At 33.9% G+C, this 144179-nt stretch overlaps 2 protein-coding genes across 9 annotated transcripts; one reads left to right on the top strand and one right to left on the bottom strand.

Annotated features, from left to right (window-relative positions):
• Nucleotides 1–57174: 57174 nt before the first annotated feature.
• LOC110673711 (protein FORGETTER 1) lies at nucleotides 57175–113746 on the top strand. 8 transcript variants are annotated; one of them, XM_021836874.2, is made up of 32 exons: nucleotides 57176–57825; nucleotides 60918–60983; nucleotides 61126–61299; nucleotides 61370–61500; nucleotides 61697–61773; nucleotides 63446–63627; nucleotides 64761–64838; nucleotides 73098–73230; nucleotides 75724–75784; nucleotides 75876–75957; nucleotides 76727–76855; nucleotides 77001–77144; nucleotides 77680–77779; nucleotides 77864–77992; nucleotides 87237–87307; nucleotides 87377–87549; nucleotides 87666–87759; nucleotides 89009–89106; nucleotides 89190–89325; nucleotides 89771–89877; nucleotides 92774–92869; nucleotides 92999–93086; nucleotides 93184–93304; nucleotides 93523–93622; nucleotides 93712–93835; nucleotides 93898–93975; nucleotides 94062–94180; nucleotides 98520–98573; nucleotides 98653–98755; nucleotides 112422–112550; nucleotides 113088–113199; nucleotides 113392–113746. In XM_021836874.2, exons 1-32 carry the CDS (start codon nucleotides 57388–57390, stop codon nucleotides 113421–113423), a joined length of 3759 nt encoding a protein of 1252 aa, XP_021692566.2. In that variant the 5' UTR covers nucleotides 57176–57387; the 3' UTR covers nucleotides 113424–113746. The 8 variants fall into 8 exon arrangements, 7 of the variants coding, with proteins under 7 accessions (XP_021692567.2, XP_021692566.2, XP_021692562.2 ...); XM_021836870.2 differs by having other exon boundaries at nucleotides 113361–113746; XM_021836873.2 differs by having other exon boundaries at nucleotides 77861–77992.
• A 3737-nt stretch (nucleotides 113747–117483) lies between these two features.
• LOC110673713 (metacaspase-4) lies at nucleotides 117484–121090 on the bottom strand. The gene is made up of 2 exons (XM_021836876.2): nucleotides 120590–121090; nucleotides 117484–119020 (listed from the first exon to the last, which is right to left on the bottom strand). Exons 1-2 carry the CDS (start codon nucleotides 120933–120935, stop codon nucleotides 118113–118115), a joined length of 1254 nt encoding a protein of 417 aa, XP_021692568.2. The 5' UTR covers nucleotides 120936–121090; the 3' UTR covers nucleotides 117484–118112.
• Between the last annotated feature and the right edge of the window lie 23089 nt (nucleotides 121091–144179).

The raw sequence follows: 144179 nt of genomic DNA, 5'->3' as shown, positions 1-144179 counted from the left end.
TTGAAATGTAATTAATACTAGAAATATCAAAGAAAAATTAATAAATTAATATAAAGAAAAATGAAAAATCAAGAAACAGACAAAAATCGGTGTTACTGAAAAATAGGGAATACAACTCGAAAAGGGGCATTTTGGTCATTTGATACCTAGAGTTGCCTTTTGACCTCAATATCCATTAAAAAAATTAATGATATTATACTTTGAAAATATCATGAAAAATAAAAATGAGATATATAATGTAAATAAAGAAAGAATGGTGGTTAAAGTGTAAATGGTGAAACTTTAAATCATTAAACATTAAAAAAATAGTTTAGTGCTCCACTAACTCCTAATTTGGGACACATAAGGGACTTTGGGACAGCAGATCCTACTCATTTCATCTTTTTCTTGCCAAAATGGAGCTCTCAACCAAAACCTCCATGGACGCACACATTGAAGCTTTCTCTCTCTATCATCAAGCCATAATTTCTGAAATTGTTCTCCATTAAAGTTGATCTACACATCTTGGAAAACCTATAGGCAGCAAAAAGTAGAGTAAATTCTAAGGTTTTATTAAGGTCGAGTTGAGGTAAGTGTCCAAATCCCCTCCCTTGCTTTAGTAAACTTCATGTTTAAGTTAAGGTGAGTTGAATGGTGAAGAGAATGGAAGAATTTATTGAGTTATGGTATTGTTCAATTTTGGCAGCCATGAGAACCTATGTTGCTTGAGTTTTTTTTACCTCTAATGGATGGAAAATAATGTTGATTTAGTCATTTTAAATTTGCAGCAATTTAGTTTCCATGTATATGTACATTGAGTACTTGAAATTAAGGGTTTGGAAAGCAATTTGTGTACCTTAGTAAACTGCCACTTTTGGCAGCCTTTAAATTCATGAATTAGTGTTTGGTTTTATGAATTTTCTTGATAAATTATGGTGAAGATGAATAGAGGGCAATGTATGTGAAGTAATGGTTGGGAGGTATATGTTATAATCAAGTGTTTTCATGTATATATTATGTTGAATTTAACTTTGCAAATTAGGGTTGTATAATGTACATGGACCACTTGTATATTCTGCCCAAATGGACATGATTGAGATATGATGAATGGTATAGAAGTGTTATGAATGTATATTTATAGTTTTAGGAGGAGGAGAAGTGTCATTTGGAAGTGTTCTTTATGTACAGATTTTGTGTTGTGAATGCAGTAGGTAAATTGAACCATAAGTGACAATTAGTGACCCCAATGGGTATGAGGCCAATGGCAGGTGAAACTAGACACAAAATAGGCTAACTTTTATGTAAAAATATTGCCAAATTCTGTCTATAAACTGACCTTAAAAATGACCTAATCCGGAATTAGTAAGTGCAAGCCCAGATTTTTGACCATATGAATAGTAGTCACTAAGATAACCATAACTCACTCAAAATAGGTCCAAATGACCTGACATGTTTACCATGGAAAGCTTAGACATAGAGCTACAATTCTTATGAAGACACTAAAGCCCAGAAGTGGCTAGAACCAAGTCAAACTGCCAGAACTGAATTTGACCTAAAATTGACCAAATTTTGCACTAAAGATGCAATCTATTCAGCTTTAGTAAATTGACCATATCTTGGTCTATACAACTTAGAATGACCTAAAATTTGTGCCAAAAGTTTAATAAGACATAGAACTACAATTTTGCTTCTTTGACCAGAAGCTAAAAACCAAGAGAAATAGGACATTAAGCTAGACCAATCTAGCACACTAAAACTGAAAATTTGACATTTACATACAATGAAGCTTGAAGTAATTTGGCAATGAATGCCAACTTGTGAAAAGGGTAAATTGCACTATATTGGCAGCATATTGAATTATAAATTGTGACATGTTGATGCTAGAATCAACTTATCCATAAAAAAAGGCCAACATTTACATTGACTTGTGAATTACATGATAACTAGTAAACTCAAAAAAATGAAAAATTAAACAATTAATTTGTAATGTGCCCTAGTTTGCCTAGTTGACTAGTTTGGATAGGTTGGCATGCCAATAGGGTTCTAACAGCTATTCTGTAAATGGCTTTATGTCATACTGTATTTTTACGGCATATTATGCCGCACTGTGACTTTAATAGCCTACGGCTATACGTATTGTATTATTATACTTGGCTTATCGCCGGATTGACTATATGGCTTTTTAGTCACACCATTTGCACACCGAGAGACACTTTGTGACTGATGGTGTGACGGCCCGAGGTACTAGGTACCCAGTGCCAGTATATCCATTTATCCAGTCTGGTCAATGTATAGGCTACACGGGCAGTTAATTTAAGTATTATTAAATTCAAATAGCTAAATTCAGTTTATTGACATACAGCACCACCAAAATTAGCAAAAAAAAATGAAAGGTTAGCAAATAAAAGTAGAAGCAACAACTGCAAAGAATATCGATGTTATAAATTCATAAAAAATTCATTTATTTTATTTTAGTATATATTTCTTTATATTTGGCACCACTAAGCAGAATTGCTTAGCGCGTTGCTTTTGCTATGCGTAGGTATTGGAGACACAGCTGGGGAGCTCAGCAGACCTACGACCGGGTGAGACATCAGATCGGCATAGGAGTCCAAAGTCATCTGCACTACACTGCATACATGGTAGGACTTAGGATCTTGTGTAATAACTATCAGTTGTATTTTGACATTCTGTTATGCAATATATATATATATCATAAAACTTTAACATTTGTAATAATTTGTACATATTAAACTCCTATGAAGAGTGTTTGGATAAATGTAAATTATGATGGATTGTATTTTGAAATTATGAAATTTTGAGACTGAAAAATTAGTTGGAAAGTTGAGATTATCATATTGAACAGTTTTTAACAGGTTTAGAAGGACAGTTTGTTCGAAATACATACGGCACCTTGCCGGATTTTTATTACCATTTTGAAACACTGATTTTATTAAAGTATGAAAATAAAACCAGTATGATATGAATTTTACATAAAAGACTTCTTAAATTAAATTGAGTTTAGAAAATGAGATAATCACAGACTCGGTGCTCTGGCATGCCGTGTAGACGGGTGAGGGGTGTTACACGCTCCATTCATTTGGGGACGGTATGGTGATGAATTGAGATGCCAGATTTTGTACTGGTCACATAAATTTCGGATCTTTGGGCCATTCAGATTCTTAGCATTGCCGATGACAATCTCGCTAGGAAGGCCATATCGGTAGATAACATTATTCTTGAAAATTTTAAGGAATGTATTTTGCGTGATATAAGCATATGATGTTGCCTCAACCCATTTGGAAAAGTAGTCAATAGCCACCAAGATGAACCTATGCCCATTGGATGCTTTGGGATTAATAGGACCGATTACGTCGATGCCCCACATTGCAAAAGGCCAAGGTGAGACAAGATTAAAAAGCTGATGAGGCGGGACATTTATCGGATCAGCATAAATTTGACATTTATGACACTTCCGAAAGTACTCAATGCAGTCTTTTTCCAAAGTAGTCCAGAAATATCCCCGTCTCATGATTTGCTTGGCCATCATATGCCCATTGGTGTGAGTAGCACAATTCCCCTCATGAGTTTTAAAAAGGATCCTCCTTAATTCTTTTGCATCCACGCACCTCAATAATTTGCCATTGGAGCTCTTTTTGTACAAAATTTCACCACTGGGAAAGTATCCTAGTGCTAATCTCCTGATCATTCTTCTTTCATTTTTGCTTGCCGCGGGAGGGTATTCCCTAGTTTTGATATAGACCTAGACATCGTGATACCAGGGTTTACCATCTGTTTCTTCTTCGATCATGAAGCAGTATGCCGACTCACTCCTTGCTTTGATTTGTAACACTTGTATTGTCTATCCCTCTTCCATCTGAGTCATGATAGCTAGAGTGGCTAAGGCATCGGCAAATGGTTCTTGTCACGGTTGAGGTGAGGGAAGGAAATATCTTCGAATTTCTTGATCAATTCTAGGAGATACTTTTGATACGAGATTAGTTTCGGGTCTTTAGTTTGCCATTCCCCTTTGACTTGGTAAATGATCAAGGCCGAATCTCTGTACACCTCTAATTTCTTGATCTTCATTTCGATGGCAGCTTGTAAACCCATCACACAGGCTTCATACTCTACAACATTATTGGTGCAGTTGAACCTTAGCTTGATAGCTATTGGGAAGTGTTTTCCATCTGGGGATATCAAAACTGCCCCAATCCCATTACTGGACAAATTGACTGCTCCGTCGAAATACATTTCCCATACGTCATTCGGTTCTTTGTTATCACTGCTGACTTCATTAATATACTCATCGGGGAATTTGAAGTCCAGGGCCTCAAAATCCTGGATCGAATTTTCTGCTAGGAGATCAGCAATCACGCTTCCTTTCACTGCCTTTCTGGTCATGTAGACAATGTCATATTGAGAAAGTATGACCTGCCATTTTGCTATCCTTCCTGGCACGAACGAACTTTCAAATACATACTTGATTGGGTCCATTATGGAGATGAGCTACGTTTTATGATTCAACATGTAGTGTTTGACTCGATTTGCTGTCCATGCCAATGCGCAACAAGTTTTCTCTAGGAATAAGTATCTCGACTCGCATTCGTTGAATTTTTTGCTTAGATAGTACATGGCTCTTTCCTTTCTCCTTGTGTCATCGTGTTGTTTGAGCACACATCCCATCAAACTTTGTTGAACTGCCACGTACAAAATCAATGGCCTTCCCATCACTGGAGGAACCAATATTGGCGGATTTGACAGGTACTGTTTAATCTTTTCAAAAGCCTCTTGACAAACTTGATCCCACTGGGCGATGTTATTCTTCTTGAGTAGTTTAAAAATGAGCTCAGCTTTAGCAGTAAGATTGGAGATGAATCTCAAAATGTAGTTCAGTTTTCCCAGGAAACTAAGCACCTCCCTTTTTGTCTTTAGGGATGGCATTTCTTGAATAGCTCAAACTTTATCTGGATCCACTTCTATTCCCTTCCCGCTTACTATGAATCCCAATAGCTTACTAGACTTGGCCCCAAACACACACTTAGCTGAGTTCAGCTTTAGTTGATACTTCCTGAGCCTTTCGAACACCTTTCTCAACACCTGTACATGACTTTCTGCCTCTCTGGATTTAATGATCATATCATCCACATATACTTCTACTTCTTTGTGCATCATGTCATGGAATAATGTGACCATGGCGCATTGGTAGGTAGCTCCGGTACTCTTTAATCCAAAGGGCAACACCCGATAGCAAAATACCCCGCACTGGGTGATAAAAGCAGTTTTGTCTTTGTCCCCCTCATCCATGGGGATTTGGTTATACCCCGATGGCCCATCGATACATGAACATCTTCCCAACCCTGCAGCATTGTCTACCAGCACATCTATGTGTGGGAGAGGAAAATCAACCTTCAAGCTTGCCTTATTAAAATCCCTATAATCAACACATACCCTTACTCTTCCATCCTTCTTCATCACAGGGACAACATTAGCTATCCACTGTGGGTATTTCACCACTTCTAGGAATCCTGTATCGTACTGCTTTTTGACTTCATCCCTAACTTTGAGCAGTGTGTAAGAGTTCATTCTTCTCAACTTCTGTTTCACTGGAATCGTCCCAAGAATCAAAGGGATTTTATGTGTTACTATCTGAGGATCCAATCCCATTATGTCATCATAGCTCTATGAGAATACATCAATGAATTCCTTGAGCAAACTGACCATACTCTCTAATTCTCCATTATTCACGACCTTAAGTTCCCTCTATATTTCTTCAGTCCTTAGATTTATGGTGTGCATTTCATCCCCATAAGGCACCAGGGAAGGTTCATCTCTTTTGCCTCGTTCTTCTACAGACTCTTCTTCAGAATCACTCGAACCAATGGCAGTTATGGGAATTTCAAAGTTAACATATGGAATTTCAGAGTCAATTGAATTATTAGGTCTTGATTAGTCAATGGTCCTGGAGAAATGAAAGTTGAGTATATTAAAAAAATGGATTTTAATGGCGAAAGGAAAAGAGAATTGGACACAAAATGCGCTATTAATTTATTAATACTTCTATCATAAATGTTGCAAGGTATTTTGCGGTCGCCTAGATGAACACTCACCGAAGTGGGAAAGAGTGAGGAGTCGCCACTTTAATTTTGAAGGAAATTAAAGGAAACCATTTATGAAAACAAACTAACATAAAACCACTTCGAAAACAGAGATTCTAGGTTCGGGGTCCGTATACGGCCGAGGAAGGTGTTAGGCACCCCGCCTCGTCCCTCTATGAGGGCAAGCAGATTTAACATTATGCTCTTTATAAATTAAAATCGATAGCTAGGAGGGTTGGGCTAGAATGAAGATGTTAATCCCTTTGATAAAAGAGAATATTTAATTTTTCACTAGTTTTCGGGTTACCCAGATACATAAGTAAATGAGATGACCTTAGTGAATTGATGTTGTGTTGCGGTTTTCGTTTATGGGATTACTTTGCGTGTTTATTAAAATTTGATTATGAGAATCGGATAAGAACTCTCCTCCGATCTCTATATATTTAGTAAAATTTGATTTGAGAATCGGGTAAGAACTCTCCTCCGATCTCTGTATATTCATTAAAATTTGATTAGAGAATCGGATAAGAACTCTCCTCCGATCTCTGTATATTTATTTGATTTGATTAGAGAATCGGATAAGAACTCTCCTCCGATCTCTGTTTAATATTTAAAATTTGGGTTGAGAATCGGATAAGAACTCTCCTCCGATCTCTTTTAATATTTAAAATTTGGATTGAGAATCGGATAAGAACTCTCCTCCGATCTCTTTTAATATTTAAAATTTGGATTGAGAATCGGATAAGAACTCTCCTCCGATCTCTTTTGTTTAAGTGGGGATCGGGTAAGAACTCTCCCCCGACCTCTCAAAATTTAGTTGTGATCGTATGTCGTAAAGACCTTAGACTAGACACTCTGACATTCGAAGACGCTGAGAACCCGAACAGGGCTTCTATTAATCCGTTAGTATCTCACAACTATGTAGGGGATACAGACTAAATTTCTTTTCCGATCTCCTAAGTGATTACCTTTCCAATACCTTTTAACAGGCAATATTCGATCTCTTCCGTTCACTAGTCAGGGACCCGACTTTACTTCGATCCCCCATTATGCCCAGCTATCTTCTGAGCTAGTCTAGTGGTTTGACTTCATAATTCTCCTTTGATTTATTATCCAAAACTTTTTTTATTTTGAAGAAACTTTCGTGTTAAGATACATCTGCCAACATTTCGCCAAACTACCTATACGTTACTCGGAACCAAAATACCCACGTTTGAAGGTAATAAAGGCTAAGAAAAAGGTAAATGACATGTGCGGATGAACAAAAGGGAAACCCCGGAGGATAACCACCTTCGTGGGGTTTTCAACATAACATAAACTTAACAAAAATTACAAACATGAATACAAAGAAAATACATAAAATAAAAACAAGCACTTGATAAGGCAGCGGCATAGACACTCACCTAAGGGAGTCGAATCTATAGAACTAACTATGGAGTCACAAAATATAGTAGAGCTATGCGCTGATAGCCTGGGGACTAATGTTCGCCTTGGAATGAATAATACCAAGTTAAAATGCAGTCAAACCGAAATGACAACAACCGAGTTTGAATGGGGTTGAGTTTGGAAAATGAAAGTGGAAATGAAGGCAGAACTGAAACTAAGAGAGGGTATCACAGAGTAATGAACGAACTGAAAATGGAGAGTTTTAGTATTCAATACCTCTTCAAAGAGAATACTTTAGAAAACTGGTTTCTGAAGTTTTTTCTATTTTTGAATACTTAAAAATAGCAAAGTAGCAAAACTGAATTAAGTTTCAAAGCTTTTCCACTATAGTCACCACCCTTTTCTTCGTCCTCTTTTCAACAGTTTTCATGTAGGTATTTATAGAGAACGGGTGTTCCTAATGAAGGGTTAGGATTTTCTTTATGGGAAATGGAAGGTTTGGATTTTAAAGGACATGATCTGATGCTTGGGAATTAAAGAGAATCAAAACGAATGACTGAGATCCTTTTCTGAATATTTGTCCTTTCTCTTTTCTAATCTGACGGCTCAAAATTTTCTAGTCAAGGGCGATCCAAGGGCTGGGAATAAAAAGCGTCGGTCTTGTCGTCTTTTTCTTTGATCCAAGGGCTTCGGACTTGTCCTTACAAGTAAGATCAACGGTGGAGATTGGGATGAACAAAACTGTCATGACATACTCTGGCACCTTTCAGTAATGTGGGCGATTCTGCAAATGAGGCATGCGGTGGAGATCTCGTCTGCAACGCTTTAACTACCTCGGCTCTGATTATGACGGCAGTTATTAGAAGTTGTCTTATTCTCTCTTTGCTTTCCGATCTCCCATCCCTTCCGATCTTTCTAATATGATCCTTTTCCGATCTCTCATGCCGGGCCCCCTCTTCCGATCTCTCCCACTCCAGTCTTCTCCTTTATCTGGTCTGTTTCAGTCAAATCATTTATTCCTTCAATTTCTGAGGCGTCCGCTTCGTTTTCTGCTAGCAATAAATGCTCAAACCTTCGCTATATGTATACCTTCAACAGTAAACCCTTCCGCATTTGATTTTCTCCTCTTTCCTTCTTCCTTTTCCTGTTCTAGCCGCTCCGGCAACAATCCCGGCCATGATAGCTGCTTTTGATCTATTTTCGGCTGTTCACCTTGTTTATCAACTGAAAATTTATGACCCCGGCGATCAAAAAATCACTATGGCCACCTCTTATGACAGTGAGAGAACTAGACTAATTTACCGACCCAGATCGAGAATATCGATTGTGTTGACCTCGAATCGGTCGACCGATGTAATCGGTGAACCGATTTCGGGCGAGAAGACTGCTAATTTCCCTCTGATCTTTGGTGACTGCCCTTCGAAGTTCATTTGGCTTCTCACCACATTGGGTGTCCCGACAGCGGCTCGGTTTCGAGCGATAACATTGACGATGACCTCTCTTATTCTCATGAGAGTCATAGACCCCCCATCTGAGCTGTACATCTATCCGATGTCAACGGCTGGTCTCCTGATCAAACACATCTTTTGATTCAGCCACGAGACTAGGCTTTGACATAGGCCTTTACTAGATAGGATGTACTGCCGATCTCTAGAGATCGCCTAAATGATGTAATCTGACCTTTAATGTAATCCGATCTCTAGAGATCGCCCAAATGATGTAATCTGACCTTTAATATAATCCGATCTCTTGAGATCGCCTAAATGATGTAATCTGACCTTTTGGAAATGAAATTTTATTTTGACAATTATCATTTTATTATTATTGCTTTGGTTATTTTCCGATATCTGATGTGTTTATCCGATCCGATTCCTAACTGAATAGCCCTTAGCTGATCTGTAATTCTAAACAACTACCTTAATCTGCCGATCTTTAACCAGCCGATCTCCCCTTATCTAATTATGGAGTTTCCGAAATATTCGTGAGACATGTCAGAAAATGCTGGGGAAACCCGCTAACCGATGCACCGCTTGGGACACTGTGAGCATTAAATGCTCAGACGGGTATAAATAGGGGATGGGTCAGCCAGTCACTACCTTATGTCATTTTTAGCCTCTCGCGAATGATTCCAAAATTCTCTCATTTTCTTCAAGTCCTTCCGACACCGATCACACTCCGGTAAGGGTTTTGATCTTTCTTTTAGTTTAAATTTTCTCTTTTCTTTGAAAATGAGCGGCGCAGAGGGTCAGAGAACGACGAGCCCCCCTTCCGTTCATGTCTCGTGGTCGTCAGATGAAGTCAAAGTGGTCGGACTGAGTGGGCGATCTGGACCTCCTACAACCTCCGTTTCAGCCTGGGGTCAAGTGGCACCCTCAAGACAAACGCATTCTTCAGGGAGAGAAAACCTTCCTGTGGACGAACTACTGTCAATCCTCCAAGAAATCGATCTGCAGTCGTTCAGCCAAGAATATAACCTTTGGACCGATTCATATGAACTTATCAAGTGTCACGGCGATCTCCGAGCTGATCACTTCTTCGAAGAAGATGATACGATCATGGTATAAGAAGAGCAACTGAAAGCCGGGCTGCGGTTCCCTCTTGATGACTTCTTCAAGGAAGTTCTGAAATTCCACCAAGTCTGCATAGCCCAAGTTCACCCGAACTCATGGCGGATCCTAGTAGCCTTCAGAGGTCTGTGCCGAGCTAAGGGACTCAGTCCTACAGCAAAGGTGTTCACCAAGCTACATAGGCTAACTCGTCGAAAGGACGATGAGTACTGGTTCTTCCAGGCGAAACCGCATTGTGGGCTCTTTACCGACCTGCCCTCCTCCCTGAAAAATTTGAAGAATCGCTTTTTTATTCTGAGGAGCAAGGTTCCGAACGATTTTGAGGGTTTCCCGCGTAGCTGGCTGCATCAGGGCCCATTACTTCCGAAGCGCATCACCCTGAATAGGTAAGAGGGCATAATGGTGATGGAACTAAAGGATCAGGCGGCCCATCAGAAGTTCTCTTGTTTAGATGCGGTGACGGCCGAACTGCATCATTGGACAATGCAACTGATCACCAGGGAAGAACGCGGGCTTCAGCTCTCTGACCTCAGCTTCGATACTTTCTATATATCTCTGATCTCTGAGCCTTAGCGAACTCACTAACTTTTCTTTGTGCAGGTATGGCGAGCGGCGAGGCTTCCAAGGAGAGCCAAAAGCGAAAGAGAGAGGTCTCCAGGAAAGTGCGGGAGATGAATCGGTCCGAGGCCTCTCAGACGCCACAGTACGATCCAGGGGAGACACAGGGAGGCTCATCCCGACCCTCGGGACCGCCAATCTCTGAAGTAAAAGTGGTTCGGTCTCTTCCGCGACATGAAGAGCCACCACCACCTCCACCCGTTGCTTCGAGTGCGGAAGGGGGTCCTTCCCAACCTACCTCGAGGACCCTCCCATGGGTGCTCAGGTCCTGATCCACTCCCTAGAGAAGAACCGAACTGTTCGGGAGAATCCGGGTTTGGCTAAGGTTTTGGGGGCCTCCACCTGCCTTCGGGAGGATCGGGATAGGCTAACCCCGAACAGTCTCGATGATATCCTGACCCAAACTATGAGCCTGAGTGTGGAGAGTTTGGTGAACCAATATATCGTCTGGGAAAAGGCACATCATTTAAAGCAGGAGATCCAGAAGGTGGGTCAGGAAGCAGCTTCCCTCTGATCCCAACTTTCATCCTCCCAAAACTACATAGCTGAAATTGAGATGCGGATGAAATTCTATGAGGATAAACTGGCCGAGCAAGCTCATGTTCTTGAAGAGGTTCGGGCGCTCTGAGCCGCTGATGTCACTCGCCTCACTGATGAACTCAAAGTAAAAGAAGAAGAGGCAGTGACAAGGGAGGCCAGTGCTTATATGAATGCCCATGGGGACCTTTTGGCCGAGCTCAGGAAGCGTTATCCTGAGGAGGACTTTTCCTGGATGGTGGACCTGGCTCCCCAAAACGAAGAGGATAGCGAGGAGGAGGCTGAAGGTGATAGAGGGGGTGAACAAAATGTAGAACAGGCTGGAGGTCCTCCAGCCGAATGACTTGTATATATTTTTAATTTGAAATGAAATGAAGCTCATTTTTTGTTCAATGACTGGATGAGATCGGAAAGTATCTAAGTTGCATAAGCGCCTGATTATCTGAACACATTAGAATAACTTGAAAGCAATTATTAATCTATGTATGAGAGACCGGTAAAACATTGTAAACATGAGATCGACTTAAATAGAGAACAAACACTAAACGAAACTTAAGATTATTAAAATGGAAACCTAATTTGAACACTTAAGATCGGAGGCACCATTAAGCCGGATTAAAACCTTAACTTTATTGGACAACTATCTACAATATTTATGAAAGGGGGATTGGATGGCATGAAGACCTAATGTTGGTTCAATTTCGTTTGATAAGAGATCGGATGTGTGATTGACTGGCAAAGAGAGACTTGGTGCTGGGGATCGATTTCAAAGTCTATTGATTTCGAGGATCGGCCAAAATATGGTGTCAACAATAAAAAAAGGGTCTGTTTACAGCATTACACTTGTCACCATAGACAGAATGATTAAGTGTTGATAATAAAATGTACTTTACTCGAGATTAAGCATAGGGACATCTTCTGCTTCCCAATTATCAAGCTCTTGCCCTTCAGCGATTGGTGAAATCAGCGCCTCAGACATGGTGTCTAGCTATATGACATCGATGGATGGTTCTAAAGGAGACTCTTCACTTTCTTCTGGATTATTGATGATTGGTTTGGTGAAAACATTTGAGATTTTTGGGACAACTTTCACTTTCCCGAATGTTCTGTCAAACCTTTGATCCCTGAGCATATTCCTCATCCAGAATCTTCCATCTACTAAAGCATCTTCTTCATATCCCAAGCCAAAGCGACCGATCTTCTGAATAGCTAGTATAGGTTTGACAATCCCCTGTAATGCGGTGCCCAATCCCTTGCCTTTTTCATAGCCACTCTTCAACATCACCTTTGCAACCATTATCGTAGCACCTTCATCCTTCGGAGTAGTTCCTTATAACTCTAGTGCTTGGAAAGAACTTTGCAAGGATCTTTCGGTTGTTTCTACATTAGGAACCGATTGAGGCTTAGTGACTAGCATGGCTTCCACCCCTCTTACTATGATGATTTTATCGCTCATGATGTATTTGATCCTCTGATGCAAAGTTGAAGGTACCGCATTTGCCGAATGGATCCAGGGTCTCCCCAATAACATGGTGTATGCTGGCTCAATATCCATTACTTGGAACGTGACGTTAAAAGTGCATGCCCTGATCTGAAACGGCAAATTGATGTCTCCTAGTACCTCTCTCTTTGAACCGTCAAAGGCTCTTACTACCATGGCACTTGGGCGCACAGCTGATGGATCAACAGGTAGTTTTGCCAAGGTGGCATTAGGTAAGACATTGAGGGCAGATCCATTATCAATCAAAAATTTTGTGGCTATGCACCCCTTACACTTGACTATCACATGCAAAGCTTTGGTATACTTCAAGCTAGTCGGGTCTACTTCATCTTCTGAGAAAGTGACAAAATTGGATGCTTGAATTTGCCCAACTATTTTCTCAAATTGCCCTGATGTGATGTCGGGGGTCATAAAGGCCTGGTCCATAACTTTTTTCAAGGCATGGTGATGCACTTCCGAGCTTAAAATCAATGACAGCAAAGAAATTCGAGCGTGTGTCTTTCTTAATTGCTCGATGACATCATATTCACTTTGTTTCATGATCTATTGTAGCAGTTCCTCTTCTTCTTTCTTTTCACTAGGTTCCCCTTTCTCAACCCTTACAGCCCCTTCCTCCATATTTTCTTGTAGCTCTCCCATTTTTACTTTTCCCTTCTTCTTTTCTGCGTCATTATTTTCGTAACATCTCCCACTCCTAGTTATAAATTCCACTTCCTGATCTTATGGGAGCGAGTTACTGGTTGTGACAAGTTTTGGGTTTGGTTGGGGAGCAGTATTGTTGGAGGGTCCTAATAGGTCATCCTGAAATGCTAGTGTGGGGCGAAGCATGGCTTAGGAGAAGTGATGGGTTGAGTGTAGGTATGGTTGAGAGTAGGAATTGAAGTGTTGTTGGATGCGCTCTGAGTAAATACTTGAAGGTTGTAGTTCCAAGGTACTGCATGGGTATTAGTGACTGGGAGTTGAGGTGGGGTTCGGATGATTGTGATTGGTGGTACTGGTGGTGTTGGTGTGTTGGGAGCAGAAAAGACTATTCTTGGATTGGGGGTAGAGGCATCTCGACCAAACCTGGCTGTGTTCACTTCATCCTCTATCCTCGACCTCTCAAAATTCTGAGTGATAGCATTTTCCGAACTTCCTGCCTAAATTCATCACAGTTGTGCAACTCATGATCGATCGCTCCTCCGTGGTAGGGGCATCATGAATTATGCTGATCACTTCCCGACCCGGATCCCTGAGGGCATACATATCCCTTTTTTACCGCAATTGCAAAAATCTCCTTGAAATGCGGAATCAACTAATTTACCTCTAAGATTGATCTTTCATCCCAAGGTTCTATCACATTCACGCCTTTGCCTGTACCATAATTAGGTTGTGGGTTTGAAGTGACGTTAGGAAGAGAGCCATTTCCCTCAATTTTTAACCATCCATTTCTAATCAGAGCCTGTACTCTTCCCCAAAGAGCTCCACAATTATCGATTGAATGCCCCACTGCCCCACCATGATATTCGCATCAGGCATTAGCAACATACGACCTAGGATATGGTGGCTGAACCGGGTCAAGGGGGGTGTGCACTATCTGATTTATTCCCAATAGGTATCGATAGATTTCACTGAGCGGAAGGGGGTGAGGCGGATCAGCATTCCTTGTTGGTCTTGGGTTGGTTTGAGGAGCAGGTGGTCTTAACTGAATAGGTTGAGCAAGCGGTTTGGGGTGGTAAGCAGCTTGAGGTGGATATTGTGGGCGAGGGTGAAGATAATTTGGAAAAGGGGGAGGGGGGTGGAACATTTGCTATTATTGGACCCTAAATTATAGGGTATGGTCGAAAGTTATTTTAAGGGAGTGGTGGTTGAACTTGTCTGGTGATAGAGTGTACATCACCTTCCTTCTTTTTCCTGAAACTAGTAGTTTTCTTTGTGGGGTTTTCTCCAGTCAATTCTTGCAGCCTTCCTAACCTAAGGCTAGCTTCAATTCTTTCGCCGGCCTGGATAATGTCGGAAAAGCTATTGGATGTATTTTTTATCATTAAATTGAAATTCGGGCCTTTAGGGTTTCGATGAATAGAGAGCAAAGCTCATTATCAGTAATTGGAGGATATACCTCAGCTGCCTTCTCTCTCCATCTCTGTGCATATTCCTTAAAGCTCTCCTTCTCCTTCTGCACCAGATTTTGAAGGTCTCTTCGTGTTGGGGTGACATCACAATTGAATTTGTAATACTTGAGAAAAGTATTAGCCAAATCTTTCCAGGAGCGTAGTTTACTCCTATCCAGCTGTATGCACCATCGTAAGGTTGTCTCGGAGAGGCTTTCATAAAAGAAATGGACTAGAAGTCTATCATCTTCCGTGAGGGTGCACATTTTGGCTATGTAAGTAGCCAAATGGATGTGGGAGTCTGAATTTTCGATATACTTGTCAAAGTTCGGGACATTAAACTTAGGTGGTACCACTACATCCAGTACTAATATCAGTGAAGATACATCAACTGAGCCATACATGTTCAGACCTTCTATAGCTCTTAGTCTTTCCTCTAGAGAAGACAACTTCTCATTTTCTTTTTCTTTATTTTCACCCCCTACTACATAAGCCATGCCTCTGGTTGGGAAATTAGTTACAGGGTAAACTGAAGGGATGGAAGGGTGAAATTCGGCTTTTGAGACAGCCGGATGATAAGAAACAGGTAAGTCATTATTTGGGAATGTTGGACTGACAGTGATTGTCAGATTAGGAATAGGAGGCTGGAAGGTGAAAGAGGTTGAAACTTGATGGGAATCAACCGTCATTGCGAGTGGGGGAATTACTGGTAGATTTAATTCTGGTGTAGGTCGAATGGTTTCTTTACTCTGGGACATCTCCCTCATTAGTTTCATCAACTCTAAGACTTGGTCTCTCAATTCCAAAACTTGTCCTTGAGGTTCTGCACTTGTTCCTGGTCTTCCATTATCTTCTTTGCTCAGGACCTTGTTAAGTACACTCTTTTTGGTTGAATTGCTTGCTCGATCGGGTTTGCTTTATTTGGAGCAATGTTGATTTCCTGTGGAAAGTTTTTTATTAGTTTTAAATTCTGTTAGAGTTAAAGATCCTAACTAGACAAAGGATACAGTGGCAGATGACTGCCAAAATGGAGTCTGCAGAAGGCGAATTGTGTCAACTTTATCATGGCATCACTCGATAGTCCAACAGTGAATGACGGGATCGTATGTGTGCTATGATACCTATCCACATGATGCATTCGTCTTTTCGTATAACCTTAATGAGGATAGTTTCCACGGGAGTTACATTATTCATTCATATTTTGCTAAACATGGTTTAAACAATTCATTAATAATCTGTCCATACATAGCAATCTTTGCTATTGCCTAGGTTCAGGAAGACTTTTTAAAATACAATGACATCTTTTGAGGTACTCATAGAGTCTTTCTTCTTGTCTGGCAGGATTGAATGTCTTTAAGGCATACTCAGATTCTGGCAACAGTTCTTGCTTCCCTTGTGCTATCATTCTTTCTAACTGGTCAACATTTTCTCTCAGCTCTTGATGAAAGGTTGCTTGCCTTTCTTTTTTTTTCCTTTCTTTGGCACATTCTTTCAAAACGTCATTAATAAGTTGTGCCTGCTCCTTCAATTCAAGCTTCTTCTTTCTGCTTTCCTATTTATATTCTTCCATAAGTATTTCCTGATATTCCAGTTTCTCCTGTAATTTTCCATTCTGGACTCCTGCCTCTCTCACGGTGGTTTAAAGTAAGGTCTTTTCTTTCTCTCACTGTATCTCCTGTCCCTCCAATTTCGCTTTTCCTGCAATTACTTCTTCCCTGAGCCTCTTTACCTCTTTTTTTAAGATTTGTTGTTGGTCTTGCAACTGCCTTATACGTTCTTGCAATTGCTGGTTCTCGGCGCTCAAATTCTGTAGAGAGCTGACCAACATGGCACTAACTTCTTCTGAAAGAACTTCTCGATGAGGCGTGCTTCCCTTAGGCTCAGCTAGTTCGGAAACTTGATATCCCTGGTCTCTGTTTTTTCTCCATCTGAGATAATCTTTCGTGGTGCTTAGCCCTTTAAGCGACCGTTCAATCAAGGTGACCTTTTCCCAGGATTTGCAAAATGCTTTCAATTCTTCCTCTTTATCAGGTTCATGATAGAAATGAGCTTGATGAAACCCTTCAACATTGGGCATGAACTGGGTTGAATCGAATTGCCTTATTACCAAAGTTGGGATGTAACTTGCGCATCCGGTCAGTCCTATTAAAAGTACCAAGTGATTATTCCCTGTACTCAACAAAATGGGTTGGCCCATAGTTCACAACTTCCTCCAGCAATAGTTGTAACTGTTGAAGCTTAGAATCTGCTCTCGCTATTGTAGTTCATTCTTTGGACTTATTGCCAATTTAGCCATCTTTTCGATGAGAGGTTGGTCGGGATACCAAGTTAATCCCTTAATTTCCAGAGGACAGATATGGCTGAGGATCCAAAGATGTAGCAATTGGGAACAACACTTGATGGTTCCCTTACCCTGTCGTTGGCAATACGTTAGAGCCAAAAAGGTTTCCGCGAGAATGGCAGGTTTTGGGTTGACATTTTGCTCCTCTACCACCTAAAACATTTCTGTGAGGCTGTAAGTTATAACTCCCAAAGGCCCGGGAAACAAGAGCAGGCCGTAAATTCCCAAAGCTAGTGCCAACAAAACCTATTCCCATTTCTTGCTCTGAATATACAGATCCAAATGCTTTTTCATGTAAGTCTAATACCACCCACGTGTGCTTCCCTTGACGGTTTCCTTTGCCTTTGCTTCTTCTGCAGAGATTCCAAGTATATGCCCGAATTGTTTCCAGGTCTGCCTATGCTCGAGGTGTAGATAAATCCGATTCTGTGCCACATAAGGGATTTCTAGCAGCGCCTGATATTCCTCTATAGTTGGAATAGTATCAATATCGTTGAAGGAGAACACCCTATACCTAGGATTCCAAGTTGATAGCATGGCTTTTAATGTAGGAACTTGTACGCTGACCCGTATCAAAGTTGCAATCCTCCCATACTTTTTCTCAAACTTTACTTTGACATGATCGGGAAGTGATTTCCAACTGTTGGATAAATCCTCAAGACCAATCATTCTAACCTCAACCTTACTTGGTTCCGATGGAGGTAATGGGCCAATGTCTGCCCCAATGTCATCAATCGATAGGGACTTTGAATAATGAATTAGTTTGGACCATTGTTTAGCATTATATTCCTGCCTTGAAACTCCTTTAGTTGACTGACTCGAGGATGCCATTTTAAAGTTTCTATTTATCCTTTACAGACTCCAGTTTACAATACCTATAGAAAGTAGGTCAGCAGAATAAATTTAGATAATTTTGAATTAAGGTGATGATATCTTTACACCTATCAAGGTAGGAAGGTGCACAGATTATCTTATCAACATAATTCAAAATTAGCTTTAAATTACATAAGAAAATTAAAAAGTAAATGAGGGAGTGGAGTAAGAGCAATTATGTCCCTTTTGTCCTACGAATAGGGAAAGTCCTAATACCGGGTAAGTACTATCTAATTGGATAGTTCTATCTTACGAGGTAGTTCGCTATGGCTTTCAGCTAATGTGATATTTTAATTCAAGTTCTAAAAGCTCAAAGGTTCCCAAATTGTCCCAACTGTATACAGCAAGGCCTCATTCCACCACTATGATACTAACGGGAGAATTCCACGGGCATCACAGTAGATGGAACAAGTTCCAATTTGAGCAGAAGCATTCATGGATACTAACTGGGTAAAACCCACAGGTACCGCTACATGACTCCCTCCTATTCCCTAAAAGGGTAAGAAAGCCCGGGTATAGGGCTGAAGTGCGTGAGGACATCGTGTAAGTAATCAATGTGTGAAGGGACATATTTACCTCTTCCCTGTACGGGGGGAGTTCTAGATGAAGATTGCTGTAATAAATAAGATAATCAAAATATGCAAAATGGTTAGAGAGAATAACAATAATCAATATATTAAGACTTTCGAATTTTGTAAGTTAAGCCCCCTAATTACGATTTTACATGAACATAAAATTAAATCTGCTTTTGGACCTCTAAACTAGGGTTAAGGTGAAAAAACCCCAGTGGACTCGCTAAGCTATTGCAAGGGTTTTGTGGTCGCCGGAAAAATTCTCACTGAAGTGGGAAAAGTGAGGTGTCACCACTTTAATTTTGAGAGAAATTAAAGAAAACCATTTGTAAAAATTAAAATCCACTTTGAAAACAGAGATTCTAGGTTCGGGGTCTGTATACGGGTGCAGAAGGTGTTAGGCACCCCACCTCATCCCTCAACAAAGGCAAGTAGATTTAATGTTGTGCTCTTTATAAAATGATAATTTAGGGGTTATAATGATGATATTAATCCTTTGTACGGATAAAAGGAATATTTCATATTTTACTATTTCGGGTTGCCCAAGAACACGAGTAGATGAGATGACCCTTCAATGAATAGGTGTTATGTAATAGATTTTTAGGGGGTTAATATGAATGCTAAGTTGTGATATTCTTGGGGAAATTTTTGTTCTATAAATATGAGTGCCTGGAGGAGGACTCTCCATCGGGCCTCAACCTAATATTCGGGATACCTTGGGAAGAACTCTCCCGCTGATCCCTTGGTGTATTAAGCATTTAATTTGAGAGCTAGGGTAAGAACTCTCCCCCAATCTCTTAGTATATTTTAGTTTGAAATTAAGCAAAGAGAATTCGTGTTGGAACTCTCTCCCGATCTCTTAATGTATTTTATTAAAATTTAAGCGGAGGATTTCGAGTAAGAACTCTCCTCGATCTCCATATATTTCATTAAGATTTTTGTCGAGAATTCAGATAAAAACTCTCCCCCAATCTCTATATACTTTATTAAGATTTTCGCTAAGAATTCGAGTAAAGACTCTCCCCTGATCTCTTAATATATTGCGTTAAAAATTAGGCTGAGTTCGGGTAAGAACTCTCCCCCAATCTCTTAATATATTGCATTAAAAAAATTTAGGCTGAGTTCGGTAAGAACTCTCCTCCGATCTCTTAACATATTGCATTAAAAAAATTAGGCTGAGTTTAGGTAAGAACTCTCTCCCGATCTGTTAATATATTGGGTTAAAAAATTAGGCTCAGTTCGGATAAGAACTCTCCCCCGATCTCTTAATATATTGCGTTAAAAAATTAGGTTGAGTTCGGGTAAGAACTCTCCCCCGATCTCTTAATATATTACGTTAAAAAATTAGGTTGAGTTCAGGTAAGAACTCTTCCCTGATCCTGTTTTATAGGAACTTCGAATTAGGGATTCAGGTAAAGGGTCATTCTTGGTCCCTTTTATACGGGAATGAAATACTGATGACACGGGAAACCCCTGTGTAAAGCTTTTCCTAGCCTACGGGACTTTATAACTAGATGGCGGATGATAGGCTGAACTCCTTATCGATCTTCTACATGATCGCCTTATCAGAACTCTCTGGTTTGCGACATACGATCTCTTTTTAGTCGCTCACTCGAGATCCGAACTTGACTTGATTCTCGATCTATTGTCTTATCATCTGGGTTCGTTCCAAGGCCCGATCTCATAACTTATTTGTTTGACCTAATCTTGTTTCCAACCTATTCGACCTTTGCTACACCTATCTTCCTTTATGATTTTTCATTTATTTAGACCAAAAATTCTCATGTTAAAGTACTCCTGCCTATATTCTTTAGAGTTATTACGAGTCACCAATGACTCAAACATCTACTCTTGAAAGGAATGAAAACTAGGTGATGATAATTGGAATTTACAAATGAATAAAAAGAAGAAACAGAAAATATCTACAAAGCCAAGATAACCTATTTTGAGATTTAGTGTGACTAGATATAAAAGAAACTCTAAAAGAAAACTAGAGAAAATAGACCAAGGATATTCAACAAAATGACAGTTTAGACGCTTACCTATAGAAAGTTGGGGAGACAGGCGAGCTGACTCCGGTATCCACAAATCTTGGAGAGGTGAAAGCTGACAGCCGCAGAGGTTGAGCTTACCAGAGGTAATAGGAATAAAACGGAATGAGGTTGAGCTCAAAAGGCAATGCACAGACACTAAAGTGATGGGAATGAGGCGGTGCGAAGATAGTTTCACAGAGTAGTGCACAGGTATTGAAAATGAAAATCTCGGGATTTAGAACTCCTTTTGATGAAATACTTCATAAAACTGGTTTCTAAAGTTTCTCAACACTTTGAAAGCTTCGAATGACAAGCAGCAAGACTGAATCAAAGTCTAGAGTCTTTCCACGATAATCACCACCTTTTTTTCTATAGTATTACATGCAGGTATTTATAGGGAATGGGTGTCCAAAATGAAGGGTCAGGATCTTATCAGGGGGAGACGGAAGGCTTAAATTCAAAAGGACATAATCTGATCTCTGAGAAATAAAAAGAATCAAAATGGAGGGTCGGGATTCCGTTCAGAATATCTGTTCTTTCTTCCCTTAATCCAACAGTCAAGGGTCTCGCCTTACGAAATGGATCCAAAGGCTGAGAATAAAAGGCACCAAATCTGTCATCTGCTTTTGATCTAAGGGCTCTAGATCCATCCTTACAATTATAATCGACGGTGTAGATCGGGATGTACAGGGCTGCTTTAACCGTTTTAACGTATGACTGCTAGGAGGGTATCTTTGCGAATGAGATGTGTGGTGAGGATCTGATCATGCCTGCAATGCTTTAACGAACTCGGATCTAACAGTGGGGGAAGTTAATTAAAGGCCATGATCGATAGTTATTCAACTCCCTGAGTTCTCTGATCTTACGGGTCGTTGCTTGCTTTTCCAATCTTCCCATTATGACCGTCCCTTTTTAGGGTCATTATTCTGATCTCTATCTCTTGCATCGGGTCCCCTCTTATTTCCCGATCTCTCTCATTCCTGATCTTTCCTCTCTATCTAACTTGTATTGGTTAAATTAATAAATTCTTCAGTTACCGATGCATCCACTTCGGGTTTTGTATGCAATAAATGTTGGGGCCCCATATATATGCCGAGGGATTTTCCTTTGCATATTCATAACTTTCTCCGGTGAACCTTTGATGTTTCGTTCTTCAGTTTTTGGCTTTTCTGGCAAGAATACTTCCCATGACAACCACTTTAATCTTTTTCCGAATGCTTTCTTTGTTCATTTGCCAAAAATGAGCAACTCCGGTGATCAGAGGTTCATGAGGGTGTCATCTGATGATGGTGAGGAAACTGGACTAATTAACCGATCAAGGTTAAAACTAACTACCGCACTGATCTCGAGTCGGCCCATCGGCATGGCTCGTAGACCGATCTCTGACAAGAGGACCACTAATTTCAATCTTAATATCGGTGACCGCCTCTTAAAGTTTACTTGGTTCCTTACCATCTCGAGGGTCCCGATTGCAGCTCGGTTCTGGTCAATGACATCAATAATGACGCCGCTCAATATCATGAGAGTCATAGTCACCCCACCTGAGCTGTACATCTGCCCAGTATTTATTGCTGGCTTTCTAATCAAACACATCTTTTGATTCAGCCATAAGACTAAGCTTTGACATAGGCTAGCATTCTGGGCTTCGGAGTAGTCTTAAGCTAGGTAGAATGTAGTGTTGATTTTGAGAGATCGCCCAAATGATATAATATGATCTTTTGAGATCGCCGAAATGATGTAATCAGATCTTTTTGAGATCACCCAATTAATGTAATCAGATCTTTTGAGATTGCCCAAATGATGCAATCTGATCTTTTGGAAATGAAATGAAATTTTTACTTGAATGTTTTTGTTTTGTTATTACATTGGTTATTTTTCCGATCTCTGATAAGTGTATTCGATTTGATCCCTAGACAAATCGCCATTCGCCAATCCGTGGGTTTGGAAATTTGTTCAATCCGATGACCTTAGTTGACTAATCTCATTTATCTGATTTTTTTACTATGTTTCTGGAACCTTTTTGTGACGTGTCAAAGAAGCGGCCCGGTCCCACTAAACGATGCGTCACTTGGGACTTCGTGAGCATTTAATGCTCAGACGGGTATAAATAGGGGAAAGGTTAGTCATTTATTTCCTTTTGTCATTTTCAGACCTTCCCCTAGCGATTTCAACACTTCCTCTCTCTTTCTAAAGTTTTCAGGCACCGATTCACACTCCGGTAAGGGCTTTAATATTTTTCCGATCAATTTTCCTTTTTATTTGGTGAAAATGAGCGGTACCAAGGGTCAGAGAGCTGCGAGCCCGCCTTTTGTCTGTATTTCGTGGACCTCGAAAAAAGGTAACGCGATTAGACCAAGCGGACGATCCAGCACAGCCATCACTCCGGTTACTGGTCCAGCTATCAGACCGAAGCAAGGAACGTCTTCGAGAATGGAGAACTTGCCAGTTGATGAACTGCCATCAGTCCTTAGAGAGACTAATCTCCAATCCATAAGTCAAGAATATAATCTGCGGATTGACTCTTTTGAACTGATCAGATGCCATGGCGATCTTCGGGCCGATCACTTCTTTGAAGAAGGTGATCTTATCATAGTGTACGAGGAGCAGCTGAAGTCCAGGCTCCATTTTCCCTTGGATGGATTTTACAAGGCCGTCCTAAAATTCCACAATGTCTCGGTAGCTCAAGTGCATCCGAACTCCTGGCGGACTTTAGTAGCCTTCAGAGGTCTCTGCCGAGCCAAGAGACTAGAGCCCATGGTTAGGGTCTTTGCAGAGCTGCATAGGCTTGCTCGAAGAAAGGATGATGAATTCTGGTTTTTTCAGGCAAAGCCGAACTACGGGCTTTTCACCGATCTCCCTTCTTCGCTGAAAAACTGGAAGGATCGGTTTTTCATCCTTAGGAGCAAAAATCGAAACGACTTTGAGGCTTACTTTGAATAAAGAAGAAAACGCCATGGTGAAAGAATTAAAAACTCAGGCGACCACCCATAAATATTCGTGCTTAGATGCTATTATGGCCAAACTGAAATGGTGGATGATGCTGCTGATCTCCCATGAAGATCACGAGCTTCAGCTTTCTGACCTCGGTCCTGCTACCAGTACAATCCAGATCTCTAGTCTCTCAATCTTAGCAAACTCATTGACTTCTTCTTTGTGCAGGTATGGTGGGTGGTGACCCTTCTAAAGAGAGCCGCAAGCGAAAGAGGGAGGTTTCCCGAAAGGTACGAGCGATAAAAGAAGCTACTACCACAGCTACTCTGACACCTCAATGAGGCTTGGTGGAAATACCGAGCTCCCCTCCTCGTCCTTAAGAGTAGCCAGCCTCAGAAGTAGAGGTCGTCATCTCTCCACCTCAATAGATTGAATGTCCGCCTCCTCTGATCTCTTCCAATGTAGAAGGGGAGTTTTCTGGCTCTACTGTTACAACACTCTCTTGAGGATCTCAACTCCGTATCCAATCGCTGGAAAGAAACTGCTCTACCCGAGGGAATCTTGGTCTAGCCAAGGTCATGGGCGCTTCCATCTACTTTCAAGAATATCGGAACCGGTTGGCTGAGGAGAGTATTGACGATATTCTAACACAGACAATGAGTTTGGGCTTGGAGGCTATTGCAAACCAACACGTGATCAGAGAAAAAGCCCACAGCTTAAGGAAGGAGATTCTTCAGGCGGTCCAGGATGCATCAACTGCAAAGGCTCAGCTCTCCACTGCCAATGATTACATCATCAAACTGGAAGATCAGGTGAAGTATTACGAAGAGAGGATAACTGAAGTGGAGTAAGAACTTAAAGTTTCCCGGGCTCGTCGATCTGCCGATCTCACTCGTTTTTCTGAGGAACTTCGGGCTAAGGAGGAGGAGCTCTATGGAAAGGAGGAGGAGAGAACTACAAAAGAGGCTGGGGCATATGTGAACGCCCATAACAACCTCCTATCCGAACTAAAGAAGCGTTATCCTGAGGAGGACTTTTCCTGGATGGATAAGCTCATCCCAGCGGCCGAAGAGGACAGCGGTGAGGAGCACAAGGGTGAGGAGGAAGAGAGGAATGTAACTGGGGTGCAAGGCAGAGAAGACCCCCCTTGCTAATTGACTTGCATATATTTTTTATTTTTAAAATGAATTGAAGTCTTTGATGAGATCGGAAAGCATCCAAACTAAATTGTCTCAGTACTTAATTGATTGAATGCAGTTAAACATTAAACCTGAAAGCGACTATTAATCAAAAGTTATCAAATTACTCTAAGAGATCGGAAAAATGTTACACGCGAACATGAGATCAGACGGAGCCATGACCAAATATCGAATGGAACTTTAGCATATTAGAATTGCAAAGATTTGACACAAACTTTAACTTTTAAGGTCGGAACCATTATTAGTCCGGATAAAAACCTTAACTTCATTTTGAGGAATATCTGGGCAATTCGATCGAGAAGCCTGATCACAACATTAGTCAAATGGAATTTTATGATATTTGTATAAAGAGAGATCGGAGAACAATAGCAGGCAAGATTGGATGATCGGGAGATCCAATATTGACTCGAACTCATCTGATAAAGACCAAAGGATCGGAAAGCAATCTAGGTTGAGCGTGAGATCGATTTGTTCCAAGGATGAGCAATCAGTAGGTTTGGAAAAGCTACTTGTGATTAGGACATTGGTCAAGAACGGATAATAAAGTTTCAATTTTAAAAGAACCTTGCCTTCGAAGGTCGGCCAAAATATGGTGTCTACAGTCATCTAGATCACAATAGTGCATATAATCCCTTGAACTGAGATAACACAGTTATCTTGTATATAGGTAATTTGAGTTTGGTACTGTTTTCATACTTGTACTATGTATGAGTATATAAGTATGTATTAGCTCCGACTAATTATATACGGAGATAGGTGTTAGTCAAGATGGGATCCATTATCCTAAGTAAATAGGGATAAAATCCAATGTTCATTTGAATTGGTTTTTATGATTTAAGTTCCTGGCCAAGAAAAATAAACTTAGTGAAAAAAGAGTTTATAACTGGAAAGTCTCATTAATAAAAAATTAAAATTAAAATGAGGACATTTGATTCTAAGCATAAGAATTTGACATAAATCATGACTCTAGCTAGAATCGAGAATTTGCAATGGAGAGATTTTAGTGCATAGCATGTACGATCAACGTTCATGAATTAGGGAATAATTTATAACTAATTGGGTAGTTATGGCATATTATGCTAGATGTCAATCATGATTTGTGAGAACTTAAACGAAAAGGGAATTTCATTTTGAGTTTAGAATAGTTTCAATAATATTAAAGAGTTAATATTATTCTCATTGCCAATAAGGAATGAACCTAGTGAGTTACACACATAAGAGCAATATGATCAAAGCAAAATTAATTTGATTATTAATTAAATGATTTAATTAATTAATTGAATTAACATATTTAATTTGCAATTAGATTGCAAAGTCCCTAGCATGACTTGAAACTAAATTCATCAATAGAAGTATTCAAGTTAATATTTAAAGTATTTAAATATAAACTTGAATTGTAACACCCCTATGTTCAGTAGTGCGTTCTACTGTTCCAGTGACCAGTGTTGTCCAGACAGCTAGAATGCCTAGAACTACACTTAAATATTGATGAGGAGACATAAAATAATGAAATACAAAAAAAAAAATACAAGAAAAACAAAGGAAAAATAATAGCAATGAAATGTAACCAAGTTAAACGAGCCGAGAACCATAGCGATGGGTGACCGCACCAGGAAGTTGCGACGTGGACAGTTGACTAGCCCTGGACGGCGGAGAACCCTGGAAAATATTTTTAGGACTTAAATAAACGTCTATTTAAGTATAAATATCATTAAAAATATCAAAGAAAAACTAATTAATTAGTACAAAGAAAAACGAGAAATCGATAAAACGACGATACTCGGTGTTACCGAAAAATCAGGAATGCAATCCGAATAAGGGTATTGTGGTCATTTGACACCCCGAGTTACCTTTTGACCTAAATGTCCATTAAAAATAAATGATATTACACTTTGAAAATGTCATGAAAAATTAAAATAGTGGTACATAATCTAAATAGTAAAAGAAAAGAGGTTAAATGTGGGAAATTGGAAATTTTTGATTAAATAAATCATAAACACACTTAGTGCTCCACTAACTTCAGCATTTGGACACCTAAAGGGACACTTGGGAGGTGCAGCACTCATCTTCAACCTTAGGAAGAGAACTAGCCGAAACTCCATGGGAGTCCTACATGGCCGTCCACACTCCAAGCTCAAGTTCACCATGTTCTAGCCACTTTTTCCATTAGGTTCCTTCACTAAACTTGACCATTATACCTTGGGTAGCATACTAGGAGTAACAAAGTTAAGTTTTGGTGAGGTTTTGAAGAACTTCAAAAGTGGTAAGTGAGTGTTTTCAATTCTTGTTTCATTAAAAGTGTAACCAAGGTTGTGGGTAGTTGATTTATGAAAGAATTTTTGAAGTTTGATGTTTTAATAGAGATGTACATTTTGTTAGCCATGGAAATTCAGTATATGTGGCTTGTTTTTACTTGTTTATGGTTGTTTAAGATGTTGTTATTGATGGCAGCATGGATATGTGTATAATGGTTTGGAATTGGGTATGTAAATGGGGTATGTTCATGTGGTTAAATGGTGTAAATGGACTTTGGAAAATTCTGTTTTATAGTGTGCATATTGAGAATGGTTACAAGCTGTCCAAAATGACCAAAATGTATTGTTAAATGTATTAATGGTAAGGTATAAATCAGAATTGGCATGAAGGAAGTAGTTTGGTAAGTGTTGAATATGTAATTGGTATGTGATGAGAAGTGTGTAGTAGGGCAGTGTGTGTTTTGGCTTAGAACCTTAAGTGTGTGACTCCAATTGGTATGAGACCAATTGGAGGTGAAACTAAGCACAAAATGTGCCAACTTTCATGAAGGAAGCTTACCTAAATTCTGCCTATAAGGTAACTTGAAAAATGACCAAATCCGGATTAGTGACTTGAAAGTCTAAAAATTGGCCATTTGGGCAGTAATTAGTGTTTTGGCCATAACTCACTCAAAACAGGTCCAAATAACCTGAAATTTTTACAATGAATAGTTTAGACATAGATCTACAATTCTTATGAAGGCATCAAAGCCCAGAAATAGCCAGAACCAAACCAAATAGCTTGCACAAGTTCAGATATTAAAACTAGCCGAACCAAAAGTGACCTAAAAATGACATAAACCTACCATTTTAGTGCATTCTGTCCAGCATTGGTAAATTGACCATATCTTGGTCTACACAATTTAGAATGAACTGAAATTTTACCCCGCGTGCAATAAGACATAGACCTACAAGTTTGTAGTTTGGACAGAAACCCGAAAACCGAGAGAACTAGGTCGTCCGGCTAGGTCAAAATAGTACACCGAAATTTGGTAAATTGCAATAAAATGCAATACACTTGAAAATGAAATTGGTAACATATACCAACACAAAAGAGCTCTAAAATGTGAACTATTGGGAACATTAAAATTGACTCACTTAGAGTGCATCAAGGGTCAACATTATAAGTTGACTAATGAAATAAATTGAAGGGAATAGTACCAAGAAAATTTAGATATTGGATTTGATGGTTGGAAACAAATTCATTGAGTACTGAAACACTTTAAATTATGTGTTTCAGTTGATAAGGATATTGAAAAGCATAAAAAACATTGAGTCAAGGCCTAGGAGCGACTCAAATCAGGTTTGTGCACAACTAGTTTTTAACTGATTTTGTTCTGAATATTTCATATGGTTAAATGACATATTTTTCTTATGTATTATGTTTAACAAGCATTGGATCTAATTCAATAATTATTGAAATTGTTATAGTATGTATGAATTTAGCTTTGTCAAATGGTATTTCCACAAGTATTAAGCATTGTTTTAGATTGAATAAATTATGTTTTGAAAAATTATGATAGAACATGTTTTGAATTGTGATGGGCAATTTGCATGGAAAAATGCAAATTTATTATTTGAATTGTGATGAGCATAAAAATTATTGGATATAGGAATTGACTTTGAATCGAATTGTATTGTGATTTATGCTCACTGAAAGGATTGTGATATTATTTTATATCTCACTATAGATGCTTGACTAGGTTATTACCCGTCTCTCTCATTCGTTGAGAAGACAATGGAGTTAGTTGTGTTTTGATTACCATGGTACGTGCACAAACTTAGATTCTCCTCTTATTAGAGGTTAGATCTAAGTTCTTATTTGTTATGGCCCTTTCTGAAGTTTCATTATTGTGATGTGTACTGTGCACGATGATTCAACCTCCTCGACCATAGGGAGTTAGAATCCGATTCGACCTCCCCGACCATAGGGAGTTAGAATCACCCCGAAGATGGCCCTTTCGGATTAGTCTTGCATAGTTAATGAGATAAAGAATGCTTTTGAATAGTAAAGAATTGTGATTTCAATTATGAATTATATATAATTGATTTTGTTGGAATTACCTTAAATGGTTAGTTATAATTTGATAAATTGAATTTCGTAATCAAAGTTATTTTATACAGATGATTTATATTATTGGCAATGAATATTTTGAGTTTTAGAATTTGATGAGTATCCAAATTTCCAAATTAATTGCTGTAATTTTTATTAAGATAAATTATACTATGTTTTAAATTATAGTTGTGCATCATTGAGTTCACCACTCAGCGATAGCTTCGTATGCTGTCGCAGGTGAAAAGAGCATAGAGCAATTTAGTAAGCTTCTTTGAAGAGACATTCAGATCAGCTCCAGGTATACCCATGTACACAGGTTTTGATGTATGCATATAATAATATGTATGTAAATTATTTGAGCAGTTGTATAAAAACTCTTATAAAATATTTTGGTATGTAATTAAATGAAAATTATTGTAAATGTAAATTTGAGGTTTCATTTACCTGAATAGTTTTGTAATATTAATTTTTGAATCTTGTAATTAATGAAATATTTTTTTTATGATAAGGTTGGTTTGAAAATGAATGATTGATTATTGAGATTGAATTGTGAGATGAAATGAAGTTCCTTGGAGTTGTATTTGAGAAAACATATTGGGAGTGTTTTCTTTTTCAGGTTTGAAGAACTATTTTCTCAAAATACAGCCGGCACTCTCCCGAAATTTTAAAAAAATTTTATAACACTAGATTTTAATCGATGATTTAGATTTCACGAAAATTGTTTTAAAATCCCTTGTAGTATATCTAATGGGTTATCGGTAGGCGAAGTACGGTAATTCATTAAGTGTACTACGGGATCATGTTACATCTTACGGGGAAGTAGGGTGTAACATGTTTTGTGGTATCAAAGCAATGGTTTTAAAGTAAATTTCGAGCTGTGAATTTGAAATCTTTTTATTGGTAACTACAACTGCTCAAATGTTTGATACATATAATACATTTACATCATAAATATGAACTAATGGAGAGGAATCTCCTTGTGTTGGTTATACAGGAATAGAAAATCCTGTGAAAAGATATGAAAGAGAAGAATGAGACAATGGAACAGTCTGTGATGCCAGAAGTACAAGTTGAGGCCCCAACCCCACAAAGTGTCGAAGGCTTGACTGTACCAGTTTTACCAGTACAAATTACTGCACAAATGGCCCAGCACATGGCCACTTTCTTTCAACAAATGGCTGATACTCTGTCAGCTCAAGCTCAAACACAAACCCAACCCCCACAAAGGCAGTGTGAAATGGAGAAGAGGGAGAAACATATGGGTCAGACCTCGAGTAGTAATTTGGGGAAGAGAAAAGAATTTGAGGAACCCCGAGCTTAGGGATATGACAGAGGCGGATCATCAGGGCAGAGAACATCAAGATCTAGTCGTCAAACAACCAGAAGTTCCTATTCTGCCCGTTTCTACCATGTTTGTGGTAAGATACATGGAGGTATTTGTCGTAAGGCCTCTGAAGCCTGCTACAATTGTGGAAAGCTTGGACACTTTGTTAGAGATTGTACTAGAGCACCTCGATCTGCTCTCCGGAGTTCATAGACAGTCAGTCAGAGTCGAGATAAAGATAGAGTTGGTACTCCTCACCACCATAACACAGTGAATCAACCAGAATATAGTAACGCACCAGTCAGAGCATCCACTATGCACCAAGGAGAAAGAACAGAAACTTTGGATGTAGCTGCTGGTATGTTCTTAATTTTTGAAAGAAACAATTAGTTATTATTTTATCCCAACACTACTTAGTTGTGTGTTAGTATTAGAACTATATGTTCTGTTGCTATTCCTTTACATGGGAATGAATTTTGATATATTAGTGACTAGTCCTTTAGGATAAAAACTATAATAACAATTATGATTAGCATTAATTTTGGAAGAATTGTTAGCTAAAAGTATTTTCTAACACACCATAAATTATAAAGCTAATTGGCGAGCCTACTTAATGTAAGGCAAGAGGACCTAAAAGTAAGTTACAGTAATAGAATTGCTCTAGATGAGAGTAAAGATGTTACTGTTAGTAATTGTCAAGGGATATTGTAATCAGAATCGGTTTAGGATATTAGTGGATTCGAGTAAGATAAGATGTTAGAAAACCTAGTCCATGAGATTATAACGCAATGACTATGTAATGTTCTCGATGTTTGTATTATAAGCTGCAGATTACAGTACCGACACGGGATTATTATGTAGAGCTACGAGCTTCCTCGTGGTACAATAAAATAAGAATATTTGTAAGTAATCTATAAATTGATACAGTTACGCCTGAATAGAGTACTATTACGGGAAATAAATATGAAAATTTTAGTCAGAAATTTAAAAACTTCAGAACTTGCCTGTCGAAAGACTACACTTGTAAGGTAGCTGGAGTCAGTAACTCGGTTACAATAATGCGAACTACCTGTACCACAGTAATTGCTATAAGTTTAGAGATATTAGTACGACTTATCATCCTCAGACGGATGGACAGTCGAAACAAGCAATTCAGGTAAATTCTGAAACTCATTGAGTTTCTGTAAATAATGAAATGAAATGATAATAATAACTTGTAAAATGTAATAAGCCCTCGAGAATTTACTGAGAACTTGTGTCCTTGAATCCGAGGGGAGATGGGACAGATACCTCCCACTAACAGAATTTGTATACAATAATAAGTGTCAAGCTAGCATACAAACGATACCCTATGAAACATTGTAAGGGAACGGATAACTATGGATTTTGTGATGAGACTTCTGAGAACACATAATAGTCATGATGCAGTATAGGTCATAGTTAAGAGACTAACCAAGTCTACTCACTTTTTGCCAGTCCGGATGGACTATAGTTGGAGAGATTAGCCAGATTGTACATAAATGAAATTGTAAAACTGCATGGAGTGCCAGTATCGATTGTATCAGACAGAGATCCTAGGTTCACTTCTAGATTCTGGGGTAGTCTTCAGAGAGCCCTAGGAACTAGATTGAACTTCAGCACGGCATTCCACCCACAGACAGATGGCTAGTCTGAGAGGGTAATTCAGATATTGGAGGATATGCTACGGGCTTGTGCGATTGAGTTTGAAGGTATTTAGGATATACAGTTGCCTTTGATTGAGTTTGCTTATAACAACAGCTACCAATCAAGCATTGGGATGCCTCCATATGAAGCTTTATATGGCAGAAAGTGCAGAATTCCCCTATGTTGCGATGAAGTAGGTGAAAGGAAGATGATTGGGCTAGAAATTGTTCAACAGACAGAGGAAGAGATCAGATTGATCAGAGATCGACTCAAGGCTGCATCAGACCGTCAGAAGTCCTATATTGATCTGAAAAGGAGAGATATTGAATATGCAGTGAGTGATAAGGTATTCCTTAAAGTTTCTCCTTAGAAGAGGATTATGAGATTTGGCAGAAAGGGGAAACTGAGTCCTCACTTTATCGGACCATATGAGGTTCTGGAGAGAGTGGGTCCTTTGGCATATCGGTTGGCTTTACCTCCAAAGCTAGAAAGGATACACAATGTCTTCCATGTGTCCATGTTAAGGAGGTACAGATCTGACCCATCTCATATTCTATCAGTTGAAGAGATTGAGGTAAATCAAGACCTTTCATATGACGAAGAACCTATAAAAACTCTAGCATATGAGGTGAAGCAGCTGAGGAATAAATAGATACACCTGGTTAAAGTGCAGTGGAACCATCATTTAGGCCAGGAAGCTACTTGGGAACATGAAGAGGATATGAAGAAATAGCACCCACAGCTATTCAGAAACTAATGCCATGTAAAATTCGAGATGAAATTTATTTTAGGGGGGGGGGGGGGAGAATTGTAACACCCCTATGTTCAGTAGTGCGTTCTACTGTTCTGGTGACCAGTATTGTCCGGACAGCTAGAATGCCTAGAACTACACTTAAATATTGATGAGGAGACATAAAATAATGAAATACAAGAAAAAAAAAGGAAAAATAATAGCAATGAAATGTAACCAAGTTAAACGAGCCAAGAACCATAGCGATGGGTGACCGCACCGGGAAATTACGGCGTGAACCGTTGACTAGCTCTGGACCATGGGGAACCCTGAAAAATATTTTTAGGACTTAAATAAATGTCTATTTAAGTATAAATATCATTAGAAATATCAAAGAAAAATTAATTAATTAGTACAAAGAAAAACGAGAAATCGAGAAAACGACGAAACTTGGTGTTACCGAAAAATCGAGAAAGCAACCCGAATTGGGGCATTGTGGTTATTTGACACCCCGAGTTTCCTTTTGACCTAAATGTCCATTAAAAATAAATGATATTACACTTTGAAAATGTTATAAAAAATTAAAATGGTGGTACATAATCTAAATAGTAAAAGAAAAGAGATTAAATGTGGGAAATTGGAAATTTTGGATTAAATAAATCATAAACTCACTTAGTGCTCCATTAACTTTAGCATTTGGACACCTAAAGGGACACTTGGGAGGTGCAGCACTCATCTTCAACCTTAGGAAGAGAACCAGCCGAAACTCCATGGGAGTCCTCCATGGCCGTCCACACTCCAAGCTCAAGTTCACCATGTTCTAGCCACTTTTTCCATTAGGTTCCTTCACTAAACTTGACCACCATACCTTGGGCAACATACTAGGAGCAAGAAAGTTAAGTTTTGGTGAGGTTTTAAAGAACTTCAAAAGTGGTAAGTGAATGTTTTCAATTCTTGTTTCATTAAAAGTGTAACCAAGGTTGTGGGTAGTTGATTTATGGAAAAATTTTTGAAGTTTGATGTTTTAATGGAGATGTACATTTTGGCAGCCATGAAAATTCAATATATGTAGCTTGTTTTTACTTGTTTATGGTTGTTTAAGATGTTGTTATTGATGACAGCATGGATATGTGTATAATGGTTTGGAATTAGGTATGTAAATAGGGTATGTTCATGTGGTTAAATGGTGCAAATGGACTTTGAAAAATTCTATTTTATAGTGTGCATATTGAGAATGGTTACAAGCTGTCCAAAATGACCAAAATGTGTTGTTAAATGTGTTAATGGTAAGGTACAAATCAGAATTGGCATGAAGGAAGTAGTTTGGTAAGTGTTGAATATGTAATTGGTAAGTGATGAGAAGTGTGCAGTAGGGCAGTGTGTGTTTTGGCTTAGAACCCTAAGTGTGTGACTCCAATTGGTATGAGACCAATTGGAAGTGAAACTAAGCACAAAATGTGCCAACTTTCATGAAGGAAGCTTACCTAAATTCTGCCTAGAAGGTAACTTGAAAAATGACCAAATCTGGATTAGTGACTTGAAAGCCTGAAAATTGACCATTTGGGCAGTAGTTAGTGTTTTGGCCATAACTCACTCAAAACAGGTCCAAATGACCTGAAATTTTTACCATGAATAGTTTAGACATAGATCTACAATTCTTATGAAGGCACCAAAGCCTAGAAATGGCCAGAACCAAGCCAAATAGCTTACACAAACTTAGGTATCAAAACTGGCCGAACCAAAAGTGACCTAACAATGACATAAACTTACCATTTTAATGCATTCTGTCCACCATTGGTAAATTGACCATATCTTGGTCTACACAACTCAGAATGACCTGAAATTTTGCCCCACATGCAATAAGACATAGACCTACAAGTTTGTAGTTTGGACCGAAACCCGAAAACTGAGAGAACTAGGTCGTCCGGCTAGGTTAAAATAATACACCGAAATCCGGTAAATTACAATAAAATGCAATACACTTAAAAATGAAATTGGTAACATATACTAAGACAAAAGGGCTCTAAAATGTGACATATTGGGAACATTAAAATTGACTCACTTAGAGTGCATAAAGGGTCAACATTATAAGTTGACTAATTAAATAAATTAAAGGGAATAGTACCAAGAAAATTTAAATATTAGATTTTATAGTTGGAAACAAATTCATTGAGTACTGAAACACTTTAAATTGTGTGTTTCAGTTGATAAGGATATTGAGAAGTATAAAGAATATTGAGTCAAGGCTTAGCAGCGACTCAAATCAGGTTTGTGCACAACTAATTTTTAATTGATTTTGTTCTGAATATTTCATATGGTTAAATGACATATTTTTCTTATGTATTATGTTTAACAAGCATTGGATCTAATTCAATGATTATTGAAATTGTTATAGTATGTATGAATTTAGCTTTGTCAAATGGTATTTCCACAAGTATTAAGCATTTTGTGGATTGAATAAATTATATTTTGAAAAATTGTGATAGAACATGTTTTGAATTGTGATGGGCAATTTGCATGGAAAAATGCAAATTTATTATTTGAATTGTGATGAGCATAAAAATTATTGGATATTGAAATTGACTTTGAATCGAATTGTATTGTGATTTATGCTCACTGAAAGGATTGTGATATTATTTTATATCTCACTATAGATGCTTGACTAGGTTATTACCCGTCTCTCTCATTCGTTGAGAAGACAATGGAGTTAGTTGTGTTTTGATTACCATGGTACGTGCACAGGCTTAGATTCTCCTCTTATTAGAGGTTAGATCTAAGTTCTTATTTGCTATGGCCCTTTCGGAAGTTTCATTATTGTGATGTGTACTGTGCACGATGATTCAACCTCCCCCAACATAGGGAGTTAGAATCCGATTTGACCTCCCCGACCATAGAGAGTTAGAATCACCCCGAAGATGGCCCTTTCGGATTAGTCTTGCATAGTTAGTGAGATAAAGAATGTTTTTGAATAGTAAAGAATTGTGATTTCAATTATGAATTATGTATAATTGATTTTGTTGGAATTACCTTAAATGGTTAGTTATGATTTGATAAATTGAATTTCGTAATCAAACTCATTTTATACAAATGATTTATATTATTGGCAATGAATATTTTGAGTTTTCGAATTTGATGAGTATCCAGATTTCCAAATTAATTGCTGTAATTTTTGTTAAGGTATATTGTACTATGTTTTAAATTATAGTTGTGCACCACTGAGTTCACCACTCAGCGATAGCTTTGTATGCTATTGCAGGTGAAAAGAGCATAGAGCAATTGAGTAAGCTTCTTTGAAGAGACATTCAGATCAGCTCCAGGTATGGGTACACAGGTTTTGATGTATGCATATAATAATATGTATGTAAATTATTTGAGCAGTTGTGTAAAAACTCTTGTAAAATATGTTGGTATGTAATTAAATGTAAATTATTGTAAATGTAAATTTGAGGTTTCATTTACCTGAATAGTTTTGTAATATTAATTTTTGAGTCTTGTAATTAATGAAATATTTCTTTTATGATGAGGTTGGTTTGAAAATGAAATGATTGATTATTGAGATTGAATTGTGAGATGAAATGAAGTTTCTTGGAGTTGTATTTGAGAAAACATATTAGGAGTGTTTTCTTTTTTAGGTTTGAAGAACTGTTTTCTCAAAATACAGCCGGCACTCTGCCGAAATTTTGAAAAAATTTTATAACACCAGATTTTAATCGATGATTTAAATTTCATGAAAATTGTTTTAAAATCCCTTGTAGTATATCTAATGGGTTATCAGTAGGCGAAGTACGATAATTCATTATGTGTACTACGGGATCATGTTACATATTACGGAGGAGTAGGGTGTGACATGAATAATCAAGCAAAAGGAAGGAAATTAATTTGATTAATTTGAAATTTTGACTTGATCAAAATTTGATAAGTTTGACTTGGTCAAATTTTGACTACTTTGACTTGGTAAAAAAATGGAGAGAAAAATGGTTAATTAATTAATTAGTATTATGTATACTAATTAATCATAATTTTAATTTCTTAATTAAGTTAACAAGTGGACAAATGAGATTTGGAAAACACATTTAATTAGTGAATTAAATGTTGACACTTGTTAATTGATTTTTAATTAAGGAAATTAAATATATAAGAGATAAAAATGAAAAAGAAAGGTCATCTTCTTCCTTCTCTATCTTGGCTGACCCACCTCTCACCATAGTCAAAGAGTTTCTTTCTTCTTCTTTGCTTGATTCAAGAGAGTTAAGAGTTAATACTCTTAAATTAAAAGTTGAGAAAGAGTTTCTCATAGCTTTCATAAAATCAAACCTAGAAGAAACTCGATCCCTTGCTTGTTCCTACTTCAGTCGAATCTAAGGAAGAGCATAGGAGGGTTTATAGTTGATTCAAGGTGCTTTGATCAACTTGCTTATGTGGACAAGCTGGAGGGCCAACACTTGATGGTCTACACTCCCCGAAGTTGGTGGTAGAATTTGATTCTCCACCTAAGGGCTAATTTTTCTTAAACCCTAACTTGTTAAATTTACGGCTTTTGTTTCCTAATGGCAATTAGGTATGTTAGCAATTGAAACATAATTTGTTATGACCAAATTATGTATTCTTCAATAGTTTAATTGGTTTGCATGATGCATGAAACCCTAGGTATTGAAAAATTTTAAATTGCTAAACTTTGCACCCTAAAATATTTCAAGGTGCATTTTTCTTTCACAAGCTGCACGCCACTCATTTTTTTTCTCTTCTTTTATTTTTTTTCTTTGTTATTTTAATTCTTTCTAAAGGTAAAAACATGATCTAAATATGATATAAACATATCGAACATCTCTTGACATATCATTCTCATATATTTTTAGTTTTTTTTACTTACTTATGTCACAAAACATATTTTGAGTGCACTTACAAATTCTATGTATGGTTTAAGGACGTTTAGCTATTGCTTGACTTATAAGTCATAGTTAGGTAAGTTTTCAAGTCTTGAAATTATTTTTTTTTCTAGATTCTTCATGAAAACTCATGCAAGTTTCATATATAATTCATATAGACCTAATTTGTAGATTTTGAGTGATGATTTTTAAAATTTTTATGTCTAATTCCGTATAATTTTGCATGACTCTGAACTTTGAAGGAACATAACTTGGCTATAACCTCACTTTTTTAGGTGATTCTTGAGCTAAAACTAGAGTTTAGAATGTCCCTTGTGACTTTTATGTTTTGAGTTTTGCCTAATTCTTTACAGAACAGTATGCAATTTGAATCTAGGTAGATGAAAATAATAGCACTTCTCTAATTCAAATTTAATTTTTCCTTCATTATTTTTTGTGTTTTCTTTTAGTTGAGTTGTTCATAAATCTTTTAAGATTCTCCTCATAAAATTCCATTAAATTTTATGCATGTTTGATATTTTGTATGTATCTTTTAATGTTGTTGAATCCAAATAGGAAAGGTAAAGTTTCTTAGTTTTTTTTTTTTTTATTAATTTGCTTAGTTTTATTATTTGATCTTTACTAATTTATTTTTCTTGTTTATTTCTATTTTGGGGGACCTTAAAATACCTTTTGGACCAATACAAGGAGATGATTAGGGTTGATACCCAACCCTAGCCAAAAAACCTACTAGACCTTTTAGGAAATTTTCTTGTTTATCTTATGTTTCCTTCTGAAATTGTTTGTTTTTAAGGTAAGTAGCTATTTAATTTCGTAAGCTTTATGTATATGGCAACTACCTTAAATAAGAAAAGTGCCCACATAAGGAAAGCACTCAAATAAGGAAGGTGGACTTAACCAAATAGAACTTCAAGGCCCTTGATGGGTATTGGGCCAATGGGCCTTGTAATAAATTAGAACTTTTAAATTTAAAGTTTTATGAGCTTGTAACTCTTTTCTCTCCCTCCCGCCCCCTCGTAATTCTTTTTTTTTTTAATTCCTTTTTCTTTGTATAGCTTATTTATTTGCTTCCAATTACCAAATATGCAAGTAAAACAATTTAGCAAACTAACTTAGGGAAATTAAAGTAAAATAAAACAAGTGATGCATAATAGAAACATGGGATGCATGCTTAGGGGTTATTTATATCCTCACTTGTCTTCCAATAAGTGTAAATTAATCCAAAGTGTAACACCCACCATTTTCCAACATCGAAATTTTTGTCGCTAATGGAATATTCTGGCGAATTTAAAGATTTTGCAAATGAAGGGAAGGGTGGTAGAAGGTATATACGTTTATGTATATGTGTATTTAAGGTGTTCAAGATGTATTTAAAAAAACGAAAATATTTTAAAGATTTTCATTCCTAAAAGTTTTATGTGTGTGTTTTCGATAGAAGGAACTTCAACAGCCGAAGGATGGACTTTTGGCAGCTAAAATCCCTTTTCCTGTTGAAATACCCTTTTTGGATATAATGGACTCCGGCAGCCAAAAACATGACTTTCGATAGTCGAAAGTCTCTCAACTAAAAGTGTAACACCCTCACTGTAGCAATTCTGTACATTCTACTGTTAGGGTGACTGGTGTCGGTCCGGACAGCTAGAACGTCTGAAAAAATATTTAAACTAAAGTGAGGAACCATAATTAAATCAAATATTAATAAGAAAAATTTAAGAAAAATTTTAGAAATAAAATACAACCAAGTTAAATGAGCTGATGCCCTAGCGATGGATAACCCAATAAAAAGTTGCGGTCCTCGTAACTAGGAGCCCTAAACCTCGTAGAAAATTCATAAAATAATTTTTTGAACTCCAAAGAAGAGTCATTGAGGTTTCTATGGCATTTGAATGCCATGAAAATGTTTAGAAAAATTTTTAGATCAGTACAAACGATTTTGGCTTAATAAGCCAAACGGAGGGCATTTTGGTCATTTCGTCTTCAGAGATGATTTTTGGCCGACTTGTCCAGTTAAGTAAATAATTATTGTGACATAAAACATGAATAAATATTACTAAAAATTAAATTGAAATTGAGTAGAAAAGAAAAGAAAAAGAAAATGAATTAAATGGGAAATTATGACATCACATGATGTCATTATTGTGCCTCCGCTCAATCACATGGTGACACATGGCTATAATTTACTTAAAATGAGTTAAATGGGCAGAAATGAAAGAAAAAAAATCAGATTGCTTTCTCCTTTCTTCTTCCATCCAAAACTTTCTCCTTCTCCCTTCCACCATTAAAGTTTCACCAAGCTTGAGTTCACTACCCAAATCACCCCAAAACCCTAGCTTTCCTTCACAAATATTTATCTTTACACCTAGAGCAAGTCTTGGGCAGCAAAAAAAAGAAAAAGAAAAAGAGGAGTTCTTAAGCTTTGGGAATTAGGTAAATCAAGGTCAGTGCCAATTAGTCTTAATTACTTTGTGTATACATCATAGAGAACATGAAATGAGTATAAAACTAAGCTAATTTAAATAAATTTTGCATGGTTGAATTTCATCAAATTTTGGCAGCCTTAGGGGTACATTAGAGTTCCTTTAATTTGAATGAATCATAGTTGTACATGGCTGCCATTGAATATGAACTTGATGCCTTAACTCATTGATTGCATGTATATGAAGCATTGAAGTTGTTGGAGTTAGGGTTTGGGGGAAAACTGGGGATTCTGCTTATGTGTTGGTAATGGAAGATCTAATGGTCAATTAGTGACCATTTGGCTGAGTATAATGAGGAATTGAAGTGAATGGTAGCTTGGGAATTAAAGTTAGGTATGCTGCCTTTGGTGATCTACAGGACTGGGTATGAGTCCAGCAGGTTTGGGCAACTATAATTTGGATTGTGTAGGTTCAATTGGTGCAAGGCCAATTGAATATGAAATTAGACACATAATGGCACAATTTTGGTGAAGGAACTCTGTCAAAAAACTAAACATAGGATGCCATAAAAATTGACCAAATCTGGGTGACTTACATTCTGCTTGAACAAAATGACCAAATGAATAGTGTTCATTCATTTGGTCATAACTTAGTGTAGAAAGGTCCAATTGACCCAAATTTTTACCAATAGAAATCTGAGACATAGCCCTACAACTTTTATGAAGAAAACAAACCCAAATTTTGACCATAACATGTCCAAAAACTGACCTGCATTCAGTGTACAAAAACTGCAGAACTGATTCCGCCCAGAATTTCTGGAAAAATTGCAATCCTGCTAGTTATGGTGTTTAGGCTATAACTTGAGTTACAAAACTCCAAATGGAGTGATTCAAAAAAAAGAAATGTAACTAGACACAATAAGGAACAACTTTGATGAAGAACATTTGGCCAAATTCTCACTGTAGAATGGCTTAATGGAATAGTGAACTTTAGCACCCAAAACTAAAATTTCTGATTTATTCACCATTAGTTAAAAGTATGGATTGGCAACTAATGCCAACACTTTTAGAAACCAAAATGTAGTAAATTTATGTGATTAGGACTCATGTAGCTATTATGCATTGAAAAGTCAATAATTTGACCTAAATAGTAAAATAAATAGTAACCTTACATGCAAAGCATAAAAATTCAATCAATAACTTTGAAATGTGCCCTAGTACACCTAGTAAGATTAGTTTGGATAGATTGGCATGCCAATAGGGTTCAGTTAGCAATACTGCAAATGGCATTATGTCATTCTATGATTGTATGGCTTTTAGCCATTCTGATATTATGATGATACTTGGCCTTGTGTCTAATGTTTATTACAGCTTATCAGTTGTTCTGTTGCACACCGGGAGATACATACGTGACCGATGGTGTGATGGCCCAAGGTACTTGGTATTCAGTGCCAGTTTACCCATTTATCCAGTCCAGTCATTCAGTATAGGTTACTTGGGCAACCAAAAATGGAAGTTGATAAATTTAATGAAATCATTGATATAACAAGTGCCAAATAAATAGACTATAAATAATTACTAAAAATTTGTCTGCATGAGACATCAATATATACACTGCATATTTATATTTCTTTTAGTTCTTTTTATTTTATTATTGGCACCACTAAGCATTATTGCTTAGCGCGTCACTTTTTGCCACGCGTAGGTTATGGAGAGATTGATAGAGAGCCCAGCAGACCACAGACTGGGTGAGGTCACAGATCTGCATAGAGTCAGAGTCACCTCTTATCTACAGTGCATCAGTGGTAGGACCTTTAGGTTTCTTTTAAGATTTTGTTTTTGCATTTTGTAATAGGTAGTAGTTTGTGATTTATAAATTATGAACTCATGTAAATAGTAAATTTATGTAATCATATGTTGATGTACATATTTTGTAAAATTTTGTTAATTAATATAATTTGAGAATATTTTCATGGAATTAAATTTGATTTTGATATGAATGAAATTATGGATTCATGTTGAAAACTTGAGATGGTTGTGATTGTTAAAAATTGTTGAGACCATGTTGATGGTTATTGGAGTTTGAGAATATGGATGAATGATTTGGAAGTATTTTTCACAGATTCCAAAGAACTGTTTTCCCCCATTTTTAGCCGGTACTCTACCGAATTTTCTATAAAATTTTTGAAACCTCAAATAAATTTATAATTTCAATAAATGACTTAAATGAGTTAAATTTCACAAATTGTAATTCATAACCATAAAGAAATAAATTAAGAAAGGATAAAAATAATTGAGATAAAATATGGTGTTCCGGTACACTGTGTGGCATATCTTACTCGACTACACTGTAGACTGATAAGGGGTGTCACAAAAAGGGTATAAAAAGGGTTCAAAGCTCATTTTGCTGCCAAAACACTTGAGTTTTTCTCTTCTTCTCTCTCTCTCTCAACTGTTGGAGTATACAAGGAGCTCTTTGAAGAGATTTCCTTACTTTTTTCAAGATCTGGAAGTGGATTCTTCCATTCAGAAGTTTGGGAGAGTAGATTTAAGCTTTAGGGTTTTGATTCTCTCACCTTCAAGCTCTAAGGAAAGAGATAATATTTTTTTCTTCTTGATCTAATAGATAGATCTAAGAAAGTTGATGAGGGATTAGATTTCTACAACTTCTATTTTCATGTGATGTTGTTTTTAAGATGAGTTTTGGGGAGTTTATGCATGCTAGGATTAGGATTTTGTGATTTTATGTTGGAATTGCATATTTTTATTGTTGGTTTAGCCATATTTAAGTGTTATGAGTCTTAAATGGATAGTTCCATTTGATGGATTTGAGAGAATCCTCATATATGTTATATTGGGTTGGAGAAAAACCCAAGATTTAAGTTTTTGTTTAATGTATATGGTAATTAAGCATTATTTTAAGTTGTTTTAGGCCCTAGAGATGTGTATATGTGTTGGGTTTAAGTTTTGGAACTTTGGAACGAGTTTAGGGCTTTTGGGAGTTTGAATCTACAGGTTTTCGACTTAAAAATTCTGAAAATTCCCAAATTCGGCTGCCAAAAGCTATAGTTTTGACAGTCAAAGCATGCAATTTCTTGGAAAAATCTAAAAATTTTCTAAGTTTGGCACTCGCAATTAACACTGGACTAAAAGGCCATCCGAAGCCTGAGACTTTGGCAATCAAAGTTTAGGACTTCAATAGCCAAAATAGGTCCTGCTTGACTTTTTCTTCCTTCTTTTCTAAGGTTCCAAAACACGATTTTATGGCTTCCAAGGGTCTAGAATGAGATGTTTAATATGTGTATAAAGTTTTAGAATCTTGTACAACTTTTTAGGGTCCGATTTTATAGAATCAAGCTTGAGAGAGAAGGTTAAGAATCCGAGGATAGTTACCGTTCAAGATAGGAGGTTGATAGGCTACAAAAGGGGAGTAACTCTAACCTTAATAAAATTGAAACTATTTAAATTTAATTTATGATTATCCTCATGCATCAAGTCACATTTATTTAGGATATATGTATTTAGACTGCAAATATGTTGCATAATTGTGTAACTATTATTAGTGCATTGATGGATAATAGATGACCCACTGACTCCCCTCATGTTATGACTGCGTTATATTATGTATGTTATGGATCCATAAAATCTAAGGAGAGATTTTTATGATGCCTTTGGTGCATGACATAGGTCATGTTTTAAGCAAAAGTCCATAGGAGTCTCTGTATGAGCCAGGCACATTGGATATATACATTAAACGAAAGTCCTTAGGTGTTACACCCTACCCTTCTGTAAGGCATAACATGATCCTGTAGTATACCTAATGAATTACCAACTCCGTCTACTGATAATCCATTAAATACACTACAAGGGATTTTAAAAACTTTTCTTACTTCTTTTACAGTGGTGAGCACTATTTACAGGTGTTAAAAACTTTTGTGAACTGAAGTGATAGAACTAACACATTTGAATGATTTGGAGTTTCTGTAAAAATTTTGGCAGAGTGCCATCTGTATTTTGGATAAAACAGTTCTTCAGAAAACCAGTAAAAAGCACTTCAATAAATTTCCAAATCTCAACTTCAACATTTTTCTCAACCCAACACATTTCTCAAGTCAAATTCACAGTAATTTTTCAAGGACTGAGATACAGAAAATATAATACAATTTTTTACAAGTCAAAACATCTCATAATTTGCTTTACAACTCCAATGTACAATTTTAATTTACAACTGCTCAAAACCAACAACAATATGTACATACAGTGAACATACATTACATTACAAAATACAAAATATTGGTATACTCATTACACCCGGTAGTCTCTCACTGGAGGTACTAGCAGCCTAATCTGCTACCCTGTCGGTCTGTCTACCTGCGACAGCAATAAAAAGCTATCGCTGAGGCAATGTCTCAGTGGTGCACAACATTAACCAAATACAATTTAAATCACAATTCATAAGTCATGTAAACAGTGGATACTTAAAACCATAGTTAATTTCAAGACAATAATTGTCAACCAGAATTTAAACTCCATTTCTCAATATCAAAATAAATTTCAGTAAGTCAGATCATGGTTGAATTCAAAAGACAGTATATGTCCATAAGAGTTTAAATTCATTTCACAATCTCACAATAAATCTTAATAATCAGAACACAGTTAAATTCGAAAGACAGTAAATGTCAATAAGAATTTAACTTCATTTCACAAATTATCAAATCGCATAACAACACAATTTAGTCGAATAAGTTAAGAATACAGTGTTGCCAATTCATTCACAACTTAAGCCATGACACAAATTTCCGATCAATGCCGCGTTGTACACCACGACAAAGCAATCACAACCCCACTAATCGAAATCAATGAGGAAGGGAGCTAGCTATATAATGAGTACTCATCCGATCACCTCAACTGGTAAACTAGAGAGGGAGAAAAATAAACGATCACGACTCCATAACTGGAGAAGGAAAATAAACGATCACAACTCCATAAATGGAGAAGGAATGATATGATACTGTCATGCTAAGTGTGAACACAAAATCAATTCCAAACATTTTATTCAAATGATTCGTGAGAATCCAATAAATTTCCAAAGTTATAATTTCATTCAAAAAATGGCAACACAATTCATAATTATCTTTAATTTCCACAAAAACTATTTACAGTGCTTTTCAATCAATAGTATCCATCAAATCATTTACAATGCTTTTCAAGCAATAAATATCCATTCAAACACATTTCCACAATTTAAAACAATAATGTACAAATAGTCATAATTCATTTCAATTGAAAAATAATTCAAAAGAATTAGTTGTTGTGCACAAACACAATTTAAATCAATAACATACAATTAATCATATGAAATCTTATTCAGAGTAAAATCAGTTGAAAACTAGTTGTGCACAAACCTCTGATAATTGTCTCCTGGTTTGGACTCAGTGTTTCCTTCCCTTTTCCTGAGTCTTTGGTAACTGAGAAACATAATTTGAAGTGTTTCAGTATTAAATTAAACTGTCTCTAACGATAATGTTCGATAAGTAATTCACTGAAGGCTATTATTTGCTCAATTACCTAATATACCGACCCTCGATGCGTTTAAGGTAAATTAGGTTTTGGTGTCCTTAATATGTCACATTCGATAGGGTTTTAGGGTTGGTATGTTTTACCAAACTCATTTCCTTGTTTAGTGCATTTTCTTGCAATTTGCTGGGTTCCGGGATACTAGTTTGACATAACCGGACGACCTAGTTCCCTCGGTTTTCGGGTTTTGGTCAAAACTACAAACTTGTAGATCTATGTCTCATTGCACGCGGGGCAAAATTTCAGGTCAATCCGAGTTATGTAGACCAAGTTATGGTCATTTTACTATTGCTTGTCAAATGGCATCAAATTAGGTCAATTTTAGGTCAATTTGGTCAACTTTGGTTCGGCCAGTTTTTGGACCCGAACTTGTGCAAGCTTTTTGACTTACTTCTGGTCATTTCTGGGCTTTGGTGTCTTCATAAGACTTGTAGGTATGGGTCTTAACTATTCATGGTTAAACTTTCAGGTCAATTGGACCTATTTTGAGTGAGTTATGGCCTAAACACTAACTGCTGCCCAATTGGTCAGTTTTTAGGTCTCAATTGCACTTAATCCGAATTGGTCATTTTTCATATCACCTTGCAAGCAGAATTTTGGTATGATTTCTCAATGAAAGTTGGCACATTTTGTGCCTAGTTTCACCTCCAATTGGCCTCATACCAATTGAGGTCACACATCTAAAGTAATTGACTAAAATGCATACTGCCCTTAACTACCATGCTTAAACACACATCAATTACACATGTACCTTACTATATGTTCACTTCCCTTACCATTTCTGTTTTGGTTCATTACCAAAACCATATCCCACTTTACATTAACATCACTTTGGGCAGATTACAAACATCCTTAATACACCAATTAAAGCTCACATTTACAAAGTCTAAATACAATCACATACACACCTAAACATCACTAATTCTTACATACTCTTTACACAATCAATCTTTACACATATCCATCAATTCTCAAGGTCAATATTCTGCCAATACCTTCATGAACATACACATTTATCCAAGAATCTCAAGGCTGCCGAAAATTTCCTCAACACCAAAGTATCCCACAATTCATCAATTTTCATCCAAGTGCAAAAATCACTATATACATATGAAGTAATTTATTAGGATAGTAAATCACCATAACCAACAACATTTCTCATCAAATATATGCACAATTATTTCATCAATTACATGACTTCATGGCTGTCCAAAATGAACATCTCAATAACTCTTCAAACTTAAAAATTTTCTTCACAAAACCAACACCCATAACATGAACACAAAGTTTAACAAAGCTATCTTCAAAAATGCTAACTTACCTTATGGTTGGAACTTGCCAAACCTTGATTAAACTTCTTAAATTTAGTATCAAGCTCTTCCTTATGATGTGTAGACAAACTTTCATGAAGGAACCTAAGTGATTGAAGGTGAAATGGAGGGATGGATCAAGCTTGAATGAAAAACGTTAATGGAGGTTTTCTTCTTCTTCAATTCGGCAATGTTGAGAGAATTGGAGAAGATGAAGAATTCAGCTGCATTATGGACTTACACCTGCCCCACTTCATGTTTATTTTATTCATTAGTGGACCACTTACTTAATTAATTCATTTTATAAGTTAAACTTTCACTTATTCCACATTAAACCCTTAATTCTCACTATTTACTTTAGGTACCACCAAATTAATTTTTCATTTTATTTTCTAAGTGTAATATTATTTATTTTTAATGGAAATTTAGGTCAAAAGACAATTCGGCGTGTCAAATGACCATAATGCCCCTGTTCGGGTTGCATTCCCGATTTTTCGATAACACCGGGTTTTGTCTGTTTTTCGATTTCTTACTTTTTTTTGTACTAATTATTTAATTTTTCTTTGATCTTTCTAATGAGATTTATTCTTCAATAAGGGTCTATTTAAGTCCTAAAAATGTTTTCCAGGGTTTCCCGCAGTCCAGGGCTAGTCAACGGTCCACGCCGTGACTTCCGATCATGATTACCATCGCTAGGTTTCGGCTACTTAACTTGATTACCTTTCTTTGCTATTATTTTTCCTTTGTTTTTCTTGTATTTTCTTTTCTTGTATTTCATTATTTTATGTCTCCTCCCTCATGTCAAAGTGTAGTTCTAGGCATCCTAGCTGTCCGGACAACACTAGTCACCGGAACAGTAGAACGCACTACCGAACTTAGGGGTGTTACAATTCTCCCCCCCTTAAAATAATTTCGTCCACGAAATTTTACCCAATAGTCATCTTACGATAGTCATACGTTTATTTTCTCCTTTCTATATGATCGTATAATCTTTTTTTTTTCTCAAATTTGTATAAGACTTTTAATAATCTAATACAATGTTCAATTTGTTTGGATAACACTAATCTCCTCTTACTATTGTCCTGTCTAATATTTCGATTCATGTTCCTTCTTGAATGACCCTTGAGGTCATGTTAGAATCATTCATCTAGTCATTGGTCCTCTGACCATTCTGGTCCATAGTCTTCCTCACATTAGTAATATTTCTTTGTTATATATGAATCAACTGTTCAAATTTCTACTTCAATAACTCTTTTTATCTGTCAATATTTTATAACTTACTTTCTTTTGTATCGAACTATAACCTTTCGATATTCTAACTTTTGAGTTTTAGATCCCTAAGTAGGATTTTCAAACTTATTTCTAACAATTAAATTCTGTCATGGTATAACTATACCAAAACAGATGCCATTGGCAACTATCCTCATCTAGATGTACTATCAGATAGTACGTAGCTCTACACAATAATCTCAAGTTAGTACTGTAATCCATGGTTCTGAAGATAAGCAATCAAGAACATTGCATAGTTACTACAATACATCCCAATAGATCAAACTTTCCTATCCTTTGTCCTTTTCGAATTCACTGATATCCGAACTTATTCTGATTACAATATCCATTAACAATTACTAACAGTAACATCTCTGCCTTCATCTAGAGCAATTCTATTACTGTAACTTACTTTTACGTCCTCTTGCTTTACATTAAATAGGCTCGCCAATTAGCTTTATAATTTATGGTGTGTCAGGAAATACTTTTCGCCGATAAACTCTTCCAAAACTAATTTCACTTATTATCACAATCCCTATCCTACAGGACTAATCACTAATGTATCAAAATTTATTTCCCTGACCTCCTGTCCTAGCGGAATTGTTACTAGCACCTCAAAGTCCATTTTAGTACATGGAATAGCAATGCAATCAATGATGCTAGCACTCACATAAGAATGGGTAGAACCCGGATCAAATAACACAAACACATCTTGGTTAAAAGTTGAGAAGGTACCAGCCACAACGTCAGATGTCTCGGCCTCTTCCCTCTGTCTCATTGCATAGACTCTGACCGGAGCACTCTCTTGCTCTGAATGTTTTACCGTGCCTTGGTGCTCTTTGGCTACCTCTACCCCTGCCTCTACCTCTGTGGGTGGTTGTGAGCTCGGTGACAGTGGCTCGAATCGACCCTTCTGTAGTAGTAGGAGGTGGTCCAACTCTGCGACTACTGGTGCAGTCCTTGGCAAAGTGTCCTGTGCCTCCACAGTTATAACAGGCTCCAATAGACTTATAGCATATCCCACCATGATATCTTCCACAATTTTCACATTGGCAGGAATGGTAGGAACCTCCGGTACTCTGCTGACCAGATAGAGGAGGTTTCTGTCCTGAATGTCTTCCCCTACCAGACTTCTTGCCACCTCTGCTATGTCCCTCATAGTTCTTCCTCTTTCCAGTGGCACCACTGGAACTCTGTTCTACAGATTTTCCCTCTTCCTCTGTCTTCTCTGATCTCTTTTTCTCAGGAGCAGCTTCAAACTCAATTCTTTCCAACTCTAGGGCTTGAGAAATAAGTTCAGAGAAGTTAGTGTGTTTGAAGCCGACTACTTGTAATCTGATACTGGGCTTCAAGCCAGTTTCAAACCTCTTGCATCTCTCCCTGTTGGTAGAGAGTAGACTCACTGCATAATGGCTCAGGCGGGAAAATTCCTTTTTATACTCAGCCACTGATCTGTTCCCCTGTTTCAGACTTAGGAACTCTTGCGACCACGGTCTACATAAGCATCGGGGACATATTTGTCTGAATTCCACGAGAAAGTCATTCAGTCGACCTTGCAGTTCTACTGCATCGTGGGAATGGTTTTCCACCAATCATAAGCATCCCCAGTAACAAAGACACCGAGTATTCAAATCGAGCTCCTCTGCGTGCAATGCGGTTTCTTGAATACCCTATCCATCCTCTCTAACCACTGCTCACCTTCTAGAGGATCTATTGTCCCTTTGAACTCAGAGCCCCATATTTCATCAATTTATCATCTCGCCTAGTAGGAGATCGTGGTTGTACCACGGTGTATCAGTATTGGGACTTGAGTAGGTACATTACCGACCATTTGTTGAAACATTGCGACCATCTGTTGAGCGAATCGAGCAAGCTGCAGATCGCAGTGGTCTGTCTTTGAACCACTAACATTTTGTAGGCCTGGGGCATCCCCTTGCACCTCAGCCTCAATAGATTGATCGACTGAACGATCACCCTCTTCCATATTCAATACGAGGATTTAAGATCTCCTGAACCAATAACACAAGGAGATTTCCTCCCGTTAGTGCATATTTATAATTTAATGTACTGTATGCATCAAACAATGATATTGAGCAGTTGTACTATGAAAAAAGAATATTCAAATAACAGGTGAAATTAGAATTTAAAAAACTTTGCTCTGATACCACTAAAACATGTCACACCCTACCCCTCTGTAAGGCATAACATGATCCCGTAGTATACTTAATGAATTACCAACTCCGTCTACTGATAATCCATTATATACACTAAAAGGGATTTTAAAAACTTTTCTTACTTCTTTTACAGTGGTGAGCACTATTTACAGGTGTTAAAAACTTTTGTGAACTGAAGTGATAGAACTAACACATTTGAATGATTTGGAGTTTCTGTAAAAATTTTGGCAGAGTGCCATCTGTATTTTGGATAAAACAGTTCTTCAGAAAACCTGTAAAAAGCACTTCAATAAATTTCCAAATCTCAACTTCAACATTTTTCTCAACCCAACACATTTCTCAAGTCAAATTCACAGTAATTTTTTAAGGACTGAGATAGAGAAAATATAATACAATTTTTTACAAGTCAAAATATCTCATAATTTGCTTTACAACTCCAATGTACAATTTTAATTTACAACTGCTCAAAACCAACAACAATATGTACATACAGTGAACATACATTACATTACAAAATACAAAATATTGGTATACTCATTATACCCGGTAGTCTCTCGCTGGAGGTACTAGCGACTTAATCTGCTGCTGTCGTGCATCACCTACTGCGACAATAAAAAAAGCTATCGTTGAGACAATGTCTCAGTGGTGCACAACATTAACCAAATACAATTTAAATCATAATTCATAAGTCATGTAAACAGTGGATACTTAAAACCATAGTTAATTTCAAGACAATAATTGTCAACCAGAATTTAAACTCCATTTCTCAATATCACAATAAATTTCAGTAAGTCAGATCATGGTTGAATTCAAAAGACAGTATATGTCCATAAGAGTTTAAATTCATTTCACAATCTCACAATAAATCTCAATAATCAGAACACAGTTAAATTCGAAAGACAGTAAATGTGAATAAGAATTTAACTTCATTTCACAAATTATCAAATCGCATAACAACACAATTTAGTCGAATAAGTTAAGAATACAGTGTTGCCAATTCATTCACAACTTAAGCCATGACACAAATTTCCGATCAATGCCGCGTTGTACACCACGACAAAGCAATCACAACCCCACTAATCGAAATCAATGAGGAAGGGAGCTAGCTATATAATGAGTACTCATCCGATCACCTCAACTGGTAAACTAGAGAGGGAGAAAAATAAACGATCACGACTCCATAACTGGAGAAGGAAAATAAATGATCACAACTCCATAAATGGAGAAGGAATGATATGATACTGTCATGCTAAGTGTGAACACAAAATCAATTCCAAACATTTTATTCAAATGATTCGTGAGAATCCAATAAATTTCCAAAGTTATAATTTCATTCACAAAATGGCAACACAATTCATAATTATCTTTAATTTCCACAAAAACCATTTACAGTGCTTTTCAATCAATAGTATCTATCAAATCATTTACAATGCTTTTCAAGCAATAAATATCCATTCAAACACATTTCCACAATTTAAAACAATAATATACAAATAGTCATAATTCATTTCAATTGACAAATAATTCAAAAGAATTAGTTGTTATGCACAAACACAATTTAAATCAATAACATACAATTAATCATATGAAATCTTATTCAGAGTAAAATCAGTTGAAAACTAGTTGTGCACAAACCTCTGATAATTGTCTCCTGGTCTGGACTCAGTGTTTCCTTCCCTTTTCCTGAGTCTTTGGTAACTGAGAAACACAATTTGAAGTGTTTCAGTACTAAATTAAACTGTCTCTAATGATAATGTTCGATAAGTAATTCACTGAAGGCTATTATTTGCTCAATTACCTAATATACCAACCCTCGATGCGTTTAAGGTAAATTAGGTTTTGGTGTCCTTAATATGTCACATTCGATAGGGTTTTAGGGTTGGTACGTTTTACCAAACTCATTTCCTTGTTTAGTGCATTTTCTTGCAATTTGCTGGGTTCCGGGATACTAGTTTGACCTAACCAGACGACCTAGTTCTCTCGGTTTTCGGGTTTCGGTCAAAACTACAAACTTGTAGATCTATGTCTTATTGCATACAGGGCAAAATTTCAGGTCAATCCGAGTTATGTAGACCAAGTTATGGTCATTTTACTATTGCTGGTCAAATGGCATCAAATTAGGTCAATTTTAGGTCAATTTGGTCAACTTTGGTTCGGCCAGTTTTTGGACCCGAACTTGTGCAAGCTTTTTGACTTACTTCTGGTCATTTCTGGGTTTTGGTGTCTTCATAAGACTTGTAGGTATGGGTCTTAACTATTCATGGTTAAAATATCAGGTCAATTGGACCTGTTTTGAGTGAGTTATGGCCTAAACACTAACTGCTGCCCAATTGGTCAGTTTTTAGGTCTCAATTGCACTTAATCCGAATTGGTCATTTTTCATATCACCTTGCAAGCAGAATTTTGGTATGCTTTCTCAATGAAAGTTGGCACATTTTGTTCCTAGTTTCACCTCCAATTGGCCTCATACCAATTGAGGTCACACATCTAAAGTTATTGACTAAAATGCATACTGCCCTTAACTACCATGCTTAAACACACATCAATTACACATGTACCTTACTATATGTTCACTTCCCTTACCATTTCTGTTTTGGTTCATTACCAAAACCATATCCCACTTTACATTAACATCACTTTGGGCAGATTACAAACATCCTTAATACACCAATTAAAGCTCACATTTACAAAGTCTAAATACAATCACATACACACCTAAACATCACTAATTCTTACATACTCTTTACACAATCAATCTTTACACATATCCATCAATTCTCAAGGTCAATATTCTGCCAATACCTTCATGAACATATACATTTATCCAAGAATCTCAAGGCTGCCGAAAATTTCCTCAACACCAAAGTATCCTACAATTCATCAATTTCCATCCAAGTGCAAAAATCACTATATACATATGAAGTAATTTATTAGGATATTAAATCACAATAACCAACAACATTTCTCATCAAATATATGCACAATCATTTCATCAATTACATGACTTCATGGCTGTCCAAAATGAACATCTCAATAACTCTTCAAACTTAAAAATTTTCTTCACAAAACCAACACCCATAACATGAACACAAAGTTTAACAAAGCTATCTTCAAAAATGCTAACTTACCTTATGGTTGGAACTTGCCAAACCTTGATTAAACTTCTTAAATTTAGTATCAAGCTCTTCCTTATGATGTGTAGACAAACTTTCATGAAGGAACCTAAGTGATTGAAGGTGAAATGGAGGGGTGGATCAAGCTTGAATGAAAAACGTTAATGGAGGTTTTCTTCTTCTTCAATTCGGCAATGTTGAGAGAATTGGAGAAGATGAAGAATTCAGCTGCATTATGGACTTACACCTGCCCCACTTCATGTTTATTTTATTCATTAGTGGACCACTTACTTAATTAATTCATTTTATAAGTTAAACTTTCACTTATTCCACATTAAACCCTTAATTCTCACTATTTACTTTAGGTACCACCAAATTAATTTTTCATTTTATTTTCTAAGTGTAATATTATTTATTTTTAATGGAAATTTAGGTCAAAAGATAATTCGGTGTGTCAAATGACCATAATGCCCCTGTTCGGATTGCATTCCCGATTTTTCGGTAACACCGGGTTTTGTCTGTTTTTCGATTTCTCACTTTTCTTTGTACTAATTATTTAATTTTTCTTTGATCTTTCTAATGAGATTTATTCTTCAATAAGGGTCTATTTAAGTCCTAAAAATGTTTTCCAGGGTTCCATGATCAAAGCTAGTCAACGGTCCACGCGTGACTTCCGTCATGATTACCCATCGCTAGGTTTCCCGGCTAGCTTAACTTGATTACCTTTCTTTGCTATTATTTTTCCTTCGTTTTTCTTGTATTTTCTTTTCTTGTATTTCATTATTTTATGTCTCCTCCCTCATGTCAAAGTGTAGTTCTAGGCATCCTAGCTGTCCGGACAACACTAGTGATCGGAACAGTAGAACGCACTACCGAACTTAGGGGTGTTACATTAGGAGACTTTGTATGAGCTGGGCACATTGGATTTGGGAAGTCACTAATGACAAGTCCATCCTACATGAAATGTTTATGATATAAAAACTCATGTAAATGTTACATTGCATATGTATGAAAAGAATAATAAATTAAAGTATGAAAAGAATAATAAATTAAAGTATGTTGGTTAGTTTACTCACTGAGCTTATGTAAGCTTACCCTTTTCTCCTAACCTCCAAATGTAGGTTTGCATGATTAAAAGAGTTCTTTAGATAGAGAGCATAAAGGGTAGCTTTAGTGCTCTTCTTTATGTATAATGTATGGGTAGATGGACACGTAAAATGTAAATAGATAGTATTGTATTAGTAATTATAGAAAATTTGGAGTTATGTAACATTTTAATTATGAATGATGACATATATGTTTATGTTAATATTTTTGGGAGTATATATGCTGAACTATTACACTTTAGAGTTTTATGTATGTTAAGGTCAAATTGTGAACCACTTTTATATTAAAGATGTTTATGTATGGATGAGGAGACTAAAGTGTAATGGCTTATCATACGTTTGAGTATTGATAGTATAAGTGTTAAAGGTATGTATACAAGTTTAGACTTTTTATGGGTTTCGGTAGCTTTAAACTGACTCAACCCTCAGCACCGGTAACAACCCATAGCCTAGATTTTTACATAAAGTGTGAAAGAGCATATAAACATGTTAATATGGTAATATAACAAACGTGGTAATTATCTTTAACATAGAAACTAAGTATGATTAGGGCTACAATATGCACATGTAATGGGTATAATGGGTTTAAATATACAAAATGCATATGTTTAATATAGATCACTTGCATCGAATGAACAAGAACATTAATAAAGAAATACTAAGATAGGCTATAAGAAACATAAGTAGAGGGCTGACTCTTATTCTAAGTTCAGGAAGAAAGGGTACCTAACATCTTCCCTCTTATTTACCTATTATCCTAGAGTCATTGGCCACATTTCTTCTGAAGTTTTTGTCTTAGTTATCATCCGTGTGGTGACTCCAATCAATCTCCCACCTCTTGAAGCATTTATATTTAAGCTCCAAGGCAGTTTTATGGGAAGATGGAGCTAAACTAGTAATGGAGAAGAAATTTGTCATACTAATTTATGGAAACAAAAAAAAAAGGTGTCAGTCTAGTTAGATAGATTGTGTCAAACAAATACTTGACTGTGAATTATTATTTATAGCACTTGTGTTAGACAATTCCATCATGCTCGTATTTCCAAATCTTTGAGAATGAAACTTCCTAAGAAGAAACTAATAAACTATTTAATTAAACGTAAACTTTTTAATTTAAAATAAACATTAATATCATCAAAGAGAATTAGGTTTACAATATACAACATTATGATATTACTTTAGGGCATACCACTAATAATAACTTGTGCATTTTCAGGTTATTTTTCGAGAGTGTCTGCCTTTGATTTGCTTTGTCTTTTATAATTTGTAAAGATGAGGGCTTATGAAATTTTGACTTAGGCGTCTAATTTCTAATTGCTTTTCTCTATTTTTATGGGAAAGTTATAGCTAGCACTTGATTTTGATAACAATACAAGAAAGTAGTAAATATAAATTGAGTATATAAGGATTTTGGATTTATCCATTGTTATGCACTAAATTATTTCCATCACAATATAATTTTAATAGGCAATTGAGAATTTGTGGTAGTAAGAAAAGAGTTGATATTTAAAGAAATTTTTAGCATCTCTACAAAAAATGAATGTGAGAATCTACGATAGAATAAGTATTGGAGAGAAGGAAAAGTTTGATTACAATATTATATGAATATCAAAACTTTCGTGATATAGATTTAGATGGAAGTACAATGAGCTTTGATTTTTGAATAAAGAAAGTAGTTAACATTGCTTGGGGTGTGCATTATTACTTATAATCAAATTAAATGGATAACATTATGTTATTTTAATAGAAGAATGTTTGGTTTGGTTATGGGTTAATATTTTCTTAAATTTTTGATTTTCAATTATCAATTGATTACTTTTTGATTTGATAATAGAAATAATCAAATTTTTATTAATTAATATATTAATTATGATTTAATAATAATATATTAATAATAATGATTATTTTTATAATTTTATTAATAATATTTAATTATAATTATTCTTTTATTTACAATAAATTATATTTATTATTTTTATAAATGAAAATAATTGTAAATATTTTTTATTAATATTTTATTAATTAATAATATAATATATCTTAGATTTTTGATTAATTTGGTTATAAATAATAATTGGTTGAATATTTTTACATCTATTAAAATTATTTTTAATAACATTAATTTAATTTAATATTTATTTTAAAATAAATTAAAAATTTTAGTTTGTTAAAATTTCAATTTAAATTAATTTTCTTTTATTATAATTTAATTCGTTAATGAAATGGAGATTTCTAAAAACGTATATGATAAAAAAATTAAAAATTAAATATTTTTATTATAAATTTTAATTTTTTTAAAAAATAATATGATCTTGTCTCTAAAATTAATATTTAACATCTCAATAAAATATAAATATTATTTAAATAATATTAATAATAAATTAAAAATTATAAATATAACCTCACACTAAATGCACCTGAGCATATTATGGTTCCTTGCTAGTCTAGTACCACAGTGCTATCAAATGAGCAAATGATCATGCACCATGCACGTGATATACCTCCATACACTGTCCGTTCCGCAGAATATTTTTTAGTAAGAAAATTCATCTGTAAAAAAAATTCCAAACCCAAACCGCATGAGAGAAACGAAACGACTGAGACACAGATACTGAAAAAGGTTAACGTCCCTAAAACAGAAAACCCCTTCGGCTTCCCGCGCCTGATTTCCTATTCCCTACGTATTTATTATCTATCCATAAGTATAGGTCCAGCAATTTTGCAAAAACAGACGACATCGCTATGACTCAGCCATCGGTCCCACCGCCGCTGGCGTCACAACCACCGCCAACGCCAGCGCCGCAGTCACAAGGCGGAGGCGTCCAGGTTCGGTGTGCAGGTTGCCGGATGATCCTGACTGTGGCACCGGGTCTGATTGATTTTGTGTGTCCGAGTTGTCAGATGCATCAAATGTTGCCGCCGGAGCTGATGAGTAGGGTCCACAACAACCACCAGCAAAAAAACATACAACAGTCGCAAGTTCCAGCTCACGGCATCGATCCATCGAAGATCCAGCTTCCTTGTGCTAATTGCAAGGCTATTCTTAATGTTCCTCATGGCTTAGCTCGGTTTGCGTGCCCGCAGTGTGGTGTCGATCTCGCCGTCGATTTGACCAAAGTTAAACAGTTCTTTTCTCTTCCTCCGACGAGACCGCTGCCTCCTCCCGAGGAAGTCAACGAGGTCTTTTTTCAATTACACTTTCTCTTGTCATTTTGAGACTGTCTTGTGTCCTCTAATTTGGTGAACTTTCTGGGAATTTCTTATTTTCTTCGTTTCTCTGTTTGGTTACTATGATAATTGGGGAAAATTTTGTAAGTAACGATTGAATTATTGTTGGACATAACCAAAGGGAGTAAAACTTATGGACCTGGAATTTTTTAAAATAAGTTTGAGGGTTTTCTTGTGTTGAAGTTTTGTAGTACTACTACTACCACTACTAGCGGAATGAGGGAGTGGTATTGTTATCAGTAGTTTTTAGTCATTTGTTTCTATTAGCATAATGTAGTATTATTGTTCTTGCAATTGCTATTGTAATGTAATCTGTAATTGCTTGGGGTCAGTTGTTCTTGACTGGACTACGTTGACATATTGTATGGTTGGAATCTGTCAACTATTGCACGTTGATTGATTAGTTTTGGATAAAAAATTATACATTTTCTTTTTCTTCAAGTATCGTTAGCATCTAGTCAGTATGCATTGTTTGATACCTAAATAATCTGTTTGTTTGGCATATGAAAGTGATCTGGGATTACTGTGTCTGATAATAATAAGAATGAATCACCAAGTGGCATAAATAGGGAAAGGGAAAAAAAAAATGCAATAATCAAGAGCAGTGCAACTGGAGAAAATGTCAATTTGAACTTCTCATGTATGATCTCTGTAGGAAGTAAAATTTTCTTATGGCTTGATTTTAAATGCTTAATTGATAATACTAGAGGTGTTCTCAACAAGTGTGCAATCCACCAAATTGTGGTGCTCTGGTGGGGCTGCTAAGCAGAGAGGAGATTCTTCAACCACAATGTAGCAGACATTAATTTTTGAGGTGGATGACACCATCAAATTATGATCCTTAAAGCATATTACAGACCTAATAACTTGCTTTGGTATTGAGAATTTGATCGCTACATTTGATGGTTCCATAAAATTCCTTCCAAAACCCCTTTTATAGATTTTGGTTATGATTTTCGCGTTGAAATATAATGGATATTCTATTTATTTATTTACATTTTTTAGAGTTTTGGGCTAGGGCTTGTGGAAATCAAGAATAGTGGCTCATAGACAGCTTGGTAGATATGGATATCTTAAGAAAATCAAAGAAAAAATAAAACTATTAGCTTAACACTACAAGGATCTGGGACTCACTTCTGTCAAGAAAGACCCACACAAGGTTGTTAAACTCGCTTTTTTAACTGAGAACTAGTGATTGGTGTATAAATTCAAATTGTAAAATCATAAGATTTTGAGAATCATATAAAAAATATAAAAAAATATTTATATCCTAATGCATTGTTGTCAAATGTTCAACTTATTTTAATTTTAGATGTGATATTTTCTTCACTAAGTTATCAATATGAGAATAATTTAAGTTAATAATTTGATAAATTAGCATACATATAAATTTAAACTTCATATTTGAAAGTATAATTCCAACTTTGAAAAGTTGTAAGTACAATTAATAAGAATACTTTAACTATGAAAAATTGTATATTTTGATGAATAATATATAGAAATTGGTTCATATTAATGATAATTACAATATTACAAAATTTGCTAAAAAAATATAAAAAGTTAAAATGTATAAGCATGATAATTGTAGTAGCATAAAAAAATAGCTATTACTATATTTGAGAACTCCAAAAGAGATCTATAAATGATATTAAAATAAATAAATGAAAATGATCTTGGCAAATTAAAAGGTAATATTTAAAGTTGAAATTTCAAATATAAAAAATCATAGAATCATAAACTTGTAAAATCATATTGATTTTTTTATTGATTTCACTTTTTATCTCAATTAAATTTGATTTTTATTTTTTATACGTTTTGACTAGTTTAGTTTAGATGATTATAACTTGTAAAATCTTATGAGTCGACTTGTGATTTTAACAACTGTGGGCCCACACTTTCTAGTGTTAGAGTGTTGGGCTTTTATTCACTTATAATACTGACTAATAGAGTATAAGATTAGGTATTTATACACTCGATATAATCCTACACCTACTAATGCCTCAACTCCTAAGCGTTATAAGATTTATACTCCTAAAAAAAGACCTCTCTTTCATGAGACTACTAGGCTTATTGGGATTCTTATAAAACTCAAAACATAAATGCTCTGTGTTTAAGACTCATAAAATTATAACTAGCCCTTCCCAGCAAAACTGTAAAAAATTACTAAAATACTGCTGCTTAATGAAACATACCTTTTATTTACTGTGGTTAACAATTTGCAAAAATTAATAATCTAATTCCCATTTGGAGTTCCCTTATTGTCTGCATCAGATTTATAATCGCACTGGGAGTTAGTGGATAACTCTACTGCTTTACTTTAAGATTAAAAATGTTTTAGAAAAACAGGATGTTGTTTTCCTAAGGACACAGAAATGTTTTCATTCTTCATATTTATGCTGAAGTTTAAAACTTTGTATAAATAAATGATTGTCAAGGAAGAAAGCTTTTTTCATATTAGGGAACATGATTGCATGGAATGCTGCTCATATGTGGATGAACGATTGTGTAGTTTAGGGCCTTGAAGGACTGTGTATACTTAAACCATTGTTATACTTTTTGGGATTGACCAGAATTCTATTGAGGCACTTGTATCCAGTAGAGAGGTGAAGAAATAATTTGGGGTTTAGAACCTCTTACAGCATGTTAGCTTGCAACGTTTAAGAAATCTTTACTAATATCATAGTTATATCCATTGGACAAGCCCCAAGCAAAATTAAGAAATTGTTCCTTGACAATAAGATACTGCTAAAGGGCATATAGTTGGGACACAGGTCAGGTATGTGGTTGAATGGTTGAAATTCACAGTTTTTATTATTCACTCCTTAATATTGGATATATAACCATGTTAGATTTATGTTATTTGTTTGTCACTATAACAATAGGTTGAAATGGAGGAGACTATTACGTGCTTTTGTTCGATATGTTGGATAGTATCTATGATCACTTAATATGATTTCTTGCAGTGAAAGTGTGCTTTGAAGTTCTATTAGTTAATTTTCTGACTTCTACTTTTCTTACTTATTTACAACATTGAAATCTCTCAGGTAGCCATTGAAGTGGAGCGAGATGAAGATGAAGGTGGCATAGTGGGAGAAACATTTATAGATTATGTGAGTGCATTTTTTTCCAAGAATTCACCTTTGGTTTCGTGTTTTGGTCTTGTCTGCATTTGGACATGCCTGTTAATTGTTGAAGCTGTTGAAAATAAATATTTATTTCATGCTTATGTGTTTCATGTTGTTCTTTATGCAGCGACCTCCAAAACTATCTATTGGACCAGCTCATCCAGATGCAATTGTGGAGACATCTTCCTTATCTGCAGTACAGCCGCCTGAGCCCACTTATGATCTAAAAATAAAGGAAGATTTGGAAACAAAAAAGGCTTTGTCGTGCTTGCAGATTGAGACGTTGGTGTATGCTTCCCAGGTTGTTTTTTACCTCAGAACTTGTGGTTAAGGATTTTGAGTTCCCTTACTTATAGGATGTTCCTTGACAGAGACATCACCAGCATCTTCCAAATGGTGCCAGGGCTGGATTCTTTATTGGAGATGGAGCTGGTGTTGGTAAAGGTCGAACAATTGCGGGGTTGATATGGGAGAATTGGCTCCAAGGGAGGAGGAAAACATTGTAAGTTTTGTGCTTGCAACTTGCGATCTCTGCAATGCATGTAGATTTTTTTCATTCTTCTTCTTTTAGTTTTCTGGTTTTATATTACTTGATTTTGGCTTGTTTTGTTGTGAATTTGCATTGGGACAGGGAAGCATATCATGTTTCAACTTATGATTTGTAATGTCTTTTGTCATTGTCTAATGATCTTACACAGGTGGATTTCTGTTGGTTCAGACTTAAAGTTTGACGCGAGAAGAGACTTGGATGATGTGGGTGCAACATATATTGAAGGTAAACTGTGTATACTTTACTTTTGGATTTTGCTCAAATTGGAATAATGATGAGAGTAACATAATATTAAAAATTCAAATGGATCTTGGCCTCACTAATAGGATATGGGGCTCTTTGTGGTTGCTTTTTGGGATCATTAGTGCATTGGGGTGTATCCTAACCATAATGGGCCATCCACGTTGATTTTGGCCAAAGGGTAATAAGCCCTTGAGGTTATATCAAATAGTCAATTTAGCCTTTAATATCAGAAAGATGCTTGCTTCATTGGAAATGAAATTGCTGCTAGGATTTTTATCCCTTACCTCCCTACTTACTTGTTGTTCACCCATTTGCAGCTCCTTTTGGATTGTAAGCACTAATATAGACTCACCAACGCCGCTAGCCCCCAACTCTAACACACACACACAATATCAAAAACTCAACCAAATTCTTTGCTTAAAAGAAAGAGAAGATTTAAACAATCATTTATAAAAAAGGAAGGACCCAAATCAGTTGCCCAAGTCATGAAAATTCCACAATTTATGACCCATTTCTCTTCAGTCTCCACAATCATCACCTTTGACCCAATGTCTCCATGGCAATGGCACATGCAATCACACTCTATGAGCCAAGCAGCTCAACAGTCAATGTTCTCTGGCCATTATGAGCAATGCCGATGAAGACAACTCTCATTCTTCTTCTAATAGGAGGCCAATTTAAATCAGGTAAACTAAAACTAACCAACTTAAAATAGGAAAACTAACTTGCCTTATTTTTCTTTTTCTACATCAGAGAAAAGGACTCATGAACATTTTGCCTCTAAGGGAGTCTAAATCCATTTTGTACTTTGAATTAGGGAGAGATTTAAAGCGAAGATAAATAGTAGTAGAAGTTTTGGGTTTTAGAGAGGGAAGGATTAGAGTTTGAGGAATATGGTTTCCAAATGAATGGGTAGGACTGAATCAGAAAATAAGGTTTTAGGGAAATGCTTTGGCACACAAAATTGTGCATTTGGGAGATGAGCTCCATTGTTAGTGAATTGTCTATGTCTAAAAGGTTTCCAAAATCAACCATTTCCAAAGAGAGGGGTTATGCTTTAGGGTTGATGGGTGCTTGATCTCCTAGTCTTAGTGTTGGTGATGTGGGAGCTTCATTTGTCACACACAATTAATGGAATTGGGAGCTTGTCTGACTTCTGTTTCATCACATGACTCATGATTGAAATTGGACTTAAAATGATTTGAGAGATGAAGTGCTCAGTCGACCCCAAATGGATCTTAAGGGCTAAATTGACTATTTGAGATAACCTCAAGGGCGTATTTTACCCTTTGGCCCATAGATTTTATTTGGGCTTGGTCTACCCATTTGTACACAAAAAGAATCTATGTTAACCTCTTGTTTGCCTCTCTCTTTGGCAGAAGAAAGTATGTCATCCTAGTTATAGGAAAATATAATTTTTATATATAATTTATTTTTAATATAATTTATTTCATTTACAAATTGAGCTTAATACCCTTGTTTTCTCTTCATTTATATCTTTAGTTAGTATGTAGATTGTGACTAGAAATTGTAAGTTCTTTTCAAAAAATGGTTATTTCAGGCGTTTGTAGTATTAATATGAATATCTTGTAATTCTTCTTCAATTAAGAATTTGAATAATTTTATTAATTTTAACATTCACTTGTTACTGCAGTGCATGCTTTAAACAAGCTACCCTATTCAAAGCTTGATTCGAAGTCTGTTGGAATAAGGGAGGGAGTAGTATTTTTGACATATAGTAGCCTTATTGCTTCTTCTGAAAAAGGACGTTCTCGTCTACAACAGCTTGTTCAATGGTGTGGATCAGGGTTCGATGGTCTTGTCATATTTGATGAGGTACTAGACTTTGTTTCCTTTGTAAGTTTGTCAACATAATTTATTGCTGAGAAAGTTCAATTTTTAAAAGTGTTAGAATTGTAAAATTTTTCCTTAATTTAAGGAGAAGGTTACTCCTTAATATAGGGAATGAGTTGTCTCCATAATTCAAGTGATTTAGGAGTAATTTATGGAATAATATTATGAATCCTTCATTAGAAATATGGAGCTCTATGTATTATGTAAGATACGGAACACAAGTGAATGAAATGTAGCCTTTTTGAGGTTGTCTGTGGATGTTGGCTCTCCATAGCCAAACTACTTAAATCCTTGTCCTTTTTTCCTTTCTTTTCCATAATTCTAAATTTCTACACAGTATCAGAGCCTACATAAAATTATGGATTTCTCCTTTGTTATTGTCCTCCTTTCTCACAATGTTATGGGTTTTAGTCCCAAAAGCTATTTTCCTTTTTTTGGGTTAGAGTCCCAAAGCTGTGGGTTTTAGTCCTAAGCTATTCATCCCCTTTTTCATCTCTTTCTTCATGATTTGAGAGCCAACAGTTGAAGTCCCTACTTTTTACTTCTCTTTAAACAAAGCCAAGGATTTGAAGTCCCTACTCTATTTCTTCCATTTTTCTCCTCTATTTATCGAGTAAAGAAGAGGCAAAATTAAAAAAAATAAGATCTAAAAAAAAAGGAAAGAGAGGACAGATTTTTTTTTTTTAAATTTTTTTTAAAGAAAGTCTTGATTCCATAACTTGAGAAAAATCTCATTAAGGGAGGGTGTTAAAATTGATAAGATTTTCTTTAATTTAAGTAGAAGATTACTCCTTAATTTAGGGAATGAGTTGTCTTTTTAATTCAAGGGATTTAGGAGTAATTGATGGAGTTATTATGTATCCTCCATTATAAATATGGAGCTCTATGTATTGTGTAGGATACGCAACACAAGTGAATAAAATGTAGCCTTTCTGAGTTTTTGTGTCCGTGGATGTAGGTTTCTGTAGCCGAACCACATAAATCCTGATATTTTCCTTTTCTCATATCTTTTCTATCATTCTAAATCTCAACAAAAAGGTTTTCTTGTTTGATGAGTGGTTGCTTAGGGGTTTCAGTTTATTCTTCTATGCTAAGGATCAATTGCTTCATTGTAGTGCCACAAGGCAAAAAATTTGGTACCTGAAGCTGGAAGTCAGCCAACACGAACAGGTGAAGCAGTTCTTGAGATCCAGGTTTGTCCTTGAGACTAAATTTTAAGGGATGACTTTTTCTTAACATCTTTGCAATTTTTTTTTGTTTATTGGCCATTTGAGATTTTGCTTTTTTATGGTTGTGTATCATAGGTGTTATTTATCAAAAATACTATGGATACTCTAGTGTCATTTTAAGATCCTCTTCTAGTTTCCCTTCCACAAATGAAGTGGTAATATTAAGTGTATAAAAAATTAAGGTATAAAATGTGTAACCAAAGAATTAAAAGAGGAAAGGTATAACTATGCAATTGAATTTTATGGTTCACATGATGGTGGAACTAGGTGGGAGCATGGACTTTTATTTTGGAATCCATGCTTCAACTTTATGGGTGGTAGGACTAAGCATGGTTTAGTTTGAAGATCGGAAAAGCTCTAGAACTGAAATGAACTTTAAGGATTTCAAAATACAGTGAACCATAACTGAACCATAGTTCTAAAATCCCAGCCCTTAAAATCCTGATATTTTAGGATGGTTTAGTTTGGGGATTCGGTACTAACCAAGTTGGAGATTTGATACCAAATAACACATTCAAGAAGAAAAATTGCATCTATTTGAACTTGTAGAACAAATCCACAAAAATTTTAGAACTCATCTACAAAATTTTACATGAAATTCCCATCCACCATGATCACAAAATCGACATTAAAATGAATTGGCAATGAGAGTTTACATATTTTTCTGCCACCAACTGGATTAATCAACATCAAAACATTGCAAAAATGGAAAATTACTTTACATGAAAGATTTTGAAAAAAGTCTAAGGAATGAGAAAAGTTCTAGTTTGAAAAATCATTGTATAAAAGCCACGTTGATGGCTTTGAAGTGGTGATTGTAATGGAGGACATGTGAATGACTGTGAAGGAGATTGAGGAACGTATATGGAATACTATTGTTGCTAGGGAAAACGATTGGCCTGGTCTTTCAGCTGGTCAACATGCTTAGCAGTGACAACAATTCAGAAGGTGAGAGGATACTAGAAGAGAGGAAGAAGATGATGAGAAAGAGGGGTTAGTGGTGTGCAACTGGAAATGAAGAAAAGTAGAAACATAAAAGATGGGATCTTTATGGTTAGTGACTCCAATTGGTTCGCATTACTAGGTCATTTAGCCCTTAGGATTAGGATATAAAAATTATCTGCTAAGAATTACACCAATTTGGATGTTAAACTAAATTCTAACACTTCTATTTATATCTTATATTAACTTGTATTTATATTTGACTATAATTAAACTAGATATAGATATAATATATAATAGTCAATAATTTCATTTTAGTTTTGCAATATTTAATTATTTATCATATCAACAACAACAATTAAACCTTAATCCTAAACTAATTAGGGTGGCTATATGGAGTTTTTTTGCCATTCAGCTTAGTTTGAAGCCAATTCTATCTAATTATTGAAAATTTGTAAATCTTTTGATACTACTTCCTTTTATGTCATTTTAGGTCTCCCTTTTCTCTTCTCATTCCTTTCACCACTAATCACACCTTTGTACTGGGGTATTTGGTACTCTTATCTGGATATGACCAAACCATGTTAATCGATCCTATCACATTTTATATTCAATGTGTGCTATAGGCACTCTTTGGTTGGATGTGGTCATTTCTATTCTTATTCATTATCATGTTAGTAGATATCCATCTTAACATCCATGATTACAACATAACTGGCCTAATCACAATTCTATAGAATTTACATTTGACTTGGTTAAGTATCCCACTGTCATGTATCGTACCTATTGTACTCATTTATTTCATCCATTCTGTTTTGATTCTAAGAGTTACATCCTCTTCTATGATTCTTTTCTTCTAGATGACAGAGCATTAATATTTGAATTGGTTGCATTTTGGCAAGCACCAAAACTCCATCCAATCGAACCTTCTTTCCATTCCTTCCACTAGAGCTAAACTCGCAATGCATATATTTTGTCTTACTTCTACTTAGTCTAAAACCCTTACTCTTAAGAGTCCTTTATAATTGCAACTTTTGGTTAACTCATTCATTAGTTTCATCCATTAAGACAATATCATTTGCAAATAATATGCGCTATGGAACATCACCTTGAACATGATTGGTTAGCTCATCCACAACTACGGTAAATATGTATGGACTCAAAGTCGATCCTTGATGTAAATTCACTGTTTGAGGAAACTCATCCGTATCCCCTTCCACTGTTTTTACACTTGCTATCGCCCCCTCATACATGTCCTTAATGACATTTATATATTTAAGATGAACTCCTTTTTCCTCCAGCACTCGTTACTGTGTTGTTGAGAGATATTCGGGCGAGGCAAAATTGAGGCAACTTGCTTGGGAAGTCTCTAGGAGAGGTGCCTTCAACTAGTCATTGCCTAGGTGCCCAGGTTAGGTGTCACCAGGCACCTCAGGCGAGAAAGAGGCAAGAAATTAAAATAAAAAAGTTGAGAAAGAAAAAAGCCAACCTGATTTGTTTTCACCTTTTGGTATCCACACGATGACTAGAGAGTTAGGATTTTGAGTTTGCATGACATAATGAATGCAGTTGAACAATGCATTTAGAATTTAAATTATATTATGCGGTTTATGTTTTTTCCTTAACATTTTGTGTTATTAGAGGAACGTTTTTGATCTTAAAGGTAAAAACATATAATATATTATGAAATATGAATATGAAATTTGGCAGCTTATTAATCGTGTAATATGATAGATTTTTTTACATTGTACATTTAATTATTTATACTTTTAGAATAAATTAGTCTCACTTCACTCGAGCAAGTGCATAGCGTCTCGAGCGATGAAGGATCTTATTGCCTTGAGGGCACGACAACATTGACTCGCTAAAGTACTTTCATTTGTACTTTTATCATATAGCTTTTCTAAGTTAATAAGTACCATGTGGAGATCCTTTTTCCTCTCCCTATAAATTTTCATTAATCTTTTTAACAAAAAGATATGTTCTATTGTAGATCTATTATGCATAATAATGTATGCCGAATGCACCGATTAAATAAAATACTCAACTAACTTGTAGGAAGAGCAAGTAGAGGTCAATCCTACAGGGAATGATTGACCAATTAACAAGGTGAGCTCAAGTACTCACACACACTAATAATAAAGAAAATAGGGGTTTTTTAATTTTATTAATTCTAAAGAAACAAAACTAATCAGATTAAACTAAAAGCTAAAAGTATCAAGAATGCAGCTAACACAATATAATAAACGGCTCAGTAGAAAGATACGTATCCACCATGGAAATTAACTATCAATCATTGACACTATTGCAATAATTCATTCACTTAAACAAATTGGCTGTAGAAACTAAACAAGCGCCAATTTTCCTATTTCTCCTTGCTTATTAGATTAATAAAAGCAAGCGTCTAATTAACCCCTAACCATTTGAACAACTTAAGTCAAGTGTAAGATTTAGCTCAATGACAGCTTTAACATACTAGAGAAACATAACCAATTCTAGATAACAATTACACAACAAGCAGCATAGTTATTTAACCTAGACTATGAATCTCTAGGCAATATGATGAATTCACATAGTATCACGTTTGCTACTGATGTAAATTTAATTAAGCAATTACGGACTTAATCAACTATACTAGCATTTGACATACATGAATAATTAAGTGGTAGGCTTCCTAAATAATTAAACATGCCATCTTTTCATGAATCATAAGATAAATATAGATATTCAAGGGAAGAAAATAGTGATTTAATTAATAGCTCAAAATAGTCTTATACTCTTATGACAATTATTCTATGGTTTCAACAATCCTTTTTACTGAACAAAAAAACTATTCACTCATGGTAACAAAAGAAAACACAATCAAAATAACAAAGAAGAACATGCTGAATTCGAACAACTTGAATCTGATGATGATGATGCCGCACACTCCAAAGGGATGTAGAAGCGCTCAACAGGCTAAAGACGAAGAAGAAATCACACTAGCAACTAGATCATGCAATCGACGCCTTTGAATGCACAAAGAGGGAATCTAGCCGCTATGATTAGATGAGAATTGAAAAGCTCTTGATCTGTGTTATAGACCCTTTTTATAGAGTAAAATAGGTTAACTAAGACTCTAGATCTGATTTGGAAATCCTAGTTGCATTTTGACTTAAAACTCTCTCAAGAATCCTAGTTACGAAAACAAGTTAGAAACAATTTTCCTTGTACAGATCTACCACTTCACGACTTTGGGGACCCACACACCTTTATTTTATTTATTTTGGGTCTTAAATAAAATAATTAAATCCACTAATTAAGGTCCTAATTCCTAGTTTCACATAATTCAACATAAAGAGTCTAAACACACTCAACATGTGACCCTCAATATAATCTGGTTCAATTGCTCTCATTTTTCATATATCACCTCATAATATATCAACTAAGTTCCATCTAAGCCTTCAAGGTTAGATTTACACTCTAAATAGTGGATCACATACAAGCTTTAGTAAGGATATCCAAAGAAGCTTAATATGGATTGATGTCGAATCTATTCGTTTTTTACCTACAGCTTTCAAATACCATGAATAAGACATTCCTAAGCCCGTTTTGTCATTGGCTAACTCATTAAAATAGCAGCTCCTTTTGCCTTAAAATGCTTGATGTGTGTTTTGCATCTTTTCATGCTCAATTCATCTCTTTATGGTTCATAAGCTTTTACATGCTCTTGTAAACATCTAATAACATAAAAATAAGTATTAACAAGCTAATCGAACAAGAAATAAACTCAAAAGACTAAGAATGCCATGATAAAGATATGGCATTTTAAGCAACTATCACATAAAGCCAAAATGGTTCTTTGATACCTTAGTAGTGCCTCAAAGTTTACGTTGAATCACCCTTTTTCATTAATCAGTTTGAGTTGAGTTAGTAATATTATAATGAGTTTCCTTTTATTTAAAAAGTTATATAGCATATATAATATTAAGTGTGCTTGTATAACTTTGTGAGAGAACTTTTATAATATTATGTAAAATGTTATGCATACTACTATATATGCCACTATTAAAATGTTACATATACTTTTATAAATGTATTATATATGTACAGTATCATGTTTGAAATGGTATAAAATATTTCTGGAAACTTGTTGAACAACATATATTAAAATAAGTTATTGTTTTGGTTCTTTGTTTCAATACAATTTAGTGAGGTTTGGTACGGTTCTTGATATGAGTTTTGATAAATATCCAGAACCATACTGCAAAAATAAACTTAAGTATTGTTCAGTTTCTACAGTCTTTTTTTTTTTTTTTTGGTTTTTAGACTTTTTAGTTTAGTTCAAATTTGCAAGATCCATGCATATCCCTAGCTGGTGGTGTTGGTGATTAGTAATAGCTAGGGGTGGCAAATATTTGATACAACACAAACCCACTATGAAAGTATAAGGATCTGGCTTATTGTGTTCGTGTCATTATTATGTTGACCCTGATTATGACATGAAAAATAATTGTGCTATTTCGTCGGTTGAGCTGCTAAACCCAGTAACGGCATGCTTAACCCATTAATAAATTGTGGTGTTGAGTTGATACGCTTAACACAACACATTTGTAACCTATAATACTTATATAGAGAAATATAAATATAATTTTTCTTATAATATTATAATTAATATTATTCTATATAATATATATAAATTAATAAATGCTACAGTATTATCAATGAAAAATTGCTATATTGATTTGTAAATTTTGTACATTGATTATGTAATTATCGAGATAAGCAAGTTATTTACAATGCTATATATTTAACTAGTAATACTATAAACATATGAAATTTTTGGCATTGTAATTCAATTAACTTGATTACATTTATAAGTGACTTATCAAAATAATAACTTTATTAACTTAGTTATTGATTTAATTAAATAATTAATTTTAATGTGTATTTATTTATTTAAAACTTAGTTATTGATTTAATTAATTAATTTTAATGTGTATATATTTATTTTTTAAAATTATATTAATATAATTATTAGTTTATGTAGTTATTCTTTATATTTATAATTTAGTATTTTGTAATTTTTTTCATAGTAAGATATCATAAGCCTAAACATATTTGATTAGTATCATAATGTTTTAAATGGATCATGTCTATATGGATTTAATGTGTGGTATTGAATTAAATGGTCATATAACACATGCTAAATGTGTTATTGTGTCTTCTCATTATTATATATAACTAAAACAAACAATTTTTTACTGTTCCAAAGGAACAGCAAAAGGACAATTTTATCCGTTTACTTTTTAAAGCACATAAATTCAAATTAATTTTTCTTTTTCTTTTTTTTATTATCATTTTAATTTTTTTATTATTTTATTTCATTATTAAATTTACATTAGTTATTATTATTGGTAATTTTATTTTATCCTTTTAATTTTTAAAGCACATAAATTCAAATTAATTTTTCTTTTTCCTTTTTTTTGGTTATTATTATTTTAATTTTTTTATTATTTTATTTCATTATTAAATTTACATTAGTTATTATTATTGATAATTTTATTTTGTGATATAATGACTTTCACTTTATACATTAACATTATATAAATGAAATATCAGAATTCCATATTATGTTGTTAATTTATTTTACTAATATTACTTGCACTATCTTTTTCTTTTTATAAACCACTATTTTAAAATAGTAATATAATTATTATTATGTAAAAAATATTAAAAAAATAATATCTATAAAGTTTTTCATAATATTTATTTAGAGTTGTTCAGTATATTGAATATAGAGCTGAGCTTTTGATTCGAACCGAACAGAATCGAATCATTAAAACTGAATTAACTGAATTATCATATTTTAGAAATCGAACCAAATGGAAATGAATAAAAAATGAATTGAAGTAAACCGCTTTATTTCGATTTGGTTCGATTCAAACTGATCAGGTTTTGAGTTTTGATTGGTTTTTTAATTTAGATTTATTTTCAAGTTATTTGGTCTGATTTTGATCTTTGTTTGAACCTAATAACTATTAATCAATAAAATTAAACAATTTATATATATAAAATTACATATAATTCATAAATTCTCTATAAAAATAAATAAATTTAAAAATAAATAAAGCAATTTGGTTCAGTTTTATTCAATTAATTTTTTTCTCTTCAAAATCGAACCAAATCAAAATAATCAAAATTCTTAAAATATAAAATCGAATCGAACTAAATTATTTTAAAAATCGAATTAAATTACTGAATTAAGGCGGTTTAGTTTGGTTTATTCAATTCAAATCGAATATTATTCACTCATAATTAAATATGCAAATTTAGTTTATAAGTAACTAATAATTGAATTTTGTTTACCTTAAAATTGATTAAATGATTTTGATAATTATTAAAAAAATAATTTTATTTATAATTTATAAGTATAATAGTTATATATTATTATAAATTAAAATTGAATATATTTTTAGTATAATTTTTTTTTTATTTATTGATCATATTAAAAAATAAAGAAAAAAAATAATATCCGCAACACCGTGCGGACTTTTGGAGCTTGTGTTACCTATTTGAAAAAAGGGCCAAGTTCATGTTTGTTCTTTTGACACGATTAGTGTTGACCCAAAATCTTTTATACCCATATGTCAACAGTGCATGAACAGAATCCATTAACACAAATTGCCATGCCTAGTAATAGGTATTAGCATTCAAAATTGGGTATATGGATATACCCATGTGGTTTTATTATGAATTGGATATACCCATGCGGTTTTCTTATGAATTCCTTCTGTTTCTATAAGTTTGTAGAATTTTGAAAAATGATTTCTCCTTTTTAATAGCTTAGTTTTCTCTTTGACTATGAAAATATTTTCCACTGACCCTATGTGGCTAAACATTGAATAATGGAGAATTTCCAGGAAAAAAGAAAAAAAACTAAAGGAGCCTTTTAAGGTTAGGAATTAATGGAAATGATTATGTTCAGGAGGTAAGAAATGTATTTTTCTTGTCGAGATGATTGCTTTTATAGGATTATTGTTCTCATTGCATTTCTTTAAATACTGCTATTTTCTCTATTTCTGGACTTTATATTTTACTGATTTGCAGAAATTGGCGGTTGTGCATGAATGCTTTCATGTTCACAAACCATATTGCTATACGTAAATATGCATGAGTCTTTGCAAATCTTCATCTTCATCACCATTAAAATCATGAGTTAGCTATTCTGTTTGTTATTGCAAAATGGCACAGGATAGTTTAGCTTTGTGTTCCTGAACTATTAAAAATCCTAAAAAACAGGCTCGACTTCCTGAAGCACGTGTTGTTTATTGCTCAGCAACTGGTGCATCTGAGCCACGCAATATGGGTTATATGGTCAGGCTTGGTCTTTGGGGAGCTGGAACATGTTTTGATGATTTCCAGAAGTTTCTAGGTTTGTTAATTTAATATATTTCTAGTTTGGTTTGCTTCTTTATTTCTTTTGTACTTTTTTTTCCCTTGTATCTGTCTGATCCATGTTACTAATGCAAAATTGTTTCATTGGATAAAAGCTCTGTTTGGCCATTAAACTTTTAAGGAATGTTCAATTTGACCCAAAATTAGATTTAGGGTGTAATTAAAATGAAACTTTTATTTTGCCTCAATTTAACCCAATCTTCTGATGATGATAATAAGAAATTAATTTTTATACTTTTTAAGTAATATCAATTGTTTTTATATCTATAGAAAATGGAAAATGACCCTAAATCTGAGGATTTAACTCAAAATCGTTTAGAGTGGAGAAAGTGAATCTATATAGCCGACTCCAAATTTTTGAGATAAAGGCTTAGTTGAGTTGAGTTGAGCTGAGTAGAAAATGGAAAATGACCCTAAAATCAAACAGAACATCATCCCTAATCAACCACACTGTTTTGCTTAATCACTTAGTTTCTTTTGATAATCTTTTAAACTTTTGGTTTGTCTTTTTCTTCAGTTGGTATAAACTTAGATTTTAATTCTTTCTTTAGAACATCTTACATCTCTTGTAATCTCTTGCCCATCTTGCTTGTAAGTCTGCTGCAGCCAATGGTTGGCTTCCCTTTCAAGATAAAACAAATCTAAAGGGACTTGCTGATCTGCAGGAGTTGCATAGTCCTCTTTCGTCTATGTCTCTCTAATATCTTCGTTTCTCTCTCTTCTTCACATTGTCTATATCAGATTAATTGCCACTGTATAATCACCTTACTAGCATTTTTGATTTCAAATGGATTGGCATTTGGTTCGTGGATGCTTGATTTCCTTTGCTCTTTGATTTTCAAAATGAGCTAGACTTGGTGAGTTGATATTGGCTTCTGATTTACGATTTTGTGTTTAAGTTCGCTATTTGGGATTCTAATAGGCTAAGGTCATGACTTTCTAGCAAATAGCGTAAAACAATAGCATTGTTGCTGATTTTGGGTTTTAAGGATTTTTATTTTATAGTTAGTGTTTTTTTCCCCTTTAATTTTTTCCTTTAATTTCTATCATCATTTAGAGAATTTTCTTTTTATTTTTGGAATGTTGAAAACTTTTATCATTTTAAAATATTAAAATTAATTTTTTTATCATCATCAGAAATTGGGCGAAATTTAACTAAGAAAATAAAAGTTTCTGAAGTAGGCCCTGAACTTAATTTTGGGCCTAATTGGACAGAGACCAAAAGAAAGGAGCTGAATTGAGCTTTTGGTCTTTTATGATTTATTTCATGATGTCTTAAATGAAAACAATAAGTATAGATGAATGAATGTATAATGAAGACTTTAATTTGTCTCCCACTAAATTGTCGTCATGGCTGTGTTTGGAAGTTATATTCATATTCATGTTTAATGAGTTATATTCTAAATAGTAGCATTATTACTTTATCCGTCTTTGACTAATTGAATTTGCAATTGTTTAAATGTAACTATTTTTTTATACTGCAATTTAATTTATCATTATGAGATATTTTCATGTAAAAATAGTGCTTTTATATTCATGGCTTTTTATTTTTATTTTGTTTTATTTTTATGCTGTTAGCACTTTAAGAAAATTTATTTCAAAGATGTATGGAACCCACTTTAAAATAAAAGATTTAAAATCAATTTCATAATTAATAGTAGCAATTTAAATTAAAAATTAATTTCATAATAAAGTGTCGTGGGATCTATTTTAAATTAATAATTAAGTTAGCGTTGACTTTATATTAAATAAAAATAAAAATAAATTCAAATTCTTTATTGGACAATTTGAATTAAGCTTTATTTCATAATTAAATTTCTGATGGTATCATTCATAGGGTAGCAAGGTCTCATGATAAAAAACTGTAGGACGTAAGTGTAAAAGCTCAAAACCACGTAATAAAGAAATTGTTTTATTTTTTATTTTTTTAGTTTTAACCTTGATGTTCATCTGTGCGTGGCTGAGAAAAAATGACCCACCCAACAATAATGGAGATTAGGATCAGGATAAACAAAAACAGAAAGAGAGGAAAATAAGATGAAAGGAATTTTACTTGGCTGTATATCGTTATGAAGAAGAAGGTTGCAGTTGCTTTTTTTTATAGAGAGTGGGGATTTCCTTTTTATGGTAGGAGAAACCCCTTTTTATGCTAGGAATAGGAAAAACCCAAAATTACAAGAATAATCCTTATAATTAGGTCCTACAAAAAAAGAAAAAAAAATCGGTTGATTGGCTGGACCAAAAGTTATTCTTTAGCTGGAGGTGTTTTAGTGTGCAATAGCTACTCTAAACATCTGTATATTGTGTATAGTTTTGAGTGTGTGTGGATTTAAACATTATTGAATTTCTGTCAGGGGCCTTTCTCTGTCGCGCTTTCTATCCTGCCATTTCTATTTTTATATCACTTCTTGGATACCTTGTTCAACAATAATTTAGCTAGATCTTCTGGGGGAAAAAAATACATGTACAGGTGCTCTTGAAAAGGGGGGTGTAGGAGCATTGGAACTTGTTGCCATGGATATGAAAGCAAGGTACTAACGCTTATTGTTTTATTATATACAGATATATTTATTGCATATACCATATTATAGTTTGATTTTTCTATTTTGTTTCAAATTTTAGGGGAATGTATGTATGTCGTACCCTTAGCTACAAAGGGGTTGAGTTTGAAGTTGTTGAAGCACCTTTAGAAGCTGAAATGATTGTAAGTGGCATAAATTTGCTTCTATTTATAGACAGGCAATTGACACTTAAAAGAGTATATACTCCTTATGAAGAACTAAAGAAGGAATATAGTGATATTCGGAATTTTATTTTATTTTCAAGATTTACTTTCTAGTATTTGCTTATTTATAATTAGTTTCCCCCTTCTTCCCCACATTGGCAATTGAGGCTTGAAGTGAAAATTACTTAAAAAAAAAAGAGTCAATATAAGAAATGTTTTTACCTTGAGCAAAGATTATTGAAACTTTTTAAAATATCCAACTGATGGTTTATAGTGTAGAGGCAATTTGCTAGTTCTAAAGAAATTCATTTTGGCAACTGATGCTACCCACTGCAGCCCTATAACAAATGTGCCTTGGGGACATTGTTACAATTTTTTATGGCTTAATAATTTGTAAATCTTCATAAAGTTCTTTACTTATTTTTGTTAAACTGATTTTAGGATATTACCTGTTTATTATTAGTATGGGTTTTTTTAGGGAGTTATTTTTGAATGAAGCATGGTTTACTTTGACTTCCTTTTGAGCTTAAGATGTGAAAATATAGTTTGAACCTTAATGTGTGTTTTATACGCTTACTCACTGATCCCAACTAACAACATTCAGACTCTGCTAGGTGGGGATGCTAAAGTTAATTTTTTTTTTAATTTTTATATGTATTTGCATTCCATGTATGTATGCATTTGTGTTATTGCTATTGATTTTTTTCTTCTTATCTTCAATTTTCTCATGCATTTGTAAATTTCCTAGGAAATGTACAAAAAAGCAGCAGAATTTTGGGCTGAGTTGCGAGTGGAATTGCTTTCTGCAAGTGCTTTTCTTGCTAGTGACAAACCCATTTCTAGTCAATTGTGGAGATTATATTGGTCAAGCCATCAGGTATATATTAGCTATTGCTGCTTCATGTTTTGAATTGAACCAAACTGTAATCAAATTATTGTACGCGCACCACATGATGTTTTGAATTTGCCTTTTTTGGGTTTTATGATTTAATGTAATATATTTTTTCTCACTTCTATGGCAGCGTTTCTTTAGACACATGTGCATGTCAGCTAAGGTTCCTGCTACTGTAAGACTAGCTAAGCAAGCATTGATGGAAGATAAGTGTGTGGTTATTGGCCTCCAGAGTACTGGAGAGGCTCGAACTGAGGAAGCTGTGACAAAATATGTGTGTCTGTAATCTATGATGTGCTATCTCCATTTTCTTTGTGGTTGTTTTTAGTGTCTATTGTTTAATCACTCATTTGAATGGTTCCCTCTCTTCTTCCTTTTAATGACTCGTTTCAATAAAAGATGAAACCACATTGAGATAGTGATAGATGAGTGCATGGAGTAAAAGGTATGTATTCTAAAAGAACCTAATGCATAACTATTGAAACAAAAGTGCTATATAGTCCTACCAAAAATCCACTATAGAAACTCTTCAAAGCTTTAAAAGCAAAGCATTGAATGTAAAACATCTTAAAGAAGCCAAAGTAATTGCAAAGATAATTTGTGGGCCTTCAAGACCCTTTGCATTTTGTTTTCCCATCCATGTACACTACACAACTATTGAAATAGTCTATTTCCAAGAGAGTAACATAACTCCTACTTGTCATCTTTATATATAAACTCTTTATAGTATGCATAGCAACTCATTGGATGCCTTTCTATTCTTTGTCATGAGTAAGATCTTGAATTCTTTTCAATGCTTTCTGTTGTAGGGTCTTGAACTTGATGATTTTATATCCGGACCCCGTGAACTGTTGCTAAAATTTGTGGAAGAAAATTATCCTTTACCAGAAAAACCTGAACCTCTCACAGGTTTGTTTGGGTTTAAGTTTTGTGTTGTTTGTGTCTTCTGTATTGTTGCGCTAGCTAGATTTGGCTTTCTTATTTTTACAGCAGAGGAAGGTGTGAAAGAACTTCAGCGGAAGAGGCACTTAGCTACACCTGGTGTTTCACTGAAAGGGAGAGTTAGAAAACTTGCAAGATGGAAACCAACAAGTGATGGTGAAAGTGATGAAGAATCTGAAAGTGAGTTTCTCAAAATCTAGGTATTAATTATTCCAAATTTATTGAAGTTATGTACTCAACTCAACTTAGTGTCAATCCTCCTAGGTTCTTGTGCATTTGCTACCTATAAAAACCTATGTTGGTTTTAGGGGGGCAGGTGGTGAGTTAGGAGGCTCAGTAAGCATAAATTACTTAAAACAATCATATTTTCCTTCTATCACATACACACGAGTGTATCAATCGCATGAATGCGACAAATCTCAAACATTTGCAAACATGACAGCCATGTCACCGGTGATTCCCCGATAAACCAATATGCCCTTCTCATAAAGAAGCTTCTTGGGGCTTCCTCTTTCTATTTCCGATATGCTCGGCTCATAAAGAAGCTTCAGTACTTTCTCTTTAAAACATATATCATGTGTCAAGGGCCTCGTAGGGTCCTCACTTGGTCTTTCGGATCCGAAACATACATAACATCACATGATCTTATATATCGTTTAGGAGTCGGTGCGTCATCCATAACCTACCTCACATCATAGACGTTATGTAATTGCAATAAAATATGGTTCTAATGCATTACACTCTAATATCAATGCATTTCATGATGCATGATTATGCTTAATGCATTAATTACAATAAATAAAAAGCATTTGAAATTCAATTAAGTAGTTTATACTTACCTCTTGTGTACTTATAAATTATTCTTACCCCTTTGATCTGGCACGTAGACTTTAACTTTATTGCGTTTTTCCTAGATTCTCCGACACCAAACTAACTCAGGGCTCAACTTCTTTGTACTTCGATCACTAACTCTGAACAAGTGGTGAATCAACAAAACACATGAATTCTATATACAAGACTCTCTAGAAACATGATAAGAACATTAACCCTTGATTCTATACTGTCTAGGCCCATAAAATTGGTTTCTAGAACCATAAAACTGAATAGAAAAGATAAGCAGGCAGAAGCAACTTTGATTGCCGAAGACTTGTATTTCAAATGCCCTCAGGAGGCAGTAGCCTTTTCGGCTGTCAAAATAATGATTTCAGTAGTCAAACCTGAGAATTTTCAAAATTTCAAATTCGATTCTGCAGTATCCCAACTTGCCAAAACAAACAACCAAACTCAATAGTCCCAAAACATGTAATTGGTAGGTTGAATCCCTATCTTCTATTGGCTTTTTATATCTTAGCGTTCGAAGGGACTTCGGCTGCTAAAAGTCTTTTTATCTAAAAACACATTTAAGGGTCAGTTCCAGACACTGTGGTTTTAGGGGTGTTACAAAAAGTCTAGTTGATCATGTGGTAAGAGGACTTTGTTTCTTGAAATTGTTGCAAGAGTTAAGTCATGTGGGGTGATGTTGGATCTTGAATGTGATGATTTGATAATAAAGATGTCCCAACATTTCCTTAATGGTATAAGGGATTATCACCTTGAGAATATCTTTTCATTCATGGAAATCATTATGACACTTGTATTAGAAGAAAGTGAAGATACATCTGTAGAATTGCTTTCTCCTCTTTTAGTTATTTTGAAAAGGAGCAATATGGAATTTCTATCTATTGGCTGTTGGTTGTAAGTTGGGAGAACGAGTACTTGAAAGTTGTGCTAACAAGGTTAGGCCTTGCTTGCAACATGCTGTGAAATCTTCAGGTATTTCTTTGGGTGATTATAGTGAAACTATAGCCTCTATATGTCAATTTGGTATTGTTGAGCATTTACATGTTGATGAATCTCACTAGAGCGAGCGGTTGATGAAGTCAAGCAAGAAAAGCTTGAGGAAGATATGTTGGGGAACAAAGAGGATCAAGCCATGGAGACCTTGAAGACTCCAATGGAAATTGAAGGTTTTTAAAATTCTCTTGTTCCTATTGAATCAAAGAGTTTTTCAACCGTTGTTTTGGTTGATTTTCTATGTTCGGATGTTTTCAAGGTCGCAAAGAAAGGCATGAAGTTCTTTGTTTCAAGTTCATTGCTATTATCCAAGAAGATAAAGTTCCTTCTTCAAATTAAGTTCCTAATTCTTCCGTATTTCAAAACTCAACGTTGAGTTTTCTCCAGCAAGGGCAGAATGATTGATTATAGGAAGATTCAAATTCAATTTAGAAATTATGTTGATTTAATTTTAATTCTAGAATTAAGAAGTTTAGAATTTTATTAGCTTTAGAGTTTTTTTTTTTCTTTTCATTTGTAGAAAGAGATGATTCTCATTGATTTCAATTAATCTGTACATGGGTATATATATACAATTGATTCCTATAATTGTGTTCTACTAATTAGGAAGAAATCTTAAATAAGAAATCCTAAATAGGAATACAGAATACAAAATATACAGAGAAATAATATAGTGATTGACTTTCCATAACATAGTGATTGACTTTCCATAACACTCCCCCTCAAGTTGGAGCATAGATGTTAATCATGCCCAACTTGTTACAAATGTAGTCAATCCTAGCTCCATTCAAAGCTTTTGTGAAAATATCTCCTAACTGCTCTCCAGTTTTGATGTGTCCTGTTGAGATGATCTGTTGTTGAATCTTTTCACGAATAAAGTGACAATCAATCTCAATATGTTTGGTCCGCTCATGAAACATCGGATTAGAAGCAATATGAAGAGTAGCTTGATTATCACACCACAATTTCGCAGGCAGGGAGGTCTTAAAACCTGTCTCATCTAGTAATTGAAGTATCCACATTACCTCACATACTGATTGTGCCATGGCTCTGTATTCGGATTCAGCACTAGATCGAGAAACTACACTCTGCTTCTTGCTTCTCCAAGACACTAAATTTCCTCCAATAAAAACGCAATATCCAGTAGTTGACCTCCTGTCAACCTTAAATCCAGCCCAGTCGGCATCTGAAAAACATTCAACATTCAAATGTCCATGATTACCATGTAGCAAACCTCTTCCTGGAGCGTCCTTCAGATAACACAAGATTTGTTCCAAGGCTTCCCAATGAGCAATAGTTGGGGAAGACATAAACTGACTTACCACACTAACGGCATAAGCAATGTCAGGACGAGTGACTGTAAGGTAGTTCAATTTTCCTACCAATCTCCTATATCTCTCTGGATTTTCAAACAACTCACTATCCCCTGCTAACAATTGTAAAGTTTGAGTCATTGGTGCACTACAAGGCTTAGCACCTAATTTTCCTGTCTCTGTCAATAGATCGATGACATATTTTCTTTAAGACAAGAAAATACCCTTCTTACTTCTCATAACTTCGATACCCAAGAAATACTTTAACAATCCCAAGTCTTTGGTTTGAAACTGAGTTTGGAGGAAGGTTTTAAGAGATGAAATACCTGCAGAGTCACTCCCAGTGATGACAATGTCATCCACATAGACTATCAAGAGAATTAGACCAGCCTCAGATTGCCTATAAAATATTGAGTGATCACACTTACTCTTTTGTATACCAAATTCCTGTACTGCTTCACTGAATCTCCCAAACCATGCCCTAGGACTTTGTTTCAAGCCATAAAGAGACTTCCGAAGCCTACAAACTTTACCCAACTCCCCATGAGCAACAAACCTAGGTGGTTGCTCCATATACACCTCCTCCTGAAGATCACTATGAAGGAAAGCATTCTTGATATCCAATTGATGCAGGGGCCAATCATATGTAGCTGCTAAAGAGATAAACAAGCGAATAGAAGTAAGTTTAGTTACAGGAGAAAAAGTATCAGAGTAATCAACCCCATATGTCTGAGCATATCCTTTTGCTACAAGGCATGCTTTTAACCTAGCCACAGAACCATCAGGATTTACCTTTACTGTATATACCCATTTGCAACCAATAGCTTTCTTACCAGTGGGTAAAGGCAATAGTTCCCTTGTATTATTAGCATCTAAAGCCTCCATTTCCTCTTTCATAGCATCACACCAGCCAGGATGAGACAGCGCCTCATCAACAGTATTAGGGATAGGAACAGAGTCTAAAGAAGTAACAAAACACCGAGAACAATAAGACAATTGATTATAAGAAACAAAAGAAGAGATAGGGTAAGTACATGAACGTTTACCTTTACGAAAAGCAATGGGTAAGTCTAGATCAGAATCATGATCAGTATGAGGTACAGGATCTCCCAACGAAGTAGCTGGTGGACGATCTGAGTCAGGAATCTCCAATCTCCTGGAATAAACATGAACAACGGGAGGTCGAGTAGGTCTAGAGACGTATGAACAGTGTGGGAGAGGACTAAACATTGGTTGGACAGTATATATTAAGAGATCATCCTCCTCCCCCTGACTCTCATACACAGATGATGGAGGAAAAAATGGAGTGGACTCAAAAAATGTGACATCTGCAGAAACAAGATAACGGTTAAGAGTAGGAGAGAAACAACGGTACCCTTTTTGGAGCCGGGAGTACCCAAGGAAGACACATTTGAGAGACTTTGGATCCAATTTAGTAACCTGTGGACGAACATCACGCACAAAACAGGTACAACAAAAAATACGGGGTTCAATAGGGAACAAAGATTTTGTAGGAAACAAAGTAGTATAAGGAATATCCCCATTAAGGACAGAAGACGGCATACGATTGATCAAAAAACATGCCGTAGAAACTGCATCCACCCAAAAATATTTAGGTACTTTCATCTGAAAAAGAAGAGCACGAGTTACCTCAAGAAGATAACGATTTTTTCTTTCGGCTACGCCATTTTGGGATGGGGTATCCACATAGGAAGACTGATGAAGAATGCCATTTTGTGTCATATAAGGCTGAAATTGTGCTGAAAAGTATTCTTTGGCATTGTCACTTCTTAATATGCGCACAGAAATATTAAATTGAGTTTTGATTTCATTACAAAAGGCACAAAAGATAGAAAACAACTTAGAACGATTCTTCATTAAATATAACCAGGTAACACGAGAGTAATCATCAACAAAAGTAACAAAATAACGAAATTCAGTTTTAGATGTAATAGAACAAGGACCCCAAACATCAGAATGAACTAACTCAAAAGGAGATGAAGCCCGTTTATTGATTCTAGACACAGAAGGCAAACGATGTTTTGCAAACTGACACGACTCACATTCTAGTACTGATAAAGACTGAAATTGAGGACACAGTTTCTTCATGGTAGACAAAGAAGGATGACCCAATCTACAATGAGCTTCAAGAGGTGTTAAGGTACTGGAGCAAGCAAGCGACCGCGGTACATGATTTTCCAGAATGTAGAGACCACCTGACTCGCGTCCTCTACCAATAATCTGCTTCGTTGTAAGATCCTGAAACAAACACTGGTCAGGAAAAAAGGAAACAGAACAATTTAAGGTACGAATAAGTTTACTAACAGAAAGTAGATTAAAAGAGAATTTTGGTAGACACAAAACAGAAGACAAAGAAATTGACGAAGTCGGGTTTGCAGTTCCAGAACCCATGACACAAGAAGTAGAACCATCAGCTAAAGTAATAGTAGAGGAAGTGAGATTAGACTGAAAAACAGATAGAAGACTAGAATTACCTGTCATGTGATCTGTTGCACCAGAATCAATAACCCATTTGGATGAAGAAGACACAAGGCATGTAGTGAATTTACCTGACTCAGTGATTGCAGTGATAGGGGAACTGGTAGGCTTTAGAGATGCCTGATACTGGGAAAATTGTGCAAAATCCTCTGCAGATACCAAAATAGTTTTCTCAGAGGAAGATACTGTAGAATTCTCTGCTGTCATATTTGCCATCTGTGATCGCTGATTTTTTCTCTGAAGTTGCGGACAATTATATTTTGTATGGCCAGGCTCATGGCAATAATAACAAATGACTCCTCTTGAGTCCTGATTAGAACTAGCCTTTCCATTACGCTGATTACTTTTGTTGCCTGTAATTCCTCGTCTACTTCCTCTTCTATTATCCTGTTGTCCATTTGGATTACGGCTAATAAGAGCACTACTGGCAGGCTGTGAAGATTGAGTACTCTCTGTACGAAGGACCCGTGTGAACGTTTCATGCAAAGAGGAAATCTCAGAACTGGAGAGGATCTGAGATTTAGCAGTCTCATACTTTGAAGGAAGGCCTGCAAGAAAACTCATAACAGTCAGTTGCTCGTTGGGCTCTTTGAACTTTCACATCAGGACTAAAAGGCAACAATACATTAAGTTCCTCATATACCCGTTTAAAATCCATAAAATAAGCCGTGAGAGACTTATCATCTTTCTCAGCACGGTAGAATGCCTTACAAACATCATAAATACGGGAGATATTCCCTTTACGATCTGAGAAAATCTAAGTAATCCATCAATTCCTTAACAAATTCACAGTGATTAATTAAACTAATTACCTCACTATGAATCGAGTTCCGAAGCTGCAAAAACAACCGAGCATCCTCCCTTAGCCAAGTTTGTCGTGTATCATCAGTGGGTGGATCTTTAGTAAGGTGATCATCCTTATCAATGCTACGCAAATAGACCCTAACAGTCTTACTCCACTCCAGGTAATTCGAATCATTAAGTTTGTGTTTCGTGATCTTAGTCATCACCGAAATCACATCAGAAATAACATTCTTATTGTCTGCCATTTGTTGAGACAAAGAAAACTAACCGAAACGCTAATCCAAAATGCTTATAGCAGCAAAATAACCCAAAATCACAAATCAAGCAAATGCCAAAATAGGATCTGAGAGCCAAACCTCAAAAGTCCTTTGATGGTTATACTGGATCAGGCAACAGCACACAGTGGTGGAATGAGGAGGTTGAGACGACGCCGGCGATGTTGATCAGGGTTGAAACGGCCGGTCGGCGGCTAAGGTCTCTCCTAAGCTGGGTAGTGAGAACAAATAGTCACCCTAGATTGATGACCTGCTCTGATACCATGTAGAAAGAGATGATTCTCATTGATTTTAATTAATCTGTACATGGGTATATATATACAATTGATTCCTATAATTGTGTTCTACTAATTAGGAAGAAATCCTAAATAAGAACTCCTAAATAGGAATACAAAATACAAAATATACAGAGAAATAATATAGTGATTGACTTTCCATAACATAGTGATTGACTTTCCATAACATCATTTTTTATTATTGGACTTATCATTATTTTAAGTTTATTAAGGATTTTTTAATTAAAATTGTTTTAGGGATCACAATCCTAATGTGATTAGGATTGCAAACTCTATAAATAGTCTTAGATTTTCTATTATTATTATTATTATTTTTTTTTTAGCTTTTTGATTATGATGATTATTATTGAGACTTAATAAAATTATTGAGAATGTGTTTCTCTACCCTCTTTGTTCTTGAGAATTCGTTTCTCTTGATATATTCTTCCTGTTCTACATCATTAAATATTATAAATATTAATAATAATAATTATTTAAATAAATAATTAAATATATTAGATAAATAATTAGCAAAAACTATGTTGTATAACTTTCTTAAAAAATTTTTCTTTGAATTTCTATCAAAACCACTACAAAATAAAAATAGAAAATTGTTTCTGTTTTGATAATTTCTTTTAGTTTATTTGAAATTTATTTTTATATTTGTATTGATTTTGTTTATTTTTTAAGATTTTAAAATGTAAGAGACCCTCTATTTTTTATAATAATATTTTTTACTTTTTGACCTCTTCTATTTTTGGTCTAAATTTGAATTTAGTATATATATATATATATTAAAAAATAAAATAAAAACAATAAAATTTTAATTTCTTTTGATTTAGAATATTCAATTCAAACAATATCTTGAATTAAATAAGAAAGAAAAAAAAAAGAAAGAAAAGAAAGGAAGGAATTGCATGATAAGATCACTTTTACCAATTACCCTGGATATGGCCAAACAAAGTAAATCATCTCTTCCTTGACTTATTATCAATAGGTGCTAGGTCTATCTTTTATGGATGCAATAAGTTCTTAAGTTGTGATTTCTGATATTTCCATGCATCCATCCTTGCTAGTGTTATTAAGGCGAAAGGCGACACTAAGGCGATAGGCTACCTATGGCCTTAGGCGAGAGGCGAGAGCCTTTTTGTAGCGAGGCGCTATAACCTAAATTGTCTATATATATATATGCCTTTAACTAGCTTAAGAAGTAAAAAAGCATATTGAAAATCATGTCACACCCCCAATTAATAGAACATTAACCATTTAAAAATAAGAAACCATTTGCAAATACATAACACACCTCAATCTAACATATTACAATACCCATTTAATAAAAAACATATCACAATTGACAATTACCCATTCTACAAGTCTCCAATTAATAGGACCTAATTTCAAAATTAAATAACCATTTGCAAATACACATCTCAATCTAACATATCACAATACTCATTTAATAAAAAGCATATCAAAATTGACAATATCCATTTAAAAAATACATATCACAATGCCCACATAATAAACAATGAAAAATTAAAAAAGAAAAAAAAATGCTGCTGCCAGGTAATTAAAAATGGCATGACTGTGAGAGAAGAAAGCATAGAAGAAGAGAGGAGGAGAGAAGAGAAGAAAAAAAAAAGTAAAAATGGAGAAAGAACGCAGGAAAATAAGTGTTGCAGATGCATTTAAAATGCCGTGACTGTGTGAGAAGAAAGAATAGAAGAAGAGAAAAGGAGGAGGAGAGGAGAAAAAAAAAGTTAAAAAGAAAAGAAGAAAAATATGGGTGTTGTGACAGACTTGAGAGAAGGGAAGAATTGAAGAAGAGAGGAGAGGAGAGAGAGGAAGGAAGAAGCAGAGGAGAGAAAGAGAGGAAGGATGAGAGAGAGACATACCTTACTCCATGGGTTGTTCTTCTTTCCCTTTTTCAAGTAGCCGTGGAGTCATGGGGTGAAATGAGAGTCTCCTCTTTAGGGTTTTTAACTCTTGCAGTGTAAAGAATGAATAAAAAATAAAAAAATAAACATTATGTAACAGAGGCGTCGCCTCCCTCGCCTCATGCCTTGCGCCTCTCTCTCCCAAGCGGTCCCCTCATGCAACCCAGGCCAGGCGGAGCCAGGTGAGGCGCTAGAGGGTCCCGGCGCCTTTAATAACACTGCATTGTATACACCCACACCCACACTATTGTCTTCAGTTTTTAACACTTTCATCTAGATTTGTTCTTTTGTTCCTTGTTTCTTATGGGAACTTCTACTGGCATCAACTTTGACTGTATTACTTTACCTGATGCACCTGTTTACACTTGATTCATATTGTGTTTATATGAAACATGGGGCATTAATATCTCAATTTTTTTGGTAAGATAAAAATTCTGAAGAATGCTAAAGTACTTTCATTTTCATTTATTTCTTTTTGGCCAATTCAGCTGACTCTGCACCTGAATCCACTGAATCTGATGATGAGTTCCAGATCTGTGAGATTTGCAATACTGAAGAGGTAAAGTATTCTTGTTTTTTATCATGATCATTTGCAATGTGTTATTATCGGCTGAATTTTCAAGTGCAGGAAAGGAAGAAATTGCTTCAATGTTCTTGTTGTGGCCAACTTGTCCATCCTGCATGTTTAGTCCCACCCATTACAGATTTAGTGTCTGAAGACTGGTCATGTTATTCATGTAAAGAAAAAACAGATGAATTTTTTCAAGCTAGGCAAGTCTATCTAGCTGAACTCTTGAAGAGGTAAATACAATTGAAGATTTATTCATTTATTTATTTATTTACTTTTAAGTTTCTTTAATATTGAAAATACATTTCTGATTGGTTCATATTTTAATAATCTGTGAACTTGTTAATAGGTATGAAGCAGGTTTGGAGCGCAAGTCAAAAATTTTGGAGATAATTCGCTCCTTGGATCTCCCAAATAATCCTTTGGATGATATTATTGATCAGGTACCAGTGGCCAACTTTCTGATCTCAAATTCACTTCCTACTTAGCAAAAATAATACACACACATACACGCATACATTGTTGAAAATGGGTGATGAATTTAATTAAAACAAACATGTGAATAAAAGAGAAAATGAAAATAATTTTTTCTTCATAGGTTATTTGCTTATGGGTTTCTTTCCCATCTAGAGTTCTATTTGGTTGTAAAAAAAGTGTTCAATAATAATCGTCATTAGTTGTTATTGTTGTTGTTATTATTAAAATCTAGTGATTGTTACTATTATTGTTATAACATTATAATCAGCACCATTACTTCTTCTTCCTCTTTTTATTATTATTATTATTATTATTATTATTATTATTATTATTATTATTATTATTATTATTATTAAGTCCTCATGCTTTATCCAATCTTTTAATTAAGTCTTGATACTTCTGTTTATTTATTTTTTTAAAATTATGTTCTTGTACTTTCGAAACTTAGACCTTTTGTCCTAAACTGTTGAATGGCTATAATGCTTTTCTACTAGTGTGGGCAAAACATGGTAGTACTTTTTTTCCAAATCAGCCTGTTATGCAAATATCATATTTTTATATAAAAAATAGTGAATAAATTAAACAAAACAAGCATGTAAATGAAAAAGAAAGAGAAGGAAAAGAGTATTTTATTTTATTTTATTTTGAGATTTTTCTTTTTAATTTCTATATTTATGGGTCTTCTCTACCCCTGTAATTTGTTTTTGTTGTGTTTTTTGGCTCTCTAGTTAATCTTAGTTACAGATTCTGGCTGTATACCTAGTTTTCTGGTCTGCTTATCTTTTAAATTGATCCGTACGCATGACTAGAACCTCAGATCTGTAAGCTGTCTTTCATCAATTCTAGTTGTTTACTGAAGTTGCTGGCTTTCCCTCTTTTAAATCAATTCAAAATCTAGCCTAAATAATCAACCTTGCTTTCTATTGTATGCTAGTAATGAGGGGATGCCCATACTGGAAACTGGAAAGCTTGAGGAAAGCCAATTTCCAAGTTACTTCAGAGATAAGGGAACTGAGGAAATTAAACTCATTTTTTATTTGGATGTAATTTTTCTTGAGTGTTTATTTTCGTATTTGCTTCTTGACTTTGGTAGATCTGTGCTCTAATATTTGTTTGGGGAAATGTGAATTGATATTTATAGATAACAAAATATGTTAAGTAATAGAGCATTGGATGCTATTATTCCTGTTGACCATGCATATAATGCTTCTGCAGCTTGGAGGCCCTGATAAAGTTGCAGAAATGACTGGGAGGAGAGGTATGCTTGTAAGGGCCTCTAATGGAAAAGGTGTAACTTATCAGGCACGGAACACGTGAGTTTTTGTAACTTTGTCTCACTTTTTATTTAATTTTATTTTTCTTAGATGAGTTCTGCTATTTTGTTATATTGCTTTAGAAAGGATGTCACCATGGAAATGGTCAACATGCATGAGAAGCAGCTATTTATGGACGGTAAGAAATTGGTTGCTATCATTTCTGAGGCTGGATCAGCTGGTGTATCACTGCAGGCGGACAGAAGAGCAGTCAATCAGGTATACCTATAAATGTAGATTATCTCAAAAAGAAAAAAAAAAAGAAAAAAAAAAAAAGAAAAAAGGTAATACCTATTAATGTAGATGTGACCATTCAAAAAATGGTAATATAGATCATCGGTTTCTCCAAAACTCAATATTATTGATCAATCAAGAATTCTAAACTAGATTCTGCCTCATGCCAAATCTGGTTGGTTTTCTACATGAATACTTTAGCTTCATTTAGGTTGGTATAGGGGTGTCAGAATCTCAACCATATGCTAAGAATAAATAAATAAATAAATTCTTAAGTAATTTTTCTTTTCTTGAATCACCCAACTTTTAGGGATTTATTGTCTGCATGGCGGGCATTGTTTCTTTTCTATGTGGTTCTGCTACATGCAATCTGTATCCACTTTGTTCCCCATCCATTTCTTATTGTGCCACTTCTCATTTCTGCAAACAGAAAAGAAGAGTTCATTTGACACTAGAACTTCCTTGGAGTGCTGACCGGGCAATTCAACAGTTTGGAAGAACTCATCGATCAAATCAAGCTTCTGCACCAGAATATAGGTAGGCTAAACTATATATGTGCAACTTGTGTGCATTCATATTTTCTGTAATGTCTGAGTGATCAACTAATGGGTAAAGTACTTTGGCTTAGTTTTGATTCATTGCAGGATACTTTGATATTAGCACAATGCATGTGCATACACTCATGCACACACACACATACCCGTCAGGATTCACTTAACATTTTGTTGCACTTTCTTAATTTTTTGTGATTTATATTTTTGTGAACTGACTGTTAGATTTATTCTTCTGGACATGTAGATCGTGCATGCCCAACTTCAAGGCATTTCAATAAATAAAGATTTGTCAAAAAATAATTCTAAAAACTGAATATTTTATTCAATATAGTTCAGAGCCAAAATGCAGCATCACTTATTTATAACTGATTGATGTGAAATTTGGCATGGCATGTTAATTGTACATGGATCAAATAGTAAATCCAACAGTTATTTTGTGGAAATATTCATCATGGAAAAAGTTATGGAACAGTGTAAGTTACTGTGTAATTTACACTTGATTATGAGGTGCAGTTTCAATCTTTATTAGATAATGTTATCATGCATTTTTGGGTTTCACTGATTTTATTGTCATGCAAAAATCAATGAGATTCACTTCATCACATTTGCACAATTTCTTTGATGGTGCTGGTTTTTGATTTTTTTTTTTCTTGATGTATTTAACCTTCTGAAATGTGATTAAAATGGTTATATCTACCATATGTATATGCTGAATTCCATTAGTTCTCTGTTTGGAAGTACAATTTTTTTTAAAGAATTTTCTAATGTTTTAAGTGCTTTGATAAATTGTTCAATAATATTTTTCTGATCAAAGGAAAAATTAACTCATTTTCAAGGAAAATAATTATCTTTTTCAAAGCATTCATTCTTTGGACACCTACAAATGCACAAAGTTATGTGCCTAGCAGATATTGACGTAGGCATACGCCTGAAACTTAACCTTCTATTGCCTACTGCAATTGAACATGCCATTTTGTCATTGTCCATTACCAGGCTTTAGCAACTACAGCAATTCATCATTTTTTCTTCAAGAGAAGAATGTGAGTTCTTATAGGTCTAAAATTTCTCATGGTCTATCCTCAAAAAGAAAAAAAAAAATTATGGTCTTTATTTAAAGAAAATTACTTTTTCCAAGGTCTTCATATTCGGCTCGGTCTTTGTACCTGTTAATGCAGAGGATCACTAGTTTAAGGTTTGATGGGGATTGAACTGGGGTTTAACCGGATATATAAAAATAAATGTTAAAGAGGTCAGGTCTTGTTAGAAATGGAGGTAGCGAAAGTTGCAGAAGATGGATTTTGCCTCTTTCAGTGGGTTCCTCTCTTGCCATAGTGGGGAAGAGTATTTCTCCCTCAAAACCTTTCCAATCCACACTAAAAAAAAAAAAATCATTAAATTCCCCCTGAGAACCATAACAAATTTCCTTTTAAACTCTCCATTTTTTTTATTGCACAAATCAATGAGGAAAGAAAGATAGGACTCGAGGAATAAGGTGATAGAAGAGAAAAGTCTGTATTGTGAAAGAGGAGCGCCTCCCCTCTCCCACACTCTTTGTCTATTCCAAAGAAAGAAACCAAGTTCCCCTGTTTCTAGAAATCTCCAGGTCTTATTTTCTCTTTTCTTCTTCTTCTTCTTCTTCTTCTTCTTCTTCTTCTTATTATTATTATTTTCCTTTGAGCCATATGTTGCAGCACTGGACTCATTAGTCCTTTCTGTTATTGTGACCTAATTTTTTTTTTTTATACCTTTATGTTATTGTCTTCAATTTTTGATTGAATTTTGGGACCTGGGTAATGAATATGATGTCCAAGTCACAATAAAATTTCCAAAGGCACCAGCTATGCTTTGTATTTATTTGCACCTCTATCTAATTCTAGAAATTTACTAGATTAGGCTTCTGTTTTGGTAATTGCATATTTAACAACAATTTTGATTTTGAAGGTTTTACCTTCTTTGGTTTTTAATCTTTTGGTAACCCTTTTAGTCATTGGCTATGAGATGGCTGGAATCTCTTTTATTCTTTTTTTTTTTTTTCTTTTATCATAGTATTACAACTTTCTTGTGCTCTTTTATGTCTTGTAATTTCTAAGGCTTTTAGATAAACATAGTCACATTTGAATACATTAATTTTTTCTTTAAATAATTTGAAATTTTTAATTGAAAATTTGGATTTTTTAAAATAGTAATACTTTACGATAGAAAAATTAAAATAAAATTTTTATGGTATTGAAAATAAAATTTGGATGCGTTTGCCTTTGATATACTTTGTGTATGATAAATTGAATAAATATTTTTTATTGTTAGAAGGGATGTGATAGAAATATAGAAAGATGATAAATAAAAGTATTTGAACAAAAGTTCCATTTTCCAAAGTTTAGATGTGATGGAGAAGTGCTATCCTTCAATGAAAGCAAACCTAGGTTCGTTCTTCACCTTTGACAAAAGGTTCAAACTTATTTTTTCAAGGGTGACATGCAACATCATCCAATCCTACTGGTCTCTTCTATTCAAACCCAACTGAGTTGAGTGGTTATCTGACCTGTTCATATGGATTGAAGCTGGTTTTCATATAGAGAGGGTTTAATGTGCGGACCGAACTTGTCTTTAGTCTGGTTTCTAGTTAGTCTGGTTCGGTCGGTCCGGTTCCAGTCTGGGTTTGATGATGCTTTCCCCCCCTCTATTGCACTCCAAACGTCAAAAATAGCTTTCATTGTTGCAATAAAAGAACATAAAATAGTTCATTTTTTTTAGAAAATGTTTTGTTTAGAAAATATTATTTACACATGCAATCTTTTGTCAAAGCTAAGCTTAAATTTGCATTCTAATTGCATAGTCATATGGTTAAACTTGTTGAATCAAAATATATTATGCTTTTGCAGGCTACTGTTTACAAACCTTGGTGGTGAACGCCGATTTGCATCTATAGTTGCCAAGAGATTAGAATCTCTAGGAGCGTTAACACAGGGAGACCGCAGGTAAGCGACTCTTTTGACTAGGAATTGTGGTTTGCAATGAGCTTTAGGAACACAAATCGTAAAATTACTGTTGGGTGGCTTTGAGTTCTACTTGGTTATGCATCCCTCCAAATGTTAAATGCATTGCAGGGCTGGACCATCTTTGAGTGCTTATAACTATGATAGTGCTTATGGGAAAAAGGCTTTGATGGTGATGTATAGAGGAATAATGGAGCAGGTTTAATCATCTTTTCTAATACCTCTCTTCATATTGATATTACTGGGAAAATGAAGTACTAGATATTTGAGGAAATAACTAAAGTTAGAGTTTTCAGGATACCCTACCTGTTGTGCCTCCTGGATGTTCTTCTGAAAAGCCAGAGACAGTTCATGATTTTATTATTAAGGCAAAAGCTGCTCTTGTTGCCGTTGGAATAGTTAGAGATTCTATTATTGGTACTTCTCTTTTTATGGAATTTTTCTTACTACTGTAGAGTCGAATCACTCTCAGATTTTGGTGTCCTTTTTCTTTTTTTGCTGCTCTAGTCATTGTTAAATAAGCTTGTGATTTTTTTCCCTGTGACTTTGATTTGTGATGCAGTTTTTGTTACATTATTTTTGTGAGCATTTTTTTTTCAATCATGGTCATTAACTTTCAAGTTCCCTTAATATAGGTAATGGAAAGTTATCTGGCCGCATAATTGATTCAGACATGCATGATGTTGGACGTTTTCTCAACCGGCTCTTAGGACTACCGCCTGATATTCAAAATAGGTTTCTGTCTCTTAGTTGATTAAAGGAGCGATATATTTGTTTCAACATTAATTAACATTATTATGCAAAATATTTTTATCAATGTACAGGTTGTTTGAGTTGTTTGTTAGCATCTTAGATCTTCTTATTCAGAATGCACGAATTGAAGGCAATCTAGATTCAGGAATAGTTGATATGAAAGCTAACATTATTGAACTGCAAGGAACTCCAAAGGTATGCTCTCTTGCTATTCTTGTTGGATTCCATCAGTTATGTTGATTGTCATTACTGTGCAGACTGTTCATGTTGATCAAATGTCTGGGGCGTCAACAGTTCTGTTTACTTTTACTCTGGATCGTGGAATCACATGGGAGGTAAATGCCATCTTTATGTATTTTTTTTTTTTTAAGTTTTCTTCTGAAAAATGAAAAAAAAAATTGTACATTTTCATTAATGCTAGTCTGCAAGTGCCATACTTGAGGAGAAGCAAAAGGATCACCTCGGATCTTCTAACGATGGATTCTATGAATCTAAGAGGGAATGGTTGGGAAGACGTCACTTTGTTTTAGCATTTGAAAGGTATTGTTGAACTTTTTTGATGTATTTGTATACTCATAATTGCATGTCAGTATATATATTATATATATGTGTGTGCGTATATATATTAGAAAGTTCTATATATAGGTGAGCGTTCAGTCGATTCAGTTCCAAACCAAATTGGCAAAACCAGAAAACTGAATTACCTTTTATTGCCAACTGAATTGAACCGATCAATGGGGTAGAACTGAAGTGAACCAAATTGAAATTCTCGGTTTGGTTCGGTCCATCTGTTTTATTCCCATTCCACCACCAACAAACAAAACTCAAGAAATACAACAAGCCAACAGTTAATTCATAGAAACAAAAGTCATAGTTATGGACAACATTGAAGTGTAGACCTCATCAAAACAGGAATTTGCAAATAGATTCAACCAAACAACTAGATTGATAAAAAAAAAAAATTACTAGGGCATGCAGTGCACGCAAACAAATATCCAAATTACAATATTTTGCTGCCCAAAATTAAGATTAACAGATCAAGAATCAGTGGAATTAAATGCAACCAAAAAATATATGAATCAAAAAACAAAAAGTAAATGATTAAATATTAATTGGGATGAGACTATGAAGGATGAAGACAGGGAGGCATGACAGGGGGCGAGGTGAGGCAGTGAGGGCTTACCATCTTTCCATCTTTGAGGGTTTCCATATTGAGGCTTCATAGAGGGTAAAAGCCATGACAGAAGGCTACAATTGTGAGGCTTTGTCAAGGTTGGCTCCATTGACGTTGAAGCTTCATTAAGCTTTGTTGAGGATGGAATCAAGAATAAGAAGGTAGGGAACGAAGGCAAGGCAGAGAGTTTTGATTTTGGATGAATCAAGAAGGTTTCTAACTGAAAGGCATGAAACTGAAAGGAAGGTTTGCCTTTTATACCAATGCCAAAACGACTGTGGATTAAAGGGAGGGTAAATTTTAGTCAGTTCGATTGGTTTGGTTACTTAGATAGAACTAACCGAAGCAAACCTAATAATTGTTTTTCACTAAAATTTATAGCCAAACTAAATCATTTGACTTAAAAACTGAACCAAAACTGCGAATTTAATCGGTTTGGTTTTTCGGTTATAATTGAAAACTGCTTAGCCCTAGTTTATGGAATAATTGTGATGGTCCCAATTAAATTGTTACTGCCTTTATCAAAGCATGGATTGCAAGGATGGACAAGGTCCCAATTGGGAGAACAAAGTGCAAGGGACAGTTGAGTTTTTCTTCATTGTTCAAGTTGCTAAAGATGTCGAATTTGTGCCAACTCTAGATGGAAGTTAGGAGATGGCCTTTTTTATTCTAAATTCATAAATAGTAAGTTTGAAGGATGTTTTCAATTGTTTTCATTACTATGTCCAAATTGGAAGGATAATTGACATGAATCGAGAGCTGGTTTCCAATGCTAAAGATGTTGTTTAAGATGATAAGAATTTTGTACTATAAAATTTCAAATATCAAGGATGATTTCTCTCCAACCACAGGAGAATGAAACCAATGGGAAGAAGCTCAAAGAAAAATATTTTAATTATTGGTAGATTTAATATAGGGCTTGTTAAGGATGTTATATAGTACATCTTATGTCCTTTTTGAGTCTTATTTATGTCTATTCAAATAAATTTTCTTTTTATTCATTAAAGCTTAAGGGTGTGTTTATAATTTCGTGCTTTACTGGATAGGATGGTTGGATTTTTATAGTTCTTGAATTTTATATTTTGAGTCCATATTAGTTTAGAATAGCATTAATCCTTTTAAAATTGCTCACTATTAGTCCTATATGCTATGTCAATCTTTTTATTTTTTAAATTAAGTTCTAACACTTAAATATTTTTTTACTTTTTTTCTAAATTTACATGAAAAGACCTTCAATAATTCATCAAAATCATTTAAAACATAGGAAGAGGTAATGGGTTTTGATATGGATAAAGAATCAAATGAGGACTCTTATGCTACAAAACAGAAGAAGCCATATGATTAATCAAATAGCATGCAGTAAGAAAATTGTCCCCCAAAAACGAGGTACATGATGGTAAATGAGCAAAGTGTAGGCTGTTTCAGTTTGATGTTTATTCTTACGCTTAGCTACTCTTGTTGAGGAGTTTGGTGCAAGTGGACTAATGAATGATTCCTTGAGAAGATATAAAGGTTTGAAAGGGAAGAGGAAAATATTCTTGTGTATTACCCCTACCCGTTAATAGAAACACCAAATTAAGTATGTATCTCAACACAAATTTTTTGAAAGATACAAAATAATTAATAATGATTTTTTATTAAAAATAATCAAGTGTAGCGAGAATAGTCATCAATAAAGATAACGAAATAATTAAAATCCAAAGTTGAACTGGCTTGACTTTGACCCCATATTTCTGAATGAACAATGTAAAAATGGATGTAACTTGATTATTAATTTGTTTGTGAAAAGAAGAATGAGTTTGTCTGCCAAGTTGACATGACTCAATTTAAAGAGGATAGTTTCTAGAGTTTGGAGATATTTGGGTGACATGGGGACTATGAAGTAGATCAGGAGAAGCACCAGAAGCAAAGTTAATTGGGGACTTTGGGCTAGAGAGATGATACAATGTTTGTGATTCATAGCTTATGCCAACCATCTTTCCTATATCTTGGTCCTGAACTAGAACAGAGTTAGAAAAGAGGTTGCAAAATGATTTAGGTGTGTGGTTAATTTACTAATAGATGTCAAAGTATATGAACATTTGGATGCAAATAAAACTAAATTTAAAGATAAGGAAGAGGGTGAGTCTATTCCTTTAACTACAGTTTTTGATCCATTATCTAGGGTAACATCAGAAAAGATTGAAGAAGAATCAAGAATGGAGAAAAGATTTTGATTACTGGAGATGTGATCGGAGGCTTCAAAGTTGAGAATTCATGCCTTAGTAGATGAATATTGTGTTAAATAAGCAGATGAATTTATCATGTTGGACTACAAAGGCAATAGATGAGAATGCTGTTTGTTGTTTTGCTTCTTGGTATTATAGATACTCATCGTAATCAGTTCCAATCAGAGTAACAAAATACAGTGAAGTAGCACCTTTTCTGACCCCTTTTTTTTTTTTTTTTTTAAATAGCTCACTATAATTTTTTTTTTTTAGATGAGCTCACTATAAATTGAAATAGAGAAACAAAGAGATAAGCTACTGTAAGAAAGAAGTGGCTACCAAGACTTTTACTGAGAAATCACATCTGAAGGGAGAGATGTTTTCTGGAGTGAATTTGGTTCTGATGTGGCAGCTGCACAGAACCTATAGTCACTGTTCAAAAAAAAAAAAAAGAATGAATCATGATGGAAGAGAAGACCTAAGGGATTTGTTGTAGCTGGGTCTAGTCACCAGTTTTGGATGAGGCTGCTGAAGCTATTCCCGGCGAGAAAGGAGGGTTGGAGTATTGCTCACACAGTGGCGTGTGTGATGGAGGCAGGGAGCTTGTGGCGGTATATGGCAGCTTTTCTTGCAACATATCTGTGCAGGGAGTTCGATCAGCGGGCAGCACTCCTGATGGTGAGGGAGGTGTAGCAGTCTGACCTGCAGACACCTATGAACTAGAAATGGCAGTCCTGTTTCTGAAAAGAAGAAAAAAAAAAAAAAACAGACTAAAAAAGAGCAAAGGAAAATCAGGCCTTTTTAGGCTCTAATACTGTGATAAAATATAAGAGAAAGAAGAGAATTTTAGAGAAAGTTACATGATCATTCACTCAAGCTACTGGGATTATATAATGTTTAAAAATGAATAGAAAAGGAAAGATAATGGGCATATTTACAGGCTTAATTTTGCTCAAAATCTCAGCCTTAATCTAAGGTATAACCCTAGCTTACAGAACAACATATATATCTCAACAGTAAGAATGGAAACAAGAAATATTAGAAATTAATATTTTGTATGGATTAGCAAGCAAAAGCTTTTTTCTTTCTAATGCTACCTAAGCATTCTATGTAAGCTCTTAACACATGCCTCGTAGTCATCTAGAATTATAGCAGAAAACGAACATAGCCAAAATCCATAAAATAATAGATTATTGCTAAGCCTAAGTCCCACCATAAAATAATAGATTATTGCTAAGCCTAAATCCCAAATTTGTTGTAAATTTGTAATTAATTTAAGACATTTTTGAAACTTGATTTATGCAAGAGGCTACTGTTTATTTGCCGTCTTTTTATTACTAGAGTTATTGGCTATTTCTTTATTCTATTCTGGATTCATCATTTACATGTTTGCTTATTTGTTTGTCAATGAAATATTTAAATGTTGCTGGTCATTAGATGTTTACTTTATTATTATTTCTTCTGTTGCATTTTTTTTTAACTTTATGTTCTGTTTCAGTCCTGCTTCTGGCATGTTTAAGATTGTCAGGCCTGCTGTTGGGGAATCAGTGAGGTATCAAATATTACCAGGCTTAATCAAGTTTGCATTGGACCTATTCTGTTTACTGATCCCTTATTTATTTTTTCTTCAGGGAAATGCCTTTGTCTGAGTTAAGAAACAAATATAGAAAATTATCTTCTATTGAGAAAGCTCGTAGTGGCTGGGAAGATGAGTATGAAGTTTCATCTAAACAGGTACTGTGGGTAGACTATAAGTTTAAAGGGCAAATTTTTCCCAATTCATTGAACTTTAACTAGTACCTAAATCCCGTTAAATTTCAATTTCTATTTAAAATCACTGATTGTTATTTTTGTGATGATAAAAATCATTGAGACATAATTCCAATCAAATTGAAATACAAAGTAAAACATGGTGATCGTATTTGACTTTCTTTTAGTATATTTTGTATTCTTAGCTCATCTCTCCCACTCTCTTTATTTGCTTTTGTAGAAAGAGATGATTCTCCTTAATTTCAATTAGTCTGTATATGGGTATATATATACAATTGATTCCTATAATTGTGTTCTACTAATTATGAAGAAATTCTAAATAAGAAATCCTAAATAGGAATACAGAATACAAAATATACAGAGAAATAATATAGTGATTGACTTTCCATAACACTCCCCCTCAAGTTGGAGCATAGATGTTAATCATGCATAACTTGTTACAAATGTAGTCAATCCTAGCTCCATTCAGAGCTTTTGTGAAAATATCTCCTAACTGCTATCCAGTTTTGATGTGTCCTGTTGAGATGATCTGTTGAATTTTTTCACGAATAAAGTGACAATTAATCTCAATATGTTTGGTCCGCTCATGAAACACTGGATTAGAAGCAATATGGAGAGCAATTTGATTATCACACCACAATTTCGTAGGCAGGGAGGTCTTAAAACCTGTCTCATCTAATTGATTATCCACATTACCTCACATACTGATTGTGCCATGGCTCTGTATTCGGATTCAGTACTAGATCGAGAAACTACACTTTGCTTCTTGTTTCTCCAAGACACCAAATTTCCTCCAACAAAAACGCAATATCCAGTAGTTGACGTCCTATCAACTTTAGATCCAGCCCTGTCGGCATCTGAAAAACATTCAACATTCAAATGCCCATGATTACTATATTACAAACCTCTTCCTGGAACGCCCTTCAGATAACACAATATTTGTCCCAAGGCTTCCCAATGAGCAACAGTTGGGGAAGACATAAATTGACTTACCACACTAACGGCATAAGCAATGTCAGGACGAGTAACTGTAAGGTAGTTCAATTTTCCTACCAATCTCCTGTATCTCTCTGGATCTTCAAATAACTCGCTATCCCTTGCTAACAGTTGTAAATTTGGAGTCATTGGTACACTACAAGGCTTTAGCACCTAATTTTCCTGTCTCTGTCAATAGATCGAGGACATATTTTCTTTGAGACAATAAAATACCCTTATTACTTCTCATAACTTCAATACCCAAGAAATACTTTAACAATCCCATGTCTTTGGTCTGAAACTGGGTTTGGAGGAAGGTTTTAAGAGATGAAATACTTGCAGAGTCACTCTCAGTGATGACAATGTCATTCACATAGACTACCAGGAGAATTAGACCAGCCTCAGATTGCCTGTAAAATACTGAGTGATCACACTTACTCTTTTGCATACCAAATTTCTGTACTACTTCACTGAATCTTCCAAATCAGGCTATAGGACTTTGTTTCAAATCATAAAGAGACTTTCGAAGCCTACAAACTTTACCCAACTCCCCTTGAGCAACAAACCCAGGTGGTTGCTCCATATACACCTCCTCCTAAAGATCACAATGAAGAAAAATATTCTTGATATCCAATTGGTGCAGGGACCTATCATATGTAGCTGCTAAAGAGATAAACAAGCGAACAGAAGTAAGTTTGGCTACAGGAGAAAAAGTGTCAGAGAAATCAACCCCATATGTCTGAGCATATCCTTTTGCTATAAGGCGTGCTTTTAAACTAGCCACAGAACCATCAGGATTTACCTTTACTGTAAATACCTATTTGCAACCAATAACTTTCTTACCAGTGGGCAAAGGCAACAGTTCTCATGAACCATTAGCATCTAAAGTCTCCATTTCTTCTTTCATAGCAGCACACTAGCCAGGATGAGATAGTGCTTCACCAACAGTATTAGGGATAGGAACAGAGTCTAAAGAAGTAACAAAACACTAAGAACAAGAAGACAATTAATTATAAGAAACAAAAGAAGAGATAGGGTAAGTACATGAATGTTTACCTTTACGAAGAGCAATGGGTAAGTGTAGATCAGAATCATGATCAGTATGAGGTACAGAATCTCCCAATGAAGTAGCTGGTGGAGGATCTAAGTCAGGAATCTCCAATCTCCTGGAATAAACATGAACAATGGGAGGTCGAGTAGGTCTAGAGACAGAAGGAACAGGCTGTGGGAGAGGACTAGACATTGGTTGGACAGTTTATATTAAGAGATTATCCTCCTCCCCCTGTCTCTCATACACAGATGATTAAGGAAAAAATTGGAGTGAACTCAAAAAATTGTGACATCTGTAGAAACAAGATAACGATTAAGAGAAGGAGAGAAACAGCGGTACACTTTTTGGAGCCGGGAGTACCCAAGGAAGACACATTTGGGAGACTTTAGATCACGCTTGTAGAAAGAGATGATTCTCCTTAATTTCAATTAATCTGTACATGGGTATATATATACAATTGATTCTTATAATTGTGTTCTACTAATTAGGAAGAAATTCTAAATAAGAAATCCTAAATAGGAATACAGAATACAGAATATACAGAGAAATAATATAGTAATTGACTTTACGTAACAGTTTTCTTTCTTATCTGTCCACGTGTAAAAGATGTGAAAATAAAAAAGAAAAAATATAATCGTAATCTTTTCACCGCTTGTTTCCCAGTCCACTGTCTCATACTCGATTATTTTTTATTATAATCGTAATCTTTTCACTGCTTGTTTCCCAGTCTACTCTCGCATACTTGATTATTTTTTGTCCACGTCTTATTCAAGGCTTTTAAACCTGGCCCAGTCATTGAACCGGTAAATGCAAATGGCGTAGGGTATGGTTTCCAATAGCGGCCGTTATGTAACGTAATAGCCGTTATTTAAAGATCTTTGAAGGTTCCATTACCCCGTTATATATAGACAAATTCTGAGTTGTAGGTGTAACGGTTGTTAACATTGTTATGTAACAGTAACTGCTGTTATTTACTGTTTAGTAGCGGTAATAGCCGTTGCCTCAATTATGCATCTGCCACAAATCACATGCAATCAATGTTTTTTCTTTTCTTTTCATTGTTTGGTTGGTCTAGCCTTCCACAGCTGTTGCTTCTTTCATATTCTCTTAAAATTTTGGCCAAAAATTTCTCTTTCCTTCTACAAATCTATCCCTTGTTATTTTCTAAGCTAAGATTATCATTAAATACTTATAATTTCCAAATCTACTTCTTGCAGAAGTTGAGTTATTTGCTACTTTTTGCTATTTCTTTTCATTATGTGCTCTGATATATATATATATATTGATATTTGTTGAAAATTATTGTTGATGTTAGATTTGTTGTTAAATTTATAATTTGAAGGATTAGTTTGCCCGAAATAAGGTTAGCTTTATACTGTATCTATATAATTATTTAGCTATAAATTATTTAATGCTAATGATGTCTAAAAATGATAGATTTAATGTCTTAATTTGATGTTTTTGTATTTATCATATAGTTGTCTATCTTAGTTTTACTTATATCTATTAATATTTAGTCATTTTATGAACTTTGAAAATTTTTCAAAAATTGTTGCGTACTGTTTCCATTACCCGCGAATGCGACCGTAGCTGCGATTTAAAACCATGTTTAAGGGTATAAGGTTCAACTAGAGTCGGACTAATGTTTAACCGGTATATTATTATAATATTTTTTTATTGTAATTAATACTTTTATATATTTTATATATTAAAATAAATTTAACTAAATTTTATTATGTAAATATTTTTTAGAAAATAGTTTAATTTTTTTAATTAAAATTTTAAATAATAATATTGAATTATTTATAATAAAGAAATACTTCAAATTAAAATTTTTATAATAATAAAAAATTTATACATACAAATGAAAATAAATATTAATATATTAAAATTATGTAAAAGAATAAGTGTAATAACTTTTTTTATACTTAATATTGTATAAAAGATAATAAAAGAAAAAATAATTTAATAATTCAATTTGACACACTAATTAAATAGATTATTAACACTATTAATTATTTAAATTGAAAGTGTGTTATTAATTATTTTAATATTATATAATTTACTTTAATAGTTTAGTTGATATATATATATATATATATATATATATATATATATATATATATATATATATATATATGTTATTGTAAGATGGTATCAAAGTGAGCCTCTAGTCCACACGGTGATCAACTCATAGAGGCATTCAGTTGTGTCAGGCTTGAATCCTGGTGGTGGCACTTTATTTTTTATTTTTTTGGGTGGAGTGAACTAGCTGGTTCGAATTGGAATTCTCGTTTCAAAACGGTCAGGTTTCCAGTTCGCCAGTTACGAGGTTGGTTCACACCAGTTCATTCCGGTTTATTGAAGACTAATGTTTAAGAGTCAAATAGGAGCGGACCAGCTTCTGGTCCCTGATTAATCTTTTCATACTAGCCGGCTTCAGAACCGTGGTCTTATAGCTGTAGACAGAAGTGACAGAAGAGTTTATGAACTATTGATGTTTGGATTTTGTCTTCTCTTAGGCTAAAAAGTTAGTGTTTACTGTAGGATGTGCAACTATGTGCAGTTCTTGGTTCTCTTAATCGAATGAACAAGAACTGACACCGTAGGAATTGACTCATACCAAACTAAATTTATAGTATTATTTTGGTATGATTATGGCTCTTAATCAATAACCGAATTGAGAACCGTGACTGATCATATTGAAGCCAAAACTGATTACATATATATTTTATTATACAATTAGGCATGTAATGTATATAAACATTTATAATAATGGACTATGTATATCGTAATACTATGTCTCATTCCTCTAGTGTTTTTTTAACTACATATTGTCATAAATGCATCAAATTAATCAAAATTATATTCGTAAAGGCTTCAATTAGTATATCATAATAAAATATCAAATATTTTGAAACATTGGTTATAACAGACAATATACATCCTAATACTATCTCTCATTTCTCTTGTTTTTCTTAGTGCCTTGTAATTGTGAATGCATTATATTCAACTCAACTCAACTCAACTCAACTCAACTAAGCTTTTATCCCAAAAATTTGGGGTCGGCTATATGGATTCACCTTCTCCACTCTAAACGATTTTTGGTTAAATCCTCAGAAATTTGTAATTCTTCTAAGTCATGTTGTACTACTCTCCTCCAAATCAATTTAGGTCTACCCCTTTTTTCTTTCTATCCTCTAATCTAATGTGCTCCTCCGTATGTCTACGCTTTACATTACCAAACCACCTCAATCTCCCTTCTCTCAACTTATCTTCAATTGGTACCACTCCTACTTTTTCTCTAATACTCACATTACGGACTTTATCTAGTCTGGTATGGCCACTCATTCACCTTAACATTCTCATCTCTGCAATTTTTATCTTAGACGCATACGACTCCTTCAATGCCCAACAATCACTACCATATAACATAGTCGGCCGTATGACTGTACGGTAAAATTTTCCTTTCAACTTACTAGGGATCTTGCGATCACATAAAACTCCCGTGGCACGTCTCTACTTCAACCATCCGGCTTTAATCCTATGATTAACATCCTTCTCACATCCCCCATCTACTTGAAGGACTGAGCTGAGATATTTAAAGTGATTACTTTGGGACAGTATCACTCCATCCAAACTAACTCCTTCCCTATCACCAGTTTGGCCTTCACTGAACTTGCAATGCATGTATTCTATTCTGTCTTCGTTCTACTTAACTTAAAGCCCTTTGACTCTAGAGTACTTCTCCAAAGCTCTAGCTTTCTATTAATTCCTTCTCGCGTCTCATTTATCAGAACAATATCATCCGTAAACATCATGCACCAAGGAATACTCTCTTGTATATGTTTCGTCAATTCATCTAAAACTAATGTAAAAAGGTAAGGGCTTATAGCTGATCCTTGGTGTAATTCAATTGAGATCGGAAGATCTCTTATGTCCCCTCCCACTGTGCGCACAATAGTAGTTGCTCCTTCATACATATCTTTCAACACTTGTATGTACCTCATAGATACCATTTTTTATTCTAACACACTCCATAGGACATCTCTTGGAGCACTATCATAAGCCTTCTCTAAATCAATAAAAACCATGTGTAGATCTTTCTTCACATCTCTATATTTCTCCATCAAACTTCTAATGAGAAAGATCGCTTCCATGGTTGAACGACCGGGCATGAAGCCAAATTGAATGAGGGAGATAGAAGTATCATGACGTAGTCGATGCTCCACAACTCTCTCCCACAACTTCATAGTTTAATTCCCCTATAGTTCGAGCAACTCTGTATGTCTCCCTTATTTTTAAAAATAGGTACTAAAATACTCCTCCTCTATTCATCAGACATTTTCTTTGAGTTTAGAATCTTATTAAATAATTTAGTTAACCATGCCACTGCCATATCTCCCAAACACTTTTACACTTCAATTGGTATTACATCGGGTCCACAGGCTTTAATCACTTTCATTCTCTTAAGTGCTTCCTTTACTTCTAAAGATCTAATCCTTCTAGTATAATTCACATTCTTTTCTATCGTTCTATAGTCTATATTCACGCTATTACCATTTTGACTATTATTAAAGATATCATTAAAATAATTTCTCTATCTTTTTTTAATGTCCTCATCTTTCACCAACACTTTTCCTTCTTTATCCTTAATGCACCTAACTTGATTGAGATCTTGACATTTTCTATTTCTTCTCCTTGCTAATCTATAAATATCTTTTTACCCTTCTTTAGTTTCAAGTTTCTCATATAATTGCCTTTTTTGCCTCTTTCTTTGCTATCTTGTACTGTTCATATGCTTCATTATTATCACATTTAGGTAATTTCTTATACCATTCCCTTTTTCTCTTCACTGCCTTCTATACTTCCTCATTCCACCACCATCTCTGTTTTGAGGGTGGTCCATGTTCTTTACACTCTTCAAGTAGTTTTCTAGCTACTTCTCTAATCTTTGATACCATCTGTATCCACATATCATTGGCCTCCATATTCAGCTTCCATGCTTCGGACTCGAGAAGCTCATTTTTGAACTTCACTTGCTTTACTCCTTTGAACTCCCACCACTTTGTTTGAGCTACACTATTTTTTCTGACCTTACTTAAATTATTCTTAAACTTGACATCCAAGATCACTAACCGATGTTGACTTGTTAAAGCCTCTCTTGGAATGACCTTGCAATCCTTGCATAGAGCTCTATTTGTCTTCCTGGTTAAGAGGAAGTCGATTTGGCTTCTATGTTGTCAACTTTTGAAAGTCACTAAATGTGATTCTCTTTTTATAAATTAGTTATTTGCTAGTATTAGGTCGTATGCCATAACAAAATCTAGGATGCTTTTTTCCTCCTCATTTCGACTGCCAAAACCAAAACCCCCATGAACATTCTCATAGCCTTGCCTATCACTTCCTACATATCCATTCAAATCTCCACCAATGAAAATATTCTCTTCATTCCGTATGCTTTGCATAAAATCATCCATATCTTCTCAAAACCTTTGTTTACTCTCACTATCTAGTCCTATTTGTGGGGCATAAGCACTAACTACATTTATTGTTTTTCCTTCTAGTACTAGTTTTACTAGTATAATTCTATCTCCTACTCTTTTCATAGCTATTACAGCGTTTTTCAATGTCCTGTCTATGATTATGCCCACTCTGTTCTTATTTCTCTCATTTCCGGTAAACCACAGTTTGTACCCTGAATTATCCACTTCTTTGCTTTTCTCTCCTACCTATTTAGTCTCATGAATACAAGCAATATTCACCCTTCTCCTTTCCAAGGTATCCACAAGCTCCATTAATTTTCATGTAAGTGATCCAACATTCCAAGTACCAACTATGATCCTCCTCCTATCCTGTTCCTTCCTAATTGGTCTCCTTTTATGATATATTCTATTGTTTTCTATGTCTATCTTGTATTCTGTTCCACTATCTGTTCTACTATTTATCATATGGACTAACTTCTTTACCCACACCCGTCCACGATGTGGGAACCCTTGCTCACTTAACACCACACCCGGGCGCCGGCATGGCATGGCATGGCACGTCGCTTTCGGTTAACACCCTACACTCTTGCATATTTCTCATTACATCCAGGCTCCGATGTAGCGCGTCATTAGTAGAGGACGCCTCAACGTTTATATCATTTGAATCCATATCATAAGGTGTGACGAAATTTTTACGCTGGTTGTCACCTACCGCAACCCTCCTCCTTTATCCGGGCTTGGGAGTGGCTAAGCGCAAACTACTTAGGAGGAGTTTAAATGCATTATATTAATTTAAAAAATATTTTTTTACAAAGTTGTATATATACTTAAAAGGTTCTATTTATATTTATAGTATATCATAATAAGATGCCTAATATTATTGGTCGCAATGCTTGAACATGTGTTTAATAGTTATATGATTAGATAAATCTTATAATTTTCTTTTATGTTAATACTTCCTGCCTTGTGAAGGAGGAAATAACTCAATTAAATGGAACAAAAAGGAAATTCGAATTAAGAGAAAGAAAACAAGTAAATTAAACTGAAACAAATAGGAAATAAGTAAAAATTAAATAAGAACACTCAAGACACAAGGATTGAATGCTGCCAGATTTAACTCTTTTTGATGTTTTCTGGTTTTAACTTGAAACAAAGCAAAAAAAAAGGATAAAAGAAAATCTTTTTGTGGTTTTGATGTTTATGAACTGAAATTAAGAATAAAATAAAAAAGATAAAAGGATAAGTAGAAGAGAAAAATTCTTTGATAAGTTCAGAACATTACAAAGAACCCAATCTTCAAAGGTAGACGCCACACAAGGAATTTTGTGATAAGTCAAGTAATTTGCCACAATCAAACTAGATTGATGAGAATTAAAATGTGGTAGCACTTATGCCAAGCTTTTCTCTTCATTCTCTGAAGTGTCTGAAATCTCTTAATTGTATTTGAAGCATTACATAGGTGAGCCTATTTATAGACAAAGACAAGGGACTAAAGAGAAAAATTACAAAGAAACTAATTAGGAAATAAAGAAATACAGATCTGGAATAAATCCCAATAGAAATAGGAAAAGAAAAGTAAAAGATTCCTAATTAATAAAGTGCTAGCTAAGATCTTTTGAGATAATAATAATCTCTCAAGATTGTGTTTTGAGTTGACTAGTCAAAATTCGTCTATATTGTTGCTGGCCATAATCTTTGAAGATCTTGGAGAATATTTTGTGATTAAATATGCCAAATTGACTCCCAACTCATATAGGAACATAAAAGGCATCATAAACACTAAAATCTCTTCAATATGGGCTTCCAAAAGTGAATAAATAATAGTATATTATGGACCCACGAATTTTGAAGAATAAATATTCACTATAAGTCTACCGAACACATGCCCCAATAGTATGCTCCATTTGGGCCTCATTTTCTTAACTCCAAATAGGTTTAACTCTTTTGCTTTCACTAAGCCCATGCAATCATAATGAAAGAGTTTCCCATGTTCTTTCTACCTTACATGCTTGTGATAAACAAGCTTTAAGGTTCTAAAATTGATGAAAATTCTTGACCCCCTTGTAGGTACATCATATTTCCCTTCTTGAAAAGGATTTATCCTCAAATCCTCGCCAAGAACATTAAGAACAAGAACTGAAAGGTCCACTCTTTTTAATGCTCGGTTCATCATTTGTTTGGACATAAAATGATCTCTTTGGGGTAGAGTAATAAAAGTGTCGAACACTTTTGGTACCTTGAATTGCACCTCTTCGAACCTGCAATTTGACAAAGATAATGAAACTTCATTGGGAATTGTTAGTGATAAAGACATTAATTCCTCATGTTCATCATCTTGCATAATGGGACCTAAGGATAGCAATTCTACCTCATCAGCATACACAACAATTTCTTCCACAACGTTATTTTGCTCCTTCTCTGTCAAGAGTACTTCATGCTTATTCTCAAATTCTTCTTGAATAAGGTGCAAGCTTGTCCCCTCTTTGAGATTGGAATTTGATGATGTAGAAGCTGAATTGGTATTATGTATACGTTTCTATTCTGCCTCATATGTAAGTTGAATTAATTCATCAAAAGAATTAAACTATTGCAATTCAACTATTCTTGCAATGTCATCCCTCAAACCTGTAAGAAATCTCGCAATTGTTTGTTGTTAAGGCTCTTGACAATCATAGCATTCAACCAACTCCATCAAATATTCTTCTACACACTTGTCACCTTGTTTCTATTTGAACAGCCTAGTCATACTCTCCGAAGCATGAATGATGTTGTGAAGTTGTGACAAAAATCTTCATAACCTGTTGCAAAGATTTTTTTATATATATATAAAACACTCAATTCACACACTCGCTCACGTGTTTTGCACTCTCAAGAACACGAAGTGCTACCATCTAAGCTCTAATGCCAAACTAATGTGCCTTGTTGAGGGAGAAAATAACTCAATTAAATGGAACAAAAAGGAAATTCGAATTAAGAGAAAGAAAACAAGTAAACTAAACTGAAACAAATAGAAAATAAGTAAAATAAGCAAGAACACTCAAAACACAAGGAATGGATTGTAGCATATTTAACTCTTTTTGGTGTTTTTTGGTTTTAACTTGAAACAAAGTAAAAAGAAAGGATAAAAAAAATCTTTTTGTAGTTTTGATGTTTATGAACTGAAACTAAGAACAAAATAAGAAAGATAAAAGGATAAGTAGAAGAGATAAATTCTTTGATAAGTTTAGAACGTCGCAAAGAACTCAATCTTCAAAGGTAAATGTCACACAAGGAATCTTGTGATAAGTCAAGTAATTCATCACAATCAAACTAGATTGATAAGAATTGAAATTTGGTAGCACTTCTGCCAAGCTTTTCTCTTCATTCTCTGAAGTGTCTAGAATCTCTTAATTGTATTTGAAGCAGTACATAGGTGAGCCTATTTATGGGCAAAGATAAGGAACTAAAGAGAAAAATTACAAAGAAACTAATTGGGAAATAAAAAAATACAGATCTGGAATAAATCCTAATAGAAATAGGAAAAGAAAAGTAAAAGATTCATAATTAATAAAGTGCTACCTAAGATCTTCCAAGATAGTAATAATCTCCCAAAATTATATTCTGAGTTGACAAGTCAAAATTCGCCCATATTGTTGCTGTTCATAATCTTTGAAGATTTTAGAGAATATTTGGTGGTCAAATATGCCAAATTGACTCTCAATCCATATAGGAACATAAAAGGCATCAGAAACACTAAAATCCCTTCAATATGGGCTTCCAAAAGTGAATAAATAATAACATATTATGGACTCACGAATTTTGAAGAATAAATGCCCATTACAAGTCAGCCGAATACATGCCCCCAATAGTATGCTCCATTTGGGCCTAATTTTCTTAACTTCAAATAAGCTTAACTCTTTTGCTTTCACTAAGCCCATGCAATCATAATGAAAGAGTTTCCCATGTTCTTTCTACCTTACATGCTTGTGATGAACATGCTTCAAGGTTCTAAAATTGATGAAAATTCTTGACCCCCTTGTAGACACATTAAAGACTTAAAGTAAGTGGTTTTTGATAAGATAAAGTAGTTTTGATGTCAGTAACCAAAGACCCAAACCAAGAACCAATTGATCGAAATCAATGTCTTTGGTTCGGTTTGGTTTTGGGGATTTTCCAAAGTCTGAAGCAAATCGAACTATGCCTGCCTCTAGTTTAATAGTTGATTTCTTTCTTGTTCTTTTTCTTATATGTGCTTGCATAAAATTTATAGTTTAAAATTGAATTTGGGTAAAGGAAGGTGTTGAATTTTCTTTTTTCTAATGAAAACAGCCCAAATAATTTCTATTTTTTTCCATTTTGACTAAACATTTTAATTGTCAAATTTAGGTTGATTTGAATGCTTACGTAGTGTTTGGTTACTTGCTAACAAGCTTTTCACTGATTTAATACCAAAAAAGTAAAGCACTACTTGCTTTTCTGTTTCCTACTCACACGAGCCCATATCCTTGCTTTTCTATCAATCTCTAATTCTACTCTTCCCCCCCAATCTGATATTATGGTGCCAATATAGACCGAAATGCCATTATGATCTAATTCTGACCGGTAATAGATACCGGGACTCTGCAATATTTGATTGATCACAATTCTGTATATTCCATTTATTATAAAAGTTCCCAGGGAATTCATTAGAGGAATGTTTCCAATAAAAATTGTTTGTTCTTGCATATCCCTACTGGTTTTCCAAATTAATCTTGCGGATACATATAATTCAGAAGAATATGTAATTGATTCATATACAGCATCTTTTTCTTTTATCAAGGGTTCTACTAATTGATATGTTTCCACAAATAATTGAAATTCAATTTCTTGATCTGTATCTTCAATTTTTAGAAACTTATAAAGTTCTTCTGTTAAGCCCTGATCAATGAACCTACAAATTTAGACTGGTATAGAAATGAGAATGTAATTAAGAAATTAACATGCGTACCCAGTGGCCTTTATATAGGCGCTGATATCGATCCTTACTAGGATTAGGAGTTAGTACTAGGATAGGATTTTGAGTCCACTTCATTTGGGAGTTCTATGGGTGTTAAGACTGTAACCACGGCGAGGATCACTAGACCCTTATCTTTTAGTGGACGTTCCTAGTAACTGGGATGTGATGGGCGATCATTGTTAGTCGGTCAACTGAGTGATCGTCTGAGCTACGCATAGTAGCTTGGGCTTTGACTGGGTTCCATTCATTGGTACTGCACATGAGTACCATTTTGGAAGGTTGTAGTATTAGAAAGGTGGGGAAAGAGGGAAGCAAAAAACAGAAATATGTTATTTCTTTTTAAGAAAATCCAATTGGTAAATAAAATATTGTTTATTTATATTATTATTATTATTTTCAATCTTGACCATCTAAGACAATTGAAATTAATCATTTACATTAGGCCAAAATTGACAGAAAAATTGGAAGGTTTGGTTGAAATTTTAAAAAGTGTGCAAACCTTTGGATTTTTTTGGTCATTAGACCTCTATTTTATTCTTTTTAATTCTTTAATTAATGTGTGTTTCTATGCATCTATGTGTCAATAGGAATTAGGTTACTAGTAAAATAAATGATTTGAAACTTCAATGTGCTAACTTAAGAGCTTATTACCTTCTGTGGCTGTCATGGAAGATCTTTTGTTTGTCATATCTGCGCTAATATTCCTTAGGGGCAAAGGATGTAATGAAGTGATTTTCTTAGTCCAATGGTGGAAGAATCTATTTAGCAAGTGTGCCAGTGGCTTAGACTGAATCAGAAGAAATGCTATACCTGTGATTAATCTTTAAATTATATAGCTAGTTTGGTCTGACCAAGAGTGCCCTTAAAATGTGGGAAAACAGGATCATACCAAAATGAAAGAGTTAACTTGATTATTATTCAACTTTGTCATCATTTTGGTCTGTGTTTGCTCTCCTTGCTTACTGAATCAGCGACAATTGATGTGTAAAATTTGGATAAATTCAATTAATAGATTTGGAATAAGTCCCTTTCTTGAGCCGACTAGTCCCTCAATTTGTTTGTAATTGCATGAGTGTATTTGGCTGACCCTTCATTGTCTTGTAAATTGTTCTAACTTATTGTTAATTTCAATTTCACCTGCAGTGCATGCATGGGCCCAATTGTAAACTTGGCAATTTCTGTACTGTTGGCAGAAGACTACAGGAAGTGAGTGTTTTGGGAGGCCTCATTGTTCCAATCTGGGGCACTATTGAGAAGGCCCTATCTAAGCAGGTAAAACGGGGTTGGTTAATCAATCATTAATTGATTTTTTTTGCCCACAAACATGCTTAAAATTCACATTTTTTGGTAGCATATCAAGATTTTAATTTTTTTTTTCTCTCATTTTCTTGAAAACCAAATAAGTTATTTGTTTGTGGAGATTGGGATTTTAAATCTAAAAGGACTTGGGTGTAAATTTATGATTTTTTTTTTTTTTTGGGTTAAAAAAGAAAGGGGAAAATTAAATCTCTTTTAGGGGAAAAAAAAGGAAATTGAGAAAGAAAGAGAAGAAATCACAGAGGGATAAAATGGAGGATAATAGTGATACTATTATTGGGGTAAAATGGTTCATTTCAATTTTCTACCTTGTAAATCCATCCGAATGCACGTAGCTGAAGTAAGTATTATCTCTTTTAATGTGTACTTCTGGAAAAGGATGCTAATGCAATTATACATGTTGAAAATTGCATAAAAAGCTTGATTGAGTAGAACTTCTCTATATTGTTTGGTTGATGGTAAAAGCTAAAACTATATAAACTTTCTTGACAGGCTCGTCAAAGCCATAAGCGAATTCGTGTTGTGCGATTAGAAACCACCACAGATAACCAGCGGATAGTGGGTTTGCTTGTCCCAAATTCAGCAGTGGAAACTGTGCTTCAAGGTGTCTTTCTCTCACCCTCATGCACGCCTCCATGCATAACATAGTTTTAATAATCATCTTTCGTCATTTTGTCACATTACTTTTTGTGCCACTGGCACCAAGAGGTGAAAAAAATAAAAATTACTCTTACATGATCAATTATGCTCAGGATATTTACACAGGTCTAATTACAGCTTGGCACCATGGTTGCAGATCTAGCATGGGTTCAAGATATTGATGATTGACAAGTAGTCATTAGATTGATAGACACCATAAGAAGTTGCAATTGTGCAGATACAAGCTTGAGCCTCATGCGGAAGGAAGATAAAAAGTGTTATATTCTGCACCATCCAATGAAATTGTGCAATCTCATTTTTTGTTTTTTTATTTTCATTTTTTTGGCTCCATTTTTTGGCTTATATATAATTTTGTATATTTCTAACATCTCTGCATATTGCAGAAGATGGACTATAATAGGTTACCAAGATATATTGTTCATAGCTCTTGGGCTAGTTTGTACAATTCATTGAAAAACTGAGTAAAATTACAGTTAAAACTTAAATTTAAATTGCTTACTGACCAATTGAGGTGCAAATGCATTGTGTGTGTTTTACTTAATAGTAGGGGGGGTGTAAATGGGTCGGTTCAGACGGGTTTAATGTATTTTGCTAAACTAAATTGAAAAAGTTGATTTTAATAGTATTTAAATCAAAACTAATAAATTAAATTACAAAAAAAATATATGTTTAGTTTTCACATTAATTAGGTTGGGTTTGGTTTGGGTGGTTTTTACTTGTTTTAGTACTTTTTAAACTATTATAATTTAACTCTTATTCAATCTTTTTTATATACATATTATCATATATTAATTGAAAAATAAAATATTAATGTAAGATGTATTATTCAGTAAAAATAAATAAGAGTAAAAAATAAAATAATATATATATATATATATATTCAGTTTGGGTTTGATTTTAACTATGTCAATTTAAAACTCAAATTGAAATTTTGGTTTATAATTATTTTTAAACAACCATTAAATTAAGTTTGGATTTATTCGAGTTGGTTGGGATGGTTGGTTTGGCTGTTTCTTTGTATACCCTTAGTTAATAGGCTATGGAGTTGTATTGTTCATAGCTCTTGGGCTAGTTTGTGCAAATCATTGAAAAGCCGGGTAAAATTATAGTTAAAACTTAAATTTAAATTGTTTTATGATAAGTTGAGGTATAGATGTGTTGCGTGTGAGTTAATAGTAGGGGTGTATATGGGTCGGTTTTAGCGAGTTCAATGTATTTTGTTAAACTAAGCTGAAAAAGTCGATTTTGATAGTATTCAAATTAAAATCAATAAATTAAATTATAAAATCGCATATGTTCAGTTTTGTAACAACCTGTCTCTTCGAGATGACAGTGGCCATGTAGAGAACACTGTTGTAAAGGGTTAAGCGTTGCTTGAGGTCTAAGGCATGGGGCACGAATGAACTGAATCATACATTGAAATGTGGGAAAATAATCACTAGAGACGCCTTTTAATTGAATGGCCTGGAGAATCGAAAGAACTCCAGGGTTAAGCGTGCTCGCTTGAAAGAAATCTTAGGATGGGTGACTTCCTGGGAAGTTCTCAATTCTATTTATAGGACAAAACCGTGAGGCTTAGGATGAGATGGGCCAAAGCGGACAATTTCTCTAGTGGTTGGAGTAGGGGCGTTATAGATGGTATCAGAGTCGGATTCTCTCAAGTAGATGTGTGGTTCAAGGACGAATCAAGCAGAAGCTGGTGGGCCTGTAACAACCCGCCTCTTCGGGATGGCAGTAGCCACGTAGAGAACGTTGCGATAAAGGGCTGGACGTTGCTTGAGGTCCAAGGCAGGGGCAGGAATGAAGCCAAATCATATATTGAAATGGGGGAAACTAATCACTAGAAGCGCTTTTTAGTGAAATGGCCTGGAGAATTGGAAGAACTCCAGGGTTAAGCGTGCTCGCTTGAGAGCTGGACCGTCTCTAGTAGATGTGTGGTTCGAGGACAAACCAGGTGAAAGTTGATGGGCTTGTAACAACCCGCCTCTTCGGGATGGCAGTGGCCACGTAAAGAACTCTGCGGTAAAGAGCTAGGCTTTGCTTTAGGTCCAAGGTAGGGGGTAGGAATAAGCCAAATCATACATTGACATGGGGGGAAACTAATTACTAGAGGTGCCTTTGAAGAACTCTAGGGTTAAGCGTGCTCGCTTAAAAGAAATAGTATGATGGGTGACCTCCTGGGAAGTTCTTTATTCCACCTATGGGATAAAACCGTAAGGCTCAGGATGAGATGGCCCAAAGTAAATAATTCCTCTAGTGGTTGGAGTAGGGGCATTACAAGTTTTCACATTAATTGGGTTGGATTCAATTTGGGTGATTTTTACTTATTTTAATACTTTTTAAACTTTTATAATTCAACTTTTATTAATTGTTTTTTCATTTACATGTTATTATACATTAATTCAAAAATAAAATATTAACTTGAAATGTATTATTTAGTAAAAATAAATAAGAGTGAAAAATGAAATAAAGTTAGTCATGCGCGCGCGCGTGTATATATATATATATATATATATATATATATATATATATATTGGTTTGGGTTCAGTTTTTACTCTGCAACCCGAAACTCAAACCGAAAATTCGATTTATTTTCAAACCACCACTAATTTTGGTTTGGATTTATTCGGGTTGGTCGGTTTGTCGGTTTCTCCATACACTCCTAATTAATAGTTTACCAAGCTGTATTGATCATAGCTCTTGGGCTAGTTTGTACAATTCGTTGAAAAATTGAGTAAAATTATAATTAAAACTTAAATTTAACTTGCTTTTATGACCAGCTGAGGAATAGATAAAATTAACTACTTTCTGACTAGCTGAGGTATGCGTTGTGGTATAAAATATATAATAAAAGATAAATTATTATTTAGCTATTATATTTTAACAAATTAGCTATTTGACCTTTGTATTTTAAAAAATACACTATAGTAATTAAATTACTATTTAATTTTTATACTTTAATGAAACTAATTAGGTAGTTCCTATATTTTTAAAAAATACATTAGTTAGCTTCTGTTATTTGACTCCATTAACTACTTAGTTTAATAATTATATTATATACCTAAATTATACCAATTCTCTCCCTTTTTGGTCTCTTATTATTTCCTATTTCAATTTCCATGTTTGTTCTCCTCGATATTCACACCCTTCTCCTATCATTCTCTCGTTGTTTTCATTTATTGACAAAACTACTACAGATTGTCCATACAAAAAGGTTAATCGATTTTCTTAAACTTCTAAATAGTTTGCTATGTGAAACTTCTAAAATTATTTTTCAGTAGAGAACATAAAAATGATGTTCAAGAAATTGAAAATAAAAAAAAAATTGTAAATTTAGATTTAGTTTCACATAGCAAACTTTCTATTTTTATTGAAGATTATAGTTATTAAAATATTATATTTTTCAAAATACATAGCAATTATTTAGTTTAATTAAAATAGAGGAACTAAATAGTAGTATTTTTCAAAATTCAGGGATCACGTAATTAGCTTCTTTAAAATAGAGTAATTAAATAGTAGTTTAAATAGCATTAATAATGAAAAATTGGATAGAGAAATTAAATAGTTTAACAGAAGTAAAATATATATTTTTTAAATATAGGAATAAATAATTTGTTTTGATAAAATATATAAATCAAATAAAAATAGTATATTAATGGTGAATGAAAAAAAAAATTGTAAAGTTAATTTTAATTAGTTTAGGATAAAGGTTTAATAATTAAAAAAATTATAATAAATTTTTTTATATTAAGTGTGAAGTATTATATAATTAAATTTTATTTTAGTATTCTATAATTTTAAAATATAATTTTTTTTTTGAAAGAATAAAAATCCAGTGACATTAAAATATTATACTTAATTTTTGCGTAATATTTTATAGAATCAAATAAAAAAAATGTAAATATAAACTAGGAAGAGTTAAACTAAATAGGATCATAGTACAAGAGAAAGGGGAAAAACATCAGATGGCCCTATAGAAAAGAGGGAGAGAACAAATTTATGTCATTTGACTTGAGATGGTATATTGAAAAATTATTAGATTACTTTATATTTAATTTTAAATAATAATTATTAATCAAATTTTATTTTATAAATATAAAAATTTAAATAATTATTTTATCTTTTTTTTATTTAATGAAAAATTCTATTATAATAAATAAATTATAAACTATTAGAAATTAATATAAAATTTGAGAAAAAAAAAATTGAGAGCCGATAAAGAAAGAAATCAAAACAATTATTTATGGTTTCTCATTCCTTTCATATTTATACATACACCTAGCAAAAACATTTATTATAGCTGCTTAAAATATGGCCGATGGCCAAGTACAATAAGAACTCATAGTCCAACAACTAGCCTTATAAGAAAAAAGCCTACGACCCAAGGAAAAACCAGAACACGATGCCAAAGACACTGGGAATCTCAAAACCAGGCCAAGCATGGCTAAATAAATTTAGCGTCAAGAAGTCCTCCAAAGAACAAGTCTTCTACCTCCACAGATGAGCAGTTGGATACAGGAATCCAATAAAGACGAATGCAAAGACCACGGATCAACCAGCAACAAGGAAGGCCATGGTACCAGAAAATGGGACGTACTCCAAGTTATAGCTTCAGTAAACTTTTAACTGCAAAAGCTAATCACCCATAGTGGTTGGCTTCAAGTGCAGGATTAATTATACTGTGATTTCATATTCCATGTGCCTATGACAATTAATGGCTGCCCAATATTGAATTGAAATCACATTACTTGAATATGAAAGGTTCAGGGTATTGTTGTTCAAAACTCACAATAACTAGTGCAAACACATCTCATAATAGCACGCATAATTGTCTTTGTAACAAAGAAACTCTTCATATCAGCATACGAAACTTCCTTCAACATGATCGTCACTGCAGTAGAGACCTGGTTTCTGGGTGAAACCTTGTTTCTTCAGCATCTTCCTAGCTTTCAAAACCAGCTCCTGATTGGTAACTGCACCATCTGTCTCAGCAATTATGGTCTGAATTGCATTGCTAAGAGCCCCATAAGCTTCGCTGGATTTTCCTGAAGGACTGGCATCAGCTGAAGTTTGGTCTGTCTGGCAGCCACTGATTAGAATCCCTCCATCTGGCAGGGACCGCTTGGTTTTTCCAGCATAAACCTCTTGCTTGCTGTCCACTTCTGTCTCCAATGCAGGCTTTACATAACTCTCATCATTCTCGTCCAGCTTGTGTTTGAGAAATTCCTGCGCCAGACTGCCAACCATCCCCAAGAATCCACCACCTCCACTTTCTCCATCACCATGTCGGAGTTTATTCAGAATTACCTTCATGAACTTCTTCACTTTAGGGCTTGCATCATCTCCAAACATATCAAAAAGTGTTGGTCTCAGCTTCCCAACATCAATGTCATCTTTTCCTGTTTTTTGCTTCAGAATTTCTATGAGAGTTGAGAGAGGCAGAGATTTACTCTTCACATAGCCACTGTCACCATAGTCTTCTTCAACTACTCTGTTATCAAAATCCTCCTCATCCCTATGGCCGTGGTGGTGGTGCAAATCAGAAGGAAGGTGAACTCCACGAGATTCAAATGCATCTTGGATGGTCTGTTTCAAGAAACTTTTGAATCCAAACCCACTTTCTGATTCCTCCTCTTTACGCTTTGTGCTCTCCCCTATTTGCTCTTTAGCCTCGTCAATAAGCCCACCGCTATGGCAAGAATCAGATACAACTGTTATGCGGCAGCCATGTGGTACTTGATCCACAAACTCCCTGAAGTCATCATCTGTTCATGACCAACACAAAAAACAGTTAGCAAGTAGGATTTCTTGATATTATCATCATCAGCTACTAAACCATTCAGTAACTACTAAAATGTATTCGGATGATTCTGGAAATTTTGCTTTAATATCCAAAGAAACAATCACAAAATATCCTACTTTTGGGATCATCAATCCAAAATCCTAAATACATAAAGGCAAATTATTTGTAAGAAAAGAGTGTGAATAAAGCATATAGAAGTATGAACAATGGAAAAATGTAAACACATCACCAGAAATCAAAGAGTCCTAAGCAAGCCACTGTTAGGAGCAGGAGAAGTTTTCCTTCCCCTTAGAGCAAGATTCCCCCCCTCCCAACTGATTCTCAACTGATTCAGCCATTACCAAAAATACTTACACAACTGACTGAGCTAGTCCATACACATTGCAAAGACAAGCATTGCACCATTTTGCATTACTTATGCAAAGAACATATATACACCATACTTATGTGTTGCTTTCTTTGTTCTCTTACAGAGATTGTCTGCAGTAAAAAAAAAAATCTCCCCATAAAGTATCCCATTCAAGTGTCGTAAGCAAATAAAAGGAATGGAAGAAAGGAAGAACACACATTTTTCTGTTTTCTTTAACAGTAGTAACAAATCACTACCTTCATTTAGCTTGATCCTCTCAACAGCTTTCCATCACAAGAGAAGAAATACAAAAAAAAGCTCTCTATTTTCTAATCTTGAACATTTTGAAAACTAAAATAAAATTAAAAAAAAAAGAATATTTAATTCACCCCTCCCACCCAATGAAAAGACAAACAGGGTAAATATCATATGCAGTCAACTGAGTGTTTTTATAAAGTCATTGAACTTTAAATTTTTTACAATTTTATAAATAAAATTATCTTATTTATTAATTTCTTAAAAAAAAAAAGATGTATAAAACCCATACAATTACCCCTTGCCATTAAATCCCTCCCCCCTCCCTGTTTTGTGGGTAATTTTATTTGTAAAATAGTTGACATGTCAACGTGTTGATCTAAAATCTTTAATTTTCGATTCTAATAATTTTTACAAAATCAAATTGAAGTTCATTAAATGTTTTCATAACACATTAAAGTTCAGTCGCTCTTTATAAAAACACTTCTTGAGTGACCGATGTGATAATTACCAGACAAAAGCATGAACTAACAAGGCATCCTTATCCAAAGCCAACAGAAACAAAGCAAGAGTTGCCTCCTTAAGTTGTCATGCACAGCACCCATTTTCATGCCAAAGAGAAAATAACGGATCCAGAATAGAGTCATCACAAAGAACAAACAAAACAACACAAATAAATGATAATACTGCATCTGATTTTAATGTTCTAATCAATTGTTGGAATAATTTACCAATTTCTTCCTACAAATAATTAAAAAAAAAAAATCCATCCCAGAAATGAGTAAGATCTGAAATTAAAAAGAAAGTACTAACGAAAACAAATCACAGAACTTTTACACTTAAGAGAAGAAAATTCGCAAGATATGAAATAAGATCACAAAAACCATCAGAACGCGTGAGTTCACAATTCAAAAGAGTAGAAAATACCAGTGATAAGATTCATGTCACAGGGCACAATGCATTCATCAAAGCCAGTATCATCATCTTCCCCAGTCTCGGCAGGAAGCCTGGTCCCATGTCCACTGTAGTGCACAAAAAGCAAATCGCCTGGCTCAGCCGATCTCACAAGATCAGTGAGGACCCTGCGAATATTCTTCCCAGTTGGCTGGATGTAGGATTCATCGGTATCTATCAAGACGGTGATGTCTTCCTCAGAGAACCCATATCGATCGACCAGGCATCGGTACATCCTCTTGACATCGTTTATGCAGCCCTTCAGTTCTGCCTTGGTGCCTGGGTAATTGATTCCTATCAAGACTGCCTTCTTCGCCATTGCTTCTGTGAATCTCTGAGTCTGGATTGATGTCGTGTCTTTCTCTGTATTTGAGGCCTCGGGATCGGACTTCTTATTAGGAAAGTTACATCGAGAGTGGAATGTGGACCAGATGGAAAATGTGGCCGTCGGCAAAAATAAATTTAGAATCTAGTTTAAGGTTTCTTTTTTTTTTTTTTTTTAATATATTAATTAAAAAAATATTAAATTTAATAAGTTCATAAATAAATAAAATATAATTTTTATAAATTGCATTTTTTTACTGAGCTTTTAATTTTTTTTCCATAGAGAAAAAACTTAGTTGCTAAGATATATATATTTTATTGAAAAATAATTATTTTTTTTGTAAATTAACTGTTATTGATTTAAAAATATAACAGATTAGTTTGTTACATTTTTTATTTATAATTATAAACAATAAATTTTAATTAAATAATTATTTTATTAACATACATATTTTTCATATTATAATTTTTTTTATAGTATGAATCAGTACCCTATATAATTACTAATAATTATCAAACAATCATATTATAAAAAAAAAGATAATTTAACATAAAAAGCATATATAATATTTTAAAAAAAATATGTAAATAATATTTAATGAACTCTAAATATGTTTTTATAATTTTTTTAATAAAATTTATCGTATGTAATTTATCTCTTAAGTTTTTAAAAACTATTATACATATTTTTTTTAAAAAAATTATTTTTTCTTTAAATTAATAAAATTTTCAAAATTAATTATTTTAAAAAATATTAATTTTTAAAAATTTTATTAAATAAATTATAAAATTTTTATTAAATTATCTTATTTTTCAAAACAAAATAATTTTACTTTCTCAAAATATATCATCAATCACAACTATAAACTTTAGTTTTTTACATAATAATAATAATAATAATAATAATAATAATAATGTTTAAATGATCCGCAAAAATAGGAACATTGACATGACAAGAAGCGTTTGATAAGAATGTAGGGAAATTAGAAAAATTAAAAAAGAGATTTAGATATTTCTTTATTATAGAAATGGCAATGAGTCTATTCTACAAAAGATTATGGTCAAATTTATTTAGATTTTTCTTATTTGTTGTTTTAAAAATTTAGATTAGAATTATATCAATTATTAAATAATATAAAAGATTTTTGCAAATATCCTTCATTTGGTTTATGTTGATTCAATTTTACTTGTTTATTCAAATAATTTTATTTTTTTAAATTAGTTTTATATATATATATATATATATATATATATATATATTAATTAGAGAAGAATATATTTCTTGGTAATTTTAATTTCATATTTCTTTTTTAATTTCCTTCCATACACTAAAATAAAAATCTATAAAATTTAACTTTGTTTTAAATATGTTTTTTCTTTTAGGCATTGAGCAATTTTATTTTTTATTATGTTTAAATCGTTTTCTACATTAAATTCTTAATTCTTGTTGAAGTCACTTTTTTCCTTCATTGAAAATTTGTTTTTTTTTTCAAAAATTTTTTTCCTAATGTTTATTTTGTTAAAAAAAAATATTATTATTATTTTTGGTCAACGTCAAACGTCTAGATCATCAAAAAGAATTTGTCAAATTTAAATAAATAAGAATTATTTTCATAAGATTTTGGTTGAATTTAAATTAAAAAAGAATTAATTAAATACTTGTCATAATATTATAGGAATATATAATAAAATAAAATCCAATCCTATCCTTGCCCAAAGTTAGATTGTTTTTCTTTTATGCATTCAGCAGTTTTATTTTTTTATTATGTTTAACTCATTTTTTATATTAAATTATTAAATCTTGCTAAACTCAGTTTTTCTTAATTGAAAATTTATTTTTTCAACATTTTTTTAATAATTCTTATTTTTAAAAATTAAAATTTATTATTATCTATTTAGAGGTAGCGTCAAACTTGTAAAAATTCTTTTTATAAGAGATTAGTTGAATTTAGATTGAAAAAAAAAAAATATTATTAAGTAATTGTTAAGTAATGCAACTCGTTGGTCAAACAACATATTTTTATAAGGCTTGTTGGGAAATCCCTTGTCGGGCTTAGATTTAACATATTAAAAAGTTGAAAAAGTTTCTGTTATGTTATGTTATTTGTGAAACATATAGATTGCCTGTTTAATGATGTTTTGCTTGCAAACTCTAATAGCTTGAGTCGTCCATCTTTCTATTTGTAAATTATTTTCATTTTAATTATTGATTTGAATATAATTTTATTTTCTTTAATATTTTCATCTTTGTGTAAATTTTATTTATATTTTTATATTATTCAATTTTAATCACTTATATGGAAATTCATCTAAAATTTTAAATTTTAATTTTAATTAATTGAAGTCCACTATATTTTCATATAATTTTGCAAATATCATTTAATCTGCTTCATTAGCATAGAAAGTCCAAAACATAAGGATAAATTTTTTGTTTTACATTTATAATTTATAGTGTAAAGAACGTGTTACATGTTGTAAATTGAGAAGAATGTCTTTTATATTTGTAATAGTTTATAGAATTTTTATTGTTTTTACCTGTTAAAGATTTTACATGCTATTTACATTTTATTTGGATAACTTTTTACAAGAATATATTCTAATTATATAATTTTATTTATCTCAAAAATAAAATATCAATTTTATTGTCACATAAAAAATAACTGGAGGAAAAAAAATTTTATTACAATAAATTTGATATTGATAATTTTTTCTATAAATAAGTTTTTTTCGGTTATATTTACATCAACTTTTACTTCATATGCTTTTTTTTTATTTATTTTGCCTGCATGTTTTAAATTTATAAACATTTAATTTACAATGATCAATTCATTTTAATTATTAATGTTGGCAGATTTTCCTACGAATATGGACCTGCAAGATAAGAAAGAATAATACACTTATATTATATATGTACTTTAAGGTACTTTTTATTGCATTCATTGGCATTTTGTTAGTTAATTGCGTGAGTTATAATTAATTTTATTATATTTTAGGATTTTGAGTTGATCTAACTTAAATTCTTGATTTATGTGTTTTATTAGGTAATTTAATGCAAATCTAAAGCCTAGAGCACAATTGGACAAGTTAAGAAGTCAAAAAGCACAAGTCAAGTTCTGGAAAGATTATACAAGTTGTGCATTGGGAGGACCATACCCGTGTAACCAGCTATCAGGAAAGTGCCAAAGAAAAGACAATTACACAGGTCGTGTAAGGGACTATGTGTAATGGTCCCTAGCCCGTGTAACCTTCTATCCCACTATTTGATGAAGAATTTCAAGCTCCAGAGAGTCACACGGCCTGCACCATGTAATGGTACACGGGTCATGTTATTTGCCCTAGCTCAGATACCAAATTGACTCCAACTCTATTTTGTGTGGCGTCTACCTTTAAAGAATGAATTTTTTTTTGTAGCGTTATAAACTTATCAAAAAATTTCTATCTTCTACATATTTTTTTATCTTTCTTGTTTTGTAATTAGTTTCAGTTTATAAGCATCAACTCCCAAAAAAAAAAAAAAAGAACTTCTTTTATCAATCCCTTACAAGGCACATCAAATAGCCTCGTTAGCACTATCTAGGAATGGTAATGGGTATGATATTCTTGAAAATCACCCTACTTGAATCCGAACATATTCTTAATATCTAAACTCATCCCAAACCTGATTAAACTTCATCCTAAATTATCTGAATCCATCCAAAATCCAATTATTAATATCCAAAAATATCTAAACCCTTTAATTTTATACTTTTTAATTAATAATTTACATAAAATATGTAATTTTATTAATAATTTATATTTTAAAATTTAATAATTCTATAAAATATTTACATCTATTTATTTAAATATAATATATATAATTTATAAATATTATTTAAAAATATATTTTATAATTAATTAATTATTTATAAAAACAAGTTTAAGCAACAGGTACCTAACATACAAAATCTAAACCCAACACAAGTATTATTTGTTAAAATTCAAATCCGTTTTAATAAGATTCGATTGGGTCAAGTACCCGAAATTACCTAACCCACTGCCATCTCTAGCACTATCTCATTTGGCTAACTTTAGGGTGCATAGCATGTAAGGGGGATTTTCTAGCCTTTTATCTTGTTTGGATCACTATTTAAGACTAAACATTTGAATGACTAGTGACTTGCTAAAACCCAATTAAAAGGTGACAAGAAGAAAGGCTTAATCGATTCCAACAAGAAGAATGATTTTCTTATTTATTGCTCTTTTGATTGTAATGAACAATAACATTAATCCTGGGATTTAGAATTGTGAAAGTTTTATTATATCTTGCATTTTATATGATGAATGATCAATTCCCAACAAACCCATCACTATCACTACAACAATATTGGTTTATCTCGACAGAATTTTCTCGATGCAAAATATAAGAATGGTCAAGTTATATGAACATAAAATATCCCTGACCCAATTTATAAGCATTCAAACATTTTAATCGATGTGTCGACCCTTGAAAATTTGCGTCATATGTTAAAAATATTATTAATTTATCGATGCTTTTTAATGTGTTTATAAAGTGTCTTTATATTCAAATGATTTAACTAAAAAAATAATGTGTTGTTATTTATCAACATAATATATGTGTATGGAATAAAAAAAAATAGTCCAATGTAGGGCCAAAAATTTACTAAAATTTTTTCATAATTAATTTTTTCAGAACCCATTTCATACTTTTTGTAACACCCTCACTATAGCAATTCTGTACATTCTATTGTTCCGGTGATCGATGTCGGTCCAGATAGCTAGAACATCTGAAAAAATATTTAGACTAGAGTGATGAGTCATAAATAATTCAAATACGAATAAGAAAAATTTAGGAAAAATTTTAGAAATAAAATACAACTAAGTTAAATGAGCCGGTGCCCTAGCAATGAGTAATCCAGTGAGAAATTGAGGTCTTCGCAGCTAGGAGCCTTAAACCAGGGAGAAAATTCATGAAATAATTTTTGAGACTCCAGAGAAGAGTCATTGAGGTTTCTATGGCATTAGAATGCCAAGAAAAGGCTTAGAAAAAATTTTCGATTAGTTCAGACGATTTTGGCTCAATAAGCCAAACGGAGGAGGGCATTTTGGTCATTCATCTTCAGAGATGATTTTTAGCCGACTTGTTCAGTTAAGTAAATAATTATTATGACATAAAATATGAATTAATATTGAGGAAAAATTTATAAAAAAAATGAGTAATGAAAGAAGAAAACAAAACAAAACAAAAAATGAAATAAAAATTAAATTTATGATATAGGATGATGCAATTAAAACCCTATCAACTCATTATATTTAATCAAGCATAATAATAAAAGTCAAAAGACCCTAAATTAAACCAAAATTCTGCATCTTCTTCCTTGCACCCAAGTTAGCCGAACTCCATGGGAAGAGAAGCTCCACCATTTTCTCTTCTTCTCACTTAAATCCTTAGCTAATCTTACCTCATAACCCTAGGATCTCTTCACTAAAAATGTTCCCTACACCTTGAGGAAGCTTTGGGCAGCAAAAATTTGAAGAAAAATTGAAGTTTTACAAGACCCAAATTTGGTTCCAAAAAGGTTAGTGTCTAATCTCATTAACTCTTTTGTTTAATGCTTGATTTGGACTTAAGAAGAGTTGAAATTACTTGAAATAAAAAGAAAATGACAACTTTGTGAGGGATTAAATTTTCGTCAGCCATAAGAATTGATGGGATTTTGATGAAATGAAGGTTATACTTGTGGTTACAAGTGTTGATTAACAAGTGAATGTGATTAGCATGGTGATTTACATGTGGTGTGCATAAATTGAAAATTTTGATTTAGGGTTTGTGATCATGAATTAAGGCTTTGTGTAATTGTTGGAAATTGACCTAATTGAGCTTGTTTGTTGATCATTTGAAGTGCCATATATGTCAATTGAAGTAAGGGAGATGGTAGATTGAATATTGAGAGTGCTTATCTTATGCAGGAAATTCGGACCTATGAGTCCAGGGTCTTGTTTGACCTATAACTGAAGTTATGTGACTCCAATTGGTATGAGGTTAATTGGAGGTGAAACTAAACTCAAAATACCTTATTTTTCATGAAGAAACCCGCCCAAATTCTGTCCATAAGTTGCCCAAATTCTGTCCATAAGTTGACCAATTTGCTAGTCCAATCCGGATATCCAAACACTGAACCTAGAAAAATGACCAAATGAATAGTATATGTTCATTTGGCCATAACTCTCTTTAGACAAGTCCAAATGACTTGAATTTTATACCATTGGAAAGCTTAGACATAGTACTACAACTTTCATTGAGAACACCAACCCTAGAAATGCCTCTAATCTAATGAAATTTTTGACTCAAATTAGGACACCAAACTGACCTGAACCATTCTACCCAGAATTTTCTGGACATAGACTACTCGATCAGTTTTAGCAAAATGGCCATAACTTGGTCTATAAAAATTTAAATGCAATGAAACCAATGGAAAAAGTTTTATAAGACATAGGTATACAATATTGGTCTTTTGACCAAAACCCAGAACCCAAAGGAACTAGGTCAAATGGTTAGAAGAAATCAAGACATTAAAACTTAGAGTTTGACCAAATCACAATTGACCCCAGAATAGTATTTATAGCATATCTCCCACTAGGAAACTCTAATTAGGTTGAGCTATACTAATCTGGAACCCTAAGAAACAAGGCTCGAACTTTGTTTTAGACATTGTCCTCAAATTATGAACATAAGAACCCTAAAATAAAAGTCAAATTTACTGATCTGAACTTAGATCCTGAAGACACAGGGTACTAGAGTCTAGGCTAATTAAATTGGTATAATTAATTCTAAAAAACTTGGAAAATTGTAATTAAAATTTTTGAGTGACTATAAGACATAGGGAAACAAATTATATGAAGAACGCTAAGCCTAAAAGTAACTACAACATGTCCAATTAAATTGGAAAAAGGTAATGCCAAAATCTGCCTAATTAAAGAGACAGAATTAGGAAATGAACCAGTTATGGTTATTTAACCATAACTTGAGGTACAAAACTCCAAATAGAGTGATTCAAAAAGGAAATTAAACTAGATACATAAAGAAACAACTTTCATGAAGAAAGTTTAGTCAAATTCTACTTTAGCATAGACCAATGGAACAGTAAACCTATGACATAAAAACTGAATTTTTGAAAATGTTTTTAGGAGGCTTTGAATTGCATTTGGAAATCAATGCCAACAAATGTAGAACCCAAAATGTGGGATCTTAGTGCAATTGGAATTAACATACCTATTATATAGAAAAAAAAGTCAACATTTTAAGTAAATAATAATGTGAATAGTGACCCCAATTGTAACACCCCTCACCCGACTACAGTGTTGGGCAAGGCGTGCTACATTCGGTGCCGGAGCACCCTATCTTATCTTACTTTATTCCTTTAATAATTTTGTTCTCATTATATTTTAATATCAATTATTTTTCTAAGGAGAAACTAGCGGAGTTTTCCCTATTTTATTAAATATTGACGTGATTCACTATTCACCTGTTTGAAATTTTCAATAATATTTTCATAATAAAATCTTATCCATGCAAATCATGATTATCTTATCAATCATTCTCATAATTATCTCATATTTCAAATCTCATCCATATATTTTAATTTCATAATCATTTCCATACATTTCCATTCATACTAAATTCATATGTAAAAATTTTCAAATTACATAAATTTGCATGATTTATAAACTAATTACACAACTTCATAATTTACATAATATACAAAATACATAAAATAACTTATATGGGCCCTATCTACATACATTGTTGAGGAGGTGACAACCTTGAATACTTCAGACACTTCTGCAGATCAAAACTTCAAAATCTCTATTTAATATTTGTTGGGCTTTACCTTCAGTACCTGCGCGAGGAAACAATTCCATCGCGCTAAGCATTGCTGCTTAGTGGTGCAATAATATAACAAGAAATAATATATAATAAAAAAAATAATTGGAGCATATTTTCTATACTCAAGAATTATAATGGTTTCCTATGAAATTTTCCATGCTGAATATCTTTCATCATTTATGTTTCTCTTTAGAATCACTTATTTCATGAGTTTACAATAGTCATTTATATAATGTATAAATAAATTTAAATATTTAATTTATGTTTATATTATTATGGAGGATGCATTTCTAATAATTACTTACGTTATGCTTATTTTGCTAGTCTTTCATTTACTCTCTTAATATTTTCTATGTGTTGTGGATCATTTCATAATAATTAAATTCTTAATACTAGTTTAATACCTTTCGGATTTTTCTCACTTATTTATTTAGTTTCTAATATTTTTAACTTATTTCAATAAATTTCACTGCCCAGGTAACCTATGACAGGCTAACTAAACTGGATAACGAGTCGGTGGCACTGGACACCGTGGTGCCTCGGATCGTCCTACCATGGGACGCAGAACGTCAACCACGTATGCAATCAGTATGGCTAAAAAGCCATGATAACATATCATCATGGCTAAAAGCCATGATAACATATAATTGGGTATAAAAGCCATGAGTGCGGGCATAAAGCCATGAATATGAGCATAAAGCCATGAATACAGGCATAAAACCTTTCGCAGTACTGCTAAAACAATACCCTATTCGTATGCCAATCTATCCAATCTGACACACATGTCTAGGCAATACAATGGCACATAATATCATTAAATATTAATATATTGTATTTCATGACTTCATTATTTCGTGACAAATTCTATAATATATACATTCATCATAATATTCATACATTCCTTACATCATTCATATTGATCACAATTCACAACAATGGTGTTCATGTACCATTGTACTCAAAACATTCTTCCTTTCTCTCATAAAGAAAACTAATGTTCCATTCATATATTCATGTGATTTATTTATTCATTATAATATTTATATGAATTCATAACTCATACAAGGTGTTATTATCTTATTTGTAATGGAAACATAAGTCCTAATGTAAACCTCATCCCATTTATACTCAACAATCCATCTAGGTTAATTTCATTTCATATTTCAAGTGGTATTACTTATGTTTTATTAGACCTACTAGTAATGGAAATAGAAATCTTAACTATATATTCACATAACTTAAATGTTCATTAAGTCATTTAGGTGAATTACTATTCTTATTCCAAGTAATCCATGAACATTTTATGGATTCTAAATTTCATACCTTAATTTCCTCTACCAATTTAGTTCTTACACTTTGTGTCTTTGTATTACTATTCATATTACTATTCACTCAAATTGTTGACTTTTTAATACATAATAAATTTATTGAACCTAAGTTCACCAAGATACCATATTTTGCATTATATTTTTGTTGGCATTGATTTCCAATACCATTTCAAAGCTTATTTTATGTTATTCAAAATTTTCAGATTTCATACTTTAAGTTTACTATGCCATTGGTCATTGTTACAGTGGAAATTTGGTAAAATTTTCTTCATCAAAATTGTTCCTTTATGTGTCTTCTTTAATTTCCTCTTTGAATCACTCCAATTGGAGTTTTGTAGCTCAAGTTATGGTCATTTTACTATAATTGGCCGGATTGACCTATACCTAGAATTTCTGGGCAATTAGGTTTTGCCAGATTTAGTGTCTTAAATTGGACTAGCAATTTGAATTTTTTAGGTTCAGAATTTGAGTTTCTGTTCTTCATTAAAGTTGTTCTAAATTGTCTAAGCTTTTTATTGATATAAAATTCAGGTCAATTGGATATTTCTACTCTGATTTATGGCCAAATGAACAGACAGAATGTTCATTTGGTCAATTTACAGGACCAGCAGGTTGGTTACCCGGATTTGGTCAATTTTTAGGTCATCCTAAGTTTGTTTTCTGGGCAAGGTTTCTTCATTAAAGTTGTGCCATTATGTGTCTAGTTTCATGTCCAATTGGCCTTGCATCAATTGAACCTACACAACCCAAGTTATAGCTACCCAAACATGCTAGACTCACATCCAGACCTGCAGGGCACATGGGACAGCATACCTAACCTCAAATCCCAAGCTACAATTCACTTCAATTCCTCATTATACTCAGCAAAATGGTCACTAATTGACCATTCACTAACACATGAGCAAAACCCAAATTTTTGCCCCAAACCCTAACTCCAAAATTCCAATTCATGGCATACATCAATTAACATACTAATTCATTATCAATTTACACATACACTTCAAACACCATCTCTAATTCACTTTAATCCATCAAAATAATCAGAACTACTCCCCCCCATAAGGCTACCGAAATTCAACATATCCTCCAACATAAATACTTTGTTAAATTTTACAATAATTTCTCATTCAATTTACCTTACTAACAAAAATTAAAGAGGGAGGAAGGTGAATATATGCACTAACCTCTTTAGAGCCGAGCTTGGTCTTATAAAACCTTAAGAATTTCTTTACTTCTTGGCTGCCATAAGCTTCTTCAAGGTGTAGGGATAATTTTTAGTGAAGGAATCCTAGGGTTATGGGGTAAGATTGGCTAGGGAATCAAGCTCATTTGGAGCTTTAATGGTAGTTGAGAGAGAGAATGAGAAGGCTGCCGAAATTTTGGGGAAGAAGAGTAGAAAATATTTTCAATTTTTACCTTTTTTTTCTCCTTTTTAATTGATTTAAAGGTGCTTGTTAAAATATGATTGGTGGAGCTCTTTTTAATGACATCATAATGATGTCATAATTCATGTTTTCTTTCTTTTTTCTTTCTTTTTCTTTTCTACCCAATTTTAATTCAATTTTTAGCAATATTTATTCATATTTTATTTCATAATAATTATTTACTTAACTGGAAAAGTCGGTCAAAAATCATCTCTGAAGACGAAATGACCAAAATGCCCTCCGTTTGGCTTATTGAGCCAAAATCGTCTGTACCAATCGAAAAAATTTTTTAAGCCTTTTCTTAGCATTCTAATGCCATAGAAACCTCAATGAATCTTCTCTAGAGTCCCAAAAATTATTTTATGAATTTTCTTCCGAGTTCAGGGCTCCTAGCTGTGAGGACCGCAATTTCCTATTAGGTTACTCTTCGCTAGGGCACCGGCTCATTTAACTTGATTGTATTTTATTTCTAAAATTTTTCATAAATTTTTCTTATTATTATTTGAGTTATTTATTACTCCTTACTCTAGTCTAAATATTTTTCCAAACGTTCTAACTATCTGGACCAACACCGGTTACCAGAGCAGTAGAATGTACTGAATTGCTACAATGAGGGTGTTACACCATTGATTTAGGAAATAGTAAAATAAATTAGAGAAGTTAATATGATCATTAATATATAATGTGATTAATGAATTTTAATTTTGAATTTGAGTGGCTCTAGGATATAAAGAAAATTTAAGCTAAATTTAAAATCCATGAAATGGTCATGGATTTCTTGGAATATGAATGATAATTATATAAATAGTATAATGAATAAATGAGTGTATGAATGGGACATTAGTTCTCATTATTGGAGAAGAGAAAATGCTTTGAGTACAATTGTACATGAGCATAATTGTTATGAATTGTGATCAAGATGAATAACATAATGAATGAATAAAATGATGAATGCATAAATTAGGTAGAATTGTATTTTAGATATTTACACTTCTACTAGGAATAAAAATTGGAATGTTATAAATTATAATTGGAACTTGAAATGAAATAATGAAATAATAAAATAAAATATATTAACATTTAATGGTATTTATGTGCCCATGTATTGCCTAGACACGTGTGTCAGATTGGATAGATTGGCATGCTAATAAGATAGTATTTTAGAAGTACTGCGAAAGGCTTTATGCCTGTATTCATGGCTTTATGCTCCTGCTCATGGCTTTATGCCCGCATTCATGGCTTTATGCCCGCACTCATGGCTTTTATGCCTGATTATGTGTTATCATGGCTTTTTAGCCATTCTAACTACATATGTGGTTGATGTTCCGCGTCCCATGGTATGAGGGCCAAGGCACAACAGTGTTCAGTGCCAACGACCCGTTATCCAGTTTAGTTAGCCTGTCATAGGTTACTTGGGCAGTGAAATTTAATGAAATAAGTTAAGAATATTAGCAACTGAAAATATTAGCAATTAAATAAATGAGTAAGAATATTTAAAATAAATTAGATTAGTTATTTAGCAAAAAGAATTGAAATGAATTGGAACGATATTAAAATTTAATTATTATGAAAGAATTGAGCGCTTCTAAAGAGGAATAAATTAGAACAAAGGATAGTCAATACTAGAAATATTTTATGAAATTAGATTAAATTCCAGAGTATCCAAATCTTGATCCATTTCTTTTTATTTTTTTATTGTTTATTATTTTCTTGTTATATTATTGCACCACTAAGTAGAAATGCTTAGCGCGATGGATTTTTTTCCTTCACGTAGATACTGAAGTTAAAGTTCAGCGAATATTAAATAGAGATTTTAGAGTTCTGATCTGTAGAAGTGTCTGAAGTATCCAAGGTTGTCACTTCCTCAGCAATGCATATAGATAGGGCCCATATAGGTCATAATTTGTATGTTGTATAAAATGCTTATAGTATTGTAATGTAAATATGAAAATGTAATTAATAGGTATGTGATGTAAATTAATAAATCAGTTAGTTCATATGTGATTAAATTGTATATCATATAAATTAATGAAGATTAAAAATTTTCATATATGAGTTGAGTATGAATGGGAATGTATCCAATTGGATATGAATGAAATTGTATGGATTTGAATTTGGAATTGAAATACATAGATGATGCATGAAATGATGAGATTTTTATTTTAAAATATTATTGAAAATTTCAAGCAATTGAATATTGAAATACGCTAAACAATAATAAAACAGAGAAAACTCCGCTGGTTTCTCCACAGAAAAATAATTGATACTAAAATATATAGCGAGAACAAATTATTAAAAGAATGAAGTAAGATAAGATAGGGTGCTCTGGCACCGAGTGTGACATGCCTTGCTCGGCTACACTATAGTCGGGTGAGAGGTGTCACACTTTTAACCTAAAATTATTAAATCCCTAATTCCTTCTCTCAAGCTCTTCTCCAACCTACCTATCTCTCTCTACCCTTTATTGAATTTTAGCTCTCTTCACCATCTCTCTTGTTGAGTCATTGCCACCTTCTCTCTTTTTGAGTTCCACCTATTACACTCTAAGAAAGATTCAATCAAGAGTTATAATTCCAAACTGATCATAATATTAGGCACAAAATTTGGCTCTTAATCAATTAAGTTTCTGTAGGTATGAATTCCTCCTTTTGCCTACCATAATAATGTTAAAATATGTTAACATCACAAATAAATTCTTTGTAAAGCATCTCGAACTTTTTGGTGTTACTCCCTTTACAAAAGGAAATACCAACCTACCACTTCGCATCAGTCCCCTTCACCATGTTATATACTTAATTTTTACGACTAAGCAATTGTATTTTTATCATTGATCCACTCTCAACATGCTTTTTCACTTTTTATTTCATGGTAAGCATCTATTAGTTTTAGCTTAACGATAAAAATGCATGTATCTATTCATAGCAAAAATTAGGTCTTTTTTCTTGTAATGGTTATTCTGATGGGCATTTAAAGGTTTGAAAATGAATATTTTATTCCCCCTTTTACTTTTAAGTGTTTTACGTTAAAAGTTACATGTTTTGAAAAATATTTTGTTAGAATCCAAGTTAAATTGAAATTAGGAGATTAGATAAAATAGGAAGTCTAGTAGAATTTAAATAAGTAAGTTTATTTTGTTAGAATCCAAGTTAAATTGGAATTAGGAGATTAGATAAAATGAGAAGTCTAGTAGAATTTAAATTAAGAAGTATAGTTTGTTAGAATCCAAGTTAAATTGGAATTAGGATATTAGATACAATAGGAAGTTTAGTAGAATTTAAAGTAGGAAGTTTAATAATTAGAAGTCTCAAAAGGACTAGGTTTTAGTGGCTCTATATATGAGTAGCTGATTGGCTATTATATGGTAAATAACTCACGAAGTGGAGAGATGCGCTTAATTTCATGAGTTTTTTTGAGTGATTTTGAGGGTGAGAAAAATAATTGGTGGTTGTATAACTATTTTTCCTTTGATAGTGGATTTATTGGTGGAGTAGGCTTATGCCAAACCAAGTTTAATTTTTTGTTCTTTAATATGTGAGTGAATTTCACAAGTGGTATCAAAGTTGTGGTTCAAGATGGTGAGTATAAAATTTACGATGGAGTCGTTTGATGGGAAAAATAATTTCAATTTGTGACAAAGCACTTTGAAGGATGTCCTTGTGCAACAAACATTGATAAAAAACAATCAAGGATAATGGTTGGGAGGAACTTTAATAAAAGGCGGTGAGTATGATTAGAATGGCATTAGCCCCTAATGTGATGTACAATGCCTTTAAGAATACTTCGCTGGTTAATTTATGGAAAAAATTAGAAAGCTTGTATATATCAAAGTCACTCACAAACCATTTGTACTTGAAGGAGTAGTACCTACTCAAAATGGAGGAACGTGCTGATATTAGAGATCACCTTAATACCTTTAATAAATCAATTAACCAATTGGCTAATGTTGGTGTGAAGATTGATGAAAAAGATAAAGCTCTCTTGCTTTTAACCTCTCTCCCACAATCTTATAAAAGCTTAGTGATAAACCTAACGGTTGGGAAGGAGGCTTTGAAGGTTGAGGAGATTATCGTAGTTATGTCAGATAATGAGAAGTTAAAAAAAAAAAAAAAGATAGTAGCAATGAAGGTGGAGTTTTTGTTGTTGGTTCTAAACGTGGTTGAAGCAATCGACATGGATAGTATATCGAGTTGGAGACATGAATAGACCTTAAAGATAGAGAATGCTAATACAGTCATGAGAAATGCCAAGTTTAATACAAGTGTATGAAAATGAAGGAAGATCTTGTAGAATTTAAACAATTCAAGAAGAGTCATGAAAAAGAAAAAGGAGGAATTGATGCAATTGCAATTGAAGGTAGTGTTGACAATGAATGTTTGAATGTGGATGATGATAAGGAATAGGCAAAAGATCCATTGCAAGATAAGTGGTCAATAGATTCTGCTTGCTCACTCCATATTTGCTCAAAGAATGAGGGGTTTGATGTGATTGAAGAAAAGAAAGGAGACCAAGTGAAGCAAGCCAATGAGAACATGATGGAAGTGTAAGGTGTTGGTAGAGAGAAGATCAAATTGCATGGTGATCGTGTGAAATTGTTTGGTGAATTGAGGTACATTCTTAAATTCAAAAGGAACTTAATTTCCTTTCATATGATGGATTCTTTGGGTTATGAGTATTTTATTCATGGTGGAGTCATAAGAGTTAGCCTATTTATTTTCGTGATCATAAAAGACAAGAAGACTGGTGCAAATAATCTCTACAAGTTGGAAGGAAACACATTGATTACAAAAATGAAAGTTGAGACAAGAGGCAACATGTAACACCCCTATGTTCGGTAGTGCGTTCTACTGCTCCGGTGACCAGTGTTGTCCGGACAGTTAGGATGCCTAGAACTACACTTAGATATGAGTGAAGAGACATAAAATAATGAAATACAAGAAAAGAAAATACAAGAAAAACAAAGAAAAAATAATAGCAATGAAATGTAACTAAGTTAAACGAGTTGAGAACCCTAGCGATGGGTAATCGCACCGGGAAGTTACAGCGTGGACCGTTGACTAGCCCTGGACCACGGGGAACCCTGAAAAATATTTTAAGACTTAAATAGACACCTATTGAGTATAAATATCATTAGAAATATCAAAGAAAAATTAATTAATTAGTACAAAGAAAAGTGAGAAATCGAGAAAACGACAAAACTCGGTGTTACCAAAAAATCAGGAATGCAACCCGAATAGGGGCATTGTGGTCATTTGACACCTCGAGTTGTCTTTTGATCTAAATGTCCATTAAAAATAAATGATATTACTGTCACACCTTACCCCTCCATAAGGCATAACATGATCCCGTAGAATACTTAATGAACTACCGAACTTCACCTACCGATAACTCCTTAAGTACCCTACAAGGGATTTTAAAACGATTTTCTTACATTTTGGAAGTGGTGAGCATTTTAGTGAGAATTAAAAACCATTTATTCAAAGCTTAAAGACTAGTAAAAATTTTTGTCCATTTAAATTTTGCCGCAAATTTTATAAAAATTTTGACAAAGTTCCATTTGAAACTGGAGAAAACAGTTCTTCAAATACCTAAAAAAAACACTTCCAAAAATATTTAACAACTCCCAACCTTCAATAACTCAATCATCTCAATTCAATGCACTTCAAAATAATTTCACAATACAAATCAAGATTTCTCATCTCAAAATATTTAATATCTCCATTCACAAAGCATAAAGCAGAAAATTCATATGTACAAATATTAAATTTACAGAAGAGAATCCAAAATAATATTATTACAATTTATTTACAACTGCTCAACTACATTGATACATACAACATTTTTATATTTACATCAAGATTATCTACAAGGGTATAAAATAATACCCGTACAAAATAGTCAGAGTAGTTCTCGATTTAACAGCAGCTCACTCTGCTGCTTTCTCCTTGCTCTTATCTGCAACAGCAAAATAAGCTATCGCTGAGTATAAAAATACTCAGTGGTGCACAATAAAAATTTAAAATACAATAAATAAATCATTCATTGCCAAAAACAATTTAAATATTTGTCAATCATATTTCACAAATATCAAAGTTCATAATAATACCATTTTGTCAAATAATCTATTAAACACAGTTTAGTCAAACAATTTCATAAACACAGTGTTGCCAAAGTCATAAACAACTTAAGCCATGACACAAAATTTCCGATCAATGCCGCGTTGTACACCACGACAAAGCAATCTCAACCCCATTAATCGAAATCAATGAGGGAGGTGGCTAGCTAGCTAATGAGTACTCATCCGATCTCCAACCTCAACTGGCAAGCCAGAGAGGGAGGAAAATAGACTATCTCAACCCCATAAATGGAGGAGGAATAATGTGGTACTGTCATGCTAAGTGTGAACATAAAATCCATTCAAAACAATTTATGCAAACAATTTATGAGAAATCTGATCACTTTCCAAAGTCACATTTACGATTATAAAATGGCAACACAATACATAATTAATCAAAGAAGTCAAATTTTTGAGATTTAAAATATTTAAACAATTATTATTGTGCACAAACCTGACTGGAGTCGCCTTGAAGCCTTGACTCAGTCTCTTTGAGTTTCTAAGTCTTTTTCAGCTGAAACACACAGTTTCACAGTGTTTCAGTACCATAACTTAGCATAAATCCAAAAATAAATTTCACTTCATTTTTACCTAGCTTTAATGTACTAATTTCGACGTTCTCGAAGTTTTTGTGTTTTGGGTTACTATTCATTATACTATTCAAGTCAAATTGTTGACTTTTTAAGGCTTAATAGGTATGGGAACTCTAACTTCACCCACATACCACATTTTGGTCACCAAACTTATTGGTTTTGGTCATTTTCTCAAAGCTTAAGTCCTTTTTGCAAAATTGTCAAATTTTAGTTTTGGTGCTCTTAGTTGCACTATTCCATTGGTCAATCTACTGTTAGAATTTGGCAAACCTTCCTTCATAGAAAATGTTCCTTATTGTCTTAAGTGTATTCTCATTTTTGGATCACCCTAATTGGAGTTTTGTAGCTCAAGTTATAGCCAAAATACAATTCCATCGCTCACGCAATCGCTCATACTGCTATTTTGGTTCTGGCAGATTTTTTATCCAACTTCGTTCAGTAATTTGATCAAGTTAAGTCCATAATTTAGTCTAATTTCCTTCATACGAAATGTTCTACTATGTCTTAGGTTTCCATCGGTTCAAGAATCGCCTAAACCGCAGTTTTCTAGAGAGAGTTATAACCATTGAAACTTTACTGTTCAAATGGAAATCTGGAGTTTTGCAGGTTCAGTAACTCACCTTTGCCCAATAATTTGATTAGGTGAATGGCCTAATTTGGGTTGGTATTCTTCATGAAAGTTTTAGATCTATATCTTATTTAATTACTGGTAAAATTTTAGGTCATTTTGACCTGCCTACGAGTTATGACGAAATGAACTAATACTGTTCATTTGGTCAGTTTGTGCAGTGGCAGCCTGCACTTATCCAACTTTGGTCAATTGGTTCACTAGGTTTTGGTCAGTTTTTGGGCATGGTTCCTTGATTAAAATTGTGCCATTTTATGTCTATTTTCATCCCCAATTGGTGCCATATCAATTGGACTTATAAAATTTCCGTTTTGGTCCTTCAAAGTTGGCTTGGTCATGCTGCCAGCAGCATGACCATTTACCCTACGAATTTGACCTCCATTCCAATAATTCCCACACATCTCCTTTGGTCATTATTGACCATTTTCAGCTCACAATAGGTCAAAGTCATCATTTATGCATTTCTCCAAATTTTGATTCACAAACACTAACATTCAAACCCTAACTCATCCATCTCATGCATTTAATCACAATTAGTGCACTTAACCTTAACCATTCAACTAATCAAAGCTTTTAAACTCATTCAAACTCATTAAATTCATGCAATTCATAATCCCTTCAGCAGGTCAAAATTTCAGTTTGGTCCCTCACAATCTTTTTCTTTTAATTTTAAGTTAATATCTAAGTTACTTGAGCTAAACACATAAATAAGAAACTAAAATTTTCAAAGTAAATTGCTTACCTCCACTTGAATTTCAATTCTTCAATTTCACTCCCTTATTCCCTTTCTTTCCTTCTTCTAAAGCTTCCTCAAGTTGAACTAACAAGTTTTTATGGTTTATTTTGAGGTCAAAATGGATTGAAGTAGTTAGAAGAAAGCTTAACTCAAGCTTTAATGGAGTTCTTCAATGGAGAGGTGAGGGAAAGGTGGGCGGCACAATAGGAAAAAGAAGACCAAAATTGATTTTTTTCATTTCTTTTCTTTATTTATTTTAGTTGATGGAAGACCAAAAAATCCCATTTAATAAATAATTTAATTAATTCTTTTATGACATCATGCATGAGGTCATGCATGATGTCATCACCCTTTTTACTTTTTCATTTTCCTCTTTTTTTTTTTTCTATTTTTCTATTAGTTCTTTAATTTAATTCTCGATTCTGAAATTTTCTTTTCTCCGATTTTATTGGACAGTTAGGTCAGGAGTCAGCTCTCGGGGTCAATTGACCAAATTGCCCCTCGCCGGTTCATCCCGGTTTGCAAATAATCCAATATTTCTTTTGGCTCACTGACCTAATTATTTGACTGGCTTAACAGTTCTTTTTCGTGATTTTCTCTTTTCCACTATGTTTATAATGGTCCTAAGGACCGCAGCGTCACATTTTACAGTTCGAAATTTGAGTTTAAAACGACTTCGCAGTCGTTCCCGAGGAGGTCACCCATTGCTGTGACTCTCGGCTCGTTTAACTTCTTATGTTCTATTTTTCTTGTTTATGTTTAACTAATTGAACATTACTAATTATTTGTGTTTATGGCTTCTCTAGTTGTCTTAAGTGTGGTTCTAATCTCCTTAATTGTCCGGACCGACACCGGTCACCGGAACAGTGAAATCTACCAGGCTATATAAATAGGGGTGTTACAATTACACTTGGAAAATGTCATGAAAAATTAAATTGGTGGTACCTAATTCAAATAGCAAAAGATAAGGGATTAATGTGGGAATATGGGAACTTAAGAATAAACAAATATTACATTCTCACTTAGTGCTCCACTAACACCTAAAGTGGACCATTAACCTTCATTTTGGACAGCAGAAACTCACCTTCTTCAACCTCTCAAAAACCAGCCGAAACTTTCCCTTGGAAGAATCCTCCATGGCCATCCATGGCCAAGCTCCATGCAAGCATGATTTCCACTTAATTCCTTCACTAAAGTTATTCTACACAACTTGGGCAGTAGATAGGCAGCAAAAAAATCAAGTTTTGGTGAGGTTTTGAAGAGTTTCAAAAGTGGTAAGTATGTATTTTTTATGCTTGTTTTATTGAACTTTGTATGGATGTTATGGGTAGTTGAATTGTGGAAGGATTTTGGAAGTTTGATGAGTTAAGGGAGAGGTATATTTTTGGCAGCCATGAAACTTCAATAAGGGTAGTTTATCTTTGCATGTAAATGGTAGATTAAAGTGTTCATGTAAGTGTTTATGTGTATAGGAATAAATTGGATAATGTATACTAAATGTATATGTGAAAGTACACTTAATTTTGGAAGCTTGGAAGCTAATTGGAGAGATGTACCAATCGGCAATTTGAAGTGTGGACCAAAATATGTTATTTCATGGTTTGATTTATGGAATTATATTGTTGAATTATGGTGCTAGTTATGGCAGCATGTATATGTGTGTAAAGGTTTGAATTTGGACATGTAAATGAGCTATGTCATGTGGTTAAATTGTTTGTAATTGGACTTGAAAAATTCTGTGTTATAGAGTGCATATTGAGTGTGGTTACAAGCTGCCAAAATGACCAACAATGTGAAGTAAAATGTGTTTATGTTATGGTACAAACCAAAAATGACATGGAAGAGTGACTTGGTAAGCATAGGATGTGTATTTGGTAAAGGGTGAACAATGTACAATAGGGCAGTGTATGTTTTGGCTTAGAACCTTAAGTGTGTGGCTCCAATTGGTATGAGACCAATTGGAGGTGAAACTAGGCACAAAATGTGCCAACTTTCATGAAGGAAGCTTACCAAAATTCTGCTTGGAAGGTGACTTGAAAAATGACTAAATCTGGATTAGTGCTTTGAAAGCTTGAAAATTGACCATTTGGGCAGCAGTTGGTATTTTGGTCATAACTCACTCAAAATAGGTCCAATTGACCTGAAATTTTTACCATGAATAGTTTAGACATATATCTACAATTCTTATGCAGACACCAAAGCCCAAAAATGACCAAAACCAAGCCAAATAGCTTGCACAAGTTTAGGTCCAAAAACTGGCCAAACCAAAAGTGACCTAAAAATGACCTAAAGTGACCATTTTGATACATTCTGACCAGCATTGGTAGATTGACCATAACTTGGTCCACATAACTCAGAATGACCTGAAATTTTGCCCCGCGTGCAATAAGACATAGACCTACAAGTTTGTAGTTTTGACTGAAACCCGAAAACGGAGGAAACTAGGTCATCCGGCTAGGTCAAATTAGTATACCGGAATCCGACAAATTACAATAAAATGCAATATACATGAAAATGAATTGGGTAACACGTACCAACACTAAAAGGGTATTAAATATGACACATTGGTAACGTTAAAACCTAATTCACCTAGACTGCATCGAGGGTCAACATCTTAGGTTGACTAAGGAAATAATAGAATTCAATGAATTAAGTATTAAGCCTTATTGTTAGAGACAGTTTAAATGAGTACTGAAACACTTCAAATTGTGTGTTTCAGTTAGCAAAGACTCAGGAAAAGAGAAGGAAATACTGAGTCAGAGCCAAGAGACAGTTATCAGAGGTTTGTGCACAACAGTTATTTCTTTTGAATTTTTCAATTGAAATAAATTATGACTATTTGAATATTATTGTTTTAAATTGTGAAAAATTGTTTGAATGATATTTGATGGATACTTATTGATTGAAAAGCATTGTAAATGGTTTGAAACCATAGCTATCATGTATATTGATTGAATTCCTCGCTAACTTGTCTAGTGGGACGAATTGAATTCCCTCTCTGGCTGAAGTGTTGAGGTGTGTGCCTATTGAGGACGAATAGAATGAGTACTCATATTATTGCTAGCTAGCTATGTTATTCCTCACTAGCTATCGGCTTTTGGGATGAATTGAATTCCTCAGTAGCCATCGGCTTTTGGGATGAATTGAATTTTGGAACATGATTAAGCTGTGTGTGTGATTTATTGATATTTATTGTGATATTGTGAAATGGAGTTTAAATTCTTATTGACATTCACTGTCTTTGAATTTAACTATGGTTTTAAGTATTCGCTATTTATATGACTTATGATTTGTGATTTAAAGTTGTATTTGTTTAATGTTGTGCACTACTGAGACATTGGCTCAGCGATAGCTTTTCATTGCTATCGTAGGTAGACAGACTGACAGGGCAGCAGACTAGGCTGCTAGTGCTTCAGTGAGAGTTTATCGGGTATATTGAGTATACCATATTCTGCATTTTGTATTGTAATGTATGTTCACTATATGTATATAGTGTTCTTGGTTTTGAGCAGTTGTAAATTAAAATTGTACATTGAAGTTGTAAAATAAATTGTAAATTATTTTGGTTTGTAAATATTGTGATATATTTCTTTTATCTCAGCCTTTGAAAATACTGAAAAATTATTGTGGATTTGAGTTGACAAATGTTGAGAAACATATTGTGTTGATTAAATGTTGGAGTTTGAGATTGAGAAATATATTTGAAGTGCTTTTTACAGGTTTTTGAAGAACTGTTTTATTCAAAATACAGATGGTACTTTGCCAAAATTGTTACAGAAATTACTAATAATTCAAATGTGTTAGCTATTTCACTTCAGTTCAAAAAATTTTTTAACACCTGTAAATAGTGCTCACCACTGTAAAAAGAAGTAAGAAAAGTTTTAAAATCTCTTGTAGTGTATTTAATGGGTCATTAGTAGACGAAGTTGGTAATTCATTAGGTATACTACGGGATCATGTTATGCCTTACAGAGGGTTAGGGTGTGACACAACATCAATAATCAAGAGTGCAAGAAGGTATGCAAAATAAAATTAACTTTTGCAAAAGTTGTGAAGATTAATTCTATTTGACTTAGAAGTGAAGATTGTTAGAATCTAAGTTAAATTGAAATTAGGAGATTAGATAAAATAGTAAGTTTAATAGAATTTAAATTAGGGAGTTTAATAATTAGAAGTCTCAGAAGGACTAGATTTTAGTGGCATATATATATATATATATATATATAGTTGGTTGACTATTATATGGTAGAGAGTTCACAAAGTGGACAAGTACGCCAAATTCCATAAGTGTTGTTTGATTAATTTTGAGGGTAAGAAAAATAATTTGTAGTTATATAATTATTTTTCCTTAGATAATGAATTTATTGCTAGAGTAGAATTATACCAAATCACATTAAATTTTATATATATTTTTTAATTTGTGTGGGTGTGAATTTCACAATATATTTGGTAATGATTGATAATTGAACAAAAGAAGAAAATTTAGCAATTATTAAGAACAACATATTTGGATTTGGGCAAAACTCATACCAG

This window comes from Hevea brasiliensis, chromosome 11 (assembly GCF_030052815.1).
Source record: "Hevea brasiliensis isolate MT/VB/25A 57/8 chromosome 11, ASM3005281v1, whole genome shotgun sequence".
NCBI classification, from domain to species: domain Eukaryota; kingdom Viridiplantae; phylum Streptophyta; class Magnoliopsida; order Malpighiales; family Euphorbiaceae; genus Hevea; species Hevea brasiliensis.
This window is presented reverse-complemented; position numbering and strand designations above follow the sequence as displayed.

Excerpts from the sequence above, each read along its gene's own strand:
- LOC110673711 (XM_021836869.2), top strand. The coding sequence starts at position 57,388 with ATGACTCAGCCATCGGTCCCACCGCCGCTGGCGTCACAACCACCGCCA. Across the intron at positions 93,623-93,711 it reads CCGCCTGATATTCAAAATAG|GTTGTTTGAGTTGTTTGTTA; the intron begins GTTTCTGTCTCT and ends ATCAATGTACAG. Across the intron at positions 112,551-113,087 it reads AGAAGGCCCTATCTAAGCAG|GCTCGTCAAAGCCATAAGCG; the intron begins GTAAAACGGGGT and ends CTTTCTTGACAG.
- LOC110673713 (XM_021836876.2), bottom strand. The coding sequence starts at position 120,935 with ATGGCGAAGAAGGCAGTCTTGATAGGAATCAATTACCCAGGCACCAAG. Across the intron at positions 119,021-120,589 it reads TGACATGAATCTTATCACTG|ATGATGACTTCAGGGAGTTT; the intron begins GTATTTTCTACT and ends GGTCATGAACAG.